The sequence below is a fragment of the Pleurodeles waltl genome, chromosome 7 (assembly GCF_031143425.1).
Source record: "Pleurodeles waltl isolate 20211129_DDA chromosome 7, aPleWal1.hap1.20221129, whole genome shotgun sequence".
Taxonomy (NCBI): Eukaryota; Metazoa; Chordata; class Amphibia; order Caudata; family Salamandridae; genus Pleurodeles; species Pleurodeles waltl.
Window position 1 is genome coordinate 963,234,789 of NC_090446.1, and position 144,179 is coordinate 963,378,967.

Here is a 144,179-nt window from a genome sequence, read left to right on the forward strand (position 1 = left end):
TGGGGTCAGTTGCCTTCCCTCCTTCGAAAAGAGATGACCTAAATAGGTCACTTCTTTTTGACAATACTGTAACTTTGAAAGGGACACTTTGTGGTGTAAATCAGACAAATGACGCAATAATGACAATGTTGCTTCTTTGCAGATCTCCTTAGTATCTGTGGCAACTAGCAAATCATCGACATATTGAATGAGAGTGGCGCCATCAGGTAACATAAGAGTGTCAAGTTGTGCTTTCAAAGCCTGACTATAGATAGATGGACTTTCACAATAGCCTTGAGGAGCTCTCTTAAATCTGAAACTTCGTCCTCCCAAATTGAAGCCAAAAATGTCCCTGCTCTCTTCTGCAATAGGGATGCTGAAGAAAGCATTTTTCAGGTCTATTACTGAGAATCAAGTGGCTGAAGCTGGAATCATTGTCAACAATGCAGTGATATCGGGGACGACTGGAAACTGTGGCACAACTATTTTGTTCACCTCTCTAAGATCAATTACAAACCTATAAACAGGTGGCTGAGTAGGGTCAGTATGCTTCAAGACAGGCAAAACAGGACTATTGCAAACGTTGCCTCTTGTCTCTTCAATTACATCCTTCTCAATCAGATCACGAATAATTGCCAACAACGCTTTTTCCCTTTCACTAGAGATCTTGTATTGGGGAATACGTGGCATTTTAACATTGGCTTTTAATGTTATCACATATGGCTGAATTTCCAAAAGACCTACATCATTAGGTCCAGTAGCCCAAAGAGTATTAGGAAGAGACGAAAATTCTGGTGGAAATCTGTCCTTTGACAAATACATTGGTGAAACCACTTTCTTACCCAATGTGAGTTGCACTCCAGAAGGAGAGCAATACAATGTCGCATACAATCTCTTTAACAAATCTAATCCTAACAAGTTCTCGCCACAACCTGTCGTCAAAATAAGGGGTGTTTCAAATTTACAAGGTCCAACAGAAAGAGATATAGGGTTAGAAATCGGATTTCTAACTGGGGCGCCGGAAAACCCTACTGATACATTTGTTGCGCCAGACAAATGCGCGCCAGGGAGTTTTGAGTGCATAATAGAACTCTTGGTAGCACCAGTATCCAACAGAAAAGGTTCTGACACACCTGATGCAATCACCTTAACATAAGGCCCACTCTGATCTACTGGAACTGAAACAACTCCCTCTCTTTGTCTATGGCTGTCCTAGCAATCATTACTGTCCAAATGCTCACCCTCTGTATAGTAATCATCAGTATAGTACTGAGCCGTCCTACCAGATGCATTAACCTGTTGATCAAATCTGTTCATTGAGTTTTGAGGGAGGAATGGGCGCGCGCTCTCGGGAATATATCCACGTCCTCTTCCTCTAGGTGCTTGTGGAACACCTCGACCTCTTAAACCGGAAGTACCATTTGCGCGCTGTAGCAAAGCAGGGCAACTATACTTGAAATGACCCTCTTCCTTGCAATATGAACACTGATTGGGACCTACTGGGATACGTGGTTGAGCATACTCGGTTCTTTGCGAGTTTCCCTGAAACGGTTGGGGCTGATAGTTATTCTGATAGTTGTTCTGTGCACCACTATTCTGACCACCACGTGGCGGGTACGCTTGTTGTAACAGAACCTTTGTTTTCAAATCTTTTGTTTTCTTCTCTACTCTATCTCTCTCATCTTTATCTCTATTTTCGTAGTATTGTGCAGTAGCCAATATCTGTGCCGAAGAGGAAACTGCCCAAGAACTTTCTGAATCTTTTAACTTTTTACACAACTCAGGAAGCAGATTATGCACAAATTTATCGATGAACAAACGTTGACCACCTTCCGTGCTCATATCTTGACCACTGTGGTCCACAAACGTTTCTTCAAACCTGGTGAAGAAATCTGATACCGTTTCTTCTTTCTTTTGCTTACATGCAGACAATTTATCCCAGTTTACACGCATCGCAGGCATTATAGTTTTCATGTAATCAATAATCCTACCAGGAAGCTCAGTCACTAAAGGCTCAGGTTTAGCACCACCAATTTGTCGGGCATCTGCAGCAGCAATATTAGCCCATGTGTCACCTAACTCTTGAGCATGGTCTGTATGGCGAATCTTTCCCCATAAAGGCTGTGGAACAACATTCCCAAACAACATGTCTATGTCAGCTAAATTCATAATGCAAGACCCCGCAGTCTGTGACAATTCCTTGTAATACCCTGTAGGATTCTTACGGGGATCAGGCAATGTCTGTTTAAGGGCTAAAACTTCAGCTCGCTTCCAGGGAACATGTACCCATACACGCTGGAAATGAGGCAGGACAGGTGGATTAGCATTTGGGTCCCCTTCCCTCCACTGTGGGGGAACTTCTCTCATGGGGTACTGTTTCCCTTTCTTTTTAGCAGAAGAATCATATTTAAACAATAACCTGGAAACACCTTCAGTCCTAAACGACAATAACGTCGCAACTGCTTTCTCGACATCTGAACCCACAATCAAACCTGTCGAAAAATCAAACCGTACACGACACAACTTAGGCGGATTGGGCTCCAAACCATTTTCCTCTAAATCCTCAGAAAGAAAAGTACACATTTTTTCAAAAACGTATCTCTGTTTCGGTTCTTCCCACTGATGGAAGACATCCATAACAGACTCTAGTTCATATCTCGCTGGTTCAGTAACCCATTTATGCGCCAAATAATTCAGTGTCTCTTTCTCCATACCATCAGGCAATTGGCTACGCAATTGTTTACGCTCTGAAACTGGGGTCATAGCTAATGAGCCAAAGAGAGGGGATAAAAGACTAGTCACAGTGTTTGTCATTCTCTGACGGATAGAGGGAGAGGTTGACAAATGAACAGGAGGAAAAACAGAATGAGACAAGGCAGAGACAGAAGCAGTGTCAGAAACAATACCAGGAGTGGTAGTCGCTATAGTAGTCAAAGTTGTAGGAAGTAAAGGCAGAGCAGATGTCAAAGCCGGTGGCCCTTGAGGAGGCTGCACCGGAGGAATAGGAACCAACTGAAGAATAGCTGGTGGGTGCTGGGGAGGAGCAGGAGGCAATGCAACCACTGGTTGTGCAACTAGAGGTTGCGGAGGTGCCGTGGCATTCTGCGCATAGGGTGGTGGCGAACTTAGCAAATGCGACATTAGGGGATCTTTTTCAGAGTCTTTTGCTGCATCTTGCTGAAGAGGCGGCAAAACTGGATAGCATTTATCTACTGTCATTTTATGTCGCCTATGCAACTGCTCATTCAACTGTTCTACTTCGTTATCTTTAAACTGTATAGCAGCTTGCATAATCGAAATACCTTTTTCTCTCTTATTTTTCTTAGCTAATTTAATTTCCTTTTGCTTGGCTTCCTTACGCCATAAGCGGAAAGAATCAAACATTGCCGGCCGGGCTTTCTTCTTAAAAAGTCTAACTTCGAGGTTATCTAAGATTTCTGTGTCAAAGCTACCATTTTGGGGCCATTTTAAAACACCATCTTTTCTGGTGTAACGGATCCATACTTCATTATATGTGATGGGGCCTACTCCGTGCTTCACATATAGTTCATAGGTTGGAGTTCCAATCGGAGGAACCGGACATGAGTCCTCCAACCGGGAGTCCCTTTTACAACCAAGACAAAACAAATTTCCAAGTCTGCTAAGACCAGGCATCTTCGCTCACTAGTCTAGCTTCAAACTTCAAAGGATTATCGTTTACGATAGTCTCGTGAATACACGAGTCCTTCGGCTTTGGTACTTGCAAGTTCCAAATCAAAGTGATCCCGAAGGGATACCAAACCAAATGTCCAACTAAGGACCAAACCAAGTGTCCAACTAAGGACCAAACCAAGTGTCCAACTAAGGACTGGGAGACGCTCCACTTATACTTAACTGAAAATATCAATGACGTCACCAGAAGACTCGTCTTATCGTTTCGCTCTACCAAAAATCAAGGGTCCAAATCAGGGCGATAGCCAGGGCAGCAGTCCTTCGTAGCCGTCGGGAAGCGGGGAACCTCGCAGCAAAGACTTTCGGACCACGTCGACATGCAGGGGTCGATGAAGTGGCGGCCTTCCTCCAGAATTTTCACACGAAGCTCCTCACAGACCTCAGGCTTGGACCAGTACCGCTGGTATCGCCCCACGTTGGGCGCCAACTGAGGTACTGGGTTTTTCAGAACCGGTACTGATCCGGTAACCCAGCGGTGCCAGGGTACACCCAAAGACCTCGGGTACTTTCCTGATTCAGACTACAGAAACTCAGAGTCTTCCAGGTGAAGTCAAAGATCGAATTTATTGGCTGCAACCAAGTAACAAGCGTCCTAGAAGTACAACAGCACGGTTTGTATGTTCTCAGGAGACTGTGTATCAATGCAAAATCAGGTTTCCTTATATACAGTTTTTTAAGCTTCAGGCAAACATTCTTGACATTTTGGTTGGTCATTCACATGTCTTCACTACAAAGGAAAAAACAGTGTCATGATGTAACCTCATATTTCATGTCATCCAACCCATAATAAATTACCCGGCAAGGCCTAGAATTTCACATCAGATAAGTGTGGACCCCCAATAAAAAGGAGCACCTCCCCCTCGTAAAGTAAGAAGAAGAAAAGAGCAGGTGCAGGTGTGAGCAAGATTAGGCAGGGTGTGTGTGCGATAATAAGGGTTTTATGGCATGGTGTGCCTCGATGCTATCTGATTCGGCCACTGGGAGAGGGACTGGCTAAACAGGTTTGGCCTGAGGCAATGGTTCCAGCTTGCCCAGGTCAGAGAAAAGTCAATCAAGGTGTACGTGTCCTTGGAATCAAATCCGACTGTATTATAAGCCTATGTGAGGGCAACTTTTAAAATGGCTGCCGTGTATAAAATGGGAGCCACGAGTGCAGGACGAAAATGGCGATTTCGAGGTGAAAACGCTGCTGGAATTGAGCGAAAATGCTCATGCTTAGTGTACTAGTCATTATCGGTCTTTTGATACTAAAATCGTACTGCTGTGGCAAAGTAAATTACATGGGTCCAGAATTTTTAGAACCACATCTAACCCATGGTTCCCCTATATCATGCAAGTTTGGAGAAGATCAGATGTGATAAAGAAAAGTCCTGTGATGAGGGCAAAATTCAGCAAATGGGCCTGCCTAAGATAAATGTTACATTTGATTCTTTCCACAGTTCTACATCTGTTGCCACAGTGAGCTGGCTCCTTAATCTCATGCCAGTCAGGTGGTTGCTATAAACCTTTCCTGTCATACGAACCATGGAGGTTAACACTTGGCATCTCCTCAGGCAGCCCTAAGACTCTGACTGTGTTTTTCTGGGCTGCAGTCCCAGAGACTCTTGGCCATAGGTGATAGGTAAGTTGCATCCCATCCTTGCCACTGGCACAGGTACTCACAATCAAATATAGTGTGTAATGTCCACTATCCTGTCTGTCTCCTGAACTTTGACAGTACTGGAATATAATATTCTAGATATGAGATGTTCCTGGACCAAAAACACAAGATGCTTTGTATACTGAACTCAAATGCAGACAGGCTCATGATACCCAGAATAATGCTGCTGATATACTCCATCAGGGCATTAGCCGTAAGCATGCCATTATTTCTTCTCTTGCTGTTAGTTACATCTGATGAAGTCTCAAATTCACTCCTAGAATGGTCCAGGACATTCCCCTAATACAATGGAGGACAAGCACTGGAGAAAGGTGACATTTCCCCAAGTACAGTTGTAAGCCTCGTTCCTGTAGGCATTTGCAGGCTCTAGGGATAGGCCCTCTTACTCGTCCTGCTCCTTGGAAGGTATGTAGACCAGTTGATAGTCCTGGTAGGGATAAGTATTCTTCCATTAGTATGAACATCTCCCACCAATAGTGCAAACATGTCAATGAAAGACCTTGGTGGCATTTATAATCTGAAGTGATCTACAGTCCATTGGAACTGCTGTTTCTGAAAGGTGAATCAGAAATACCTCTTATCCTTTTGCGACACTGGAATGTAATAAGCATCTTGGATATCCACACACTATAATAACTCACTTAAAAGTACTGTTACTCTAACCTTATTCAGAGTTTCCGTCTTGAGATGTATAGTCAGGGTGAGGCAATTGAGTGCCTTCCGATCCATAGATATCCTGAAACCCCCAGACAGTTTTCACCAAGATGATGGATAACACTCCTTACCCCATTCCAGAAACCAGAACCACTGCATTCTTCATAAATTTTCAGATTTCTCTTTCCTTTGCATTTTGCTTTTTTGATTCGTGTTACCATGTATGAATCACCCCTGACTCAAGGCATGCAAAGGTAAGCCTGATTTAGCATCCTTAGTGAATGGCATTGTGTATCCTTGTTCCATAATCCTTGTATTCCAAAAGGTCTGAAATGGTCTCTCTCTCGACCGCACGGAACCTTGTGATCCAACCTCCTACTGAGATGTTCACTAAATGGTCCTTTCTTGAATAATCCGGAAGGAGCCACTTTTGATCATGTAGGTTATGGGTCCTCTCTTGACTAACTTCCTTCTGGGATATCATTTATCCTGAAGGTACCACATGTAAGTGGACTGGTGAAACTATGATATCTTGGTAACCCTCTATAAGACTGATCCATCAGTGGTCTGGCTAGAAATGCAATCATTGCTCTCTGCCTTTGAATGCCTTGCAAATTGGGTTGCTGGTTGAGGGGGCAAATGCCTAGTCAAGCAGCAACTTGTTTCTGTAAGGGTGAAGTCACAAGTAAACCCCAAACTAACATGTGGTTAACCCTCTGGCAACTTGGCACAAGCAGTCAGGCTTACCTTAGAGGCAATGTGTAAAGTATTTAAGCAGCATTTCAAATAGTAATTATGTGAAAACATGACAAAAGGGAAATCCCATATCAATTTAGAAAAAGAGTCAAATATAACAAATTATTTGAGAACAAAATGATTTTAAAAATCCAATCAGCAGAAACAGATATGCAATTTTAAACAGTTCAGGTATGTATAGAGCCTAAAAGCCCAAAGTGTCACTCACTGTTATCTGGTTAAGTGAAACAGGGTGAAACTCACAAGTTCAGGCTGACCGCAGGCCAGATACACGAACAAGGTTAGTCCCACTAAAAAAACTTACCTTCTACAGTCCAGCACGAAGAATTCCATTCACAGTGGTGGGTCCGCAAGGAGCAGGAAGAGCACGGCAGGTGGCGATGAAGTGCGAAGAGCAGGCCAGGCATCACTGATGTTATTGCTATAGCTCGAAGATACTGTCAGGCATCGCAGACAGTTGTTGCTAAATCTTTGAGATGAGGGTCACCACAGGCTGTCGACGCTGTAGCACAAAGTGCAAATCTCGCATTGCCCATCCTCACTGGCAGTGCCGAGAAGAGTTAGGTTTTCTTGACTTTCCCACTGGAGGCGTTACAGAGGCACCAAGATTTTGACGTGAACAGGCCCGTTCTCTGTCAAGCAAAGCCCAAACTTCAGGATTTCTCCTTTTCTTTGAGGAGCTCACCTGAAGCTACACCAAGGGTACAGAACATGAGGGGCACCTCCTCTGGATCACTCAACGCAGAAGCCAGCAGGGCTCAGCAGGTCATTTTGCAGGTCCATGTGCAGGCAGCAGGTCAGATGGGCAGATGCAGAAAGCCTCTGGTACTTGTAGCTCATAACAGGAGGGCAGTCAGCTGACCTTTGGAATCACTTCAGCCTGGGATGAAGGGTGCAGGTCTAGTCTTTCTTCACAGCAAGCAGAGGTGCAGACAGTTGGGCAGCCGAGTAGTAGGGCAACAGTTTAGTAATCTTTCTGGGAGCAAAGCAGCAAGCAGTCCTTCTTCTGTAACATCCACTGGTACAGAAGAGTTGGGCATGAGGGTCTATTATTTATATATGGTGCCCACTCTGAAGAAGGAGAAGGTTCTGGAGGCTTCCACCTCCAGAGATGCTTGGAATTTCCTACCTCCCTTCTCTCGCTCCAGCTTGTCAAAGGTCACAAACTACTAATGTCAAACTCTTTGTGAGTGTTCAAGGGTAGAGCCTTTGTGATGTGCAGGTGTGGTAGGTAACACCTCCTCTCCCTCATAAAGGCAGAGATTGTCCATTCTGCCAATACCTATTCCCCTTTGTCTCACTGTCAGGGAGTGATAAACAAAGACAAACTACATGGAACACACAGCTATGTAACCCAGGATACAAGCTGCTTGCACCACATGGTTAGGATAAGAAAATGCCAAATTTCTAAAAATAAATCTTTGGTAAATTATGTTGCATACTGAAAGTGGATCACTTTGATTTAGTCAAGAGATCTTGGATTAAAACTATTGGCTGTTAAAGAGTTTAGCCAGCACTGGCACCCTTGTTGTTGCATGTATTTTTGTGACTCAGCCCTGCTGTTCCTAAAAAGAGCCCAACCCCAGTTGTTTTTTTGAACTTTCTAAAATTGTAAACACCATTACCATTAAAGAAGGTTTTAAATTACAATTCTTTACACATCAAACTTGGCATTCCTACCTGCTCATAATGCAAAGTTAACACTTCTTAAATGTAATGAGGTTACTCAATGTTATCCTATGGGAGAAGTAGGCCTTGCAGTAATAAAACCAAAGTAAGGGTTTTTCACTTCCACAACATGTATAAGTTACATGTCCCACTTTTCAAATACACTGCACCCTGCCCTAGAGGCTGTTTAGGGCCTACCCTAGGGGTGACATATGTATTAAAAGAAAGGCTTGGGCCTCACAAAAGTTTATTTTGCCAGGTCGAAATGGCAATTTAAAACTGCACATAGTGACTGCTATGGTAGGCCTGAGACTTGTTTAAAGGGCTACTTGAGTGGGTGGCACAATAAGTGCAGCAGGACCACTAGTAACATTTCATTTACAGGCTCTGGGTATATGTAGTACCACTCTTCTAGTGACTTACAAGTAAATTAAATATGCCTATTGTGTGTAAGCCCATCCTGCCATGTTTAATCGCCAGGGCGAGTGAGATTTTATCAGGGCGAGCTATTTTTAGGAACTACTGGTCAATTCTGGTGAGTGAACTTGAGCTGGAAAGGAAGGGGTTCAGAAAACAAATGAGCAATAAAGATGCCTTTAAATCTTGTTTTATCTTGACACATTTGATGTCTGTTCAAGGACAGAGTTTTAATGTCAGTTTGTCTTTTTACTAAGTGCTGCTTATCTCATCCATAAAAATGGTGTTTACTTTCTTTCTCTAACTACAGTTACATGACTTTGTAAATGGAGTTTTCTGACAATCATTGTGAAGCAAAAGGCTGTAGGATGTCAGTTTTTTTCTAATACACATTTAAATAGCAGTAAATAAATACTGCTCATATTTCAAAATATATCATGAATTAGAAATACACTTTTTTGTCATTCAGAATTGGGAAGCAAAGATTTGAACAGGAGCAAAACAAACCAGAACACTTTAGTTGGTGATGTCCAAATGATAAATATTTGCAGAAACTTGATTTCTAAACATTACTGTTTGTACACTATATAGTTTTTATCAGTAAAACCGCTTGTCACTTGGAAAATTTGTGGCTATTTCAATGGAAAATGTGCTGATTGGAAATTACGCTATGCTACCACTTAATGCTTTATTTACATATTATTAATTAAAAGTGATAGTTTTGAACCATGACCAGAAAAACATTCCTGCCCCACCCCGATGAAAATGCTATTAATGAACAAAGAGCAGCGCCACTGGAATTATGCAGCAGGAGAGGTCCAAATTATGTGGCAGGGTTGAGTAAACTATGTGGCAAGAAAAGGCACATTATGCAGCATAATGCACATTTTTCAATACTACTACTTCATTATTTTATCTTTTTTAAACTCAGTAACATACTCTGGCCATTGAGTGCACCTCATTAGTACCACTTTAAGGCCCAAAAATAGCAATAAGGAACAGAAAGGTGACCAGTCCAGGTTTTAAAAAGGCCTTTCACTACGCTGCAACAAGTGTTTTCGCATATTTAGTAACTTTAGAATTGTGTGAACTGGAACAATGTTTTTGTTAAAATCTACATATTATGCATCAGATGATGGATTATGTGGCTAATGCAGCAAATCTATAAATATGCAAAAAACACAGTGGTGGCACAATCGCAGAATTCTAGTGGCCCTGACTAAGAGGCAAATCACGGGTCATGCATATCCTATATACGGCTAGATTTGTACTATATATGGAGCAAACATTTAGGGGGTCATTACAACATTGGCGGTAAAAGCCACTTACCGCCGTGCAGAAGACCGCCAATACACTGCCGCGGCCGCAGAATTCCGCCACAGCTATTATGACCCACATCCCGGAATTCGCCGAAATTCAGACATCCACACAAGTCCGCCACACCAAAGGTCAGTGATAAACTGGCGAAAACAATTCCTCCACCGTCACGCCAACAGAAACAAGCCCATGCTATCACGACCCACGAATCCATGCAGCGGTCTTTCAACCGCGGTATTCCATTGGCGGTACACACAGCCGCGCTCAAAATACACACACATCTCCAAAACACCACCACATTGGACAGTTTGAAATACCCACACCTGATACACATACACACACCACTCCCACACACCCAATACAATATAAAACACACACCTACATCACCCACAAACCCCTACAACCAGAAATTTTTAGGATGCCGAGAGACAGAGAGCACAGCAATTGAGAACCCCACCACACAGAGGCACACAACACCATCACCCATACAACATTCCACGCACAAAACACCACACACCACTACACATCACCACACACATCAACACATACACCACCCCGCACATCACCCACATCACCCCATGTCACGCCAAAGACACCCCAGGTTTTCCGAGGAGGAGCTCAGGGTCATGGTGGAGGAAATCCTCTGGGTTGAGCCACAGCTATTTGGCTCACAGGTGCAGCACACATCCATAGCCAGGAAGATGGAGCTGTGGCACAGAATCGTGGACAGGGTCAACGCTGTGGGACAGCATCCAAGAAATCGGGAGGACATCAGGAAAAGGTGGAACGACCTACGGGGGAAGGTGCGTTCTGTGGTCTCCAGGCACAACATCACGGTACAGCGGACTGGCGGCGGACCCCCGCCTCCTCCCCCACAACTAACAACATGGGAGGAGCAAGTCTTGACCATCATGCATCCAGAGGGCCTCGGAGGAGTCGGTGGAGGAATGGACACTGGTAAGTCAAATCTTAACTATCATATCCCCCACCCTACCTGCATGCTATCACACACCCCCACCCTCACCCCCCCCCATCACTCCAACTCCTCACTAATGTACTAATAACATACACCACTCATCTCAACACCAAGCCCTGCATGACACAACTAAGCATGGTCACCCCTCACTAAAGCATGCTCACTGCACATAACCATAACAACCCCCTAACCATCATCACACAAACCCCCACACAGGAATGCTTGCACTGGGGTACACGCACACCCACCCATTGCACACCATGACACACACACATGCAATAATCATGCTCTTATACCCCTGCAGGACCACTACGGAACGTTACCACACAGGAGGCTCCAGACATCTCCACTCCACCCACAGAAGAGGCCCACAGTGACGACAGCAGCTCTGGCCAACTGGATCCAGATGACCAGCCCGGACCATCGCGGGCCTCGGGACAGTCGGTTCCCCTTGCACAGCCCAACACTACCCTCTGGTAACACCAGCACAGCACCCACCCAGCGGGCCCATACCTCCGTACCCAGGACACGTCAATCAGCGGTGTGTCCACCACTACAGGGAACCCAGGCTAACCCACCACCCCAACAACAACAGGGACCTGGGGGCAGTGGTAGTGGGCACACGGTCCAGGGGACGGCGGCACAGGAACACAGGGGAACTGGGAGGGCTGCTGTGCGACAGGGGGCAGACAGGCCAAGGAAACCCACTCTCCATGAGGCCCTCTCCTCCATCATGGGAGCATACCACCACTCCCAGGAGACGATGGCAACGGTCCTGGCCAAGTTTCAGGAGACCCAGCGCCTGCAGGAAGAGCAGTATTTGGGGTTCAGGGAGGAGCTCAGAACCATCAGCTCCGCCCTGGGCACCATCGTAGGGGTGCTGAAGGACATACAAAAGACCATGAGGGACACCGTGGCACTCCAAGGGGCCCCTGACACTAGCATGGACGATGAACTGCCCACCACCTCCGCCGGCGCTAGTGGACAGGACGCCCTGCCAAAGGACCACCACACCAGCACCCCACATCCTGCAGACGGAGAACCACCCCGCAAGCGGTCCCTGAGATCCAGGAACAGGACAGAGCAAGATGGCAAGACCCCGCCAGGAAATGAGACCACCCTGAATGTCCTCCCACTGTCCCACTTTGTTATCCTGTCCAGATTGGAACTGCCTCAGCTCCACTTCCTATGCCCATAGGCAAAGCACCTGTGAGACGGATAGACTGGACTCTGCCATGGACATTCATCCACCATCCCCCATCACCATTTTACAACCCCCCTCCTTTTTTGAGCACTTAATTAAACACCCTTGAAGCACAAAACAATCTGGAGTCAGTCTGTGATTTGGTAAATTTGTATTATCAATGACAGTGTCAAAATGCGTTTTCAATTGTAATGCCAACATACCTATGTCACACATCACAAGTCCATTATGGATGCATGCAGATGACACACGTTGGTAACCACACCTGTGAAACCATAATGGAAAGGAACAACTCAGTTACCAAATACTGCAACTAAATGACAGACAGGATAGAGGTAGAAGTGTGAAGGTGAATGTATTAGTAAAAGAAAATGTTCTCACCTGTGTGTCACTGGAAATATTGCTGTATGACTGACTCCCTGTTGTCTATGTCTTCTTCCTCAGCTTCCTCCTCATCACTGTCCACAGGCTCCACAGCTGCCACAACATCGCCATCTGGACCATCCTCCTGCCGAAAAGGCACCTGGCGTCGCAAAGCAAGATTGTGAAGCATTGAGCAGGCGATGATGATCTGGCACACCTTCTTGGGTGAGTAGAATAGGGAACCACCTGTCATATGGAGGCACCTGAACCTGGCCTTCAGGAGGCCGAAGGTGCGTTCGATCACCCTCCTAGTCTGCCCATGGGCCTCATTGTAGCGTTCCTCTGCCCTGGTCCTGGGATTCCTCACTGGGGTCAATAGCCATGACAGGTTGGGGTAACCAGAGTCCCCTAATAGCCACACCCGGTGCCTCTGGAGTTGACCCATCACATACGGGATACTGCTATTCCGCAGGATGTAGGTGTCATGCACTGAGCCAGGGAACATAGCATTTACCTGGGAGATGTACTGGTCTGCCAAACATACCATCTGTACATTCATGGAATGATAACTCTTCCGGTTCCTGTACACCTGTTCACTCCTGCGGGGGGACCAGAGCTACATGGGTCCCATCAATAGCACCTATGATGTTGGGGATATGTCCAAGGGCATAGAAGTCACCTTTCACTGTAGCCAAATCCTCCACCTGAGGGAAAACGATGTAGCTCCTTACGTGTTTCAGCAGGGCAGACAACACTCTGGACAACACGTTGGAAAACATAGGCTGGGACATCCCTGATGCCATGGCCACTGTTGTCTGAAAAGACCCACTTGCAAGGAAATGGAGCACTGATAGCACCTGCATGTCAGGGGGGATTCCTGTGGGATGGCGGATTGGTGAGATCAGGTCTGGCTCCAACTGGGTACACAGTTCCTGGATTGTGGCACGGTCAAATCTGTAGGTGATGATTAAATGTCGCTCCTCCATTGTCAACAGGTTCACCAGCGGTCGGTACACCAGAGGATTCCGCCATCTCCTCACATGTCCCAGCTGACGGTGCCTAGGAAGGACAACAGCAACCACAGAGTCAACAAATTCCCAAGTATGTACCCACAGCTACACAGAACACGACACCAAATACAAAACTCTTCCTGTATGTGTGTTGAGTGTAGGCCTAGGTATGTGTGACGCAGTAGTAAATGAAGCCATGTGGGCCCCTAAAATGGCGGCTGCCTGACCTCTAAACTGGGACAATGGGATGTGAGGTATCTGCCCTGGCGTTGTACACCGTCGCGGTAGGCGGTCGTAGACCGCGGCGCAATGCTGCATTGGTTAACATTGGACCCTATGGGTCCCAGGAGCCAATGATGAAGTGCGCCGGCGGTGATGATACGCACAATCACTCAATACCTGATCTTCAACAGGAGAAGACCTACACTGCAAGTGCTGTTGTGACCTCGGTCTGGAAGAGACAATGGCTGCTGCGTCTGGGGAAAGGGCCCCTGCCTTCACTGCTCAGGATTTGGAGAAGCTAGTCGACGGGGTCCTCCCCCAGTACATGCTACTCTACGGTCCTCCAGACCAACAGGTAAGTACACAGGGAGCACGTTGTATGGGCTATGCCTGGGTGGAGAGGGCTGGATGTCAGTAGGAAGGGGGCAGAGGTCAGGGAACATGAAGGACTGTGAATGCATGTGCCACATGGCAAGGGTAGAGATGGGGGCCACCCACTTCGACGGTGCTGTTGTCAATGACTTCTCTTCTTTCCCTGTACATGTCATGTAGGTCAGCGCCCACCAGAAGAAGGACATTTGGCGTGCCATCGCCAAGGACGTCCGGACCCTGGGGGTCCACCAGAGATGGGGCACCCACTGCCGGAAAAGATGGGAGGACATTCGCCGCTGGAGCAAGAAGACGACGGAGGCTCAGCTGGGGATGGCCTCCCAACGTGGGAGGGGTGCCCGTCGAACCATGACCCCCCTGATGTTCCGGATCCTGGTGGTGGCCTACCCTGAGTTGGATGAGTGCTTGAGGGCATCACATCAGACCCAAGTGGGTGAGTACACTCTCATTCAGCGGACTTTACGCGCAGTGGAGGGGTCTGGGTGGGGGAGGAGGGCTGTGGGTTTCCCTAGGCCACGGCGAGTTCCGTAGGCTAGGCCCCTCCGTAATACAGGCCATGTGGCACTCCACCCCACCTCTGTAGAGTGCCAAGTACAGGTATACATGCCCCTGTGTCATCTATGTGTGCAGATGACCACCATAGCCATGTAGGCCATATCCCAGGAATTGCATCTGTAGAGGCCAAGAGCACGGCGTAGTGCAGGGGGCTGCTGTGTCTGTATTGTCCGCCAACGGTAGCGATAAGCCATGAACTCAACCTGTCTTTCTTCTGTCGTCCCCCCCCCCTTTTTGTGCTCTCCCTGTTCTGTGTACATCAGCATCATCAGACGGAGGTACAGTGGCACCGGAGCACGAGGGAGCTGCATCCCACATGGCCATGGAGGGCCACACCACAGACTCTGAATACACCAGTGGGACGGAGGGCGAGGGGAGCTTCACGTTGGTCACCGGATCACCAAACAGCGACACGGACTCGTCAGCCGATGGGAGCTCCCTTGTGGTGGTAGCACCATCTGTGCCCCCCACTTCTACAGGTACAGCCGCCACCTCCCCTACCAGCACCGCCCTCCCAGCAGCCCCTCAGCCCCTGCCCCTGTCACCCCTGCTGCCCTCAGTGAGGAGGCCATTGACCTCCTCAGGTCATTCACTTTTGGGCAGTCTACCATTTTGAATGCCATCCAGGGTGTAGAAAGGGAGTTGCAACACGGTAATGCATTCCTGGAGGGCATTCATTCTGGTCAGGCTGCCCTTCATCGAACCCTGCAATCTCTGGCCTCAGCACTGATGGCAGCCATTGTCCCTGTGTCTAGCCTCCCCCCTCCAACTTCCTCCACCCAGACCCAGTCCCCTATACCCCAGCCTATCCCAAGCACACCATCAGACAAGCATGCATACACCTCAACACACAAAAGTAGCTCAGGCAAACATAAGCACCACACAACCCACAGGCACTCAAACAAGCATCACCCACATACAGACACAACAACATCCACTGCCTCCACTGTGTCCCCCTCCTCGTCGTCTCCCTCCTCCCTCCTAGTGTCGTCTACACTCTCACCTGCATGCACTACATCTACAGGCACTAGGACTCGCGCCAGACCACCCAGCACCACACCCCGCTCACCTGCACTCACCACCCCCACTACCATTTCCACGTCCCCTGTGTCCACTCCCAGATTGTCTGTGACGCCCCCTCCCAAAGTACACAAACGCGGGCACCCACACACCCAACATCCATCCACCTCATGACACCCTCCAGTACCTGCACCTGCACCCAAATCACCTAAAGTTACACCTCCTACAACCACCTCCTCTTCCTCCACTCCCAGACCCCCTCCAGCTACCCATCCCAGTCTTCGTCAGCAACTCTTCCTCAGCAACGTTGACCTCTTTGCCCCCACCTCCACCCCTACAATTCATAGGTCCCGTAGTAGCACCTCAGCCAAAAAAAGTCCAGTACCAGTGATGCGTGTTAAAGATGTGTGGAGTGCTCCGGCCACCAGGGCAGCCAGTGTGACACGGAGCCAAAGCACTGCCAGTCCACCCCCTGTAAAGCACCTTAAGTTGGAAAGTGGCTGACGGGACAGTGTGAAGACTCCTGGCAGAAAAACTGCTCACATGGGTCCCAGGGGGAGTGCCGAGTCAGCTGTGACTCCTCCAAAGGTGGTGAAGGGCCAGAAGAAGTCTGCACAGTCTGGGAAGATCAGCACGGTGGAGAAGGGCGCCATCCTCCCTGGCGGACGGGCCGCCAGCTCTGTCGTCACTGGTCCGGAGACCACCGCCAGAGTCATTGCCCAGGAGGGCAGCACAATCGTCACTGGTCAGGAGACCACCGCCAGAGTCATTGCCCAGGAGGGCAGCACAATCGTCACTGGTCAGGAGACCACCGCCAGAGTCAGTGCCCAGGAGGGCAGCACAATCGTCACTGGTCAGGAGACCACCGCCAGAGTCAGTGTCCTGGAGGGCAGCACTGTAGTCACTGGTCCAGAGAGCACCGCCAGCATCAGTGCCCTGGAGGTCCCCGGCAGCCACAGCCCCACTGGGCAATGAGGGACCGTCATGCCACACACCAATGCACAGGTCAGACAGCAAAGGCAAGCACCGCTGAACAGGTCAGAGACCGCCATGGTGAAGACCGCTGAACAGGGCAAAGCACCGCTAAACAGGGCAAAGACCAACATGGCAATACACCGCTGAACAGGGAAAAGAACTCCATGGTGAAGACCGCTGAACAGAGCAAAGCACCGCTGAACATGGAAAAGCACAGCTGAACAGGGAAAAGACCGCCATGGCAAAGCACCGCTGAACAGGGCAAAGACCGACATGGCAATGCACCGCTGAACAGGGAAAAGACTGAAAATGGTGAAGACCGCTGAACAGGGCAAAGCACTGCTGAACAGGGCAAAGACCGACATGGCAATGCACTGTTGAACAGGGAAAAGACCGCCATGGTGAAGACCGCTGAACAGGGCAAAGCACCGCTGAACAGGGAAAAGACCGCCATGGCAAAGCACCGCTGAACAGGGCAAAGACCGACATGGCAATGCACCGCTGAACAGGGCAAAGACCGACATGGCAATGCACCGCTGAACAGGGAAAATACCGCCATGGTGAAGACCGCTGAACAGGGCAAAGCACCGCTGAACAGGGCAAAGACCGAAATGGCAAAGCACCGCTGGACAGGGAAAAGACCGCCAAATCAAGCATCGTTAGCCCATGTGCAGCTGGGACAGTGACGGAACAGGAACCGTCCCGGGGAGCCTGATGCAGTCTGGGCACCAGTCCCCCTCCAGAACCAGTGGATACTGTTATCCACTTGAGCGACTGTGGCTTTGCACTCCCCAGGATGTTACAGTGGGCAACTCACCCACTGTAGAGACTTGAGAGACAGTGGCTTTGCACTCCCCAGGATGGTACAGTGGGCAACCCACCCACTGTAGAGACTTGAGAGACTGTGGCTTTGCACTCCCCAGGATGGTACAGTGGGCAACCCACCCACTTGTGAGACTTGAGAGACTGTGGCTTTGCACTCCCCAGGATGGTACAGTGGGCAACCCACCCACTGCAGAGACTTGAGAGACTGTGGCTTTGCACTCCCCAGGATGGTACAGTGGGCAACCCACCCACTGTAGAGACTTGAGAGACTATGGCTTTGCACTCCCCAGGATACATCAATGGGCATGGAGCCCCGTCGTGGATCTGGCGTGGTGCTGTAATCCGGCTGAGGTGCCACCCCTTCCCTTCCCCCTGAGGTGCCTGTTGTATTTCTATCTGATGCCCCTGCAGTGTTCTCTCCGTTTGTGGACAGGTATCTAGTGTGGGCCTCGCCCATGCATTTTGGGCCCAGTGGTGCACGGACATTGATATGTGCATACCTGCACTACTATTCGTAATGTATCAATTCTGGAATGTGTATATATATCTGTATGTATTAGCTTACTGTATTTTGATACATTACAATGTTTGAACTGATTTCCTTTTGTCTTTGCATTCTTCCGGGGGGGGGAGGGGTGTTACTGTGCTATTTGGACATGCATTGGTGTGTGTGTTGTAGTGGGTGAGGGTCGGGTTGGGGGTGGGGGTGTTGCGTGTGTGTGTCCCTGACTTTTGCCTCCCCACTCCCCTATGTCATAGGTGCAGTACTCACTTTTGTCTTCGGTGCCTACGTAGATGGTGATCGTAGAGGAGCAGAAAGACAAGCGCAGGGAGTATTTGTAGTTCAGGCTCCATGGTGGCCTCCTTCCTCGTGGAGTGTGTTAAGGTGAGCGTTTTCCCATTGCAAAAGCTGCTTCCGCCGTGTTTTTATCCACGGTGAATCCGCCCCAGAAAAGGTGGCGGATTGGCGGGTTGTGATACTGTGGGCGGTACATTGTCTTCCGCCTGTCTGTTGGCGGTGACCACCGCGCTGCTTGTCTGTACCGCCATGGCGGTCGGAGTGTTAAAGTGGCTGTCTATGTTGGCGGTTTCCGCCACGGTCATAATTCCCTTTTTTTCCGCCGGCCTGTTTGCGGTATTACCGCAGCTTTAACACCGTCCGCCAGGGTTGTAATGACCACCATAGTGTATTAAACAAGAAGTTTTTTTGTACAGAAAACATGCTGCACTAACATATTTAAATGTGTTATCATATGTGATAATAAAGAAAATGGGAACTCAGTGAATTAAAATCTTTGCCTAGGATTATATAGTTTGAAACCAGTTTATGGGTCAAGACCATTACAGTTAGGTTGAGTAGATTATTTAAGTCACTAGACCAGAAGGATTGGTAAAATGTTTATGATTTTTCAAGGCCTGAGTGGTAAAGGCAGCAGACTCCTAAAAGCCAACAAAAACTGATTGAGAAAACGGGATGGTGAAGGCAAAACATTTCGGTATGACCCTGCAAAAAGGGACAGTCAGTCCAACAGAATGCTTTTGTCATAATCTCACCAACTATGGGTCAAAGAGTCCTTGCCCCCCTGCCAGCACCCTCTGAATGCACACACTCTGCACTGCAGACAGTGCACATTCCGAGGATGTTGAAGTGCCACGTCATTGGCCTCGGCTCCCTTTAGTGAGCCAAGACAATGCAGTGACACTGTTTCCGCCGGTCTAACCGGTGAAAACGTTGTAATGTGATGTTTCTGCTGGTCAGCCCCGTGAAAACATCGTAATATGACTGGGGAGGAGAACGCCAGTATAACGGCAGCCTCCTCCCAGCGGGTTTGGAGGGAGGTGGGCTCAGTCCAACCGCCAAAGTCCCAATCGGGCCCACAGTTTGAAAATCTTTCACTAAGGCAGAGAATTGTATGTTGCATAAGTGTCTGCTTTTATGGCTAAATTAATTTGTGTGTAAGCCTCTGAAGGAAGCCATTAGCCATGCAATCCGTAGTCTACTGGATTTTTAAGAATCAAAACATTTGTTGTTGACTATGTCTTACTTTCCAGGGTAGTGCTCATGGATGGATTTAGGTATCCCTACTGTAATATTGTTTGGATCATATAAGCATGACGTAAAATAGGGTATTGACAACTTTCCTGTATCTCTTTATGTTATTACGTTTTGGGATGAATTGGTGAAGCAGCAGCACTGGGCTGACAAAAAGTACCTCAACTGGTTCTGGGAATCAAGAGGAAAATAATTCACCCATGACAGCACCCCTATTTCCCTTTATACAATCAGTTTGTGAGGGTTCCTTAGGACATGTTCTCAGTATTTTTCCCAAGACTAGTCCTTGTGTTACCAGGTAGAGAAAAGCCTTGGTGGTCTGAACATGTGCAAGTCCACATACACAACTCCATGAGGATGTTGCAGGCATACTAACCCCATTTTAAGCATAATGCTGGTGAAGTCACAGAGGCTGCCAAATTGTCTCTGCTTACAGATGGGCACTTGTGCACATGTATGGCTGCAGTGCCTCAGAGCATGCCCACATACACTGCTTGAACCAGGTAGAATTTTTTTACTTTGAGTTCATTCAAAGGAGACATGAAATTTTCAGACTGAACAATATAGTCCCAGAACAGCTTGTCACTTTGAAATGTAGAAAAACACGAGAGATTTCTCACAGAGCTCTTTACATCACGTTCAAGATTTCTGCCTGAAGCTCAGATGATGCGAGTGAGAGCCAAAAGTGACCTCCATTATGCCTACATAATGCCTGTTCAAAGGGATATGCCCCAGCGACACAGAGAACAAGCATTTGCAACACAAGAGGTCTTGCATTTGCTTGAGTTTCAGCTACGGGCGTTGTAAATGCATAACTGGACGTTTCTTTCCACATAAATTGGTCAACCCTGCCGCATAATTTGGTTCTCTCTGCCATGTAATTCCAGTGGCCCTACATATAACTAAAGCACTTCCATTTACCTTATTCCTCTATCTGCAGCAAAAAATTAAAATATTGCTATTATTTATTATATTTATATTATTATTCCCCCCCACCCCCCAACCTAGAGTGGGGACCCAAAGAGGACCTAGACAGAAAGAGCACATCATGCTGAAAATGTTGATGTTGTCATTGTCCTAGGACCACCATGGTGAGTTTTGGGCAAAAATGTTTTGTAAAAGGAATGCCCCACAAAGCATTATGGGGCGAGTTTACGAATGCAGCGAATATTGTAGTATCTTGACTATAATGCTCAGAACAGCCCCTAGAAGGCACCACTATAAAAATAGCATTTGTAAGAAACATGGTCATGTAACCATGTAGTCATCCCCTAGAGAGCATAACCACCTGAAAAGAGAATGGCAGAATGTAATGCAATGTAACCATATATTTACCCCCATAGGGCATAGTGCATTACAAATGTCCAGGTCTACTACAATAATATTACAAACAAGGCCCTTAAAACACAAACTACTCTCTAATATAAAACACATTTTGCAGCCATGAGAGAGCTTAAAAAGACACTGAATGCTGGGAGGGTTTATTATTTTGGGGTCCTCCTAACCTAGTGTGGGGACCCAGAGGCCTAAACAGAAAGGGTGTGTATTGCTGAATGGTTTGGTGGTGGTCTCACTGTCCTAGGACCACTACAGGCTGAGTTATGGGCCAAAATGTTTTGTAAAAGAAATGCTCCGCAAAGCATTAAGGGGCGAATATTGTTCTATCGACTCTTCCGCTGTGCTGGGAGAGACGCGTTAAGGTTTTCTAGTTTTTTTTCTGTTTAAAGTGAGACAGTTCGTACATTTTTCAACTGCACCGTAAGTGGTACCCATGTAAAGTGCTCCTCCGATCTAGTTTGTGCTATATGAAACACCTCCCCTCAAAAAATTAAAAAATAAATAAATGCAAAAGACAAGAGTGCGAAGCAGAGAGGCAAATGAAAAAAGAAAAAAGTAATGTACCACACTAAGGTATATAGTTGATCGTGCGATCCATGTAACAGGGTCAGTCTCCAAGGCGGTAACAAAGCAGCCTCAAGGCGGGACAAAGGTAAAGCTTTTACCTACAAAATTCAAGGAAATTTTGAAAGGCAGGCCAAGAAACGAATTATAGTATTGGACGTGAGATGGGTGTGGTGAAAGCCCACTGAAGGAGATCACAACATGTCGAAGACAGCGCATGCGTGCTGCTGGGCTCGACCTAAAAAGGATGGTTCATGGGAATATAGGCTTTTTAGTGTTGCTTCCAGGGGTGGCATGGGTATAAATTATGAGAGGCAAAAGTAATTTAAGAATTATGTGGCAAACGGATACTTGCGTGCGTAGATGGAGGCTCTCCCCACTGAACAAAGCATGGGAAAAGGAAGCATACCCAGGAAGTAAAGGTCTCTGTTAATTCTGGGTCTTGGGTCATGTGTAAAGCACTGAAGTGGTAATCGAGTCGAATGTTGCAATTGCAGAATACCCTTATTTCGTAGCCACAGTTGTGAGGGCTATCATTCAATGGGTCATTCGGAGTGGGCGAGTTAATCCTGACGTGCCACTGGCTGCCCTAGGCTGCACGGCCTTACGGAGGCACAGGTAGGTTTACTAATTTCTTAGAGTTAATTAAAGCCAATTTATGTTTGTTTTGTGGATTTCAAAAAGGCCAAAGCCTGATACATGAATAGTAGATTGTGGAAAAACTGAATTATTTCATTGTTTAAACAAACTGAGCCTCCTGTTGATTAAACACCATTTTTTTTTTTTTTACATTTTCCTCTTGGGTTTGTTTTTTTCAAGTATATGTTTCAAAGAGAAAAACAATCGGATTTAAATGATTTCTTTTGCCCCCCATGGCATGAAAATACTATCCAACCCGGTAAAATATAGGTCCGTAGTTGGCAGCCCTAGCAAAGGCTTGCATATCTCTCGAAGCAAGCCCGCCCAGGGTCAGAGTGCGTCATCTTTGAGCTGAAGGTAGCGAGAAAATAAGCGATTCTTCTGGCAAGAAGGTCAGTAAGAAACCAGTATAAAGATGGCAAGGGGATAAGATAAAGAGGTAAACTTTGCTCTCTCCCCTCTGTGGCCTAAGGTAGCGCCGGCTCCGCTGCAACCTCTTCTTTCACAGACCTACCCAGGACGATGGTGCTGCAGCCGCCGCTCGTCTCTCTTCTGGCGGCAGCCCTGCTGGCTTTGGGCGCAGGCTCACCCGTGCCTGCCCGCCGAGGGGCCCAAAAGCTCCTGCTCGTGTCCTTCGATGGCTTTCGGTGGAACTACGACCAGGAAGTGGAGACCCCGAATCTTGATGCCATGGCGCTAGAGGGCGTAAAAGCCCAGCACCTCACCCCGGCCTTCGTCACCATCACCAGCCCTTGCCACTTCACGCTGCTGACAGGTGAGTGAGCCCGCGGGATTCTGGGAGCCTAGCTGCGCCCGCTCAGACTCTGCAGGGAGCCGACGGAGGTGCACAGAGTACCATCTCTGGCTAGTGAGGGGAGTGAATAAGTCCCTTAAAGAGTGTGAGACCCCCGAGGTATACATTAAAAAGGCCTTGCCTGGCAATAGAGACTGGTCTATCTAATAATATATAAAGCAAGTGGCCCATATCAAGTAGAGTTACCACCTTTCTTAGGAAAAAATGCAGGTAATTTGCTTATGTTTTGCTGTTCGAATACAACCAAGAGCTAGTAGGTGAAAATAGTTTGTGTGGTCATGGCAATTATCCATCCTCAGTCATTCCGAAATGATTTAGGCAGCTCCCAAGTACTTTTTGAGTGACTTCTTTGTGTGGAATATTAGATTTGTGTTTCAGAAGGAAAAAAATACAGATTTTACACTTTTTCCCAATATTTTTACTGGCCTAGAGCTAAAAATGCAGGCCAGGATAATAAAGAAATTAGCCAAGTTAGAAGTCCAATGGCATACGTGACATTTTCAGCCAATCCTGGCATTTTTGCCAACACCACTTTGCCTTCTGGGAACTGTAGTATATATTTGACCATGTAAACTATTGGCATAGAAACCACAGCTTCCATGTGTTGTTGGCTACAAAAATAAACTGCCTGAAGATGATCCACAAGGCCACATGGCAGCTTACTCCGTCCTTCTGGTGGGGCAGCCTGGTCCAGTCTCTAGAGGCCTAATTTACAGTTGATAATGGAAAATTGAGATTTTCTTAGCTTTCAGTGAAAGAAAGGCTTGCTTTTATTATAGACATGGAGGCTCCTATTATGCTTTCTTCTCTTGCTTTAATTTGAATAGCAGCCAAGAAACACCACAACTCCCAGCATTCCTGACTGGGAAACTACAAAAACATGTCATAAAGAAAAAAACAATCAGGACACAAACCAAGTATAAACATCTTGAGTGAGAGCAACAAGTCCTCTTTTCTTGCAGAGAAGTTAATAAACTCTGAATAAAGGAAATATAAGTATTAAAATTAAAAAAGCTAGAACAATGGTGAAAATGCCTTCCAGGCTATTTTAAACATTGAAAGTCTTTTCGTTGAAGACCGGAACGAAAGAAATGTCCTCAAACCTCTCCAAGAAAGATGGCTTGTGAGCAGTTGCAGTCCCACCAGAAGAAGAAGGGCTGAGTCGAGGAGGAAGATCCTTCTTAAGACTTCTGGTTGGAAGTAGACAAAGGTTAAAACAAAGGGAGGGTTAATGAAAAGTGGAGGGATAATACTCGCCTCCGTGTCTTTAATAAAATCAAGACTTTCTTTCACTGAAAGCTAAGAAAATCTCAATTTTATTACAAGGCACGGAGGCTCCTATTATACTAGTTCAAAGCATAGAAACTAACAAACTGGCTACATGAGAGACTGGTTTACAATAAAACGTTCTGAAAGTTGAAACATTTGACCGATCGGCCGATTTGAGAATGTCAGCTAAATTCAATCCTGCCCAAAAGGCCTTGGATGCCATAGCTCCTCTGGAGGAATGAGCACCAAAAACAGAAATGTCAATTCCCGCCAGGTTCATGATCCATTTTACCCAACGGGCCAGAGTGGTAGAAGAAACCGGGTTATGTGGGGTCCTAAAAGAGACTAAGGAGGTCATTCTGACCCTGGCGGTCGCGAATGACGGAAGCACCGCCAACAGGCTGGTGGTGCTTCCAAGCCCATTCTGACCGCAGCGATAAAGCTGCGGTCAGAAAACCGTGGCCGGCGGTTTCCCGCCGTTTTTCCCCCGGCTGGGCGAATCCGCCAGGGCAGCGCTGCAAGCAGCGCTGCCCTGGGGATTCTGACCCCCTTCCCGCCAGCCTGTTTCTGGCGGTTTTCACCGCCAGGAAGAGGCTGGCGGGAACGGGTGTCCTGGGGCCCTTGGGGGCCCCTGCACTGCCCATGCCACTGGCATGGGCAGTGCAGGGGCCCCCTAACAGGGCCCCATGAAGCTTTTCACTGTCTGCTTAGCAGACAGTAAAAAGCGCAACGGGTGCAACTGCACCCGTCGCACGCCCGCAACACCGCCGGCTCCATTCGGAGCCAGCTTCTGTGTCGCAGGCCTCCTTCCGCTGGGCCGGCGGGCGCTAACATGGTTAGCGCCCGCCGGCCCAGCGTGAAGGTTGAAATGCCGCCCGCCAGAGTCAGAATGACCGCCTAAGAGTTGAGTTTCAGATGGCTTTCTTAAATCTTTTGTTCGTGAAATATATTCTCTCAAACAGCTTCCCACACATAGATTTGGATGATCCGGAAAGTACGGATAAAATACAGACATCAAATTAATTTTTGTTCTTCTTCGTACCTGAAAGAAAACACCTGCAGCAGTATACTGAACAGAGGTTATATCTAAAGCTCTAACATCTGAAATACGTTTTAAAGATACTAAGCAGAGAAGCATAGCTAACTTTGCAGAAAGGAATTTCAGGGATAAAAGAGAATTAGGTTGTCCTGTTAGCAAAAACTGTAGAATAGCATTAACATCCAACATAGAACTATACTTAGGTAATGGAGGTTTAGAAAATCGTACTCCCTTCAAAAGACGGCATATTAGCGGATGCTCACCAACCGTTCTATTGTTAACTCGAACATGTTCAGCAGAAATTGCTGACCTATCATTATTAACAGTTCTATATGCTCTACCTTGAGCTGCCAGAGAGGCCAAAAAATTGACTATCAAAACTACATCCGCTGAAAATGGATCGTCACATCTATCCATACACCAATTATGCCATGCTGTCCAGGCTGACTTCTAAGCCTTGGTTTTTCCCGGCGCCCAGGCTTGATGTATGAAGCCTGCAGCTTACTGCAAAATTCCTGGGGCTCTCCATTAAGGCCCGAAACCATCCAAGTTACCAGCCGAAGCGATTGAATGATTATTAGATTGTGAGGCATTCCGAGAGGGTTCAATAGGAGGGAGTGAAATTGAGGAAGAAGAATTGGAAAGTCTATTGACAACTCTAGGGCTGAGGGAAACCACGGTTGGCCCTGCCAAAAGGGGGTGATTAGCAAAATCTTCGTAGTTTGGCGTCTGATGTGTGCCAAGACCCTGGAAATCATAATGAAAGGAGGAAAAGCATCATTTGTTTGGTTGGACCAATCCTGTTGAAAAGCGTTGGTAGCGAACGCTTGAGGGCCCGGTCTCCAGCTCTAAAACCGAGGGAGTTGAGTATTCAGGCGGGAGGCAAAGAGATCGACAGAGAAGGGACCGAATCTGGAAGAAAGGTTTTTGAAACCAGAAGGATGAAGATGCCAATCGCTGGAATCCCGCAGATGTCTGGAACACCAGTCTGCGATCGTATTCATGTTTCCCGGAAGATGTTCTGCTTAAAGGGAAATCTGATTCTGGAGGCAAAATTCCCAGACTCTTTGCAAATTTGGCTAACGGTTTTGACCTTGTGCCTCTGAAATTATTTATATACCGGAACGCTGATAGATTGTCCATCCGGAGGAGAATAGAACAACTTACCATGTCTTTGGATCGCAAAGGAACCTGCAAGAATCTCTAAACAATTTATATGCAACAATAACTCCTCTTTTGATCATAGACCTCCAGTCGAGAACTGACCACATCTTGCGCCCCAACCAGTCCGACTTGCATCGGATTCTAATACAAGATCTCGTGCTGTAGAGAAAATTGCTCCTTTTTTATGTGAGAAATATTCTGGGCCGGAAGATGAAGGATGGCTTTGTCTGAACCTATAAGGAAACCTAGAACTTCTATCTGATGAGAAGGGGTGAGATTCGACTTCTCTTTGTTTATGAGAAATCCGAGCCTTTGGAGGAGCGACAGAAAACTCTCCAAATGCTCAGTGAGGACAGATCTGTCCTGATGCAAAATAAGAAAGTCGTCTAGGTAAACCATAAGTCTGACTCCCTGAGCTCTCATGTGTGTCACCACTGGCTGCAAAACCTTGGTAAAACACCATGGGGCTGATGAAAGACCAAAGGGAAGGCATATGAATCGGAAGAACTCTTCCTTCCACTGAAATTTAAGAAACTTCCTGAAAGATTGATGGATTGGAATAGAAAGATATGCAGCTTGGAGGTCTAGGCGAACCATCCAATCGTTTCCCAATAACGAGTCTCGAAGATGTAGGATAGTTTCCATCTTGAAATGGTGATATACTACAAAGTTGTTGAACAACTTCAAATTTATCACTGGATGATATTTTTTGTTCTTTTTTTGGATTAGAAATAAAGTAATGACAAAACCTAAAGGATGAGGGGAGCAAACTTATTTAGCCTGTTTGAGAATCAGGGAATGGATCTCTTGAGAGAGAAGATTTTCTTGTTCTGTGGAAAATACCAACGGCTTTAGCAGGGATTGTTGTACTGGAGTGCAATAAAGCTATATACAATAACCTGAAACAGTTTGCAACACCCATGGATCTGCAGTTATCTTTTGCTAATTTGCTAGAAACAAACCTGTCTGCTCTCCCACCAACAACGGGCCAGAATACTGATCTCTTACATGAATTCTGGAAACCTCTAGATCTGTAACCACACTGTCTGAATGAGCAATTCCTCTGGGGATAGAATTGTGATTTAAACTCTTGCTGGTATCCAACGGAGCCTCTGTTTCGATTGACCGCACCTCTGTGGCCAAATCAGGCAGCAAAGCGACTCCTGCCTTTGCCGGCCCTGCCAAAAACCCAAGAATGGAAAATCTTTTACATGGAAGATTGCGCATTATCAATGGACGCAAAGGTGGCCACATATTTGCTGAGCCCCCTTAATAAAGGAGTCTCCAAAGAGCAATCCATTAGCATTCTGTCCCATCTCTTTAGAAGCAAGGTTGCTCAATTTTGGATCAATTTTTAAAAGAAGACTCTTCCGTCTCTCCTGTGCCATAGCAGCATTAGTGTTCCCTAAAAGACAAATAGTCCTTTGGGCCCAATTTGATAAAATGACACGGTCGACTTTGGAACCCTCCATTCTGGCTTCTTCTGCCAAATCCAAAATTCTCGTTAATGGACCAGAAAGATCCAGCAATCTATCTTGACAATTGGTCCATGCTCTGTCCACACCTTTTTTGGGGTTCTTGCCAAATTTAGTAAACATTAACATGTTAGGGTCAATCACCGGAGTGGCCGAAATGTTATTAGGTAAGGATGGTCTAGGACATTCTGATTTTAATCTATTACGAGCCAATTTGTCTAAGGGTTGACGTAATTTATTGGAGACATAAGTTGCGACATGATCAATGGTCGTCCACTCAGTGGAATTTGGGTGACGGATAAGGGCAGGATCAAACATCGGTTGACCTGAGAAATCTAAAATAGATTCATTTGAATTAGCAACTTTTGAGGACTCTCCCAGTTCATTAAGAGAAGTTTTAAGCCTCTTCTCCACAGGCCTTGACCAGATCATTATGGGGGTCATTCTGACCCTGGCGGCCGGTGACCGCCAGGGTCACCGACCATGGGAGCACCGCCAACAGGCTGGCGGTGCTCCCTCGAGCATTCTGACCGCGGCGGTTCAGCTGCGGTCAGAAACGGAAAGTCGCCGGTCTCCTGCCGACTTTCTGCTGCTCGGGAGAATCCTCTCCGCCGCTCCGCCGCCATGGGGATTCTGACACCACCTACCGCCATCCTGTTCCTGGCGGGTCTCCCGCCAGGAACAGGATGGCGGTAGGGGGTGCCGCGGGGCCCCTGGGGGCCCCTGCAGTGCCCATGCCAGTGGCATGGGCACTGCAGGGGCCCCCGTAAGAGGGCCCCGCAAAGTATTTCAGTGTCTGCAAAGCAGACACTGAAATACGCGACGGGTGCCACTGCACCCGTCGCACCCCTGCAACTCCGCCGGCTCCATTCGGAGCCGGCATCCTCGTTGCAGGGGCATTTCCGCTGGGCCGGCGGGTGCTCTTTTGGAGAGCGCCCGCCGGCCCAGCGGAAATGTAAGAATGGCCGCCGCGGTCTTTTGACCACGGTGCGGTCATTTGTCGGCGGGACTGTGGCGGCCGAGAATCACCCCCTATATTTGTAGTCAAAATATCTGCCCTTCTTTTCATGGGCTTTTTAGGAGCTGAAGTAGAGGTATCAAAAGTCAATATTTTTTTGACTGAGGCCTCAAAGGTCTTAGAAAAATCTGAAATGGAGCTTGAAACAGCTTTTTGGACTGAATCTTTGATAAAAGAGTCTAAATTCTCCTTAAAAATTTGAGCTTCCTCGTCTTCAGACAAATTCTCCATAGTCAATGAGTTTAAAATATATTTGTATCAAATAACTAAATAAATAAATAAATAAGGGGTTAAATATAACCAACTCCTGTAACTAAAGAAAATTACCCAAGGCCTATAAAGCCTGTCAGCCGAAAAAAGCAGGAAGTATTCCTGACAGAAAAAACCCAAAGGTGGTTGGGGGGGCGTGGCTGAGCACGCCAGAGCAGATGGAGACACGCCAGCACGAACGCTAGGGAAAGTAAGCTGAATAGCAGAAGGAAAGGCAGAAAAATGCTGGAGAAGCTGAGCGCTGCCTGAACAACTCCGGGACTGAATTGCTGGTAAGAGCGCTAGCATTGTAAATGACGGTTTGAAACAATGCGCCCTGGATTGTGAGGACGCTCGTCATAGAACATTGCATTCTGTAACGAGCACAAACGGCAACTATGCCCATTCATAATAAAAACATGACCATAACCTGAAATACACCAATAAAAGTAGTAAACTAGAACAAACATGAATAAAAGTTGAAAGACAATAAATTGGTACTTATCTTGACTGCGAGCAGCAAGAAAAGAGGACTTGTTGCTCTCAGTCAAAACGTTTATACTTGGTTTGTGTCCTGATTGGCTCGTTCTTTATGACATGTTTTTTGTAGTTCCCAGCCAGGAATGTTGGGAGTTGTAGTGTTTCTTGGCTGCTATTTAAATTAAAGAAAGAGAAGAAAGCATAATAGGAGCCTCCGTGCCTGGTAATAAAATCCTAAACCACCAGGATGTATTTATGTGGTGGAGGAAACTCTACTGGTAGGCTTTCCACTAAGATTAGCACTTCTTCCACAATCAGAGGTTTTTCCATCACATCACAACTCCAGACCAGGTTCTGCGACTCTCACCCGTAGACTGACAGTAAAGTCTACAATCTGGAAGCATTCTGCCCTGATTACAAAGACCATCCTCTCTAGTTCTCTCCGCATGTATGTGTCTTTCATCACAGTGTCTCATGTATCACTTCTTCTTCTCCAGGAAAATACATTGAAAACCATGGTGTTATCCACAACATGTACTTCAACACAACCACCAAAGTGAAGCTCCCTTACTACCCAACCCAGGGAGTGTCCTCATGGTGGGACAACGGCAGCCTGCCCATCTGGATTACCGCTCAGAGACAGGTATGGATTGTGAAGAAATAATCACTCACACACCTCCTCCCATAGTGAATGAGTACTATGCACTAGGTTCTAGACTACCGCCATTCTGCACTCCGCAGTTGGTGAGGGAGAAAAGTTTACATAGTGTTGCCACCAGAAATAAATTTGAAAGTTCAACATTGCAGGTTTATTTAGGTGACTGCTAATGATTAATTTTCAATATCCCATGTGGGACTTGATAATGGTTTCTCACAGTAGATCAAAAATGTTTAAGTATTTTTTGGTTAATGGATAATCACTGTAGTTGTTGTGTTTCTTTCCTCTTGATCTTATGTTGATTTGAGAGGGGTGTGTGGTCTAGTGGGGGAGAAGGAGCAAGGGCATTGGGATATTGATGTTACTTTGTTCGCTCCTAGTCTGGTTGCAACTTGCGACTAGGGGTTGTGGTGGAAGGAAGATTGTTAGGTTAGGGAATTTTGAGGTCTGAGGTGTGTGTGTGTGTGGGCTTGGTAATGGCGTTGTAGCTGCTGTGATGTCTGTTGGTTTGAATATGGTGTGCAGGCTTCTGGAGGAACATGAGATCGGTAAACCTAGTGATCATAAGTCTGCACCTTGCCTTGAGTTTTTTAAAATTTCCTTCTGGCAAGTGACGTTGTGTATGTTAGTTGTTTTGGATGTACTTTTACAGTTAGTATGTTGTTTTAATAGGTTGTGTGTAGTAACTATGGTTGTTTGTTTTGTTGTAGATGAGGCTAAGTGTGTGATGTGGTTGGTTAAGTAGTAATTAGTTGCATCCTGTCAATGTATATGAGGGGTGTATATTTAGGGCAGTTTTTAGGGGCCAGTAATATAAATAGATTGTGTAAAAGAGTTATTGTCATCTGGCGGTTTGAAGGTAGAGATGCAGAGTTTCTGGTCCTGGGCCCTTTCCAGGTACGAAAAGGCAGCACCCACTGATTAAATCACCTTAGTGATCAGGTGACTTGGGCCTATGGGAACCCTAGCCATAGGAGCAAATGAGATCCCAGGCCCTAAACCTTAACCAGTAGAAACCCCAGCCCTGTGAATTAACAGGAACTCAAGGGCTAAACTCTAACCAATATAAATACTGGCCCTGGGAACCAATGGGACCCTAGGCCCTACAACCAATAGAAACCCTAGCCCTGGGACACAATAGGAGCCCAGGCCCTACAGCCAAAAGAAACCCTAGCCGTGGGAACCTATGGGGGCCCAGGGTCTAAGCCCTACAGCCAAAGAAGAGGGGGGCTAAAAGTAGCTGCTCTGCTCGGTGTCTCCTTGGATACATACAGCCCAATACATTTTTCCAGCTTCTGCTCATACAGTATGTATGGCCCAATGTAACTGACTTGAAATGCTATCACATACGTTAAATAACAAAGGTAATGACAGACAGGGCCGGATCCTCAGTGAGATGAGTTTATTCAATGTAAAGTGTCACTCGCAGCAGAGCAGTGACCACACAAGTGGGTGACAGGTAACCAACTGCCTGAAGTTAGTACAAACATTTTCCATTCCAAATGACATCACATAGAAATAACTGGCACGAGAAGCAGCTCATGCCCTAACATTCTACATATTTGCCTAACACATTACTGAATGCAAACTACTACACATCTCCCTCCTTTACAAAGGTGAAACTTAAAAACAAAATAAAATAAATGACACAAGAAAAATAACGAACTTGAGCACAAGGAGATGACACGTTTTTTAGGCAACCGTGTGCCAAAGGAAAGCAGAGTAATGCAGGGTATTCCGCGTGAAAAACAAGGATAACATTGTAAAAATAACATATTACCATGGAAAAACAATCATAAAGTAACATAGCTGGTATACTAGAAAACCTAAAACAAAATCCTCAAATTTCTTAGACAAAATCATTTCTCTTTGTTCTACAGACCACCTCAATTACATCTTCCACCGTTGGTTCAGAATTATTTTTTTCTGCAGGTGTGAACACCTTCTCAATGTTATGTTGACATAGAGATTTGGAATCAATTACCTCTTCCGCTGTTGAACAAGAATAATTACTTTCTGAAGGTGAAGAACCATTCTCAAGAATAATAATACCTAGAGATGCAGCAATAGAATCATCTCCCTCACCCTTTCTTGGTCATTAGACGAAAGAGGTAACTCACACGAACCAGTAGAAAAGTTTTCACAAGGAAGTGTGCTCTAAGGATCTGAAAAAGAGGAAAATTGTTAATATAACAACAAAATCATTCAGCATCTCATTCTCATTCAGGATTTTTTTTTTCTTGTTTCATGATTGTTCTCACCAACCCATAGCTTATCACAGACGTTAGCCAATCTATCCAAAGACCACCAGGAACCATTATTAAGTTTTGCAGATGATTTGCCTACTCTGACTACTTTGAAAACCTTTGAAAATTTAGAATTTCCCTTCTTGACATGGAAAGGAAGCTTAATTTTGACACAATCTCCCATTTGTATATCAACTCCCTTTTTAAACAGTTTTGTTATCACTATCCGATAACTCTGTTTTTCTCTTGGCATGAAAATTATTCCTGGTAGACTCATACATCTGATTGAGATTCAAAATAGTTAACTCCTTTTTTATCCAGACAGGAACCAGTGCCATTCTCGATGTAAAACCCTTACGCATGGAAAATGGGGAAAATCCGGTGGTGAGATTTGGTGATGAGTGGGACGCCCACATCATTCCCTTACTAACTCCTTAACATCGACTCTGTTAGCCAAAGCCGCTTGCACAGACTCGACCACCACCCTATTGAACCTTTCCACAAGGCCGTTCATATTTGCAGAGTACAAAAAAGATTTAAAATGTGTAATGCCCTTACTCTTAAGAGAACTTTGAAATTACTGTGAAACAAACTGTTTGCCATTGTCAAAGACAATGCTACTAGGCAAACCCTCATTGTAAAAACATTCTTGTAAAACCTGGATGGTATTGTCAGTGGTGGGATGGGTCACATACTTACGCTCTGCCCATCTAGAAAAATAATCTATGAGGACAAACGCATAAACTTTACTAGCAGTGAAAGTCTCATAAGATCCCAAAATATCCTAAGCAGGTTTTTCCCATGGTCCAGAAGGGCACACTGGCAAATTTACTTTAGTGTTAGCCCGAAATCAATGTTTTATCAGAATTGATACAGATGGCATACTGTTTTACAAAGCCAGAACTCTTAGCATCCATTTTAGGCAACTAGAAAAACTCCCTAATCCTTTTTTTCGTGAGGTTTCACCTAAATGGCCCATATAAACCAGCTTGATAATGATGGAGTGGACTCCTTTTGGTGGAATACAAAAATCTTGCTTGAGAACTATATCACCCACCATAGAGATGAAATCCTTGACTTTTCATACAACCTGGGGGGTGGGGCTCAGTCTTCTTTCACACTGCATCCCCGTATTGATAAACTCTTTGATTTTACTGAGTTTATCATCAACTTGACAACTACTCAACTATGCTTCTCTGGATAACTCACCCCCAAATAAAGTCAGAATCTCTTCAACCGAAGCCACAAGACACTCTTCAACCAACTCCACCACTGAAGTATTACTTGCATCAGGCAATTTTGACAGTCAGCAACTACATTTACAACCCCTTTAATATGATCTGCTTGAAATTTGTACTCATACATCTGTGAATTCTGACAAGTCTTGCAGATGCTCTTCTAGTACGGTTGCTAATGAGTAAGGATAATAATGGTTTGTGGTCAGTTTTCTTTGTAAATTCTTTACCCCACAAATACGTTTTGAAGTGTTCCACCGCACATGCTCTCATGTTTAATGGTGGAATATCTACTTTACGAACATGACAGAGGCCGTGAAGCAAAAGCAGCTGTTCTCTCAACTCTGGTATCTTTGATTAAGCATTGCCCCCTGCACTGGCATCCACATACAAGTAACATCTCAATTTTTCATCAAAAGGTAATAGCGGTAGTGCTTGGGCTGCAGCAATATGGCAAAAAGTTCGTCAAGCTGCCTAAACGCTTAGACACCCACCCAGCGAGGGTCAAAATTAATAGCTGGTAAAAATACACTCCACAGTGTAAAGGTGGCACGGCCGACGGCACAAATCAGCGCCAAAAATGAGGTCATGACGGACGGGGCCAGATCCTCTGTGAGATTAGTTATTCAGTATAAAGTGTCCCCAGCAGCAGAGCAGTGACCAGACAAGTGGGCGACCGGTAACCAACTACCTGAAGTTAGTACAAATCTTTACCATTCCAAATTACATCACAGAGACATAACTCTCTCTCTGCGTCTCTCTAAGCTGGTACTCGCCATTCCCTGTCTCCGTCTCACAGGTCTCCCCCTCTCTACTGTTCAGTCGTCTTCCCCTGTCTCCCTATCACACTCATGCCGCTCTCTGCGACAAATGACTTTCGGTCCAGTTCCGTCCCTCTCAGATGTCTCTCGACTATCTATTTCTATTTGTCTCACACCTGTCTCTTCGTATCACTCTTGGCTGTTTCTTCCTCTCTTGTACCTTCGTAATTCCAGCTTTTCCTCCTTTGTCCTTCACCTTTCCTGATCGACTTTCCCATTCCCCACTCTCGGCTGTCCTATGTTTTTCTTTCTGCTCAATAATCAGTGACATTCAGAGACTTGGGGGTGTCGTTTCGTTTAGAGGCCCTTAGATGCCAATGATTCAGTATTTTACAACTTTGTTGTTTGAGCTTGACAAGGAGGACAGGCGAAGGGATGCACTGTGTAGCAGGCCGTAGCAGGCAGCTGCTGCTCTGGTGTGTTCTGCGTACTTCTGCACAGTCTGCAGCACGGGATAAGGCGCCCCCTGTAGAGTGGAGGCACCTGGCATCCCCCTTTACCCTCCCTCGCACTGTTGGTGCTGCGGGACCTTCTCCTTACACCCCTGAACACAAGTAAAACAGATTAAACAACCTCTACACCAGTGGTTCCCTACCTTTGGACTTCTGTGGACCCCCACTAAATCAATACTGGAGCCCGTGGACCCCCAATGAATCATTATTGGAATGTGGGGACCCCCCACGGAGCCATTACTCAAAGCCGGGGACCTAACCTCTTAAAATGTATTATATTTTCTAAGCAGTCGCAGACCCCGTGAGGAGGCTTCGTGGACACAAAGGGGTCCCCGGACCGCAGGTTGGGAACCACTGCTAACACTTGACTATATTTTTTATTAAGTTTATTTGGTCTTTTTGTCACTATAATGCACTTTTTAAAACGAAACACTAAACAGCCGCATGCACACAAATAGCAAATTCAAATGAGAATTGCAGCGCAAAAAGCTGCTTGCTCGTACCAGCTTGCTCTTGGCCTTGCTGTCTGTACAATACCATAAATTAAAATCACCAGGATAAACATTTTTGACTTGGGCAGAGTAAAGGTTCAACTAATGTATAGTAAGTCCTTTCAAAATCCATTGTAGCCATAGAAGGTCAATGCAGAAGCAGGATGGCTACTGACTCTAAGTCATGAAGGAACTGTTAACGCATCCCTTTATGTCGATTTTATACACATTAGGACTCGTTTTAGGCCAATGAATCTTTTGACCCAGTGGTGAGACACCGTAGGACGAGATAACTGATCAATATGTCAAGCAATATATCAATAAGGTAATCAATAATTATCACCACAATACACTTTATTTTGGATAAAGACATTAATCAAATTGTCGACGCAACCATGACCTTTTCAGCCACGAATAACCACACCTTCTGATAGAATTTTATTAATTTTATTCCCTATTGATTACAATCTACTAGCAGATGTGTCAATCTCAAAATCAAGAAGCATAAGAGCATAGTCATAATATGGTAACAATGATAGGATTTCAATAGTACAAAGATCACGAACATAAAGGCATAACATAGGGTAAACATGGATCAGAATACATAGAATATCATGTAAGTCTCAGTTCAGCACAGTACAATGTCAGTCTCATCTATTTATGTCAGTCAGGGTGATCACCTAGCCTGGCCACTAATTAGCATCAGCATGTTGGACTTCATGCAAAATAATTTAGAACACCAATTTAGAAAATATCTAACTATGGTCTCTATTAAAAAATACAGCAGTTGGTACCTAGAAAGGAAAAGCAAATAGACAAATTACGGTAGCATTGTCATAATTACCCTCCAAGGATTTAGTCAACACACAGGATCAGTCTTCGTCTTCAGGACATCATTTGCATCGCCATCAGTCTAACTTAGTCTGGTAGAAAGGGGACACTTCCCTCATATGGAGGAGAAGCATAAAGGCAGTCTATGGGTGAGGACAGTTTATTAAGTCTCAAATCACCAAACAGAGTGACAGAGTTTCTGGATAAAATCAATAGCATTCCCTACCTAATTCTCTGGACCCTTCTGTGACATGAGCTTTTATCACTTTTTCGCAATACCTTCCCCCAAAATTCTATTGGATAATCGCTACACCCCACTATCTTTAACCTATCAAATTATACATTAGGTAATCCAAATTGTCACCCCACGATAATTTATAACACTTTGATTGGTCTTCATAATTGACGTCTTCGTAGGTGGCACATCTGGAGGGGTTTCGACATCATCTTGGCACGTTTTCTCGGGTCATGAGCTTCTTTGTCCATGGTTAAATGTCCTTGGTACATTCCTTTGTATACTTTTGTTTAAAAATCTGTATAAGACTTATACTAAAGCAACTAGCATGCGGATGAGAACAGGATGAAATTTGCTACATGAGATGAAGGAAAAGAACAAATGCAGGGTCATGGCCCTTTACGAGTCAGCACACTGAAAAACAGAAAATATGCTTTAATATGAGAGTTACACAGCTAAAATCCTAAACTCATGCTAACTTAAGGCCTATGGGTTTTAATACAAATGCAATATTCGTAAGCGTTAATATATTCAATTAATCATGGTGCAAGCAATTATTTCTTATAATCGACATTAGTTTATGTGCACAATAGTAACTTCACGTTTTATATTCATGATTCGAATACACATTAAGCAACTACTATTTATTGTCGTTTTTATATGCAGCATTGTTAGGTGTTTATATAAGCATTTCACGTTTAACATATGTAATATTTAGATTACGCTCTCTCAGTCCCTCCTCCGATGACGCTCGTCATCACACAAACCTTTCCCTTTGACCTTTTACTTTTAATTCTTCACCTTGCGCATAATACACATTTCAACATCTTGCCCTTTATGTGAACTTTCCCAAATTTAATTGAACATTTTCTCTCTTTCACTTTCTTCGTTTCTCCTGGTTCTTTTAGTCCAATTTCTCTTTATTTTGTCATTAATTTTGCATGCCCCCCATAATCCTAATAGACAGACCAGAACAATTAATAGACCCATCAGTATTTTTGCAAGTACCCCATTCCAAATGTTGGTAAACCAGCTCCCAACCCTGGCAATTCCCTTTCCAAATTTCTCCCAAACACCAAGGGGGTCATTACAACCCTGGCGGACGGTGTTAAAGGTGCGGTAATACCGCAAACAGGCCGGCGGACTAAAAAAGGGAATTATGACCCTGGCGGAAACCGCCAACAAAGACAGCCACTTTAACACACCGCCCGCCACGGCGGTACGGACAAGCAGCGTGGGGGTCACCGCCAACAGACAGGCGGAAGACAATGTACCGCCCATAGTATCACAACCCGCCAATCCGCCACCTTTTCCGGGGTGGATTCACCGTGGATAAAAACACTGCGGAAACAGTTTCTGCAATGGGAAAACGCTCACCTCAACACATCCCACGAGGAAGGAGGACACCATGGAGCCGGAACTCCAAATACTCCCTGCTCTTGTCTTTCTGTTCCTCTACGATCACCATCTACGTAGGCGCCGGAGACAACGGTGAGTACTGCACCTATGACATGGGGGGGGGGAGGCAAAAGTCAGGGGGACACACACGCAACACCCCCACCCCACCCTCGCATATTACAACACACACACCAATGCATTCACAAAAATCACAGTAACAACCCACAACCCCCCCGGAAGAATGCAAAGACAAAACGAAATCAGTCCAAACATTGTAATGTATCAATATACATGTCTCAAAAATATACACATATATTAGAAAATCATACAAAAGTATATACATTCCGAGAAGTAGTGCAGATATGCACATATCAATTTCCGTGCACCAATAGTCCAAAAATGCATTGGCGAGGCCCACAAAAGATACCTGTCCACACACGGAGAGAACACTGCCGGGGCATCAGATAGAATTACTACAGGCACCTCATGGGGAAGGGAAGGGGGGGGCACCTCAGCCGGAGGAGTGCAAAGCCAGATCCACGACGAGGCTCCATGCCCATTGATGTATCCTGGGGAGTGCAAAGCCACAGTCTCTCAAGTCTCTACAGTGGGTGGGTTGCCCACTGTTCCATCCTGGGGAGTGCAAAGCCACAGTCTCTCAAGTCTCTACAGTGGGTGGGTTGCCCACTGTACCATCCTGGGGAGTGCAAAGCCACAGTCTCTCAAGTCTCTACAGTGGGTGGTTTGCCCACTTTACCCTCCTGGGGAGTGCAAAGCCACAGTCTCTCAAGTCTCTACAGTGGGTGGGCATTGGTGTGTGGCATGACGTTCTCTGGACTGGGCATTGGTGTGTGGCATGACGTTCCCTCATTGCCCAGCGGGGCTGTGGCAGCCGGGGCCCTCCTGGGCACTGACTCCGGCGGTGGTCTCCTGACCAGTGACGATACTTGGGCCCTCCTGGGCACTGACTCCGGCGGTGGTGGTGGTCTCCTGACCAGTGACAATACTTGGGCCCTCCTGGGCACTGACTCCGGCGGTGGTCTCCTGACCAGTGACGATACTTGGTCCCTCCTGGGCACTGACTCCGGCGGTGGTCTCCTGACCAGTGACGATACTTGGGCCCTCCTGGGCACTGACTCCGGCGGTGGTCTCCTGACCAGTGACGATACTTGGGCCCTCCTGGGCACTGACTCCGGCGGTGGCCTCCTGACCAGTGACGACGGTGCTGGCGGTGGCAGTGGTCTCCTACCCAGTGACGATCCTTGGTCCCTCCTGGGCACTGACTCCGGCGGTGGTCTCCTGACCAGTGACGATACTTGGGCCCTCCTGGGCACTGACTCCGGCGGTGGCGGTGGTCTCCTGACCAGTGACAACGGTGCTGGCGGTGGCGTCCCGACCGCCGGGAAGGATGCCGCCCTTCTCTGCCGTGCTGCTCACACTAGGCTGTGCAGACTTCCTCCGGCCCTTCCCCACCTTTGGAGGAGTCACAGCTGACTCTGCAATTCCCCCTGGAACCCCTGTGAGTTCTTTTGCCTCCAGGAGTCTTCACAGGGTCCCGTCGCCCACTTTCCAATTTCAGAGGCTTTACAGGGGGTGGGCTGCCAGTGCCTTGGCTCCGGGTCACACTGCCTGCCCTGGTGGCCGGTGCACTCCATACACCTTGAACAGGAACCACTGGTTTTGGAGGCTTTTTGGCTGAGGCGCTACGACGGGACTTGCTCCTCCCATGTTGTTAGTTGTGGGGGAGGAGGTGGGGGTCCGCCGCCAGTCCGCTGTACCGCGATGTTGTGCCTGGAGACCGCTGAACGCACCTTCCCCGTAGGTCGTTCCACCTCTTCCTGATGTCCTCCCGATTTCTTGGGTGCTGTCCCACAGCGTTGACCCTGTCAACTATTCTGCGCCATAGCTCCATCTTCCTGGCTATGGATGTGTGCTGCACCTGTGAGCCAAATAGCTGAGGCTCTACCCGGACGATTTCATCCACCATGACCCTGAGCTCCTCCTCAGAAAACCTGGGGTGTCTTTGGCGTGCCATGGGGTGGTGTGTGTGATGTGTGAGGTGGTGTATGTGGTGATGAGTGTTGAGTGTTGTGATGTGTAGTGGTGTGTGGTGTTTTGTGCGTGGATGTTGTGTGGGTGATGGTGTTGTGTGCCTCTGTGTGGTGGGATTGTCTAATCAGTGCTGTCTCTCTGGCCTTCGTGACTAATTTTTGATCGTAGGGGTTTGTGGGTGATGTGGGTGTGTGTTTTATATTGAATTGGGTGTGTGGGGGTGGTGTTTGTATGTGTATCAGGTGTGTGTATTTGGAATTGTCCAATGTGGCGGTGTTTTGGAGATGTGTGTGTATTTTGAGCGCGGCGGTGTGTACCGCCAATGGAATTACGCGGTTGAAAGACCGCCGCGTGGATTCCTGGGTCGTAATAGCAAGGGCGTGTTTCTGTTGCCGTGGAGGTGGAGGTTTTGTTTTCGCCAGTTTAACACTGACCTTTGGTGTGGCGGAGTTGTGTGGGTGACTGAATTTCGGCGGATTCCGAGATGTGTGTCATAATAGCTGTGGCGGAATTCCGCGGCCGCGGCGGTGTATTGGCGGTCTTCTGAACGGCGGTAAGCGCCTTTTAACGCCAATGTTGTAATGACCCCCCAAGTTCTTTCAAATCCTTCAAATCTGTACTATCTCTAGTAAAGTTAGTAAGCATACTTCTAATCTTTTTACTGTTATCTGGAATGAATGAACAACAATGACGCTCATTGAGCATCTTGCAGACTCCTCCACTCTTAGCTAAAAGAATGTCTAAAGCAAGCCGATTTTGAAGAGTCATAGCTCTTTCTGCTGCAAGTTCAGTATCCATCAGGAGTATAGCTCCTGTAAAATTTGTCAGCATGTTATCCATAATAGTGGACAACTTTTGTATCTTCATAGAATTCAAGATAACCCCTACTGAAGGGATTATAGCTCCAAATATATCACCAATGACAGCCGCCACTGATTCTTCTTTTTGTCTAGGATGTTGTAATTCAGACGTTTTAGGTATCTGTTTTAAGTCATCAATCTGGTAAATCTTTGGGAATACTATCCCCAAATAACATGTCCCATACCATCCCTTAGGGAGACGGTAATAAGCATTTAGCCCACAGATGTAATAGATCCCAGGGATAGCTGGATCTTGTCCATTCAGCATAAAGGTCCATTTACTCTGAAACAAAAACACATGTCTGCACTCACTCGTTCCCACAAACAGGTTGTCTTGCTCGGATTTTGGCCTATATATACAAAGCCTACCTACGTGTAATGCATCTATAGCTAATTTTCCTTGTGTCTTGATTGCAGTGTAAGCATAATCATTTTGTAATCTTTCTTTCAGTGCTTTGCGTCTATCATCAGTGTGATCTAAAAAGCTTTTCTCAACAGGTGACAATAAGCAAGTCAAGTTATTGCGATGTCTGTAGGCTGTCCCAAATGTAAGCGTTGGCTCAAAGAATCCCCTAACTATTTTTATATCATGTTCCTTAGCTAACTTGTTTAAGAATTCAATCACAGGTACAAAAGAAAACACAAAATCTAAGTTTGAATAAAAGTATTGCACATGCTCTTGATTGTAGAATCTTGTTAGTAGTAAGCTGCAGCTAATTCCGTAAGTAAGAGGGAGACTATGGTATGTAACTCCCTCCTGCACAGATGAAGGAATTTTAGTACACACATAACAATCTTTTGCATCCATAGTTTCCACATACTCATTTAATAAGCGATAGAAAACATTAGTAGAAAGTTCCCCTTTTGCATTAGTTCCCTCATGCATGTGTATGGCATCCTGCTCGAATCTTTCCCAAGGTGTTAGTGTGGTAGTTTCAGGTTTTAAAGTAGCATTAATGGTTTCTTTCTCTATCCATGGCATTCCTACAATCACTCCCACAATTATCACTGCACACAACACCTATTATAAGTCCTAGCCAACCACACACTTTACTTCCCTTGCTACTACTTCTATTATTAGCCATGTCTGTATAGAATCAGATGGTAGAGCAACAATCAACTAGAGGATGGTTCAAATTCTCTGGCTTTCTGCGTGTATTTACAGCATCTTCACTCGCTCCAGGACCCTTTTTGTCAAATCAGGTTAGCAGCTTGTCGTAATCGAGTTTTTAAAAGTCAATCCAATTTTAGTGTCACTTTTGGTAATTTAAAATGTCTCTCTTTTCTTTCAATTTTCAGTTTCAGATTTTGACCAAGATTTCCTCAGATTCGCTCAAGTACCGTAGTATTGGCCTGATACTTCTCGATCAAAACAGAATGCTAGGAATTCTTGTTGCCATTCCGATGTTGTAGCATACGCCCATTCAGGACCTCTATACCTTCTGTTTTTCTTTTTAGACTTCGTTCACCCTGTTGTTCTCCTTCACTTAGGTCTTCCGCTCGAGATGCATCGTTCTCTTCTATTATTGTGTCGTTTGATACGTCTCTTATCTTGAAGAGTGGTTTATCTGGCCAATTATCACCTCTATGCGTCTTCTCGTGATGTGTCCTTTCAGGACGCTGGACAGCACCCTCCTCTTGTGATATGGTGTTTTCTCTTGATGGACCTGCAGCTGGTTCAGGGGATTCTGATACGTTCTGGTTTCTTTCTAAAATTTCTCCTTCTTCTTCTTCTTCTTCTGGTTCTGTGCCAGGTTTGAGTTCTAACCCGTACTTGTCTAATTCTGGGAGAACTTCTTCTTGATTTAATTCTCCTGTCGCCTCTACTGAGATAGGTACTCTGTCACCTCTCTCGACTGCTTGAGGGACGAGGCTGTTCTCAGAGGACTCTCCGATCGTCTCAGTTCCTTCTTGACTGTTCTCTGGCCCTGAGACTTCTCTTCCTGAAGTTGTTGTGCCGGAAGCTTCAAGTTCCTCTTCAACAGGACACGTTACCCTTTTTGTATGACTGGCATGTATCCAGTTGGAAACTCTGGCACACTTTACAGCAGTAGTAGTCGTCAAGATTACTTGATATGGCCCTTTCCAACGTGGCTCTAGACACGATTTTCTCACGTGCTTCTTGACAACCACCCAGTCACCAGCTTGTAGAGAGTGGCCTGGATCGCCAATCGGTGGCAACGTGTTAGCTTCCACCTGGTGAGAGAAAGAGCGAATCACATCAGCCAAACCTTTGCAGTAATCCAACACCATATCATCTGTAATATTCACTAGCGCGTTTGCAGGTACTGCTGGTAATTTCATAGCTCTACCCATGAGGATTTAATGGGGGGATAGTCCAGTTTTCTTGTCTGGGGTGTTTCTCATTGACATCAGCACTAGAGGCAAGGCATCTGTCCATTTCATGTTAGTTGCTGCGCACATTTTTGCCATTCTCGATTTCAAAGTACCATTCGTTTGTTCTACTAGTCCCGATGCTTCGGGGCGATAGCTACAATGCAGCTTTTGCTCGATGTTAAGTGCGTCACACAGGAGTTTAATCACCTCATTGTCGAAGTGTCTACCCCTATCTGATTCTATAGAGACCGGAAACCCGAACCTTGGTATCAGTTCCCTCAGCAGTAGTTTTGCAACTGTAAGACTGTCATTTCTACGTGTGGGATATGCCTCAATCCAGTGACTAAAAACACACACAATTACCAACACATACTTCAGCCCCCCACAGACAGGCATTTCAATGAACTCCATTTGCATTTTGTTGAATGGACCTCCAGCTCTCCCAATGTGGCTCAAAGTTACCACAGTTCCTTTCCCGGCATTCATCTGTTGACAGATGATGCACCTGTGGCAGGTAATTTCTGCGGCATGTCTGAATTTTGGGTTAAACCAATCAATTTTGAATGACCTGATCATGGCATCTCTTCCTAGGTGAGCCTGTCCATGGTAGAGCCTGGCGAATTGAGATAGAAGGCTGTTTGGCAGAACTAGTTTCCCATCCTCTGAGACCCATAAATCATCTGCCCTCTGTACACATTGCATTCTTTGCCAAGAGCGTTTCTCTTCTTTGCTTGCACGTCTCTGTAAAGTTTTTAGCTCATCTAATGTGTCAACTACCCGCAATGCTAGGTTCAAACATGTGTCATTTTCAGTTTGTGGTAACAATTCCCATTGCTCCTTGAACGATATACAGTTCAAGGCACAAAATCTTGCAACTTGATCTGCATAGCCGTTTCCCATGGACACAAAGTCTTGTGATTTAATGTGAGCACTGCATTTCACCTCGGCAATTTCAAGAGGTAACTGAATCGCATGTAACAAATCCTTTATTTGTTCACCATTTTTCACAGGAGAACCAGATGAGGTCATAAAACCTCTTTGTGACCAAAGTTGGCCAAAATCATGTACAATTCCAAATCCGTATCTGCTATCAGTATAGATAGTGACTTTCAAATTTACAGCTGCGTAACATGCCTTAGTAAGGGCGATCAGTTCTGCCACTTGTGCGGAAAACACTTTCTCGAGCCATGAAGCCTCGATAATACCAGCTATGGTACATACCGCATAGCCAGCTCTCAGTGTTCCAGCTGGATCTCTTAAACAGGACCCATCGACAAACATGATGCAGTCATTTTCTTTTAATTGTATGTCTTGAATATCTGGGCGAGGTTTGGTACACAGCCTGGTTACCTCAAGACAATCATGTTCAAATTCTTCCTCATTTTTGATTTCAGTATTTTCATTAGGAAGTAAAGTTGCCGGGTTAAATAAACTGCAGCGCTTTAACGTGACATTTGGTGACCCCAGTATGATCGTCTCATACCTAGTGAGGCGTGCGTTTGTCATGTGTTGGGTTTTAGTTCGAGTCAGCAGAATTTCAACTGAATGTGGAACCATAACTGTTAGAGGGTATCCCATGACTATGCCTTCACATTGTGTAAGGCTCTGACCAACTGCTGCAACTGCACGCAGACAACCCGGTAAGGCTGCTGCGACAGGGTCTAAGGTAGCTGAAAAATATGCTACAGGGCGATTCGCATCTCCATGGACCTGTGTTAAGACAGACAAAGAACAAGCATCACGTTCATGACAAAACAACAGGAAAGGTTTCTCATAGTCTGTCATTCCTAACTCTGGTGCTCTGCACATGCACTCTCTTAATTCCATAAATGACTCAAGTTCTTCCTTAGACAAAGTTATAGTATATGGCTCATCCTTGATCTCCTTGCCTGTTAGCTTTATCAATGGTTTTGAAGTGATCGAGAAGTTGGGTATCCACTGGCGACAGTAGCCCACCATTCCCAAAAACATCCTGACATCTCTTTTTGTTGTTGGGGGGTTCATTTGCAAAACAGCTGTTATTCTTTCTTTTGATATTCTCCTGGAACCCTTTTCAATCAAATGTCCTAAGTATTTCACCTCCTTTTGACAGTACTGTAGCTTTCTGGGTGACACCTTATGTCCATTCTTTCCCAGATGATTCAGTAATGCAATAGTATCGTATTTACAACTGTCTCTAGTCTTGGATGCAATGAGCAAATCATCAATGTACTGTACAAGAGTTGAATTAAAAGGCAGCACCAGTGGCTCCAAATCCCTCTTCAATATTTGATTGAAGATGGACGGTGACTCAGAAAACCCTTGAGGAATTCTACACCAACTGTACACCTTATCCAGGAATTTGAAACTGAACAAAAATTGTCTGTCCTCATGAAGAGGTACCGAAAAGAAGGCTTGTGATAGGTCTACTACGGTAAACCATTCAGCATCACAGGGGACCTGGAACATTATTACTGCTGGGTTGGGTACCACAGGGCAACATTTTATCACAATTTTGTTTATTTTTCTCAAATCCTGCACAATTCGAACCTTTCCACATGGTTTCTTTAAACCCATTATGGGAGAGTTACATGGACTGCTCAGGACTTCTTTCAGAACTCCCTGCCTGAGAAAATCTGCAATTATTTGTGACACTTCGATAAGAACGTCTTGGGTCATGTGGTATTGCGGCACTTGAGGGAACACTGCATTCGGTTTTATCTGGACTTTAACTGGTTCTACCCCTTTTATTAGTCCTACTTCTTTCCCGGTTAGATCCCACACCTTCTCCGTTACCGTTCCCTGTAATTCAACAGGGAGATCAATCAAGGTGTGCATCGGGAATAGAGTAATCAGGGGGTAATCTTCATTTGTTCCTGTTTCTTCCTCTAAAAACTGACTTTCATCTCCCTCATCATCGCTATTTGTTTGTACTTCAATTCCGTCATTGGAACATGTAATTGAACATTTTGTTTTACACAACAAGTCTCTTCCCAGTGAGGAAACTGGACTCGAGTCACAGACTACAAACCTATGTAGCCCCTGGAAGTTGCCGATCTCGACTTGCACTGGATCTGTAATCGGGTTAGTCAAATACTGATTTGATACTCCAACCACTCTTATAGTATGTCCTGAAAGAGGCAATCTTGGAACTTCTGCACTTTTAACTGTAGAATGTGTGGCACCTGTGTCGACTAGGAATGAAACCTTATAACCCATCACCTTTCCTTCTACATATGGGCCTCTCTGATCCATCTCTAAGGACGCTGCAAGCCTACACTCTTCACTGTCTGAGCTATCATCTGACCAATCTTCATTCATGCTATTTTCACCTCGTAATGGGAACTGTTGTACAGTATTATTTTGATTTGTTACCTGGCCTGTGACCTGCTGAGGAAGCATCACCTGTTGCTGTCCCATCGGAGCCATTGGTAATTGCATTTGCTGTCTAGGCACCATAGGAATCTGCTGCTGTACTAGTTGCATTTGTATTGACTGAAAACGCAGAATTTGCATCTGCTGCATGGGCTGTACCCCTTGCATTTGCACCAGATTGTTCTGAAAATTCGGGGTCTGATGTCTTATTTTCGGACCTCGTGAATTTTGTAATGCACCAACCTTAGTATTTTGCTGAACAGCACCATCCTGCACCATATTCGGGCACTCCCGTTTCCAGTGCCCCGCACGCGTGACATGGTGACATCTTTTTCACCCCTTGCATGTCATTTTGAATTACAACATTATTCATATCTAAACCACGGTTCACAAACCCTCGACCTCTACCCCTTGATTGGGTCTGAAACACACCGTTCATTTGCGGTTGCTGTTGTATCATCTGTTGAACTCCATTTCCCTGTATTCCTGCCTGTGCGGCCCTTATCTGCATCACCATCACCTTTTCTTTCAACTTTTTCTGTTTCAACTCAATTTCGTCACTGCAGTATTTCGCATACTGCAACACCTCATCAATCGGTTTAGCTTGCCAACAAATCAAATGATTCTTAATCATCTGGCTGACTTCTGGTCTCAGCCCTTCAACAAACCTAAACACGAGATGGTTCATATCCTTTGGTTCAATAGTCTCAGTACCACTGTAATGTTTGAATGCCTTTAACAATCTTTCGTAATAGGCATGTATTGATTCCTTTACCTCTTGAGAGGTCCGGTCGATTTTCTGCCAATCAGTCACCTTCGGCGACACTTTTTGTTTCAGAAACTCAATCACCTTATGATAATACTTCATCACCTCTTCGGAAGGTGCCCCGGTCACCTTATCCCTTGCTGGTTCCTTTGTCGGCCAATCGACTCCTCTCTTACACTCAAGCCACAAATCAGGCGGAACAATGATCTCAAACAAGGTATTCAAGTCTTCCCAGAGACATTTCGCAAGTTTCACAAACCTATCTGTCTGCTGATACCACTCGATCGGTTTGTCTCTCAATCTGGGATAATCGTTAGTAAAAGAAAAAGGGGGTCATTCTGACCCCGGCGGTCAGAGACCGCCGGGGCCAGGGTTGGCGGGAGCACCGCCGACAGGCCGGCGGTGCCCCGCAGGGCATTCTGACCGCGGCGGATCGGCCGCGGTCAGATGCAGAAAACCGGCGGTCTCCCGCCGGTTTTCCGCTGCCCTTGTGAATCCCCCATGGCGGCGGAGCGCGCTCCGCCGCCATGGGGATTCTGACACCCCTACCGCCATCCTGTTCCTGGCGGGTCTCCCGCCAGGAACAGGATGGCGGTAGGGGGTGCCGCGGGGCCCCTGGGGGCCCCTGCAGTGCCCATGCCAATGGCATGGGCACTGCAGGTGCCCCCGTAAGAGGGCCCCACTTTGTATTTCAGTGTCTGCTTTGCAGACACTGAAATACCCGACGGGTGCCACTGCACCCGTCGCACCTTCCCACTCCGCCGGCTCAATTCTGAGCCGGCGTCCTCGTGGGAAGGTTGATTTGCCCTGGGCTGGCGGGCGGCCTTTTGGCGGTCGCCCGCCAGCCCAGGGCAAATCCCAAAATACCCTCAGCGGTCTTTCGACCGCGGAGTGGTATTTTGGTGGGGGAAGTCTGGCGGGTGGCCTCCGCCGTCCGCCAGACTCAGAATCACCCCCAAAATGTCTCCTCTGGTCCATGGCACGTGAATTAGGACACCACCAGCTGTTTCTCTCATAGGTAATATTTTTACTGATTCCAAATCAGGTGAAGCCTTAGCTTGATTAGATCCTGGACTGTCTCCCTTTCCCTTGTCTCGTTTCTTTGCCCATCTGCCTTACCATTTCTCCAGTGCCCCCCAAATTTGTGCGCTTTGCAACAACTCTTTCAAATGTGCCTTCATTCCCGCAGACCTCATGTGTTCAAAATCTTTTGAATCAAAATCTAATCTGTAACTTCTTTTCAAATGTTTAGTGTTTCCGATATCAATGTTGTATTTATCCGCCAGGTTGGCTAATCTCTGATGCACTTTGCCCACTTCTTTGGTAATCTTAGGGCATAGGTATCTCAGTTCTGCCTCTGTGTATGACTCCAATCTATTTATTCCCATTGTACCTTCCACTAACTCAGCAGCTTCTGCCCCTAGTCTCACAAAGTTCAGGTATTCGTCTTGTTTTTCTTTTTCTGGCTCGACTGTAACTACTGCAGTCTTTTGTGAGGTATAAGTCTTTTCTAACCATTCGTTTAACTGTTGGACTGTAAAACCCTGCAACTAAATGTTCCCTGCATGTATCATTGGCGAATGTGAGGTGTTCGTACTCATTGTTTGTGGAGTTACGACTCCTAACCCTGCTTGACGCATGGCTTCGAGGGGTGCTCCCACCGGACTAAGGTCCATTAAGGGCCTCGGTTGTTCAACTGTTTGCTCTCCGGGGGCCATAATCTGTGGAGTTCCCATAGACCCTCCTCTTATCGCATCTTGAGTCATCACTCCCTGATCACACGTGCCTGTTTTGCCCTGTGCATACAATGGTACCGGTGGACCAACAGTAATTGGTAACGATATGGCAGCAGGTGTTGGAGCCCGGACCCAGACTCCGTGGAGCAGTAACTCCATAGGTCTGTTCTAAAGTACCTGGGACAGGTACTAATGGCGGGCCAGCCACTGGGTTATACCCTGGTATCAGCTGTGGCTGTGGTTGAGATAACAATTTCGGGGTTGATTCAATCTGTATTAACCTTGACTTTGTGTATATCGGGTCTGGCAGCACTATTAAATTTATAGTCGTCTCAAGTACTGGGACATCTGGGTAGATTCTCTGTATCAGCGGTGGAGGCTGCAACTGTATCGGTATGTCTGGTGCAGTGGGTACACTGACACCATTCTGTATCGAAGCAGTATCACTAGTCTGCACCGTATCAGTAACTCCCTTTTCCTGCGTCTGGTTCACAGGGTCTATGCTAGTACTCGGTGCACTGTCGCTCACTGCATAAGGTGGCGGACGATCATGTAATAATCTGTCCATGAATTCCTCATCATCTGAATCATCTTCCTCTTCCCAAGATCTTTTATTCTCTTTAGATTTGTTCGAGTCTTTATCTGTTTTGCAAGAGGCCTTCTTTCCTTGTGTCTCTTCTCCCTGTGCTATTGCTGGGTACAATTTTAATCCGTCTACAATCCCCCGTCTCCACATTTTGTTCTCGTTATCCCACCTGGCCTCTGCATAAGATTTTTCTGCCCTTCTCAATCTTCTCTGAAACCTTTCTTGTCCATGTTTAAATGCCATCAAGTTCCAAATTGCTAACGCCTCATACTGAGCTGGTCTCGGAGGTGGTTTCTGTGTACTTAACATCCACCTCAAATTCTCTAGTACCTTTGGATTGAATGTCCCATGTTCTGGGAACGCTAGACATCCTTCTTTCTCTGTTAATTTGCACCACTGTTTCATCCATAAACAAGGTGCGACACCCTTCTCTTCCATGACTATATAGGCTGGAGTACCCTCAGGTGGTGTATGCTCCCCATCGGTTGCAACAATATACACATCTCCCTTTAGAGCACTTTTGAACGCTTTAACAAAATTCATTTTCGCGATTCTCTGTTAGTTTTGTATTCAATCAGAAGTGACTTAGTTCCCAGGACACTCTTCACCCGCCTTTCTCAACCTTTTGCCTCTTACGGACGGCAGCCAATCCGTACGCGACCCCTCTCGACAACTGACCTATCTCAGCACGGCACCACTGACGCTACACTCACATACATACTGCAGCTGACAAAGTCTTGCGGCTTGTCTGTTCCTCACTGAACCCATACAAATCCATACAACTAATGCAATTATTGCGAGGACCTTAAATGACAACACAAATCTGCCGGTTTACTACAGGAAGGGTAACACATTCGCTTCAGAACTTTACAGAGATTTCACTTGAAGCCTCGGCCGCTACTCTCTCCTTATCAGTTCCCGCAAGCAGAATTCGACCCGCAAATCCTACTCTCGACTTGTCAATGACTCCTTCTAGTGCACTTTAGAATTTGTCAAATCTCCATTGAAGGTTTCACACACACATTACGATTCAAACTTGACTTGTCAACCACGCCCGATTTACCTATTAAACCGCACAGATTACAACATAACTACACCTGTCTTTATACTCCGGAGTCTTAGACCTCACCAGGTCCGTACATAAACAACCAACCACGTGGATAATTTTGAGCATTAAGCGCCACACTTACATGAAGTACGCTGACTTCCCTACACTCATACTGCGGAGTACGCCCACTCCTAATAAACAACACATATTTTGGCCTAAATACACACGAATCTTCACAATCACCTGCAAAATGCATAAGCTAAGCAAGCGCAAAAACCATAACCACATACATTATGGTGCCAAGAACATTCCCAACTCATTTAGGCAGGCTCCGAGATCCCGGGAAAATCCTGGTGAACTTAGAAACCCATCATACCTCCAATTTGCATTATCACAGAAAAACAAATTAAACAATGAATCTCCGTCCTAGGGCCCCCAAGGGCCAAACCGTCGCTCTGCTACCAGAACTGTTAACGCGTCCCTTTATGTCGATTTTATACACATTAGGACTCGTTTTAGGCCAATGAATCTTTTGACCCAGTGGTGAGACACCGTAGGACGAGATAACTGATCAATATGTCAAGCAATATATCAATAAGGTCATCAATATTTATCACCACATTACACTTTATTTTGGATAAAGACATTAATCAAATTGTCGACGCAACCATGACCTTTTCAGCCACGAATAACCACACCTTCTGATAGAATTTTATGAATTTTATTCCCTATTGATTACAATCTACTAGCAGATGTGTCAATCTCAAAATCAAGAAGCATAAGAGCATAGTCAGAATATGGTAACTATGATAGGATTTCAATAGTGCAAAGATCACAAACATAAAGGCATTACATAGGGTAAACATGGATCAGAATACATAGAATATCATGTAAGTCTCAGTTCAGCACAGTACAATGTCAGTCTCGTCTATTTATGTCAGTCAGGGTGATCACCTAGCCTAGCCACTAATTAGCATCAGCATGTTGGACTTCATGCAAAATAATTTAGAACACCAATTTAGAAAATATCTAACTATGGTCTCTATTAAAAAATACAGCAGTTGGTACCTAGAAAGGAAAAGCAAATAGACAAATTACGGTAGCATTGTCATAATTACCCTCCAAGGATTTAGTCAGCACACAGGATCAGTCTTCGTCTTCAGGACATCAGTCGCATCGCCATCAGTCTAACTTAGTCTGGTAGAAAGGGGACACTTCCCTCATATGGAGGAGAAGCATAAAGGGAGTCTATGGGTGAGGACAGTTTATTAAGTCTCAAATCACCAAACAGAGTGACAGAGTTTCTGGATAAAATCGATAGCATTCCCTACCTAATTCTCTGGACTCTTCTGTGACATTGGTTTTTATCCCTTTTTCGCAATACCTTCCCCCAAAACTCTATTGGATAATCGCTCTACCCCACTATCTTTAACCTATCAAATTATACATTAGGTAATCCAAATTGTCACCCCACGATAATTTATAACACTTTGATTGGTCTTCATAATTGACATCTTCGTAGGTGGCACATCCGGGGGGTTTCAACATCATCTTGGCACGTTTTCTCGGGTCATGAGCTTCTTTGTCCATGGTTAAATGTCCTTGGTACATTCCTTTGTATACTTTTGTAAAACTTATGAGCAGGCTGAAAAAAGAGTGCATGTAGCTGTTTATTCCCTGCTGAATCCACCTAATTGTGTCTAACGTCCCACAGGGTTTGAAGACTGGATCCCTCTTCTTCCCGGGGGGTAATGCCACCTACCAGGGGGAAGAGGTGAATGTGAAGAAGGTGGAGTCCCCTACCCACAAGTGGGACAATGACACAGAGTGGCGGGCCAATGTGGAGACAGTCATGAAATGGTTCACAGAGGACGACCTGGATTTTGTGGCACTCTACTTTGGGGAGCCAGACTCTACGGGCCACAAGCATGGACCAGACTCCTCACAGCGGAAAGCGATGGTAAGCCAGCTGGATCGTATCCTGGGTTACATTCGGAACCGCATCACCCACCATGGCCTTGCATCAAAGCTGAACTTGATCCTTACCGCTGACCACGGCATGAGAAAGGTGATGAAAAAGCCTGAGGTTCAGGAGATCATCCTCGGTCAGATTCCAGGCTTCTCTTTCAAGGACATAGAATTCGATCTGGTTGACTATGGTCCTACGGGTCTCCTGCTGCCCAAGGAGGGAAAACTCGAGCAAGTCTATGAGGCCTTGAAGAAAGGCCACCCCCATCTCAATGTCTACAAGAAAGAGGAGCTGCCTGAGGCATTGCACTATTCCAAGCACCCAAGGATCTTGCCACTGGTCGTATTTGGAGATCCTGGATATGTGGTTCATGGGGTGAGTCTAATTTGGGATATGGACTATGACCATAAAGCCATGTGATATAAAAATCATCAAACTATACCAGGTCTTGTATGCATGACACCATTTGTTAACAGAACATGTGGGGGTGGGGCTCGTTTGCACACCTTTTCACCACTGAATATGTCTTTGTTTAGACTATCTGAGCACCTCCTGTGACCCCATGCTGTCCTTAGATCACCCCTATCAGGGGCACTTGCATACACACACTAAGGGGGTTATTACAACTTTGGAGGAGGTGTTAATCCGTCCCAAAAGTGACGGTAAAGTGACGGATATACCACCAGCCGTATTACGAGTCCATTATATCCTATGGAACTCGTAATACGGCTGGTGGTATATCCGTCACATTTGGGACGGATTAACACCTCCTCCAAAGTTGTAATAACACCCTAAGTCTGCTGACAGCTGTTTGATGCATCCGCCACTTCTGTTAGAGGCATGTACATGGATCAACATCCTCTGATCGGGGCATTTCTATGTATTCACTATCTCTGCTCGAAATAAATCTGCTATCTCTGCTTGGAGTGGTGCATTCATCTACCACATCTTTTAGGGGCTGTTCATTGGATCCACAATTGCCTCTTCTTGGGACTCTTCCATACACACACTATAGCTGCTTGAGGTTTTTCTATTGATCCATCACATCTATGCAGGGCTTTTACCAGTGTACACCACTCTCCTTTAGGCTGTAGCGGTAATTTAGTACCTTTGCTTGTGGCGCTTTCATGGATATATCCCATTTAACATCAAGGTCAGTCTCTGGATCTATCAGACTTACTGTGTAGAGGTAACACCCTTGTCTCTTTTTACTCCCTTCCAGAGAATCCCAGTTCAGTTCAACAAAGGGGAACATGGCTTTGACAATAACGACATGGATATGAAGACCATCTTCCGAGCTGTTGGGCCGGCGTTCAAGAGCAATCTGAAAGTGGAGCCTTTTGAGAGCGTGCATGTCTATGCACTGATGTGCGAGCTGCTGGGTATACGCCCTGAAACGCACGATGGATCACTGGAGAAAACGTGGAACATGCTGGTTGAGGCCATACCAAGTAAGTGCCCATTGAACCAACTCAACAGTTTGAATCAAATGATAGCACAAGTATTGCTTAGCATGCCAATTATCCCCCACCTCCGTATTTTTTGCTACACAAGAGGCCTCAGACCACAGCCCAACACATGTATAGCTTCCACATATCACACTTGTAGTGCTCCACAAAGCTCTAGCTGCTGCCCAAAACAGTTACCCTGAATGCCACCACAACTGCTGTTAGGTGCATCAGGGTGCTTGACTGTAACTACAAATACATGACGTGCAACACTTCAGCTTATGGTAAAAACCTAAGAGACCTGAATCCCCTTACACATCCAAAACTTTGAATACCCATAAGAACAAGACTCCATACTCAGGTCTCCTGGGTCTATGGTACATAATGTAAGTAGCAGATCATATATTTTACCATTAAAACCATAGTCTTCCTGCAACACAGGAATGACTTCTATGGCCACTTGTTAGTATGGAATGCAGCTTTCATGTCTGCAACTGCCCGTCCCTTGAAAGTCTCACTGGCAATCAGAACTCTTTCTATAAAGTAGAAGCAGGTTAATAGACTCTAAGCAGACAAGACTGGCAGATTTCCCACCCCTCCATGCTTCCCTGCTAATGACTTCCTGTACTCTCAGAGTCATAAGACAGTATGTTTAGGCACATACCAGTCCCATAGTCCAGTAACAACCATGAAAACGTATGTACTATAGTGTACATTTTCCAAAGGGCCAGTACCTCTGAAGGGCTTTTAAAGCCTTGAGTCCAACTCATGTCTGCCTTACACCCAATTACTGGTTACCTATACCTCAGCCCTACTTGCCCTTTAGTAGAGTCACAGTGTTGGAAATGGTCCCCTCTGCAGGTTCACCTCCAAAACATTTTGCCTTCACCCCTCCTGTCATGTGAATTTTGTTTTTGTTGCCATTAGGACTCTGTGTACTCTACTACTGCTAATCATTGTAAAGTGCTTGTGCTCTGACCCTGTAAGTTAAATGCTACTAGTGGGCTTGCAGTACTCTTTGTGCTACCCAGTTAAGTAGCCCTTTAAACATGTCTCAGGCCTGCTATTGCAGCCTGAAGTGCAGTTTTAAATCTGCCCCAAACCCTTAAGGTAGGCCTTAAAGGCTCATAAGTTAGAGTGCATTTTATTTAAAAAGTAGGACATGTGGGTTTACATATTACTTGTCCTGGTAGCGAAAAACTCCTAAAGTAATTTTTCACTATTGCAAGGCCTGCCTCTTCTATAGTTTAGGAGCAAATAGAAAAAAATATGTTTACATTCAAATGAATTGTGATTTAAAACCCTTGTTAATGGTAAAGTCGGGTTTTAAATCACAAATCTGAAAATGACAATTTTAGAAAGTTTTCATGTCCTAACAATTTGTGACTTTTTCCATTATCCTGGGTCACATGACTGTTAATACCTTAGAAGCTGGCCTTTGTGTATTCATCCCAGACAGTGAGACAAAGGGGAATTAGCAGTTGAGCGAATGGGCCATCCTACCAGGATGGTTGGGGCAAAGCTGTTCCCTGCCACTCTGACATATTAAATGGCTGCCTCCAGCACTCTCACAAAGGAACTTCACAGCAGTTTTTTGTCACCCTAGACTACTTGGAGCCTTAGCAGGGGAAGGAAGTAGCTTTCCAGAAACAGATGTGGTAGAGGAAATCCCTTCACTTCAAAGGCTGGCACAAGGTATAAATATGGGACCCCTCTAGCCACACATCAGATTACTTCTGGACCCATTGAAGACTCAGGCGAAGGACTACTCCTCCCTACTGCCCTACTGCTGAAAGGACTGCCCTTTTGCCCTGCTGCCGGAGTAAGGAAGATACAACTTGCTTCTTGAACCCCGGGCCACAAGAGTGACTCTAAGGGCTAATTAGCTGGCCTCCTGTTCGGATATACAGGAACACAACAAGCTCCAGAGGCCTCCCTGCACCTGCCCAACTGACTTGCCTGCTGCTCATGGACCTGCAACTGGATCTACCTGAGCTCTGCTGACCTCTGCTAAAGTGAGTCCCTGATCCCCAAGAGGTACCTCCCCAGGACATGGATCCTTGGTTTAAATCAGAGTCGGTTTTTCTGTAAGAAAAGGAGAAAATCTAAAGTTTTGGGCTTTTTGTGACTCCAAACAAGCCCTTTCGCACACAGACATTTTCGGCCCGTAAAAATCACCAACCAGGGAACCCAACTCTTTGCACTACAGGGACGACAGCCAATGTGAGATCTGCACTTTGCACTACAGCAACAACAGCTGGGGGTGACTATCAATGCAAAGCTTCAGTAGCGACTGTCTGTGATGCCCGACTGGGTCTCCACACTACAGCAATGACTGTCCGCAATGCCCCGCTTGTTCCCCGCGTGACAGCAACAACCATCCGCAACACTTTCTTTGCTCCTCGCAGCCTCCTCCACCTCAAACTGGACTGTTCAAGCCGGACTTTTAGAAGGTAACTTTTTCAGAAGGATTAACCCAGTCCTGGTATCCGGCATCCGGCCAATGCTCCTTTGCGGTCTGCCTAACCTTCTGACTTTCTCCCATCTAGCACGACCAAATGACCGTGACTAAAACTTTTAAATTGCATAGCTCCAGATTAACTAATTGGACTTGTGTTGTTATTTATTAAACTATACTCTATTTTTTAAGTTGGTGTGGTATTTTTCTTGTGTTGTATTTTCATTTTATTACTGTTTATGTGCTGCCTAACTGTTTTTGTGCCACGCTACCAGAAGGGTTGAGCACAAGTTAATTTACTGATTTTGTGGTTCACCCTGAGAAGGATTGTGGTTGTTGCTTGCTTGGGGTTTCACCCCTTCAACCAATAACACAGTGTTTTACTCATAGCCTCTCTGATATCACTCCAGCCCAACTTTCTAAACCTACCCACCCGGTGATAGGCACAGAGTAGACACAAAGGGGGTCATTCTGACCCTGGCGGCCGGTGACCGCCAGGGTCACCGACCACGGGAGCACCGCCAACAGGCTGGCGGTGCTCCCGAGGGCATTCTGACCGCGGCGGTTCAGCCGCGGCCAGAAAGGGTAAATCGGCGGTCTCCCGCCGGTTTACCACTGCCCTTGTGAATCCTCCATGGCTGCGGAGCGCGCTCCGCAGCCATGGGGATTCTGACACCCCCTACCGCCATCCTGTTCCTGGCGGGTCTCCCGCCAGGAACAGGATGGCGGTAGGGGGTGCCGCGGGGCCCCCGTAAGAGGGCCCCGCAAAGTATTTCAGTGTCTGCTAAGCAGACACTGAAATACGCGACGGGTGCAACTGCACCCGTCGCACCCCTGCAACTACGCCGGCTCAATTCTGAGCCGGCGTCCTCGTTGCAGGGGCATTTCCTCTGGGCCGGCGGGCGCTCTTTTGGAGAGCGCCCGCCGGCCCAGAGGAAATGTCTGAATGGCCGCCGCGGTCTTTTGACCGCGGTGCGGTCATTCAGCGGCGGTACCTTGGCGGACGGCCTCCGCCGTCCGCCAAGGTCAAAATGACCCCCAAAGTGGTTCTGTCTCAGCTAACATACCAGGATGCTTGTATTAGAGCCTCTGAGGTTAAAGGGGTATTTTCAAACCTCTGGGGGTATTAGACCTTTCCTGTAGCAGTCGGTTTTGTTTTGGTGTCTTTTTAATATGGAGAACTATTGCAGTGCTGCCTTTGTCACCCACTCATGTCATGCCTTCCACCTAGCAGGCTGAAAGTGTGCATCAGACATTTTCTGTAAATGCTGTTAGTTGTATGGAGCGCGTAGCAGTTTCAGCGATGAAAATGCCTAATGCCTCTATAGGTGTGACCCGACTCCCTTAGTTTCTTTGAGTTCTGTAGTAAACATATTCAAGTAAACAAGGCCTAACTCAGAGGAGCTAACGTGAAGACTGGAGCCAAATACAGAGAAGCACTAAAGGTCAATGGCCTTTTGGAGATAATAATTTTAATAAGAATATGTAATTCATATACTAGATCCCTACAACATTTAAAATCAGGATTGAAGGAGAAAAATGGAAGTCTTTTGCATCAAAAGCTCATGAGCTATGACCGCAATGTTTTTTACTAATCGTGGCATAGTAAGGAAAGATGTCGGCAACAGCCTATTAAATGAATGTAACTGTGTTTTATTGATGGTACAGAATTTACAAAATCTTTGAAATTTAGCTTTGCAATCTCTGTGAAGCACTCAGCCTTGAGCAGGAGTTTACTACTAAGCACCCAGTCATGAGCCACGTTTACAGTAGACACATACAAAGCGGCAAGAGGTGACTATCTGATGCAAATGTACCACTTGTTGAACTGTACTTCCTTTGAATAAGTGATTTATGTGTTAGCAAAGGTAGTTTTTATGTTTCAATTAAACATCGTGTTTTAATATTGCTCTGATTTGTAAGGGTCCTTTGGTATTCACAAGTGGGGCTCAGTTTTGCTTTCGTCCCCATCTCTGTTTTGAGCTTTTTTGAGCAGACCAAAATAAGCTAGAATCTTATAAACTACCATTCACAATTGGGATTTTCTGGTGCCCCTGGGGTGCTGGAGGTTCCCTTCACCTGGGGTTCAGGGTGAGGGGCTACCACGCTGGTTAAGAAGTCCAGTTTGCAAAACCTGCCACTTGTTGTTGAAATTTTGTGGTGCACTGGTGGTATCATGGGCCTTTGGGATACAGAGGCCACAGAACGATATTGTAATATCTGTTAATCTTACATATTTTCTTTCACTGAAGTGTGTCCCCTGCCCCTAAAAACAGTACATTTAGGAAAATTCAGGGCAAGTAACCTTGGGTTTAGATGGGACCGGTCAATGTTCACAATCACTGAATATAGCTCAACAGCTGGTGGTCAGTGGGGCTCGGATCTGAATGAAAGTAAAAGTTCCAAAGGGTGTAGCAGCATTCTTGCAACCCACAAGTAGGGTAATCTGAGGGGTCTGCATCTTGCTACACCAAGCTGATGCTTCCCGCCCCCCTCCCTAGAGCAAGTCCAAGGCCTGCATGACCAAAGATGCTGGGTGTATTATCACCAAAAGTCTCAAACTAAACACCAGGGAACAGAAGTCATGATCTTCAGGAACAATACCTCACCATGTAACTCCATCTGGTGGCTGACTGAACAGGGACCCACACATACCTCCACCACTCATGGCAAGAACCTGGATCATCATTGACAGCAGACTCCACATGAATGTGTTTTCCAGATTCAAATCATACATCTCAATAACAACTCTTTACTTATTCTGCTATTGCAAGTAGTGGATGGGGTCTAGGATTCATCTCCACAGAGCATGTCCTCGCGGGCAAGTACCTAGACAGCAAACCTGCATTTCTTCAATTGGAATGTCATGCATTTATTGTCACATTAACCCACATTTTTGGCACAGTGGAAGGTCTTATGGTGAGACTGCATCAGTCTTAATTCGTTCACCTTATCACAATGATGGAGCTCTAGAAAGTCAAAACATTGTTACCCCAATCTTTTGTATACGGCCCACAATCAGCCACAAAATGGCAAAGGACAGTACTGCCTTGATATTCATGAGGACGAAACCCTTGGGTGTTCCTCCTCCTCCTAGTCACATGTACAGCTCAGCTTTGAAGCACATACGGTTCGCACCTTGGCAGTCTCTCAGGCCAGAGATTACTAGGTGAAAACATATAGGGGTGATGGCTCATAGGAAAAATAGGGTGGGATAGCTGCAACATACACCTTCGGACATTCGGCCTTACAAAAGAAAACTAAAAAGACAGTCTCTATTTATAGTCTTATTTAAAAGATTTGGAAATGTAAGAGCGATGTATAGACCAAGCTACCTTACAGAAAAATATTTCTCCCGCTGTTCAAAGAGAACCTTCGTTCCCATGTCTTGTGGTCCCTAAAGATCAATTGAAGAAAGTTTTAAGTGAATGGCTACCTCATTGGCCAGATTAACCCCAGGACCCTCCTATCCCATCACTGTTCCAAAGCAGTGTGACTAGCATGAGTCTTCTCTTATAACTCCAGCCCTCGTTGAGGTTAGTCTTCCTCATCCTCCTATCAAAAGTCAGTAAGTACAGTAAAGATGTCCTGCATTGGCTTCCTACGGTGCCACTCACTCTATGTGATACTTGGGACAATCTAGGAAAAAAACTTGGACAAGGAGAGATGCATCCAGGTGAATTTTGTGATTTGGGGGACAGCCTTAAGGGAGCTTGTATCTATGTACTGCTACACACAGTGTACCTGTTGTGGCACAACAGCACTTGATTGGAGTCTGACTAAGCCACTCATCCACAACACACATCAGGTACAGTGGGCTACATATAATGCCCACAGGACAGAAAAACTGTCTCGTGACCAATGCAAACTGAGGGGCCATTGACAGAAAGCCCCTGTACACCATGTAAAGTCAGGATGACGTACTCCTGAGTACTGTGTAGCAGTTTTAAAAGGAAGCAATGCACTCTGGCGGTAGACTAATGGCGAAGCACACCTTCTGAAGTTGTCTGGCAGGCGCAAATTAAACCAATGATACTTGAACATGCAAAAAAATCAATAGGCACTGCCCAGACAATTGAATTATAATAGAAAATGAAAGAATGACTAAACTTCCATGTGGGACATAAAGAGAATTAATAGAGCCCAACCTAAATGTGTGGGAACCATGTTCAAATCAATGAAAAACACAATGAAAAACTACTGGTGTATACAGACGTCATCAAACTCTGTAACAATAAATGTACCTCATTAGGCCACTTGAGTACAGACACAGTATATCTGGTTACTCATGACTCTACTCTGATTAACCCAAGACAGCCTGGTCTGTAGATTGCTTCAGCTAACGATTTAGGCTCCATTTCACTCAGCCTGTGGGTGAAAAATTCATCAGGAAGAACGAACATCTTTTTATTAAGTTGTTTTGCAGACTGATCATTGTGCACCTTTACATGATATGTCTCAGGTGAGTCGTAATCCCTTGAGAAAAAGCCTATTCATAATCACATATTGGCCAGGAGATATACAACAGTTTACAACAAAATCCACGAGAGCAATCATCGTAGATGAATGAGGTAACTTTACAAAGCACAAAGAATAAACATCCTAGGGGCAGAACAAAAATATCAAATACTGGGGCCCAGCCATCACGCCCAGTGGGAGGGTACAATTACTCACAAAGTGACAAGGCACACCTTAGATAAGGTCAGGATTGAATTCAAGAGCTTCAATTTTATACTACACCACAGTCAAAGTATCATAGTCCATAAAGATGTGAAGTATGTCTTCCTTTAGATCGGCCAAGAGTTCGTCCTCCCATTCCCACATGCCTCCTCATACCCCAGGACCCCCTCTTCCGCTCTCAGCCAGTTTCCAAATCCATCCTCCACCTAGCGCATGTGTGACCACCTCCTGTCTCCCATTTTCCAAGCTACAGCTATCCATCTTTGGTAAATAGCAGCACCAGGTCAAGTAGTGTATTGCTTGCTCGTTTAGCTTTAGGTTGTGAAAAGGCCCCCAAGAAATAAAACTAGGGGCTCCATGCAATTTCCCTATACAACGTCCCACTCAGCTGGCAAATTACGTGATCGCCTTAGGTCTCAATCCAGGAGCAGCTCCAGACCATATGGAAAAAATCTGCAGATAATGATGGCCAGTGCTGACAGGGTTTAGGGCTCCTCCATATATCTCACTTATTTTCTGGGGAATAGTATGTCTGATGGAGATAACTGGTGCTGAAAAATAGGGGGATCCCACTAGATCTGCTTCTGGCAGCTGTTTCTGGGCCTGATCCAGGATCCGGCCACAGGAAGCATGCTGACTTTGTCTTGGTGTCATTTTCTGACACAGAGGCATAATTCAGCAGCACCTTCATGTTGTTTGCATTCGTTCAAAGCAGCAACATGCGGGCAGCAGGGACTTTCTGATTTTAACATCCAGCTGGGCACAAAACTAAGGCCTGATTTACAGGGCCACCAGGCATCCCCTTGTTCCTATATCATCCTGGCTTGGAGAAATCTGGAGCCTAACATCTAGTTGCCAGTGGAATAGAAGGAAACAAAGGTGCACAGTTTGTTATCATGTCACAAGTACTTAAGAGAAACCATGATTTGGAGGCACGTTTTTAACTTTGTTCAACTCCCTATGTAAGATATGTGCTTACACTGTAAGAATGCAAGAGCTACCTATCTGTCGGTATACATAATTACAGAAATATTGATTTAAATGGCACCTGCTTTTATTGAAATGTAATTCTTTTATAGCACTACTCATCTTAGCGTAGGATGTCTGAGCTTTTTCCATCACACATAGAGGCATAATAAATCATAAAAGTTTCCAAACCAATTTATAGGAAATGTTAATTAAGGCAATGAGGATTATGAGTAGGCCTGGGTGAAATTTAAATTACGCTGGTTTAATTGGAGTACTTTTGGTAATTTTCATTACTTTTAGGATGCAAAAGTATCCAAAATTATGCAATTATGCCGATTGACTTTATTAGGAGTAATTTGCAATACAAATCCAACCATAGAAGCATAGAAACAACAAACGTAGCCAGAGGCTGCTGCTGTTTGTGTTCAGTTGCACTTAGAGCTATTTTATTAGCACAAACTGCATCCAAAGGTTCATTTTGCACACAAAAGTACATTGTGTCTAAGAAAATAGAGCTGAACGCTGGGTTACAATCTTTGTGTAATTCTGCATAGTCTTGCATGATTTTGCTGTAATTTCACATAATTATACTGCAGCAAATTACGCAAGTTATGCCCACCCATAATTATAAGGAGTAGCAATCATATTTGTACACATTATATGCTAAGAGTGAATACTAGGGAGCAACACAAAGTCAGGATATAAAATGTAATGCAGTGATTGTGGGTGTCTGTACCAACAAGACTTTATTGCTTACCAAAATAACCCTTCTTTGCAATCTTAGAATAACAACAGCTTGAGAAAAAAACAATAATGATTTAAACTCATGAATTACAGTTTGCTTGAAGCTCCTTGGTGCCAGTAAATAGTTTTTGAGCTTTATTAGATGATTTGCAGTTTACGAACTGAAAGTGACAAAATGATCTCGGTGTCTAAAGCAGTAACCTACTTACCTATCTAAATAAAATACAAATCTGTTGTCTGCATGTTACACAATGTGTTTTGCAGCAGGCACATTAACCCTCTATGCTACTTTATGAGGCAAAACTATGACTGGACAACACAGAACTCTCCCAGAACTGTGTTAACCACTAGAGTTATCTCACTGCTATTATAACCCCCTTAAAATTGATTGGAACACCATGATCTCTGCAGCAGGTGTCTTAACCCCGTAAGATATTTTAAAATACAGCCTCTTTGTGTCAAGTAAGCAACCTAGAACAGATTTATTGGCACAAACGTCCTTGTTGCAAATGTATTTACAACAGATTATTTAAAAATAAATGGTTAAGTTGACTGTCAGACTCTACCTTTTAAGTTCCACCACTCGTCTCTTCACCCTATTCTTCTGTCACACCTGACCCACAATTTCCAAGTTCCATGAGAAAAATGTTTTCCAATTCCAGCACTGGAGATAATGAAACTCTGTATACTTAAGCCTTGTGTTCCTGTAGACTCTATGGGAATGTTCTAAAATTTGCTCCCCTTCTTTGTCATCTGTGACAGACCCTATGTTTGGTTCCCATCTCAGCTTAGCTTTATCAACATGGTTTTGCTCCATCTTATTAAGTGACCTATAGAACCGGGTCGCTATCTTCACCTGTGCCCATCACAAGGAGGAGCTAAAGCAGGTCTTGATGTGGAGGCTCTGCTGCACTTCTCCACAAATATTTGAAAGTATGGATCAAGGATTCATAATTCATAAACTGCCTGGGTGCCAGCCAGTACATCTCTAGTAACATCTCAGGATAGATGATCTCTCAAGTCGAGTAAGTTTCCCACAGGAGGTATCCCAGCCTGAGTCCACTGTGATAACTGACATGCTGTTTAGAAGGAGGGAGAGTCTCCATATGGGAGTCCAACTAGAGGCAGAGCAGGTCCATACAAGCACCAGCCGAAAGTCTTTTTAATGCAGCTTTTCCAAAGCTTCAGGGTGGTGGAGAGGAGAGTTGTATGTCCCTGCATGCTAGAGAGCCTCCTCAGTAGTCAAGCCATCAGGGCTCCCTGATTTGGTTCCTCCTCCACCTTGCAGCCCATAATATAGTTCATGATCTGGTGTACTCAAATCACCCTCTCTAATATGCCTCAAGTATTTCTAGCGAGGATGTCGGCCTCCACAGTCCCGGATCAGTTCCCTGATGAGTGTAACCATTTGTTTAAACCATTTAACTGGAACCGCCAGTGATACGTTAGCAAAATAATATAATAGCCTAGGCCATGATGGGCAACCTGAAGTAGCGCCACAATGTCACACTTCTCTTATTCACCAACAAGAATTTACATTCCTCAAATTGCCCTAATTTTCAATCCACAAACAAGTTTGGGAACGGAAATGGTGCTTCTTAACTGCCTCACTCATTCAACAGCCTTTGGTCATTTTAATTTACTTCCTTACGTCCTGCATTCGTTCTTGGTTCACCAAACTTACCCCTCTATCTGGCCACACTTATTTTTGGCAACACATTTTCTCCTGTGTTCTGAACTGGTCGGAGTAACATGGCCATCCTAATCGACAGTCCACTGCTTTCATGCTTGTGGCTTTCCGTGTGCCTATCAGATGGGACAAGTTGCTTCTGTTACCTCAATTGTGGTTTGCTTGTTGAGTCCACCCTTTTTTCTACTTGATAACTAACATCTGCGAGACCTGTTTAATCAGGAATTGTCTTTTCATCCACACCTCCAGAAAATCTGGTCGTAGTTTATAATCCAACAGAAAATGTTGAGAAATATTCTTTCTTGGAGCACGGACAAGTGGTCCAGCCTGTGTTATAGCCCATGTAGCCTTCTGCAACGCCAAGTATTTAGGTCTCCCAGAACAATACATTGGCAGGCTGCAACGCCTCCAAAATATGGCAGCATGACTGTTGGGTGGTCTGCAGAAATCTGATCATGTTTCACAGACATGGTGTAACCTGAAGCCGTCAGTAAGAATGAGAATTCAACCTAAAGTACTACGCTTGAGTCAGGGAGAGTTCTGAAACATCTCACCACCCTTTCTATCCTGTGAAGTACCCCCCTGCAGGACATCCAGACTTTTTGGGTGTAGCTCCTTTTTCCTCCTGGTTCAGAGGCACTAGACACGGGGGCGGAGCAAGTACTAGGACCCGAACTTTGGAACAACCGCCAGCCGAGACTCCGAAGTGTCATCAAATTCTCAGTGTCCAACCCAACCGTACTCTCACATTTTACCTTTCTTCTTAATTGTAAGCAATCTGCTTAGTTTTTCCCCTTTCTCCCTAGAATCAGGTTGCTTCGAGGAACATGTGCTTAATAAATAAATATAATACTAATAACATAGTAAAAAAAATAATAATAGTAATAATATCATAATTGTCTGGATTCTTCTATTCTTGGGCGAAACCATAACTTCTGGGTTATATTCTCCTTCTATTATGCTTTGCTCCTGTTCTACCCAATGCCATCCTGGCTTGTGCCTCCTTCCCTTTTCTATTTATTAGGAATTAATGTTGCACGAACCTAGTAAATAGGCAACAAAGCGTTTTTCAGTTAACAAGTGAATATGAACTGAAAGAAATTAGCATTTGAATTTGTCTGCAAAGTAAAATCTAAATAGATGTTCGCTTTATCGCTTTCCTATTAAATCTTTCCTGCGAATCATTTTCATAGATCTTCATGATGCTGAAGACCTGCGCTTTCACCTCGAGGTACAAAGTAACTCTAGAGAGGAAAGTTGAATTGCTGTGTTCTTATACTGTGTTTAACATCGCCTTTGTAATTCAAGATATTGCACAGGGTTCTTGCCTCCCAGCTTACGACATCTGTGCCATAACTTTGTACATTACGCCTTGCACCACTGGGTCTTCCTTACAGCCTGCAACACCCACTTCCAAGCTAACCTTCCTCTCTAGGGATACCTCTGTGATGGGGTGGGCAAGTGCAGTGTAAGAGGGTGTTGGTTTGATCTGTTCTGTTCGATGCAAAATCTCACAGCTGTAGGTGACAGGGACGCCCACCTTAAAGATTATTATTCAAGCTCATTCACTTTCTGTCCCACAGGTTCCTCCTTTTAGCCTTCATAATAAACGAGCATTGGCAAAGCCAAAAAGTCTTGCCTATGCGGGAGCTACTGCCTTTAGCAAATGGGTACTAGCCATACTGTACACCAGTGTGGCTTCTGTTCAGCATGGCTAAATGTTAGAGGGAAGGGGTGGAGTGTGGTAAATTAAAGCATGGGAGATTGCGGTGGAGTGGGTAGATTGGAGAAGAGCCATAGTGGGGTAGATTGGGACCTAGTGGAGTGTGATAGATTGGGGTGGGATAGATTTGGAAAGGGTGGAGTAGATTGGAGTGGGGTAAATTGGGGAAGAGTGGGGTAGAGTGGAATGGGGTAGACTGTGGTAGTTTGAGGTGGGTTGAATAGGGGTAGATTGTATTGCAGTGAGGTAGGTTGGGGTGCAGTGAGGTAGATTGCACTAGAGTAGAGTATATTGGGGTAGATTGTAGTGGAGTATGTTGGAGTGGGGTGGACTGGGGTAGGTTGAAGTGGATTGGGGTGGAGTAGGGTAGAGTAGGGTGCAGTGGGGGAGATTGGAGTGGAGTGGGGTAGATTGGAATTGAGTAGGGTAGATAGGACTGAAGTGGAGTGGGATAGATTGAAGTGGGATGGATTGGGTTTGGGTAGAGTGGGGTGGTGTAGATTGGAGTGGGGTGAATGGGGTAGATTGAAGTAGAGTGGATAGATTGGAGTGGGGTAGAGTGGGTAGAGTGAATTGGAATAGGGTAGACAGGAGTGGAGTGGGGTAGATGGGGTAAATGGGAGTAGAGGGTAGTGTAGTGGGATAAAGTGGGCTAGAGTGGGGGTGGTGGTAGATTGGGGTAGGTTGGAGTGCCATTGGGTAGGTTGTAGTGGAGTACAGTAGAATGGAGTAGAATGGGGAAGACTGGAGTGGGGAAGACCAGCGTGGGGTAGAATGGATTGGGGTAGATTGGATTGGGATAGATTGGAGTGGGATGGAGTAGATTGCAGTGGACTTGGGTAGATTGGAGTGGACTGGGGTGAATGTGAGTGGGACTGGGGTAGCCTGCAGTGGGGTAGATTGGGGTGGAGTGGAGTAGGGTAGATTGAGTGGGCAGGTTGGAGTGAAGCGGAGCGGAGTAGGGTAGATTGGGGTAGAGTGAGGTGGTTTGTATTAGATTTGAGTACAGTGGATTTGGGTATATTGGAGTGCAGAGGAGTAGATTGGAGTGGGGTAGGTTTGAGTATGGTGGAGTGGAGTGGGGTAGATAGAAATGGGAGCGGGTAGACCGGAGTGGGGTAGATTGGAGTGGCGTATATTACGTTAGATTGGAGTGGAGCGGGTAATATTGGAGTGGGCTGGAGTAGATTGGAGTGGTGTGGGGTAAATTGGGAAAGACTGGAGTGGAGTAGACTGGGGAGGAGTGGGTTGGGGCAGATTGGAGTGGGGTAGGGTGGAGTGGAGTGTTGTGGGCCAGGTGCTGTAGAGTGGGTGGGGTAAAGAGTGGGGGCATACAGTAGAATGGAATGGCATGTCAAGGAGTGTCTTAGAGTGGAGGGGTGTAGAGTGGAGGGGCATGGAGTGAAGGGGTGTGGCCTAGAGTGGAGTGGAGTGACATGGAGTGTCTTGTTGTGAAGTGGAGTGTCATAGTGTGGCGTAGAGTGGAGAGGCAGAGAGTGGAGTAGGGTGGTGTAGTGTGGCGTATGTGTGGAGTGGTAGTGCACTGCTATGACAGACAACACTTTTAATTAAAATGGCCATTACATTTGCACAGACATACAGTTTCACTGCACACAAATGATAATGTGTGGAAATGTCATCACCTATTGTATTGATGTGTTCTGATTGTATTCAAATATTTGTTTCCAGCACACTTCAGAATCACAAAAATATGTGTTTCATTTGTACTTTCCTAATTCTGATATATTCTGAAATATCAGCACAGTTCATTTACTGACATTTAGATTTTGTTGTGTGGTAGAAAAAAGCCTTTTCTTTCACAGCAAAATTGTCACATACATTCTCTCACTTTGAAGTCTGAGAAAGAAATGGAAGCACCAAGTTGCCTCTAAAGACAGAGCCTGACATTTGACTTCTCTCTTTGAATGCACAGCAAATGTGACAAGATTTGAACAAGATTTAAAAGCCTTTTCACAGAATCCGAGTCTGGGAAGAATACAGTAAACAAGTTATGGACAACAGTAGGAATTAACTCAAGTGAGTCAGCCTAAAGTAAATAAAGCCAGCAAACCGAAAGCAAGCAATTGTGAGTTACAAACCACAAAGTCGATGGTAAGCAAAGGGCAGAATGCATTCCCAGAGATGCTTTCAGAATGCCCACAAAAAGTCATAAACAAACCAGACAGCTGCGCTATCTGGTGGGCTTCAACCTAAAAAGGTGTGGGCAGAGTGTGCTTCTGCCATTAGAAGAACCAGCCTTTTGCACATCAGGCAGTCTTCCGGAGAAGGACAAAGGGCATGTTTATAGGAGCCACTTACTGTGGCTTTAATCCATCAGGATTATTTATCTTTTACTTTATGGTTCCTTCATGTCAATAAACTGTAAATGCTTGCTAATTTGCAAGGTGACATTGAAATGCAATTTACCTGCCACAGAGTCTCATACAGGCATACTGCAGTCTTGTCCCGTGCTTTTAGATAATTTACGAGCAATATAAAGATGAAGATCACTGCAGAAGCCTGTCCCCTGCCCTAAAGGTAATCATGTCATGATCTTGATATGCTGTTTAAACAAACATTGGAAAATTAAATAATTCTGTCTTTAACATTCCAATACATTCAAACACAGGCATTCACACATGCTGCTTACACTCACTGTTTGCTCAAATATTGTTTATCACATTAAAACTTGCCATAAAGCCTTTGCAAATGCTAGAAAAAAAGTAGCACAAAGGATTGTTTTTTAGGAATAAACAATTAAATGTGACAAACATGACAAACAATGTAATGACTGAGTCTGTTTTCCAGATGAAAAATAGACACTCATGCATTCCAATGGAAGCACTTCATGGAAGGAGGAAAAATACACCAAACAGCCTGTAGCATGAGGTGAGAGAGCAATACTTCTCAGCATGGAGCCTAAACCCATTTGCCAAACTCTTTTAGAGGGACCACAGGGCAAACATGGCTACTACGCCTCAACAGTGGTGGCTGATTTAGTTTCCCACTGTTGTCCATGGATCCATTCTATTGTGGCTCTGTAAACTGGGTCCAGTACAACCCTTTCTGCACTTGAGTCACAGGGTAGTGGGGGTAAGCAGTTACAGGCTTCACGAAGAGGTAGTGTGGAGAACCCAAGCACTCTAAAACATAAACCAACAGACACAATAATGTCAATGTCAATGCCAAGTCCTCTGTTTATCTTTAGGGAAACAAAAGTATTTTTTTTAATCACACATTAAAACTAACTCCAGCACAATCCTAATTATTATACAAGACAGTGTCCCTGGGTCCAATCCTCCCTTGTGTCACTACACCCACTGATACCTCTTGCTCGTCCCTCCAGGGTGACCCTTCTCTGGTTGGTCCCAGCACTCATTTCATGATTGTTCTCAAGACTTACTTCCTTGTTGTAGACAATTGTTCCTCTCTCATTTAGAGCAGTTTTGGTGGCCCCTTTGTGCTCCTTTTGGAGGGTCCATGGTGAATGTGGATATCCTTAGGTCCCTAAGCAGGCAAGATGCTGGGATGTCAATTCAAACACTGCCTAACTCAGTCTTGTGATGCTGTGGAATAACTGGTCCCAATCACAGTGGTCTTCTTGAGTAGCAGGTATGTCGTCGACCCCACACAGCCCAACCTTGATATATGTAGTCCCGATTGGTTGAATGCAAGGATCACAGCAGATGTGGTGTTGCCCAGGTTAATGTGGTTACAGCCCTGATAGGTCCAAAATGTGGTAATGAAGGAGGCATTATTGATGCGGCCAAAATCAGTTGCAGCCCCAATCCAGCCAAATGATGATCACAGCAGATGCAGCCCCAAGCAGGCTCAAGGCCCAGCAACTTGTAACAGCTCCTACTGGGAATCAGTGATGAGAGACTAGGAAGACCCTCAATAATGCAGGTCACTCTCAGCTCACTCTCAGTTTGCCAGATCTCTCTGGATGACCATCACCTGGGCACACACTATTCCTCTCTCCTCCTCGTGGACCACCTCTTTGCCTGCAATACCAGACAGACTCCTTCTGTCTTTCTGCAGGCAGACAGGCTCCAAGACATTTCCCACAGATCCCCAACTGCTACTGCAGAAAGTGCAGATTTCAGGTGATGTCACCTCGCCTCTGGGAGCCTGGTTGTCAGGTAGACAACAGTCTTGGTTGCACAGCAATCCTTTAAAAAAATTTCAGAGCACTCCATTCCCTGGTCATGGAGGACACTGAACTGGAACCACGTGGAGTGGTTTGATAACCTTTTGCAGAGAGGAGATGTAAATTCTCTTTCTTAAACTGTAGACCCAATGTGGGGTAGTTCTTCTTTCAGGTGTTCTACTGAGGATGCTTTCCAGAAACATATTTTTGTGAACAGTGATGCTTCTCACAGCAGATAGTACTGGGGCTCCCTCCAAACCAGAAAGAGAGAGGCCCAGCATGTCCTCAGTTTCTGAAGGCCATGCAGAGAGACCTGACTGCCTCAGATCGAGCTGAGAGTAACCTGTGTGACAGAGAGGCTTGTTGGAGAGAACTGTTACAACTGTCATGATAATTAAAGACCAGGACAGGGGCTACAACAACCTTGATCATCGTAGGACTAGATGGCGGTTACAACTGATGGAATCTTCATAGATCCAGATGGAAGTTATAGTTACGTCCCCATGATCAGGGCTGCAACTGCCATGACCACTGTTATCCCACTCGGGGCTGTGACTGCCATCAGCTCAGATCGACAGATCATCACAATTAAATTAACTTACTGCTACCAGTTCTACACCTATGCTGGAGTCACAGAGTTGGAAGAGTGCAGCTGGGCAGACTCATGTGGGACACGGCCTAAGCCCACCTTACCGGACATCCTTGTAATCATCCTGCCTACCACGGGCCCCTAAGCAGATGCACATCTGGCCCGCTCGAGTTGCCAAAAGAAGAGCAAGGGCTCAATCTTTTGCCTATCCCATTCACCAAAAGGGGTAGGATTTGATGAATGAACTTGAACTGAGTGTGTATTTCACTGTGACAGAGGTATTAGACTACTCCTGTGTCTGTTTCATGTTTACCTGATTTCCAAAAGGGGGAATCCACCAGAAAGAGGATCACCCTAAAGAGACTATCATGGGGAATCAGGGGGCATAGCGCCACAAAGGAGAATCACACCCATGGGGCACTACTTAGTATTGCCAATTAAGTTGTACAATGTTTAGTACAAATGTGTGATCAGAAGTACTTTCTTTTCTGACAAGATAAGCACTGGGCTGGGAAATGAAACTGTAACGCTTGATTGTTGAGTGCTGAATTGAGCAACCCATTCAACCTCCCTGAGAATCCTGTACTGCTCACCTTTGTTACTCTGAGAATCAAGTTCTTGGCCCAGTTTGCATCGCCATAGCAGGGGAGACCAAGGGGCACCAGTATGTCCCCGACCCCCAACCCCGAATGGGGTCTGAAACCCTCATATTGTACTAAGCTATGGCAGCGGCATCCAAAATATATCCCTCTCGCTTCTGTACACTCAGCATACTCCCAGAATGCTGGCACAAGGTTCTGGGCATACACAAAACAGCGTCATTTTACACAAGTGAAGCCATTAGGCGTACTCCTTTGACTCAGATAAAAGGTTTGGTCACTGTAATGATTCTTCGAAAAAGGCAGTATGCAGCCACCACAGCCTAATGTGCTATATCCAGGACAAGAACTGCATTCTTCTCCCCATAATGAAAGCATGTTTGGTGTACCTCTTCAGGTGCCAGGCCAAGTCCAGGACCTTACATAATCAGAGACAGGTCAATGCCTCTATACACATGCATAGATTGGTGGACTCCACGGCCAAACTAAGAGCTAGAATACCAGATTTGCAAACAGCTGGGTACAAAAGGGAGGGGAAGTGCCTGTAAACCAAGCAGAAGCCATTCCTATTCCAACACCATTCTTAATATAATGTAAACAAGTAGTGACAATAAGAATTGGTAAGCCATACCTAAAAAAAGAGCAATTTCCCTGCTGTAACAAACATTATTATTATGGGTGGGTGACTATCCACCTCAAGGAGTAATCACAACCCTTGTCAGGGTGAACCCTCTAACTCACTAAATGAATCTGAGCTCATCTCTGGTAGTTATGGCACAGAGCAGACAAGCCTAATTTTATAAAGTCAAAATGTAAAACAATAAAAATCCCAAACCAAATTAGAAAAATAGAGTAAAATGAATTTAGAATAAAGCAAAATGACACACATAGAGGGACATGTGAATTAAAATAGAAACAGTGCCAAGAAACACAAAGTGTCATTGATAGTGAATGGTCACTGTACTGGGTCCTAGTTGCAATTTGAAGCTGACCGTGATGGAGCATGTGTCAGATACACCAATCATGTTCGTCTTGGTCAAAGATTGTACCTTCTGATTTTGGCCATTAAGTTGCAATCCACCACAAGAGTACACTTCCTCGTAAAGCCCCCAAGGAGCTCAGGGTAGACGCTTAGGGGCTCGTAGCTTACATAGGAACAGTGCACACACCCGAGACAACACTGACCGACAGTCCGTCTGTAAACTGTAACTTGCAGTAATGCCTGGAACACTCAAAGTGCTCGGGTTGTTTTCTTCTTCAGTGCCAGCCTTAATGTCAGTGCCAATACACTATTTCTATGTTTACTTTCTGAGGTTTTGCTTCTTACTAATTTTGAGTGTGTCATTTAACCTCATCAACCATATTAAGTTGGGCAATGCTCATAGCAATCCTTCTTATGTATAGGAGCCAGGTTCACCAAATTATAGGTGGGGCTCTTCCATGGGGATACCAAATAACGAGCGTGCCCTACAGGATGCCATTACTCTCCAGCCAGATGGTTCATAAAAAGACCCTGGAATGAAAGAACTCGCCCTAACTCAAGAACCATCAATAAGCATCCTATTATCAATTTTCTGTGGTGCTAACCAACCAGTGCTGGGGCTCCAAACTTGCCATCCCTTAAATGCCGAGAGCAGGGACCAACTCCTAACAGAAATCGGAGAGAGAAAGATTAGTGTAGGCAATGTGAATCAGTGTAGCTTAATCAAAAGAAGGACTGTCCCAACCTAATCACGCCCTCCTTTACAGTCAGAGGTGAGGTAAAAACTTGCTGACTGTTGATCTTAGTTGAGAAGCCCTGTGTCTTAAACATGCCACTACTATCCCTGTGCACGTGTAAGTGATTCAGAATAGATAGCAGGACAGAGACCATCCTGCTCCAATTGTATAGGTAATGCCTTGCACACTCCTGATACTGGCAGCTCAAATCTACTGATTCCTCTCAACCTATCAGTAGCCTTTGAAATGGTCATCCACTTTTGCTATTGTTGGTTTTGGTAATTAGTGTTTGTGTAGCATGCAATCTGCTATTAGTATGACACTGCAATACCTTTCACTCACTAAAACCCATTGATGATGCCATTTTAAAGTGGTTCTTATTTTACTTACCTAAATGCTCAAAGCACATTAAAGTGGGGAACTCGTCAGCTGTTTCTCAAAAACTCAACACCTGAAGACACTTCAGACCTAGCTTAGATGTTTGCGCTCATTCCAGTGTGAATGTGAGTGAAAGATTTTGCAGTGCCTCACTAATGACAGACTGTGCGCCACAAACACTCATTATTAATAACAACTATAGCACAAACTGTGGATGACCATATCAAAGGAGGTGATGGGGAATCGGTAAGCTTGAGCTGCCAGTATCGGTTTTACCTGTTTCTCTATATGTCTATCTGGGTTCGTGCCAGAGAATTGTGTATTCTTTGTATTTCATGAGTAGTGTGTGTGTCTCTTGTACGAGGGGGTGGGGGGGCGTCTGACTGTCCGTCTCTTCTAGAGAATGTGGGAGCATTTCTGTGTCTTTATCTCTCTCTGTTTGTGTGAGCGCATTTCTTAGTGTCCGTGCCCTAAATGTATCCACGTGTAAGTATCGGAGTATTTACCTTGAAGTACTTGAAGCGCCTGCCTGGTTAAGATCACAGAAAACACCTGGTGTTTTTTGCGGAGCGAGTCTGTCTGTTTTTTTTTCTTTGCCTCTCTTTGGGCGCCCTCTTTTGTTCGTATTGTAGATAGCAGAAAATTCACATTCACCCTTAATTCTAATTCCTTACTGATTCATTTCATTGTTAGGTCCAATAGTGGCTGCTGTTAGCGAAAAGTGGTGGGGCAGCGCAGGGGACAATAACAAAAACCAAAAAAAACATACTCGCCGCCAGGCTGCCTCGTGCTCTGCTGCTCCTATGCTGCTGGTGCACTGGCTCCCAGACTCCCCTGCGCCAATGCAGATGCTACTCTCATTCTGGTAGCACTATTATCGAGCATGAGAGAAGTGCTGGGATTGGTCTGAGCGGCTCGGTTTTGAGCTTCCACAGGGACTGGGAGCCTGTGCCTGCTGTCCTCCACCCGGCTGTGCAGCACAGCTCAGCTTGGAGTCTGCAGAAATCTAAGTGCACATGTTGGTTTGGTCATCCTTAGAAAGACAGCCAGACATGCGCACTTGCAGTGGCCACCACTCCTCTCCATGCTTGCTGCTGTTATCAGGACGGCCTCGCCCCCAAGGCTCAGCTCTGCCTCCATGATGAAAACTAAAATAATAATAACATTGTTTTATTATCATTTTATTTTTCATGCTTGCAATTGCATGTGCTGGCTCCAGCAGTGGGCTGATGCTCCTCTCCCATAAAGAAGGAGCTGCTGCTGTTTAGGTCTCGTCTAAGACAGCCTATTGTGAGACATTTTGTTATCTTTCAGGGGGTCTAAGAGGCCACCCATTGCTTAATATTGGTTGGCTTCATTGTGACTCTCAATTGCGTGCTTCTTATTAATCAGCTTACGTGGGCTTCCTTTCAGTTTGTGTGTTTGCCCCTGGATCATGGACTAACTACTTGCACCCTTCGACTGCACGTTTTGTCAGGCACTATTTTATTTATGTTTAAACACTATATGAGAGTGTGTTTTTCAGCTTTCTGCCTCGTGTACTTCTCCCCCTCTGTGTTCCTCCCCCAAGTTTTCAAACCAGCTGATCATCCATAACCTGCATCCATTTTCCACCTGCTTGATCCCAGCTCCTCCCTCCCACCCTCTGTTGTCTGTTTGCTTACCCCCAGCTGCTCCCAACCACCTTCCATTGTCCTTGTGCTCGCCCCAGCCCCTCCAGACTACCCTCCGCTGTGTTTGCTTGCCTCTTGCCTCTCCCTTCCTCCATCCATTCTCTGTCTGCTTGCCCCCAGCCCCTTCCACACACCTTCCGTTGCCCATGTGCTGTCCCTCCCTCACTCCCTCCATGTTGCCTCTGAGTAGCCATAAGAAAAGTGATACGGCACAGCCAACGCTGGTCGTGTCATATACTTTTTTTTATAATTACTCTTAGTTGTGCAGCACAGCAGATTAGCTGCTGTATAACATGGCTACAAAACATTGGCAAAGTCAATATCTCTCGTAGGCGAGACCCACTGGGTTTGCCAATGCTTGTTTTAAAAGTGCTTGATTGTGCCCTTAACCCTGCCACATTGATTACAGGATAAATCTCTTGACAAATGCTTACAGGAGGCAAGTAGTGTGTGGATGAATTTAGGCAATATTTCTTTTGTGCTAGAAGTTTAAAGAAATAATGCACAGAAAAATGACCTTCAAGCACAGAACAGATTGAGAAACATTGGCTGGGAGCAGCACCATGTCCCCCACCCCAATAACGTAAAGTCTTGTAATTTGCTGTGGATCTTCTACATAGAAGAATTCAGAAAGGGTTAACTAGGGGGCTTGTGTGGTCTAACTCATGGGTTCACTTCATCTGTGTTCTCTCAGGACTTGAAGCACTTGAAGAGGGAGTGACAGCAGCAGTCAGTAAACACTGTATAAAATGCATTATAAAGGCACACTATCCAGTATTAGAAAATTAAAAATGGAAGCACTTGAAATTACATACGGGGGAAAAAGTGTCACTTTCACTCCACAGTACAATTCAATGAAGCTTAAAGATGCAGCACAGAGAAAAATACAATCAAGTGGCTGTTTGTGACCTGCCTCTTTGGAGGAGGAATTGTACCTGCTGCCTGACGTTCCATTCTGCAACAAGCCAGCCCTCCTCCCAGGGCAGTCCCCACGTCAGCCGCACTTGCATGGAGACCCGCACTGCCTCCGTAATTCCCGGAGATCTCAAAGATATGACGCTTAAGTATCACCTGGAGCGATGTTGTGAAACACTAAGTTCCAGGCGACAGGAGGAGTGCCATACACTTTCTGTGATGGTAATATGTATTGGGGCTATCATGGCATTCCAGTATTCCTCATCTTGCTTTTCCTCCTTCTGTGTACGACCCCTGGAATTCAAGCAGCAAAATGTTTCCAAAAACGGTCTAGGTTATCCAATCTACATGATGTCTGGCGCTTAGATTACCATGGGGAGGCGGAGAATTCCTATTACGGCCCAGGATACCAGGTTCATACACAATTGGATTACTTATTTTGTAATTCAGACTGCTGGCCCCTTATTCACAGCAACGAGTATCTCAGAAGGACCCTCTCGGATAACAACCCACTTCGCGTAACATTTCAAGGGGGGAATGCGGGACCCTATGCCGTCCTGGCAGCTTAGGATGGAGGCAAAACAAGACATGACATATAGAGACACTATAGCCTCACACAGCTCCAGGTAGTTTGCGGAAAACACAGGATCTGTGGAATCCTGAGCTCTCAAATGGGATGCCCTGAAAGTGGTCATGAGGGGATACAGTATTGCTACTACTTGGGGGGCTAGATCAATCCACATCTGCAGTGTGATGTCCTTGGAGACCAAAATGAGGACCGCTGAGCTAAAGGTGGTTACAATACCTGATGCCCGCCACCCCTAATGGCCCTGTGCACCAATATCGGGAGGAAGTACAGCGTCTTTTTGTCTTGGATTATACATTTTATGCAGATGACTAAAAGCCAGGGCACACACTGCATGGCTACTGCAGACAGAAACTCTTACAACATTGGTGGATACCATACTTGACAGTGATGGTCACACACGAAATACCTAGGCAGACATTAACCAGGTGTGTGCACAGTACTACGAGCAGTTATACTCTTCCCTTTAGGAACCTCCATTGATGCACATGCAAGAGAACCAACGAACAATGACACTTCCTAGCTTGACTCTGCTGCAATTGCTAGATCTAGAACAACCTCTCCAGACAGAAGAGATTAACCTTGCAATTCATCAAATGACACATGGTAAAACCCCCAGCACGGATGGCTGCCCATGGAATACTACGTGACCTTTAGAGCCACCCTTGCTCCCCGGTTGTTGGAAGTATACCGAGAGGCACACCAGCAGGGCATCTTGTCGGGATCCTTGCGTGAGGCCCTCATAATGGTGCTACTAAAGCCAGGTAGAGACCCCCTGAAAGTGAGTTCCTATCGGCCATTATCAATGCTTAACATTGATTACAACATTTTTAGTAAAGTCCTGGCCAATAGGCTGCTCCCAATAATTAACTCACTGGTACATCCACATCAGTGCAGGTTTGTGCCCAAATAGTGGCGCATTCCAATATCCGGCACTTATGCCATATCATGGATGCAGCATCAAAGGGCACCAGCCTCCCAGTTGAAAAGGCATTCAATACGCTGAGTTGGAACTATTTGCTGCAGGTGCTGGAGGCCTTTGGGGTAGGTCCGTCCTTCCTGGGGTGGGTCAAACTCCTCTACACTGCCCCACAAGCATGGGTCCATACTGGTCGTCAGATCTCACGGGTCTTCCCCGTAAATAGGGGGACCCTTCAGGGATGCTCCCTATCCTTGGTACTATTTGTGCTGGCCAAGAAGCCACTTGCTATTATGTTGTGAAATTTAGGTCCCGTCTGGGATATCAAGGTAGGTGTGGACTGGCAGGCGTATCATTATATGTGGATGATGTGTTAATATACCTGAGGGACCACACCAGCTTCTTGCTGGCTCTCTACAAACTACTTGATCGCTTTGGCGAGATTATTGGCCTCAAAGTGAACAAGTGAACTGGGTTAAATCGTGCATTTTCTCCCATGCAGAGTTGAGTCGGAGGGACGAGGGGCACCGGATGAGGGCTGCCTCCCCTGGTGCTTCGAAATCTTTCGCTATCTTGGTGTGATCATCAGGCACACAGACTGAGACCTACTTGACGGAATCATGGAAGGGCCCTAGTTTCCATCCCCCAGTCTCTGCCCTTTAAGTCTCGACTCCTTCTCTCACCTATGGGAAGGGCGGCAGTGGAAAAAATGCTGGTCCTCCCAAGGCTGTTATATTTCTTTGCTTCTCTTCCATTGATTCCGACTAGGTCCTTTTTCCAGACTCTGAAGAGCCTTGAGACTGAGATCACCTGGGGTCTCGCATGGAAACGGGTCTCCATTTCCATGCTTCATCGTCCTATACTAGAGGAAGGACTAGGAGTCCCAGATTTAGATTTATACTTTGCAGAAGCACAACTGCAGTGGTCTATGCACTGGCTGGCAGGCACTGGGACAGTGGAGAGTGGAGGAATACAGGCTGAGCTGGAAGGCACAGATCTGCTGGAATGGCTGCACTCCCCGAACAGACCTGCCAGAGGCTCAGGAATACTTGCACGAGTGGCCAAGCTGGTCTGGCTCCACTACCTGCAGCCCAAACATGCACAAATACCATATGCACCACAATTGCCTATGCGGAGTGTGCAAGCACTGAGGATCTTGCAAGGAGTGCATGACCTTACACTCTGGTGTGCTGCTGGACTTACCCCGCTAGGTGACGTGTACAGTGATGCCACTCTGCTCTCCTTTCAGAGACTACAGGAGCTCTATGACCTCAGAGTTGGCCTCTTTCTGGCACAGCTGGCTCCAGGTGACTCACAAATGTGCCGTGGCAGTGGCCATGGCATATGACCGCAGATCGAGGGTGGGGGGGGGGGAGCTGCTACCATGTTGGACACCTACAGTCTCACATTGTTCGATAGCCTAAACCCGCTCCCCTCCTAGGCTACGTGACATCTCCAACCGTTTGAATCTTTCTTGTTAACACTGATTTGCTCCTGATGTTCCTACAGGAGACTCTTTGCCCCTCGGAGTGAATCTAGCAGGGACTGGCTCTCTCTCCCCTCGCCCAGATTAGCCCACATATAAACATATATCTTTGTTGTACATGGAAAGTGCATATGTCCTTATATCACCGTGACTCCAATTAGCTGCCCTTAGCAGCACCAGCCAAACGGTTACAAATGTTATTGTTTTCTTTTGTTTGATGTTGCAGAGGTTAACTACTGCTCTGCAAACCTGATACACTAATCATTCTAAATTATGATCCTATAACCTGTTCCCTATTCCCAGCTGCCCCTTTCCATGCTAATATGTACTCTACTCTATAATATTACTGTAAGACTGCTGAGATGCGATCATGTGTCCTTTTCATGAACCAGGGTCATCGCTGTAATTGTATATTCTCTCTATTTTCTTTTGTGGAGATATTGTTAACCAAATGCCAACACAAATATTCAAACAAAAAATATATACTTACACATACTTTAAGCAGTTATGTACTGCCCCTTACTCCAAGCAGGTATCTACTTGCCCACTATCTGGGCAGAGATGTATTTACACGCACTCCTTACAGTTTTACACTTCCCACACTTTTAGCAGCCATGCACTTCTGACAAAGACAAAAAAGCAGTGAATGGAACACTTGAATTAGTTTCAACAACTTGTAAAGGCATTGAAAGGTCAGCTAAGGCCAAAACGGATTATTATACCAGAGAGGGTGTTTTGTTCATCAGAAATAAGCAAATAGCTTTTGTTCTGATTAAAAACGAGTTTATGAAGACTGGAGTGCCTTACACAACACCCTCTTTGGCTGAACCCTCTGACAACTTTGCCAGCTGTATTTTATCGAAAATTACTGCCTATTATAATCAACCACCACTTTTCTCTTTCTCGCATAGAACATTGGAATGTTGGAGTTCCACTAAAAACAATTGAGTGCTCTTGGCTTCCAATGCCCATAGAATTTCGGAGCTCCAACATAACAATATTTTCGTTCACAGCTGTGCTGTGAAAAAAGGCCTCAGGGCGCCAGAGGGGATTGTTCCCTTGGGCTCTGTGAGGCATTTGTTTTATTTATTATAACATTCTACTCTCTAGTGGCAGAATGTTCTAATAGCCTTATAGCCCTCTGTAGCTAGGCTATACCTGCATTAAAGTCCTGTTCCCTTGTTAAAGGCCCTTGCCTTCAGCTCGGGCTTTTAGGCGCTGGAGCAGGCATTTAATGACCAGTATAGCCCACTACGGCGGGCTATGAGGCTATACTAGTACCTGCAATGAGCCTTAATTCCGGAAATAACACAAGAATTTTAGAATCTAAAGAAAATAGTCTTCAGTAACTTAATAACACTGTTGCCTCCAGCTGCCAGTCAGGCTTTCCAGTGGTGCAGCAATTTAAATGAGCGGGGTCTGTCCGGTACTAAGTACCTGCATTTCTTTATTCGTGAAAGAGTAGTACCACCACTTGTCAGCTGGGCTGCAACACTTTTACTGAGAGATTACCAGCACTTCTTAGTGGAAAACTTGTACTTTTTGACAGTAATTACTGGCACTTTTACATTTGCATTTCAAGCCCCGGTATCTGTCATAGGATGGCATGTTGGCAACCTGATAAAGTCCTCTTTTCCAAATGGAAGTATACAGCACGTAATACTTTATCCACTGTTGAAGAAACATCTGCTAGTGCCTGATGAAATAGGTAACTGTCACCGTATCTCATACCTTCCATATCCTGTTTAACTTAAGGAGAAGGCATTGTGTTCAATTCCAGGAGACCGTGGAATCAAATAACTTATTATACCCCTGCCAGACCGAACGATTTGTGGCCCCTACATATGATGAACTACAGCTAGTTTCCAAAGCTGGTAGTGTCCATGTAGTGACAGCCTGTTTCAGGTTGGAGTCCAGGGTCTGGTTCGAAAATATATGTATTTCTGTATTTGGCATTTTATTTGCATGAACCTAGCCAAAAAGCAGGGGACCACCGTACATGGTCAAAAACAAGCATAAAGTCAACGACTAATAGTAGCGGACAGGGTCTTCCTGAGGTAAATACCTGTTCAACAGTGGTGCACAGGGTTACGTTGATATCTAGATGAAGTACAGGGTACTTTAACCAGAGGGCAATATTGATTGACCTTTGAAGACAAAAGCAGGAAGCTAAATCCATCCAAAGGAGTGAAGGGAAAGATTTAATGAGTTGGGATAAACTACACTGAACAATATAAGGATTGAGAAATAATCGACCCACTCAACAGGTGACTCTAGGTTCAAGGAGAAGGATCCTAAGCAACTGGGATGTGCAGGGTGTCTGGTCAACCATGGATAATGTAAAGCATGCAGAGAGACCACCATTTTATGATGTCATTTAGACGGTGTCCCTGTGGATAGGACACCCACTATTCACTCGGCAAACGGAAGCATGCATATGCACATTTGCGACCCCTACGTTACACAGACCCATAAGGGCAAGCAGGAATGTCTAGATGTGTCCGGGTGTCGGAGGACTGGACATGCTATAACTGGGGAGAGCCAGTAGGCGGTTTCCTCACAGAGGTGCTGTGAGAAGGTAGCCTCTTTCTAGCCTTGTTACCCCCACTTTTGGCCTGTTTGTGAGTGTATGTCAGGGTGTTTGTCACTGTTTTCACTGTCTCACTGGGATCCTGATAGCCAGGCCTCAGTGCTCATAGTGAAAACACTATGTTTTCAGTATGGTTGTTATGTGTCACTGGGATCCTGCTAGTCAGGACCCCAGTGCTCATAGGTTTGTGGCCTATATGTATGTGTCACTGGGACCCTGTCACACAGGGCCCCAGTGCTCATAGGTGTGCATGTATATGTTCCCTGTGTGGTGCCTAACTGTCTCACTGAGGCTCTGCTAACCAGAACCTCAGTGGTTATGCTCTCTCATTACTTTCAAATTGTCACTAACAGGCTAGTGACCATTTTTACCAATTTACATTGGCTTACTGGAACACCCTTATAATTCCCTAGTATATGGTACTGAGGTACCCAGGGTATTGGGGTTCCAGGAGATCCCTATGGGCTGCAGCATTTCTTTTGCCACCCATAGGGAGCTCTGACAATTCTTACACAGGCCTGCCACTGCAGCCTGAGTGAAATAACGTCCACGTTATTTCACAGCCATTTTACACTGCACTTAAGTAACTTATAAGTCACCTATATGTCTAACCTTTACCTGGTAAAGGTTAGGTGCAAAGTTACTTAGTGTGAGGGCACCCTGGCACTAGCCAAGGTGCCCCCACATTGTTCAGAGCCAATTCACTGAACTTTGTGAGTGCGGGGACACCATTACACGCGTGCACTACATATAGGTCACTACCTATATGTAGCTTCACCATGGTAACTCCGAATTTGGCCATGTAACATGTCTATGATCATGGAATTGCCCCCTCTATGCCATCCTGGCATTGTTGGTACAATTCCATGATCCCAGTGGTCTGTAGCACAGACCCTGGTACTGCCAGACTGCCCTTCCTGGGGTTTCTCTGCAGCTGCTGCTGCTGCCAACCCCTCAGACAGGCAGCTGCCCTCCTGGGGTCCAGCCAGGCCTGGCCCAGGATGGCAGAACAAAGAACTTCCTCTGAGAGAGGGTGTGACACCCTCTCCCTTTGGAAAATGGTGTGAAGGCAGGGGAGGAGTAGCCTCCCCCAGCCTCTGGAAATGCTTTGTTGGGCACAGATGTGCCCAATTCTGCATAAGCCAGTCTACACCGGTTCAGGGACCCCTTAGCCCCTGCTCTGGCGCGAAACTGGACAAAGGAAAGGGGAGTGACCACTCCCCTGACCTGCACCTCCCCTGGGAGGTGTCCAGAGCTCCTCCAGTGTGCTCCAGACCTCTGCCATCTTGGAAACAGAGGTGCTGCTGGCACACTGGACTGCTCTGAGTGGCCAGTGCCACCAGGTGACGTCAGAGACTCCTGCTGATAGGCTCCTTCAGGTGTTAGTAGCCTTTCCTCTCTCCTAGGTAGCCAAACCCTCTTTTCTGGCTATTTAGGGTCTCTGTCTCTGGGGAAACTTTAGATAACGAATGCATGAGCTCAGCCGAGTTCCTCTGCATCTCCCTCTTCACCTTCTGATAAGGAATCGACCGCTGACCGCGCTGGAAGCCTGCAAACCTGCAACATAGTAGCAAAGACGACTACTGCAACTCTGTAACGCTGATCCTGCCGCCTTCTCGACTGTTTTCCTGCTTGTGCATGCTGTGGGGGTAGTCTGCCTCCTCTCTGCACCAGAAGCTCCGAAGAAATCTCCCGTGGGTCGACGGAATCTTCCCCCTGCAACCGCAGGCACCAAAAAGCTGCATTACCGGTCCCTTGGGTCTCCTCTCAGCACGACGAGCGAGGTCCCTCGAATCCAGCGACACCGTCCAAGTGACCCCCACAGTCCAGTGACTCTTCAGCCCAAGTTTGGTGGAGGTAAGTCCTTGCCTCACCTCGCTGGGCTGCATTGCTGGGAACCGCGACTTTGCAAGCTTCTCCGGCCCCTGTGCACTTCCGGCGGAAATCCTTCGTGCACAGCCAAGCCTGGGTCCACGGCACTCTAACCTGCATTGCACGACTTTCTAAGTTGGTCTCCGGCGACGTGGGACTCCTTTGTGCAACTTCGGCGAGCACCGTTTCACGCATCCTCGTAGTGCCTGTTTCTGGCACTTCTCCGGGTGCTACCTGCTTCAGTGAGGGCTCTTTGTCTTGCTCGACGTCCCCTCTCTCTGCAGGTTCAATTTGCGACCTCCTGGTCCCTCCTGGGCCCCAGCAGCGTCCAAAAACGCCAAACGCACGATTTGCGTGTAGCAAGGCTTGTTGGCGTCCATCCGGCGGGAAAACACTTCTGCACGACTCTCCAAGGCGTGGGGGATCCATCCTCCAAAGGGGAAGTCTCTAGCCCTTGTCGTTCCTGCAGTATTCACAGTTATTTAGCCTAGTAAGAGCTTCTTTGCACCAACCGCTGGCATTTCTTGGGCATCTGCCCATCTCCGAGCTGCTTGTGACTTTTGGACTTGGTCCCCTTGTTCCACAGGTACCCTCAGTCAGGAATCCATCGTTGTTGCATTGCTGATTTGTGTTTTCCTTGCATTTTCCCTCTAACACGACTATTTTGTCCTTAGGGGAACTTTAGTGCACTTTGCACTCACTTTTCAGGGTCTTGGGGAGGGTTATTTTGCTAACTCTCACTATTTTCTAATAGTCCCAGCGACCCTCTACAAGGTCACATAGGTTTGGGGTCCATTCGTGGTTCGCATTCCACTTCTGGAGTATATGGTTTGTGTTGCCCCTATCCCTATGTTTCCCCATTGCATCCTATTGTAACTATACATTGTTTGCACTGTTTTCTAAGACTATACTGCATATTTTTGCTATTGTGTATATATATCTTGTGTATATTTCCTATCCTCTCACTGAGGGTACACTCTAAGATACTTTGGCATATTGTCATAAAAATAAAGTACCTTTATTTTTAGTATAACTGTGTATTGTGTTTTCTTATGATATTGTGCATATGACACTAAGTGGTACTGTAGTAGCTTCACACGTCTCCTAGTTCAGCCTAAGCTGCTCTGCTAAGCTACCATTATCTATCAGCCTAAGCTGCTAGACACCCTATACACTAATAAGGGATAACTGGGCCTGGTGCAAGGTGCAAGTACCCCTTGGTACTCACTACAAGCCAGTCCAGCCTCCTACATTGGTTGTGCAGCGGTGGGATAAGTGCTTTGAGACTACTTACCACTCTTGTCATTGTACTTTTCATAAGAGAAAAATATACAAAACAAGGTCAGTGTATATACACATAGCCAAAAAGATTTGCATTTCCTCTTTTCACTCTTTTCTAAGTGCTGAAAAGTACTTCTAAACTTTCAAAAAGTTCTTAAAAGTTTAAAAAGTTTTTTCTGTCTTTCCAAAAAGTTCTGAAAACTTTTTTCTCTTTGTCTATCACTTTAACTCTCTCTAAAAATGTCTGGCACAGGCCAAAAAGTTGAACTGTCCAAACTTGCATATGATCACCTTAGCTGGAAAGGAGCAAGGAGTCTCTGCATAGAGAGAGGTTTGAGTGTAGGGAAGAATCCTTCCTTAGAACTGTTAATTAATATGCTTAGAGTACAGGATAAGGCCATAAGTGCCCAATCTGTAGAAAAAGTAGCTAATGGTTCTCAATCTGATCCAGGGACTCCCCCAGGAAAAGGTTCAGGAAAGAAACTTCTCAGCCTGCCCATTACTAGACAGTCTAGCATAGTTGGTACAGAGGTTGAATCACATCATACTGATGATGTGCTCTCACATTATGCTGGTAGCCAAGCTGTTAGGGTGCCCTTGGTAAGGGACAGGTCTCCTTCTGTTCATTCCCATCATACCTCTGTATCTAGAAATGTCCCTCCCACCCACCCTGATGACAGATTGTTAGAAAGGGAGCTCAATAGATTGAGAGTGGAACAAACCAGACTGAAGCTCAAGAAGCAACAGCTGGATTTGGATAGACAGTCTTTAGAATTAGAGAAGGAAAGACAGAAGTTGGGTTTAGATACCCATGGTGGCAGCAGCAGTATTCCCCATAGTCATCCTGCAAAAGAGCATGATTCCAGGAATCTGCACAAGATAGTTCCCCCTTACAAGGAGGGGGATGACATTAACAAGTGGTTTGCTGCACTTGAGAGGGCCTGTGCTGTACAGGATGTCCCTCAAAGGCAGTGGGCTGCTATCCTATGGCTATCATTCACTGGAAAAGGTAGGGATAGGCTCCTTACTGTAAAAGAAAATGATGCTAATAATTTTACAGTTCTTAAGAATGCACTCCTGGATGGTTATGGCTTAACCACTGAACAGTACAGGATAAAGTTCAGAGAGACCAAAAAGGAGTCTTCACAAGACTGGGTTGATTTCATTGACCATTCAGTGAAGGCCTTGGAGGGGTGGTTACATGGCAGTAAAGTTACTGATTATGAAAGCCTGTATAACACAATCCTGAGAGAGCATATACTTAATAATTGTGTGTCTGATTTGTTGCACCAGTACCTGGTAGACTCTGATCTGACCTCTCCCCAAGAATTGGGAAAGAAGGCAGACAAATGGGTCAGAACAAGGGTGAACAGAAAAGTTCATACAGGGGGTGACAAAGATGGCAATAAGAAGAAAGATGGTGAAAAATCTCAAGATAAGCATGGGGATAAGGGTAAAACCAAAGATCCCACTTCAAATCTTAAACACTCTTCAGAGGGTGGGGATAAAACAAATTCTTCCTCTTCTTCCCAACCTGCACACATTAAAAAGCCTTGGTGCTTTGTGTGTAAAAACAGAGGCCATAGGCCAGGGGATAAGTCCTGTCCAGGTAAACCCCCTGAGCCTACCACCACTAATACATCAAGCTCTAGTGCCCCTAGCAGTAGTGGTACTAGTGGTGGGACTGCTGGCAACAGTCAAGCAAAGGGTGTAGTTGGGTTCACTTATGGGTCCATAGTGGAAACTGATGTAATCAGTCCCAAGACAGTTTCTGTCACACCTAGTGGCATTGGCCTTGCCACACTGGCTGCTTGTCCCCTTACAATGGATAAGTACAGGCAGACAGTTTCAATAAATGGTGTTGAGGCCTTGGCCTACAGGGACACAGGTGCCAGTTTCACTTTGGTGACTGAAAACCTAGTGCCTCCTGAACAACACATCATTGGACAACAGTATAAGATTATTGATGTCCATAACTCCACTAAGTTTCTTCCCTTAGCTATAATTCAGTTTAGTTGGGGTGGAGTTACTGGCCCTAAGCAGGTGGTGGTATCACCTAGCTTACCTGTAGACTGTCTCTTAGGTAATGACCTAGAGGCCTCAGGTTGGGCTGATGTAGAGTTTTATGCCCATGCAGCCATGCTGGCCATCCCTGAGGAATTGTTCCCTCTCATTTCTACTGAAATGAAAAAGCAAAGGAGAGAAGGCCTGAAAACTCAGGATCCCTCTCCATCAACAGGTAAAAAGGGTATCACAGTATCCCCTAACCACCCTACCATTCAGGATACCATTCCTGTGGTGGGAGAAACCTCTCCTGGGGTGGCACCTGTTCCAAGGGAATCATCAGCTGGCAAAGCTGGACTCCCTGAGGTAGAAGTACCTCTCTGTGGGATAACTAACATTGGTGAGAAAAAGAGCACCATTTTAGTTAACATGGAGCATCCCTCCAACCCTCCCAGAGAAACTTTAGTGCAGAAACTCTGCACTGCCTCACAACACTTAGGACAGCATCCCTGCCCTAGTGTGGAGCTGATAGGACAGCATCCCTGCCCTGCTCCAACTCAAGAGAAACAGCATCCCTGTTCTCTCTTCCAGCCAGATGGACAAAGTTTTTGCCCAGCTATGGCTTTTCTGAGACAGCATCCCTGTCTGGCATTTCCATCACTACAAATAGGTTCAGTGGACAATTCCCACTGCTCTAAACTAAAACTTACTGATAGAAACTCTGAAAATACATCTTCACATTGTTGCTTAGCTAAAAAACTTCAAACAGGGTGGTTTACATCCCCACAGGGAAGTAACCATATAGTGGATGATAAAGGGAGTAACCAGTCTATTGCAGAGCTACTCTCTACTTATCACCACTTAGACAATAAAGTCTCAACTGGCCAAGGTTAGCCTTATTGTCCTTCGTTTGGGGGGGGGTTGTGTGAGAAGGTAGCCTCTTTCTAGCCTTGTTACCCCCACTTTTGGCCTGTTTGTGAGTGTATGTCAGGGTGTTTGTCACTGTTTTCACTGTCTCACTGGGATCCTGATAGCCAGGCCTCAGTGCTCATAGTGAAAACACTATGTTTTCAGTATGGTTGTTATGTGTCACTGGGATCCTGCTAGTCAGGACCCCAGTGCTCATAGGTTTGTGGCCTATATGTATGTGTCACTGGGACCCTGTCACACAGGGCCCCAGTGCTCATAGGTGTGCATGTATATGTTCCCTGTGTGGTGCCTAACTGTCTCACTGAGGCTCTGCTAACCAGAACCTCAGTGGTTATGCTCTCTCATTACTTTCAAATTGTCACTAACAGGCTAGTGACCATTTTTACCAATTTACATTGGCTTACTGGAACACCCTTATAATTCCCTAGTATATGGTACTGAGGTACCCAGGGTATTGGGGTTCCAGGAGATCCCTATGGGCTGCAGCATTTCTTTTGCCACCCATAGGGAGCTCTGACAATTCTTACACAGGCCTGCCACTGCAGCCTGAGTGAAATAACGTCCACGTTATTTCACAGCCATTTTACACTGCACTTAAGTAACTTATAAGTCACCTATATGTCTAACCTTTACCTGGTAAAGGTTAGGTGCAAAGTTACTTAGTGTGAGGGCACCCTGGCACTAGCCAAGGTGCCCCCACATTGTTCAGAGCCAATTCACTGAACTTTGTGAGTGCGGGGACACCATTACACGCGTGCACTACATATAGGTCACTACCTATATGTAGCTTCACCATGGTAACTCCGAATTTGGCCATGTAACATGTCTATGATCATGGAATTGCCCCCTCTATGCCATCCTGGCATTGTTGGTACAATTCCATGATCCCAGTGGTCTGTAGCACAGACCCTGGTACTGCCAGACTGCCCTTCCTGGGGTTTCTCTGCAGCTGCTGCTGCTGCCAACCCCTCAGACAGGCAGCTGCCCTCCTGGGGTCCAGCCAGGCCTGGCCCAGGATGGCAGAACAAAGAACTTCCTCTGAGAGAGGGTGTGACACCCTCTCCCTTTGGAAAATGGTGTGAAGGCAGGGGAGGAGTAGCCTCCCCCAGCCTCTGGAAATGCTTTGTTGGGCACAGATGTGCCCAATTCTGCATAAGCCAGTCTACACCGGTTCAGGGACCCCTTAGCCCCTGCTCTGGCGCGAAACTGGACAAAGGAAAGGGGAGTGACCACTCCCCTGACCTGCACCTCCCCTGGGAGGTGTCCAGAGCTCCTCCAGTGTGCTCCAGACCTCTGCCATCTTGGAAACAGAGGTGCTGCTGGCACACTGGACTGCTCTGAGTGGCCAGTGCCACCAGGTGACGTCAGAGACTCCTGCTGATAGGCTCCTTCAGGTGTTAGTAGCCTTTCCTCTCTCCTAGGTAGCCAAACCCTCTTTTCTGGCTATTTAGGGTCTCTGTCTCTGGGGAAACTTTAGATAACGAATGCATGAGCTCAGCCGAGTTCCTCTGCATCTCCCTCTTCACCTTCTGATAAGGAATCGACCGCTGACCGCGCTGGAAGCCTGCAAACCTGCAACATAGTAGCAAAGACGACTACTGCAACTCTGTAACGCTGATCCTGCCGCCTTCTCGACTGTTTTCCTGCTTGTGCATGCTGTGGGGGTAGTCTGCCTCCTCTCTGCACCAGAAGCTCCGAAGAAATCTCCCGTGGGTCGACGGAATCTTCCCCCTGCAACCGCAGGCACCAAAAAGCTGCATTACCGGTCCCTTGGGTCTCCTCTCAGCACGACGAGCGAGGTCCCTCGAATCCAGCGACACCGTCCAAGTGACCCCCACAGTCCAGTGACTCTTCAGCCCAAGTTTGGTGGAGGTAAGTCCTTGCCTCACCTCGCTGGGCTGCATTGCTGGGAACCGCGACTTTGCAAGCTTCTCCGGCCCCTGTGCACTTCCGGCGGAAATCCTTCGTGCACAGCCAAGCCTGGGTCCACGGCACTCTAACCTGCATTGCACGACTTTCTAAGTTGGTCTCCGGCGACGTGGGACTCCTTTGTGCAACTTCGGCGAGCACCGTTTCACGCATCCTCGTAGTGCCTGTTTCTGGCACTTCTCCGGGTGCTACCTGCTTCAGTGAGGGCTCTTTGTCTTGCTCGACGTCCCCTCTCTCTGCAGGTTCAATTTGCGACCTCCTGGTCCCTCCTGGGCCCCAGCAGCGTCCAAAAACGCCAAACGCACGATTTGCGTGTAGCAAGGCTTGTTGGCGTCCATCCGGCGGGAAAACACTTCTGCACGACTCTCCAAGGCGTGGGGGATCCATCCTCCAAAGGGGAAGTCTCTAGCCCTTGTCGTTCCTGCAGTATTCACAGTTATTTAGCCTAGTAAGAGCTTCTTTGCACCAACCGCTGGCATTTCTTGGGCATCTGCCCATCTCCGAGCTGCTTGTGACTTTTGGACTTGGTCCCCTTGTTCCACAGGTACCCTCAGTCAGGAATCCATCGTTGTTGCATTGCTGATTTGTGTTTTCCTTGCATTTTCCCTCTAACACGACTATTTTGTCCTTAGGGGAACTTTAGTGCACTTTGCACTCACTTTTCAGGGTCTTGGGGAGGGTTATTTTGCTAACTCTCACTATTTTCTAATAGTCCCAGCGACCCTCTACAAGGTCACATAGGTTTGGGGTCCATTCGTGGTTCGCATTCCACTTCTGGAGTATATGGTTTGTGTTGCCCCTATCCCTATGTTTCCCCATTGCATCCTATTGTAACTATACATTGTTTGCACTGTTTTCTAAGACTATACTGCATATTTTTGCTATTGTGTATATATATCTTGTGTATATTTCCTATCCTCTCACTGAGGGTACACTCTAAGATACTTTGGCATATTGTCATAAAAATAAAGTACCTTTATTTATAGTATAACTGTGTATTGTGTTTTCTTATGATATTGTGCATATGACACTAAGTGGTACTGTAGTAGCTTCACACGTCTCCTAGTTCAGCCTAAGCTGCTCTGCTAAGCTACCATTATCTATCAGCCTAAGCTGCTAGACACCCTATACACTAATAAGGGATAACTGGGCCTGGTGCAAGGTGCAAGTACCCCTTGGTACTCACTACAAGCCAGTCCAGCCTCCTACAGGTGCAGATAAAGTTGCATGTATCACAGAACTTAATTGTGCTACAACCACTACTAGTCCCCGCCTAGCTAGTGTAAACGGGCAATAGCCACCTTCATTCGGGATGGGACATACAGTTTGGGTGTACCTTGTTTCATCAGTTAATCTCTTCTAAAAAACAGTAACTGTGAAATATGGAGAGTACTGACTGTTGAGTCCACATAGGGAAAACATGGTCGATCAGCAAAACAACAAAAAGAGGGCAGAACAGCTTTACAGAGCCACAGAGGCCTTATGTGCCAACGCTGTCTGCCAGGGCTGAATTCCTAAATGCACTGATTTCACTAATTAGTATTCTGGTGCTGGTGGCTTTACAGGAAGTGAACTTGTCAGGAGTGACATTCTCAGGAAATTACATTAGATTAAATAACGCCTGCTGAAATAGTCCAATTCAAATAAATAGTTATCTTCAAAACAAAAATAAACTAAATACACAAATCTTACAGCACTGGCATAATAAAATCACCCCTCCTATTTAAATTTCCAAATTATTATTACCAGAATTTCACTGAAAATGTCCAAGTGAATGCCATCTGCAGAGGGGCAAGATGCTTTTTTTATCGATCAGTCCCTACGTTTTATGTGTGGCTCGGACCTAGGTTGTATGTGTTGCTCTAAGAACCCAAGCCTGGGGGGTCATAAAAACTAGTCTCACCTCCAATTCCAGTACCAAATGCAGGACATTTTGGAGTTATATGTGACTCAAACTTTACCATTAACCCTTATATAACTTCATATAACTAACTACACTTACCACTACATGCATGTGCTTAGAAAACGGTCATGGGTAAAATTCTACACTTGCTCCAAGCATCATCCAGGATTACCCTGGTCTGCATGCTAATTCTCTTGTGTGCCTTCCTAAGTACTTGATCCAGAAGATCCAAGTAGTCCAGAATGCTGCAGCATGATTAGTTCTTGAAGTGAACCACAAGGCACTGTTCTCAGACCATCTTTGCATCTGCACTGGTTGCCAATTGCAAAAAGGAGCCACTCCAAGGCACTCTGCTATGTCATAAAGCTTTGCACGGTCCCAGAAGGGACAACGTCTACCAAAATACTTAGATCAGCATCCCAACAACTATTGGCTATTTCCAGATTTAAAAAAAATCTAAAATATGAAGTCAGATGGTTCCAAATTCTTATACCGGAGGCCTGGAATAGAATGCCCTACAGGTGGACATCACAAACTAATTCCCTAAAATTCAAAAAACAACTCAAGACCTACCTATTTGAACTTAAACACTAATATCAATGTATATTATCACATTTTGATAGCATGTTTCCCCATGCTCTATGAAGGAGGGCTAGCCATGCAAAGCCTTGGAATACCTTTTGTTGATGTCTCAATTTGACCTATATAACTGCTTCATTCATTCAGTCAGTCATTCATCTCCAGTTCGACCTATTCTGACAATTTAGTCTTGTTTTTAAATGCACCAGGTTGGGTTACAGAGACTACTAAACAATCTGTCTGACTGCCAAAACTCAAACATCCTTCAAATAAATCTTTGCAAAACAAAAATCGTGATGTTATGGAACAAAAAAAGTAAACTGTACATGGAAAATAAGCAGATTAAAAATGGATAGGGTCAACCAATACAATTAGCCTGTCATGAAGGCTGACAAAAAAAATCAAAGGGTCAAGCACACCAGAACTTTAAGCATGTTGCAATGTCACAGTAAATCGGGTACAGAACAAAAATAGCTATAGCAGGGCAAATCAACAACACATTACTCAACTACAGTAACACTTAAATTGTTATTGATCGGATTATTATCATCCTCTCAATCCCATGTTATCAATTTCTAAAATGGTCTTTTGTGTAAGATGTGATCATTGTTTGAGCTACTTACTTTCAATGTTTGACATATGATAAAAAAGACCATTTTGCATCAATAATTGTAGATGCACATAGGTTAAAGTAAGGGTGAAAAATCATCCCCGATGTTTGATAAAATGGGTTCAAAAGAATAACAATTCGATCAATAACCATTTAAGTGTAATTTAAGTTGATTGTCTTGTTGATTTGCTCTTCTGGAGTTATTTTTGTTCTGTACCAGACTACTTGTAGCCTAAGCTGTAAGGGGGTATAAGGGCTCAATCCTGGTGCATTCCCATGCACTATCACAGTAGGGCTGAAATGATTTCTTGTTTCACGCAGTGGGCATGCCGTTTTAGAGGTATTAACAGCACTGTCAAAACCAACACAGTTAAATCACATGGCCTGCTAAGTTTGCTGGTTGTCTAGATAACAACTTAGACATACTTCAGACACGCTGTGTACGGTAACTGTTAAATCTTCACTAATCCACTCCTCAACACAAAGTAGACATAGAACCAAGTATGATGGCAATCTCTGTAACCATCGAGAAAAGAGAAGTCTGCTACAAAGCGTGCACCACATGCTCTCAACACAATTAGAGCCAAACTTATTAGGTGGTGGATCAAGCCAGGGAACAGCTCCTTTTCCTCTCGCCATGAAACCAAGGCTGACCTATTAACGAACCAATACAAACTAGGAAGCTGGAACACCCTGCACAACATATCCAGTGCATATGCAGTGCTAAAAATTCGAGGCAATGGCTAATTGAGTGTGATCTAAGCAAATCGACACAGAAATGAGGATCCAAGTATAACATTCATTTCCGGCAGACTCTCCTATTTTGCATCTTTTGAGGGGGTTCGTGGGAACACAGCTTTCCTCACTTACAATTACTATACATCCTAGAATTTAAGGGTTCCAGGAGTAGAATCTCCAAGCAAAAAAGTTTGTATCTCTTTTTTGCCCTTCGCTGTCAGACCTGCGCAAAAAAATGTCTGCACCTATCCATCAATGAAGAATCCAGTAGGACCATAGAAGCAGCTCTTGCACTATGTTTCTCGGCAAAAGTAACCGAACCATCATCTGCTTTATGAAGTGCTGACGGATTACTATGCAGAGACTTGGCAAAGGGCGACAACTGGAGACCAATTCCTGGTGACTTGAAAATCCGCCAAGTGCTTTAAATACATATGAGGTTTAAAAGGCGAACTACACATGTATTACAAAGAGAATAATAATCTTGTATTTAGATCTTAGAAGTTTTTAGATTGTTTTTAACTTCTGTTTTATAATATCAGTTGTTAATGGACAATGAGTCAAATTTCATCTTGATTTTTCTTTTCTCTTAAATAAAATGTATTGTATTGTTTTTTTTATCATACAATATAAAATGCTTTACTACGAGTGTTGACCTCTCGCCTCACCTTTAAACTCTGAGAGCGTTGGTCCCTATCCTCCTGGGTGAACATTAACAGTGAAGCCTGTCTTTAAACCCTGGCACCGGCCACGACTGTGTATCCTGACACCCTCTGTGAAGTTTGACCTTGACTATGAACCGTGTCCTTACCTTTGAACCCTAATGACACCTGGGACACCTGAAAGTATCTGTGACCTCAGACCTCAGCTGTGACCTCTAACCTCACATGTGAAACCCACTCAAGGTTACATTTTAACCTTGGGTTGCCGGGTGACACTGGCCAAAGCTTTGACTGATGACCTTTACTGTGAACCCTGACCTGGGGCTATGCACCCTGATCTTTGTTGTGACCCTTGACATGAGCTTCGAACTATTCCTTTGTCAATAACTCCTCAGCTTATATGTATGTGACCATTCAACTCTGCATTCTTTCTTTCTCATTTCTAGGCCCTTCGACTGGCCAATCAGAGTTGCTGTTCCAGGTGACGGTCGGCCTGGCCTCAGTGACGGGAGTCCTACTCCTGATCTTCATCCCAAGCATCATCGTCACTGCTGTAAGGAGGAAGAACAGGAGGTGAGATTCGCTGCGACCGTGCCCGCATTCACCGAGACTAAACCTTCCACTGCATTCACTGAGAGGCAGATGAGAGCTGCGCCCATTGGTAGCCTCTCACCCAGGGCCTGTTACCGAGACCGCCATTGTGCTCACTAATATCTTGTCACTGATGCTGCCTCAACTCACTCACGGGTCCTGCACTCACAAAGCACGTCACTCACCGAATGCTCGTCACTGAGACCAGCACGGTGCTCACTGATGTTTGTTGCAAGTCATGAGACCAGCCAAGACTCACTGAGGCCTTTTACCATGGTCATCCATCACTACACTTACTGTCCGTTTGCCAGTTTATGAGACAACATCAGTGCTGACTGACTGCCACTGCACTTGCCGAGGCTCACTTTTCACTCACTGAGGCAGACCCTGAGCTCGTTAAGCTTTTCCTTGCCCTCCATGAACCCTTATCGTGAACTGCTTCTAGATTCACTAGGGGGCACCTAACTCCACTGCAGGCCTGTCATTCAGACTGCTCACCTGGTCACTGAGGCTGCACCTGCACTCAGTCACATCATCTGTGCACTTGGTCATTGAGCCAGGCCTCCACAAGAATAAGGCCTAACAAGATATACCATCCATTCCCTTTCTCATGTCCACTCCTTTCCCAGCGCTTTGAAACAGCTGTAGGGTGGCATAGGTACAATACAAATGTATGCATTCATGCAGAGTTTCGTACAGCGCTACATGTAGCCATCAAGTTAGTTTAGCTCGCTAGGTGAGCTACAGGATATGAAATGCAGGAAAGTGGCAATCTGAATCCAGTTAGTGAGGAAACGGTACCAGTTCGATATGCTGCAATCACTGCTCTTGGAATGGGCTAGGGGTCATAAAATTACTTTGAATAGGCCAGTTTTTCTGGCCTTTCCTGCAACAGAGGTGGTTTGGTTTCAAGCTGAGTCTTGGGTTCAATGAGTTTCATGAACTCCAGGGATCTTCCTCCATGTTTTTTTATTGATATAAAGTTTGCCGTAGCCCCCAGCAGTTCCCTTTGGACACGGAGTTAGTTGTGAGTTTCCGCGGATATTCTTGGTCTTTGGTCCTGTAAGCAGTGTGAATGAGGCAAAGGTTTTTGACCTTTATTCTTGCATATTTTGAGAGCCAATTGAGAACTTTTAAGACTAGTTTTATGTGGTCCTACTCACGTAGGTTCAGATACATTATGGCTGCTTGGATCTGGAGTATTTGAAGCATATCAATTGAGTTTCTTTGGAAGCCTATTGCACATGGTGTTACAATAATCAAGCCACCAATCGCAAGGTCCCTAGTCAGCTCCACGCATTGATCATTTTGGAGGAGCGCAAGGGTTGTCCAGAGGAAGGCCAGCTGCAAGTAGATGTCTTTGACCACTGTGTTTGCCTGGAAAATGAAGGAGAGTTCAGAACCCATAACATGGCCTTAACACAAAAGCGAACACAGTTCTGCCTGAAAAGACAGCCAGCAGTGATGTAGTTCCTGAAAGTAAGGTGGTTTAATAGTACCTCCTAGTATGGGTCAGACCTTGGGCCCACAGTGACCTACCTCGCTATTTATTCACTTTGTCCTTTTTTTGTGGTGAATTGCCAAAGTGTGTTGACATAAGAATTCTGGTGCGAATGGAGTTGGTAGTTTCTGTAGATAGCTGAGGACCAAGCCCTATAAGGACTTGTGAATGGTTCAGAGGATCTTGAACCTTATTGCTTTTTTCATTGCGAGCCAAGCAAAGGGGTACATTAACTAGTATTTTCAGACTGAATTGCGCCCTGTCTGCCTAGTTTAGCATCGCATTTTTAGAGTTATTTTTTTAGATAGCCCTGTGTTGCAGTAATCCAAATGACATGAGCAGCAATCTGGTTAATTACAGGCTACGAGTGGACCAAAGTTGTAAAAGTACCTTTCTGAGAATGCACAATTTCCAGTTCATTCCCTTCACTACCTCGATTTCCTGTGTGGGTGGAGTCAGCTAGGACACCCAAACTCTGTTTGTTGCTCCAGGGCCAGGGCTTCTCCCAGCTATTGGGGCTTTGTTAATGGCAGCATTTTCCTGTCATCAATCACCTAAGGTCCAATTTATATCTAGGCAGACAGAGTACTATCCGTCAACATGACAGAGTAATTTACTACTGGCATGCCGAGGGTACTCTGCCTGACATATTTAGATGTATCTGTCAGGCCAGCGGACATATCTAGCATTTCCTGAAATCACCATCATGGCGGTTCCTCAGAATGCAATTAAAAGTTTACCAGACAGTTCTGTAAACAGAGCTATATGTCAAACTTGCAAGTTTTTATATTTTCCAATACAAAACCCCAAAGCAGGAGTTTGTTTTTAAAAATAAATAAAAAATCAGTGCCTTCCCTCACCATGGGAGGTATTTCCTATAGCGAGGGAGACATATTACATTTTTTATAATATGTCCATCCGTCTAAATTAGGTGGACGTACATACAGCCAATTTTCGACAGCTCCTACTCCACCAGACCATCAGAGAAGCTTGGCCAAGGCGGAGATTAAGTAATCTCCACCATGGTCAAACTATGGCTACCCACATTTAAATCAGGAGGGCGGACCATAATTTTAGAGTTACGGGTACTCTAATGCCATTGCAATGGTGTATCCTTACCATCAAGATATAAATCGGGCCCAAAATCTGTGTTGTGCGCTGTTTAAAAAAGAAGGGTTCCCACCTATAATGATATGTCCTCTCAATTCTGTCAGGTCTCTGATCAGTGATGGAGCTCGTTATTATTTGTCTGTATCTGGAACTGGGGATGATATTGTTTAATGAGCTGGGCTACGGGATCCAAGGACATGTTAAGCAGCAGAGATGACAGGTATGATCCCTGTGGAACCTCATAATTTACTCTTTTATTGTGAAGTGTCAGGCAACTTTAGGGGTTGTTGACTGTGGGTTGTGAGCTAGGGCTTGATAAATTCCAGAGTAGGTCAGTCACACTCATCCAGTGTTTTGGGTTACTAATCAAGAGCCGGCCCACCTTGTCACGGGGCGCTGGATTAAAACTGCACAGTGATATTTCATCCACATGGATGAGAAGGTTGTCACAGTTGTCCTGCATTTCAGATTCAGTAGTCTTGCAGGTCTGAAGCCATGCTGACATTTATACAGTAGACTGTAAGTACTTGTGATGTTGATTTGTATTCTGCTAAAGTACTGGAGGCAGGTTATGAGTTGATAGTTGCTAAGGTCCTTGCGGTATGCAGTGGATTTCTTCAAGATTTACATAGACGAGAAGGGTTCCACTTGTACGCTTAATTCTGGTTTTATTGGCTGCCTTCTGGACTTAAGTGAAGTACAGTGGGTGGATGGAGGAAGGAGAAGAGTTATGTGTGGAGGGTTTGCAAACAGATCGATGTGGATTATGACATTTGAATTTTACTTTTGTGACGAAAAAGGCAATGGAGTCTTTTAGTTTCACTTGAAACTTGTTTTGAGGTGCTTTAGGGTAGTAGTAGATATTTTTGCAAGTCATAAGTAGTTGGCTGAAGTACTGAGCTTTTTCTGCTTGTTTCATGGATGTGGCATATCCCCTCCTGTGAATTGTGCAGCCTTTCATTTCCTCCTATGAGATGGTTTTGTGTTATTTGCATTCTAGATCTCTTCTTGTTAGTCAAATTAAATCAAGAGGTTTTTGTACAACTGGTATTCTGAACTCATATATCTGATAGTGCCTCCATATGTGATAATGAAGAAAAAAGGTCCTTTGGTGAAGTAAAATATTTACCCAGAATTACATAATTTAAGCGAGAAGCATTGATTTGTACAGGTTTTCTGGCTTCACCTTGTACAAATCAGCCACTAGATTGGTATCTATTTGTCTTTCCTTTTTTATGTTAACACATTCTTTTTACCTATGTGCATTTTTCTGCAGTTTTCATTTAGTGTGAACTTGACCTGAAGGTATTGGTGCACTTTACATGAGCACCAGTTACATTACACAAGGTTACATTCATATTTACAGGCATAGGGAGATGTGATTTGCCCAGAATCACAATCTTTTGAGCCAACTCCTAGAAGTGAATCTGAGTCCTCGGTTCTGAAGTCAGCAGTTATGGCCATAAAGCCACATCTTATATAGTGGGAGGGTGACAGGCAGATGTCACATAAATGCTCAGCTGGTTATATGCTCGAGGATCCAACAGGATTTTGAGCTGAGACAGAGCCATGATTTAGGCGCGAGCCTGGCTCAAGCTTTCACTAACTCGCCCCCTCCAATTCTGGGCAAATCACATAACCTCCTTGTGCTAAAAAATTAATTTGACCTTGTGTAATGTATTAGTGCTCATGTAAAGCATTCCAGTATGTTTGATTCAACGCTGTGGCAGCAGTTTTGGCCCTAGTAGAATGACTATGCAGTCCTTCTGGGTGCTGCTTTTTAGCCAATATGTAGCAGATCTTAATAGAGAGCAAGTTCCCCAAGTCTTTCTCAATGACAGGCAAATCCAATTTTTGTTGAGAGATGCCTAGCAGCCAAGATGACATCAACCACCTCCAGAGTAAGGTCAAAGGTGTTCAGCTGCTGCTGTTTACTCCCCAAGCACGAAGTTTAAGACTGTAAAGGCTTGGGTGCACAACCCTGCCTTGCTGTGACAACTGTACAAGTCCAGGAGTTCTGGACACCATACTCTCCGTGCCCAGTCCGGGGCCACTAGGATGACTTGGGCCCAGTCAGTCCTGATTTTCTTGAGAACTGTTAGAAATGGGGTCTCTAGATGGCAGTCAGTTTGCACCCTGTCCAAGTAGGGACCCTCACTCTAGTCAGGGTAAGGGAAGTACACAGCTCAGATAACCCCTGCTTACCCCTTTGGTAGCTTGGCACAAGCAGTCAGGCTAATCTCAGAGGCGATGTGTAAATTATTTGTACAAACACACACAGTAACACAGTGAAAACATCACAAAAGGACTCCATACCAGTTTATAAAAATAGCAAATATTTATCTAAATCAAACAAGACCAAAATGACAAAACTCCAACATACACAAGAACATGTGTGATTTTTTAAGTAAAAAGAACCTTAATCCATAGAAATCAATGGATGTGTTGTTTTAGCACAAAGTACCTGGTATGGGTCAAAAACAAAGCCACACGAGCGAGCGTGCATCAGAAAAGCAAGCAATGTGTCAATGCCCTACTCGCAAGTGAGGCCGTGCGTCGATTTGTTTCTCCACCAGGCAAGCGATGTGTCGATTTTTTTCCTCGCAGGGAAGGAAAGGAATGCATCGATTTCTAGACAAGAACCTCAGTTCCATGCAGTGATGTTGTTGATTTTGGCATCCAGGGTTGGTGCATGGAAAATTCCGACACACTGTTTGAAGTGTCTATGGTGCATCGATTCTCCAGCCACGAGGCAGGCGCTCCATCAAATTTTCAGCTGCGGGACAGGTGCTGCGTCGATTTTTCTGAGGTGCACACAGTAGTGCCTGGATTTTCCCCTGCAGGTTACCAGCTTCCACTTCTAAGGGGCCAGGGACTGGATTTGGCACCTCTTAGCAAGTCAGGACTCTCAGCAGTAGAGCCCAGGCACTGGCAGATGAAGTCTTTGATGTCCCTGAGACATCAGAACAGGGGGCAAGCTCAGTCCAAGCTCGTGGAGAAACTTCACAAGCAGGATTTCAGAAAGCAAACTCCAGTCCTTTCATTCTTAAGGCAGAAGCAGCAGCAACAGGCCAGCACAGCAAAGCAAAAGGCAGAGTGGCAGGTCCTCCTCAGGCATCAAGCTCTTCTCCTTGGCAGAGGTTCCCCTTAATCTAGAAGTAATCTAAAGTTGTGGGGTCAGCAGTCCAATACTTATACTCATTTCTTCCTTTGAAGTAGGCAAACTTCAAAGGAAAGTTTTTGTAGTGCACAAGACCCTATCTCTTCCTTGCCCTGCCCCAGACACACACCAGGGGGTTCGAGACCATATTGCGAGAGGACAGGCACAGCCCTTTTAAATGCAGAGGACAGGCCCTCCCTCCCACTCCAGCCCAAGAAGACTCATCAGGATATGCAGGGCAAACCTCAGCTCCTTTTGTATCACTGTCTAGAATGAATTCACAAACAGTCCAGCTGTCAGTCTGACCCAGACGTGTATTCAGCAGGCACAGATTGGTTAACCAAGAAAATGCCCACTTTCTAAAAGTGGCATTTTCAAACAGATAATCTAAAAAACAACTTTACCAAAAGTTGTATTTTTAAATTGTGAGTTCAGAGATCCCAAACTCCACATCTCTATCTGCTCCAACATGGGAAGCTGGCTTAAAAGAGGTTTAAAAGCAATCCCCATGTTAACCTACAGGAGAGATAGGCATTGCAATAGGGAAAAACGAATTTGGCAGTATTTCACTATCAGGACATGTAAAACACACCAGTACACGTCCTACCTTTTAAATACACTGCACCCTGTCTATGGGGCTACCTCGGACTATCTTAGGAGTGACTTACATGCAGTAAAAGGGAAGGTTTGGGCCTGGCAACTGGGGACATGTGCCAGGTTGAATTGGCAGTTCAAATCTGCACACACAGACACTGCAGTGGCAGGCCTGAGCCACGTTTACAGGGCTACTCATGTGGGTGGCACAATTAGTGCTGCAGGCCCATTAATAGCATTTGATTTAGAGGCCCTGGGCACCTCTAGTGCACTTTACTGTGGACTTAAAAGTAAATCAAATATGCCAATCATGGAAAACCAATTAACAATATCATTTAGACAGGGAGCACTTGCACTTTATCACTGGTTAGCAGTGGTAATGTGCCCAGAGTATCAAAACCAGCAACAAATGAATTACAGCACAGGATCCAAAAACAGGAGATCAGAAGCAAAAAAAGTACATGGAAACCACACCAAGTGCTGCCAGGTCTAACAAGAACTGAAGGCAAGTGTGGTGCCAGTGGAAAGGTATACAGGAATCCCAGTCCGGGGTCACTAGGATAACTTGGCCCCAGTCGGACCTCATCTTGAGAACGCCATGAAGGAATGGTATCAGTGGAAAGGCATACAGGAGCCCGAGTTCCACTCGAGGTGGAATACTTTTTGGGCACGGTACACCTTGGAAACCTCAATGCTCAGAAGTGCTGACCTTTTGTGTTCTTGGTGGTGGTGAACAGATGGAACCAAGGTTCTCCCCATTCAAGAAAGAGACCTTGGACCACCTCCTGGTGTAACTGCCACTTGTGATCCTCTAGGCACCACTGACTGTGCTTGTCAGCCCTGGCAGGTGATTCTCTACCAGGAGGATCCCTTGGTGGCCCAGCCATTTCCTGAGTTGCAGGGCCTCCTGGCACAGGGTCCGCGATCTCTCCTGCCCTATTTGTTGCAGTACCACATGGCAGTGGTGTCACTGTGAGCATGTGTACCAGCCTTCCCTTGATGGATTAACACCAAGTGGATGTCCCTTAACTCCAGAGGGTTGATATGGAGCTGAAATTCTGCCAGAGACCAGAGACTTCTGCTTTCGATCTCTCCCAGGTGCCCACCCCAACCCAAAAGTGATGCTTCGGTCACCACAGTCAGCTCTGGGTAGGGAAGGGAGAGAGTCCTGCCACTGACCCAGTCACAGTCCAGTAACCACCATTGCAGATCTTTTGCAGTCTTTTCCGAAATCTAAACATTGTCATAAAGGTCCCCTTGATATTGGGCCCATTTAGACTTCAGATCCCACTGCAGAGTCCACATATGTCACAGTATACCAGCAAGATGGAGGATACCATCAGTCCTAGTAGTCTCTGAGTCAATCTCACTGAAATTTAGAACTGAGGTTGAAAGACCTTGATCATTCCATGAATGTCCTGGGTTCTCTTTCCCTGAGGAAAGGCACAAAACCGAACTGTGCCCCAAATGGCTCCAATGAAGGGGAGCGTCTGAAAAAGAGTCAGGTGTGACTTCAGCACATTGCTTGTGAACCCCAAAGATGACAAGTGGTTCGCTGTAGTATGGAGGTGGGAACAACTGCCTGGGGTGTGCCCACCTTCAACAGCCAGTCATCAAGGTAGGGTTAGTTCTCAGACCTGCTAAGATACACTGCTCCCATCACCATCATTCTTGTGAATGACCAAGGGGCACAGGTGAAACCAAAGGGTAGCACATCAAACTGAAAGTGCTCCTGTCCAATCACTAACTGCAGGTAGCGCCGCTAGTAAGGCAGTTATATTGAACTAGGCAACCTGCAGGTCCAACTCCACCATCCAGTTTCCAGAGTTAAGGGCAAGCAACACCTGGGCCAGTGTGTGCATCTTGAATTTTTCCTTCCTGAGAAAGGGGTGCAGAGGGCGCAGGTATAAATTTGGATGAAAGGCTCTGTCCTTCTTGGGCACCAGAAAGTAGCAGTAATAACAACCACGTCCTACATCTGAAGCAGGCACCCTCTCAATGGCCCCTTTAGCCAAAAAGGCTCGCACTTCCTGTTGCAGGAGAAATACATGGTCCTCTGTCAGTCGCTGTGAAAGATGGAAGGTGCAGTGGTGTGAAAAGTAAGGGAAGGGCATAGCCCTTCTGAACGATTTGCAGAACCTACCTGTCTGATGTTATGGTCTAACAACCCAACATGAATTGTCGGATCCTGTCTCCCTCCAGGAAGCTATGTTCCACTAAGGGCAACCTAAAGGGGTTTTTGCAGGTGGGACTGCAGGGCAGGGATCAGTGGACTAGATGAACCGCTGACCTTGAACCAGAGGGTGGTGGACACCACGGACTTGACTGCAAAACTGCTGGGCTTCTTGTGGGGGTTTTGATTGGGGTGAAGGTATGGGATACCTCTGCCAAAACTGCAAAAGGAGCGTTAGGGCTGATGTGTTTGGCAAGGGGGCCAGATAAGCCCAGGAAGCAGGCCCTGCTTTCCTTGAACTGCTCAAGAGCAGGGTCTGCCTTGTCTCCAAACAGGCGACTCTAGTAGACAGGCATGTCCATGAGGTATGACTGGGCACTGCCTGTAAAACCGGTGGACTGCAGTCAAGTGTGGAGGTGAATGCTGACACTGGTGCCAGTGGCCCACTCGATGGGTTTGGTGGTGTCCAAACCACAATTAATTGTGAACTTGGCTGTGTCACGACCATCCTGTATGGCCTGGGCATAAACAAGTTAGAAATCTTCAGGGATACCTGGGAGGACTTGAACCACTGAATCCCAAAAGACGTAGGAAAAGTGTCCCAGCTGACAGCTGGCATTTACTAACCGAAGCGTGAAGCTGGTGGACAAGAAGATTCTCTTCCTGAATATCTCCACCTGTTTTGACTACCTATTGGGAGGAGTAGTCGGAAATGTGTCTGGGTTGGTTTTGTCACAAACAGGGTTTAAAACCTGTTGTTGTGGGAGGTCACATGTCCCTTGCATACTGAAAAAAAATAATTTCAATTGAGGTAAGGGTCTGAAAGATACAAGAGGTAGCTCTGGATCTATGAAAAGGTAATTCCCCAGATCAGACAAATGCACCCAATACATGCATTGTGCCATCTTGTAACCCCTTGCACCACATTATGCCTGCGCCAGGTGTAATGTGTTCAAGGGGGAGGCGTTCAGGCACTAGGAGGTCCACAAAAATCGCACCGTGAAATTTAAAAGATTTCACTGTGCCATTTTTGGTGTCATTTTTAATGCCTACTCAAAGCAGGTGTTAAAATGGCGCTCCCATTGTAACCTATGGGCCTCCTTCCACTTTCCTGCACTAGAATCAACATTTTTGATGCTAGTGTAGCAAAGCGCCACAATAGGGTCAAAACTGTTGATGCTATTGTGCTAACGACTGCCATGGTGCACCCTTTGATAAATACGGCACAACCAAAAAAGTGGCCCATCAGAGCTGATACACCACTTTTTCTTAAATGTGGGCCTTATTCTCTCAGTTTGTTGCGTCCATTTTTACCAGGGTGTTATTAGCCGGCTGAATGACTATGAGGTCTGGAGACTAGAGGACCTCGGGACTCTATAAAGCCTCCACCATCTCTTGCAGTTGCACAATCTTCAGGCCTTCCTCTCCACACCCTTAGAGCACGTTCCTCAATGCTGCTGTCTTTGGTTTACAGAGCTGTTGCAAATTGTCTATTGCCCACCGCACAAAGAAATGCCCTATATTCCATACAACTTTGGAGGGCATGGCTGCTATTGGAAGGAAAAGAGAAGGAGTGTGACTCAGTGGCAAAGAGACTGTTACAAAAATTCAGGACATGCATAGCGTTTAAAGCAAGAAGAAGACAAGGGTCCTATGCGTTTAGCTTCAGCTTGAGTGACCATGCTTGAATGGTTAGAGAACGTTGATGGGTTAATACTGCTTGCTGTAGAGATGCAGCAAAAACTGCTGACAACTGGTAGCTCATTAGACATCCACTGTTCCAATGAATGAATGGGAGGAAGGTAGGAACACCATAAATTCCATTGAAAATCTAAATAGGCTCTTATGTGCACAAAGGGGCAGGTTGTGATAGCGGGACTGCATAAAGTTCAATGAACGCTCACTCCCTAAACTGGTCCATTGCGCAACATTAAGAGGATGATTTTATGGTATTGTGGCCTTGTTCTTTAGATTTTTTAATGCACTTGAGAGACAAGGACGCAGAAGGCACACACATGATTAAATTTACACAGCCCAGTAGGGTGTATGCATGCCTTCCTGTTGAAGGCCCAGGAGGACCCTTTCTTATCCCTACTGGAGCGTAGATGACAAAAAAAGGATGCTGTTTCAGTGAATTCCTATAGTTAACTGAATCAAGGCATACGTTCACTTCTGCCTGATTCCATTTAATATCTGAGTCCTCCACCTTTGCCCACTTCAAATCTCAGTCTTAATCTACCTCACTGTTCCTCCATATTCATGATGGACCTTGAGAATCTTATTAGTATACAAAATCATGGAGCCTGCTACCCCCGGGATCTCTTTCCAACATTACAGTCATGTTACCATTGAGATCAAATAAGCAGTTTGTGATATTCTCATTTTGGGGTTTATTGTCCTGTAATGAATCCTTTCCCTTTTACCCTCTTTCTCTTTTGCTTCCAGAGCCCTCCTCTTAGACCACAACAGAAAAGAGATATCAACAAAATCCCCTTTCCAAATCTTTTCTTTAACCTTCGCTACTACCCAAGCTGCAAGCTTTCACACATTGGACAACATAGTCTCCTGACTCCAATTCCCCTTTGACAGCTGCATTGTCCTAGTTCCCAGCAGGTCCCTCCCCTTGTTGTTTTGTTCTCAAATGCAGACGACTCTTTGGTCCCCTTTGCTTCAGATGACCATGTTTGCCCCCGCTACTTTTTCTCTCTCTTTGTGGATAATGTAGCAATCTGTTTTTGAAAGTCAGCGATAGCATTAGCAACACTGCTAGATAGTGCCCATGGGGAAGTAGGGAACTGACTACTGGCTGGATTGCTATTACCCTCAGGCAACTTGGAGAGCAACTGTGCTACAGAAGACAAGAAGTGATTGCTGTATCAGAGGTTTCCCCATTACTGTGGCTGCTTGTTGGCCCCGTTTGGGTTTACAGCAAGTAGACTAGTCCCCAAGAGAATGGGAGGCAGAGCACAAGCACACTTCCTCCCAAGACTTCAAAAATGACACAAATGAGTATGATTGTAAAGGCACAGCTCAAATCCGACTTTCTTTTTTATCCGTTCTCAGTACTTTCCTATACAATGATAGATTATGAGGAACTAATATCCTCTCTTCTGAGGGGTCATTCTTTTATGGAAGAGGAAGCCTCATACACCTATTAATGTCAGGCTTCATCCTCAGCTAACTCTCCCCACCCTGGTAGGACAATGCAACCAGGGCGGACTGAACCTCCAGGAAGATTTTATGCAAATGGGAGTTCTTTAATAAAATTCCAACTGGATAAAACCAGGATGCAGATAAACTAATTTAAAAATACCTCGCAATACTCCAGCATATCACCTTTAATATTGGGGATCACAGGTAATGTTAAAAACAAAAAAGGATGCCTATTCGAGAGTAATGACTTGGGCCATCTTCTCTAAGACCAAAATAGAGTCTATACTTTATATCCTCTCTTTTTCTTTTGTATTTCGAGTGTGGTCCTTGAGTGATTGCCTACTCTCACCCATCACATGCAGGACCTCATTTGATTTTTTTGCCCTGATAATGTGCTGCTGGAGCACCTGAAGGCCAAACTTCTGACCCCTGCCACCCCTACATGGGAGGTTAAACCGGTCCCTCTTTCCACCACTGGGATGCCTATGGAGGACCCTGCTCCATCCTTGGAGTTCCAGTCAGCTTCACCAGCCCCTGCTTTAGGAATTGCACCCACTGGTTCTCTTCGGCCTATTGTGAATCACTCTGAACATCCCACAGGATGTTTTTTGGCCCTTTTTAACAGGCAGAAAAGCTGCCCCGCCTGCCTAGTGTACCTCTGGCCACTTAAGGTGTTCACCCACAATAACAATGAACTCTGTCACAGACTTCGATGATGACCCTTCCCCTTACCCTTGTTTTGCCAGCAGCTTGAGAAGTTGGGCACCTCGGAAGCCCGACCCATCCTCATCCCCACTTGACTACTATAATGGATCGGCATGGATGCTGTAAATATAGTTCACACCAAAACACAAACAATCACCTGTAATCAATGGAGGTATGAGAGACGCTTTGCCCACAGCACCCCCAACGAGCTACTCAGCAAAGTCCTCCAACTATGTCCTCTCACTTCATTCGAAGCTGGGCCTCTCATTCTTCATGCTGGGTAGTCACCTCTTCTGTGTGAAACAGTGTGTTCCAAGAAAGATTCAAGCGCTGAGAAACAAGTCACCCTGGCTGAGGAAACCATCAGGCCCTTCTACCAAGAGAAAACAGCAAAGCTCAAGAAGCCCGAGAGGCACTCGGCAAATTAAAATTACCTGCACAGCTCTTCCAGGTAAACAGACTTAATATCAGGCTATCACAGCAAAATAAACGAGTGCCTTAGAGCAGAAAAACAAAGTAGTGTGTGTGGCCATGCTGTGCAGTAACCGCGCCGTGATCAGTGAATCAAAAAGGGGGACACTGTGACCCGCCAGGAGGAAGCACTGTGTCTCACTCAATTATATGTGTACATAATGGTAGTGCAATGCACAACCTGACAAGAAAGAGACATTTGTGACCTTCCTGAAGGAAGCGCAGTACCTTTCAAATAAAATTAAAGGACAATCTACACGACTGCGCTATGTTGTGACTGCTCCATACCCAAAAAGCCCAACAAGGGGCAAGCTGGGACCCCCAGGAGGAAGGCCTTGGGCTGGGAGGACGGAAGTCAGTGGCTGTGCTGCATCATTCAGAAGGCACCTCCAGGACCTCTAACAAAGGGCAGGAGAGAGAATTCAAATGGCCGCTTCCTTGATCCAAACTCCCTCAGGTCATGGAATGCCACTCCAAAGTCCGGCCCCGCTACTACAAGGGCCACCAAAGAGCAGGGTTACCCTGCACTATGAGCCCCCCTGCCATTGCGAACACTGGAGCTGACACAACGTGACCTGTACCGCGAGAAGTCTGGTAAGGCAGGTTCCTGGAAATCCACCTCGCGGGAGACATCCAGAGCTCACTCACCTGCACCTGCCAAACAGCTGTGAGAGCAGAGGAATGGCGAGGACACACGGGCACCCCCCAACTAACAACGTGCACTGCTAAAAAATCATTGCTGGTTTGGTATTCTGTATGCCAGGTTTCATTAGCGCCGGTCACATGGACTTTTTGTAAGGCATGGTGGTATAGTCTACACCATGTCGGAGTGGCCTATATGACAATCTGGCAGTGCCCGATGGGCCAGTTTGACCGGTCAGTGTGTCTACCAGTTTTGTGGCTGCCTGTAGGCTTGTTTTGTGGTGGTGGGACAGATTTCTGGTTGTGTGTGGGCAGCTTTGTGAGAATCTTAATATAATGAGTATGATGCAGTAGCAGGCAACACTGTGCAGGTGACAATGGCTTGCACCGGAGGGATAAAGCACACAGTGGGTGTCTCACGTGGTATGGAAGGAGCTGCATAATGTCCTAAGGAGTCTGGTGAGAGTGGCAGTACAGTTTTTTTTTATTTATTTTTTTACACACTTTATTGTTCTTATGTTAGGGTTCCATTACACGGAAGACAACAATGGAGCAACGTTAGAACAAAGGCTCTTCTCTCCCCTGGCTCCCCCGACATCCCCACCGAAGGTTTCCCCATCTAGTTGGTACATTCACAACAGTCTGCCCGAATTGGGATGTATGCAATTATCTCGAATACGTGCGGATTTCTGTCCCTAATGTTGGGATTTAGGATTCCCTTGAAGCAATGGTAATTCCTCCAATAGTCTGCCCATCTGTTACAGATTTTTTTGTATTTTGGGGTAGCAGCCCCTGGCCTCGTAGACTAGCTTTTCCCTACTCATACACCAGTCTAGTCCATTTTGCCACTTTTCAACGGAGGGAGGATTTTCGTCTTTCCCCTGGTGGGCAATGTTCCTTTTAACCACTGTCAGGCCCAGCCAAAGCAAAATCAGTTTATATCATTCCTCATCCAGGTCTCTGGTGACATTAGAAAGACCAACTTTGGGTCTAGGGGTATACTTCAGCCTAGCACTATTTCTAGGCAGGAGAATACTCGTTTCCAATAAGCTTCTAACTTTTCACAGCCCCATGTAGTGTTCAGTAGATCTCCATCCTGCATGAGGGAGAGGTGATCACTCCCATTTTCCAACATTTGTGCCTCGTGAGTTATACTCTGTGGGTGTACCTGAGCTGGGTGAGACGGAATTGTGTTGCAATTGCTGAGTGCCTCAGCGATGCTCTAGCCTCCTCCCATTCCTCATCGGTAAGAGAACCTGAGTCTTGCGCCCAAGCAGAGCGCAGCAAAGGAGTCAGTCATGTGATGTATTAATGAGCAGTAGAACAGTGTCATCTTGTGGTTCCATAGTTCTCTCAGAAGCAACTTTGCCTCAAGGGCACTGTATGTCAGGAGATCCTCTAGCCGCGATATGTAGGGTGTTAGTGCAGCTGTATTTGTAGGTAACAATATAACTGGCTGTGATGTAGGTCATAATCTTTCTGTAAGGTCTGATATGATTTAAGTATTGTGTCCTCAATCAAATGCCCAAAAGTTGAAATTCCTATGGTATCCCATTTTTGGAACCCCCAGGCACTACAGTTCTAATCTGAAAATAAATCAACTGCTACCTGACCCACAATAGTTGCTGCAGACATACCTTCCCCATGATACCCACTCTCCAACTCTATCCTTCCTCTAAACGTGTGAGCTCTACCACTGACAGCTAACAACAGCTAATTGGCTGAGTAAGGGTGTTCACGCCTTGGTGTGAGACGCCTACACACAGGAGGCATACGGGAGAAGTAAGAGTCCCCAAAAATTGACACTTTTTTTACTACCCAAATTTCAGATGGGGAGAGGAGGGGCAAATTTCAAATGGGGAGAGGAAGGACACATTTATTTTGGTACCCAGGCTTATTTTATGTCCCGGTTCTAGATAAGAATAAGAAGCAGAATAAAGATTCCATGCAGAAGCTGTACCAGGCACGCGAAGCAGAGATGGCTTGTTGACTCCTGGCCAGGTGCTCGTTTAATGCTAAGGTATTGCTTCATGCCATGAAGAGCAGTCTTTGTATTCCCTGACAGGCTGTCAGATGGAGGGACCTGGCGCATGATTAAAGTTTACCATAAACAAAGACATGCCCTGCAGTTCCTCACAATCGGCCACAAGTGAAGAGAGACAGCACCTATTAAGAGCCTTCATTTAGAAAGGCAGACCCTACACCGACAGTCTTCTCTGACAGGCTGTTCCTCTACTCGATGACAGTTTGTGCTTGCACCCTTCCAAATTAAGGCATCTCTCATACCAATTAATTGCCTTCAAGTGTTATTCATGATTCATACATTCGTAATCCATGTACCGCCATCCTTATTGTAAATAATGTCAGCCATTTTGCAGCAGTTAGTTATTTTATTTCGACTGCTCTAGCATATCCAAGGCCAGTGCACATCTCTGGTAATTTGCTATTTATACACACCCACAATACTGCCAATTGTGAAAGCCGGCTCGCGGACAATGCCAGTGTGTTACTAGTAGAGACGACTTCTGCTCGCTCAATGACGGTTTTAGCAGAGACACCCAGTTACAATCTGACAGTAATAGACACATGCCTTCAACGCTCTCACAGTCTGCCACTTCCAAAGACACACTCTGCATATAACAACCTGCAACTTAAAGAGACAGACACTGCACTGACAATCTTCTCTTAACATAGACGTTGGAAGTAGGGGTGCTGCAGCACCCCAAAAATAACCAGGCCGTAGTTTAGAAGGTGAATGAGCCTTTAAAGTTTATGTCTTGTCGCATTTGCAATGCGTTCAAAGACGGATCAAATGTCAGTCTATGTCTCACAACAATTTGCCGTTTATTCTTTTGAAATGGATATTGCTGGTTACATTTCTATCTCTGCAAAGTGGGAGGATTTTGTAAAGTGAACTATGTGTCAATCATGCTGGAGAGTGTGAAAAGATGGCATTTTTTCTAACACACAACAAATGTTAATTGCCTGTTAACGAACTGCAAATATTTCAAAATGTATCAGGAGCACCGAAAGCACAAATGAGGCACATTTTTCCTCTTGAAGTGTGAGGGACTCAAAGATTTTATTAGATCAAAATATATCGAGACATTTTACTTGGTGCTGTGCAAATGATAAAGATTAACTGAAACCGATTGTCCACACACCATTATTTGTGCACTAAATACTTTTATTTTTAATTTAGTGGCAATTTCCTTGGAAAATGTTCTGTCTGTAAATAACAGTGTGCTACCGCACCATGCTTTAGTAACATATTTGCAATAGTATGCACCAAAATGCACCACCAGCTACATAATACACCCTTCCCTATCTGATGCTGAATGGGCGTGGCTCATTTGCTACACTTGTTGTTTGACACTTGGATTTTTCATGACTTCTGTGATGTAACACTGATGGTAACACCCTCACTGAAAATTGTTCCAGGGCCACTGCTGTTATAGGCAGGTCCTCGCCTCATTGCAACAGACCCTGCACCTGGCCACAGTTGGTCACATGCAAAGACAGCCGCATGAGTCAGTGAGATATTGTGTTTCTAGCACAGACTGTGCTTCCCAGCACTAGAGCCTTTGCCCCGAATCCCCACGTCTCTACTCAGTGCTGCTGCGTGTGTTGATAGTTGTCTCAAAAGTTCCTTTTTGTTGACAGGTCTTAGAATTCTCCGAGAAGTGCTGCAGCCTAGTAGCAGGAAGACGGAAGCGCACTGCAGACCAGGGCATTGGGAACATTTTTCGACTAGGGGCCTGAAATGACTAAGCGAAACCTAAAGTTGGAATCACAGCCCCAAGCACTGTGAAGCTGGAATTTCTGAACCTTGGATCCGAGATCACCTTGTCTCGCAGAAGTTATAACCCTGGAACCCCTGGATTTGCCTCGCAATGAGATTTATCAGCGAATGTGATTTCATTAAAGTTAGGTAAAGTTTGGGGATGCAGCATTGGGTTTAATCAGGGACATCTCTAGGATTTTGGGGGCCCTGGGCCAAACGGATTTTGGCTGTTCACAACAGCTTTGAATTTATGATCCAATTCCAGCAATTTCATGCCCTCTTTGGTCAGGTCACTGACAGTGCACAGAAACATTCATCCAAATTTTATGTGTGTTTACATCTAATATTCATAGATAGTGACTTGTAATTTTCAATACTTAACACAGCATCAGCTCTCTAATATTACTGCAAATAACAGTGGCTGATTAAACCCTGTGGAGGCCACTAGGCAGTCGAAATTTTAGGGCCTCCCTTTGCAAATTATCTTCTATTACGTTTTTAATTTTACCAACCAACCATTTTAATAAACCAATTTTATTACACAAAACTAAACATTACAGGAATGTAGTTTGCACTGATTTTTTTTTTTTTTTACAAAACTGACAGATGACAAGATGAGCTTTTAAGAGACAAACTGTTATGTGAATCTGATGTCTATGGTTTATATACTTAAAGTTGTTAAGGGGTACATTACATTAATACACTATTTTCTCTATATAGTCTTTTATGTAATGTTTTCGTTTCTTTGAGTTGATTCATTTTTTCTATCTTTTGGAAACAATTTAGGAAAGCTTGATTGTAATTTTCTTTCAAGATCAAATAAATATTATTTTGATTCGTTGTCCTGGGGCCCCTAAAAGGAGTGCGGCCTGTAGGCCGGACCCTACTTTGCCTATTTGGTAATCCCGCACTGGCAAATAATCTCTGTGACAGCCTCCCATTTCTCATATGTGAGGTCCTGTTTTGATCTAAAAGAAACATTGTTATGGATGTTGCATGAAACAAACTCAGCATGTCTCTGCAAAATGTCCATAATAGACTCTCACACATCACCCACATTAAAAATAAATTAAAGGAAAACTGCGATTTAAACAATTTGTTTAATAACTACTCAAGGTAATCAGGAAAAGACTCTTTCAGAACAGAGCTGGCTCTATGATTAGGGGTCCCAGGAGAGGCCTATACCTTAAAATGTCTCTGGGTTTAATGGCTCAGCAAAGTGCATCCTGTACCACAATATATGCACGTTTTTACTAAAAATATATGCTCATTTTTACTTAGTACACATACCAGCAATTTCCATTAATCACTTTCTGGCAGGTTTCCAAAACTGAAATGAGCTGCTGAAGACAGACATACACTATTTTCCTGGTTGTATCTGATGGAAATGTCGGTGATGGTGAGACAAACCACCTGTGCCTCCGAAAGCACGAGGCTGGATCCGAATCACCAAGACTCGGGGCTAAATCCTGAGAGTTTCTAAGGAAAGGCAACGATCAGGGCATGCGATTGCAGCTGATGAGGCCTGTACGCCCAAACATGTGCCTGCACAAGTTCAAAGAGACCCAAAAATACACACACGTGCATCTGTGTTCAGAGATAAGCACGCACCTGCAAGCAGAAAAAAACTCCTGTTCGCCTACACGCCAACTTATCGACTTCCACAAGCACACACCTGCGGACGAAGATACTCGCAGACACACCTGCACAAACAACATTCACCTGCCCACAAAATTCTAAGCTTTGTAGTTTTTTATAACGTTAGACGCTTTATTTTTACTTTCTCAATTTCTGTTCTCCGTATTCATTTTCTGTGGCTTTTCAGTGCGGTTTTATAAAAGGGGACTAAAAGTCATTATTGTTAATGTGGTGCGACCAATAAATAATGGGATAGAACTATGACATAGATGCTTCCTTTCTCTTTGTCTCTGTTAAAGTGTTCAGGTCCAGCATTTGTTTTTTCTGTCTTGGGTATGGCTATTTATGTTTTTTTTGTCTGTTATCATTGCAACTTGTTGCTCGGAGCTACCACAATGCAGCAGTTTCCTACCAAAATTCTGGTTATGTTTTGGGTTGCTCTGTGTTCTAGCTGTATGTGGTTGCATGTTTTAAATTGTTATCACCAGACCGGAGCAGAAGACCACGGGTGTGCGAGACAAGTGTTCACATTATGAGGAAACCAGCTGTAGCATATCTTTAGCAAACCAGTAGTAAAACCAGCTGCCCACAGTCACTCCCCTGGCAGTGTCCATACCATAGCTGGCCTAGATGGCACCAGAAGGCCCCAACATCAAAGGAAGCCAGCTTGTGGTAGTTAAGGCTCTTTGAAGCACTGACAGGTTCTTGAGTCAGAAGACAGAACAAAAAGGCCTGAAGAACACACTTTTGCTGAGTTAAGTTTAATCAGTGGAGCTTAAGAGAGGAAGGGCACCCGGTCCAAATGACTTGCCCCCTGAATTCTAGAGATGCACTGGGAGGCTGGTGAGTGGCCCGATTTGCAAAATGTATGAGGCCAGGGGGAAGGGTTGGCTACCATTAGACTTTAAACAAGCGACCACTGTCCTTCTACATAAGGAGGGTAAACCCCCGGATCAGTGTGCCTTTTACAGGCCAATCATGCTGTTGAATACTGAGGTCAAAACCCTTGCCAACTATTGACTAATCACTTGTTTCAAGTGACTGAAACGGCGAATAGTTGATCAGAGCTGGTCAATCTGGGTTCATGCCCACACGTTGCACCTGCCATATCTTACTGAGACTCTTTAGATGCCTGGCTAGGTGGTGGGCCCCTGGAAAGCCTGGTGTCCTGGTGCTCTTGGAGGCTGAGAAGGCATTCAATTTGGTCAAATGGCACTTCCTCTTTGCTGTACTGCCCAAGATGGGGTTTGGCATGGAATTTATGTCCTCAGTCCCTTCCTATACAAGCATCCACAGGCAAGAGTGCAGGTCAACGGTTACATCTCCAGAAAGTTCACCATGGAAAAGGGAACGAGACAAGGGTGTCCACACTCGCCCTTACTGGTCGCCCTGGGTGCAAGTGGATGCCCAGCTTTTGGGACTACGGAGGAGGCCAGATTGGGAGGACATTATCTCCCTAAATGCGGATGACATATTGCCCTTCCGATATGTAGCAAGAAAAGGGATGAACCCTGTAACCCGTGGACCTGGGTAAGTAAGTCGATCAACAAAAAATTGGTCTGTGTGGGTGAAGTATGAGCCTCGCCTTCCACTGCAAAAATACACCGTCCCGGAAGGTAAGGTTTTTATAGATTGATTTCATTTGGAAAATTATTTTTATCATGAAAGTCAAATTCATTTGTAAATAATTTGCAAGGTAAAATATTACACATCAAAAACAAACTTAAATCAGAACATCAAAAATTACAATAAAAATCCATTGAAAATGAGAATGAGAATGAGGTGCTCCTACAAAGCGATGGCGCAGTGAAAAGTGAATAAGTGAATGTAAAGTGCACCAGTGTTATTTACAAATATATACGCAAAACATGTGGCTGTCAAAAATTCCATGAATTCATGAAACAACACCATCGCTTGACTGTCATAAATCCTCAACTAAGTATTTGCAAACAGTCCACATTAAGTTTTTCGATGTTTCAACCCCCAGCAGTAAATTAATTACCAGTGGGTCATCATCAGGACCAAGAAATAATGTAGGTGCTAAATAGATTAATCAAGCCAGAATCAATCTAGTTTGCATATATCATTTATGCGTGTAACCACATGTACATAGACAAGAGCTGGAAAATAAATTATTGATGGAAAAACCCAAGTGTACTGGATATCACTGTCAGAACAAATTCCTCTTGAGGCACAGATCCGTAAACCTCTCTGCTCCATCAGCTGTGTTGCCCGGTAATTGCTCTTCCTAGCAGCACCCCTGCATACCATTCCTAGGGCCCTGGAAATTCTGAACATCTATGGTGAATTCTCAGGAATCCATACCGATTGGTACAAGTCTGAAGCGGTTATATCTCAGAACCACGGGTGCCTAAACCACCCGTGGCTCAACAACGAGGTCGGAACAACGACCTTGTTCTAACCACTAATGCCTTTACCACTAATGCGTTTACAACGATTTTATCGTTGTAAACGCATTCCTGGTAAAGGCATTAGCAATCAGCATGCACGACCCAGCATGCTTCCACCCCAGCCCCCCACCCCACTCCTTAAACCTAAACACTGACCCCCCCAACCCAAATCACCCCCAGCCCCCCACCCCAAAAACTAAAAATACCCCGAGTCCCCACCCCGCCCCTAAAACCTAAACCCTGCCCCCCCAAACCCTAATCACCCCCAGCCCCCCCCAAAAACAGTCCCAGACCAACTTACCTCCTCCTTCACCGCGTCCACTCTGACTTCCTTCTGTACTTTAACCACGCATGTATGTTGTTCAGACATGCATGATTAAGGTACCAAAACCAGGAAGTCATGGAAAACAAAAGCGTTGTTTCGCTTTCGTTTTTCACAACCTTGTGGTTCCGGACTCGTTCTTCCGGGTGTTTCCCCTTCGAAGTCTTCCCCTTGATGAAGTGGACTCTGCCCATGGGCTGGACGTGCCTGCTAAAGTGGTCCCCGGGTGGTCTCTGATACCTCGGAATCCAGGTGACAGTGGACTCAAAACAGCCAAGTGGGTGCCTTATGCCACATGCAGCCGGGTATTCTCTGGTTGTACGAGGGCCTTCCACTGTTACATGAAGCACAATATTCTCTATGCATAATGGTGCCTTATGCTGCCACAGGAAGCCAGGTATTCTCTGGGAATAGAGACACCGTACACTGCCACATGCAGCCAGGTATTCTCTGGTTGTACGAGGGCCTTCCACTGTCACATGAAGCACAGTATTCTGTTTGCATAATGGTGCCTTATGCTGCCACATGAAGCCAGGTATTCTCTGGGAATAGAGACACCGTACACTGCCACATGCAGCCAGGTATTCTCTGGTTGTACGAGGGCCTTCCACTGTCACATGAAGCACAGTATTCTGTTTGCATAATGGTGCCTTATGCTGCCACATGAAGCCAGGTATTCTCTGGGAATAGAGACACCGTACACTGCCACATGCAGCCAGGTATTCTGTATGCATAATGGTGCCTTATGCTGCCACATGAAGCCAGGTATTCTCTGGGAATAGAGACACCGTACACTGCCACATGCAGCCAGGTATTCTGTATGCATAATGGTGCCTTATACTGCTATATGAAGCCAGGTATTCTCTGGGAACAGAAACTGCTTACACTGCCAGATGCAGCCAGGTCTCTGTACAAATGGGCGCCGCTGGTTTTCGCATGCAGTCAGGATTATGGTACAGGAATATTGTCAGAATATCGTCTCACACGGGTGTCGTCTGCTGGGTGTCTTTACAACAATATTGCCGAATTAGAGTTAACAATAGAAAATAAATCCTAAAAGACCTTTTGTAACCTCTACCCACCTAATCTACTTGGTGTTCTCAAATCTTGAACCACCATCTTTTTGAGAACCTGGAATTCCTGTTTTCTTTGCTTCAATGTTTGTCTATGCCCTGTCTTAGTAATGGGCTCTGCCACCCGGTGTAAAGGTTCTTGGCAGTTGCTACATAGCAAGAATCTAAATAAATAAATGAGTAGATGTTGGTGTTTAGTCACATACATGACCTATACTTGAAGTGGCCCTGATCTAATAATCTGAAATAATAACACAAATAGTGCAAGATAGTGTGAGCGTGAGATTTGTCTTATTTACGATGTGCTTGTCTGCAAGTCATTCAGGTTTGCGGATAGGGCTCATAAGAGAAGGAATTCTCATCATCGCTTTTTTTGTTTTCAGATTTCTCATGCTGGTGTAATTCTCACAACTAAATCCAACTTTATATTTGAAAGAAAGATTTAACATTTTACATATTTTTTCAACGTGCAACACTATAACAACTCCATGAAAAATGTGTGCGTCCGGTAACCTCATGACCCAGTGTCCGTGTTCCTGAAAAATATCTATGAAAGGTCACATTATTCATGCGCTGACCCTAGAAATGCAAGCCAACCATTTTGTATTTGAGTCATATGCACTCCCTGTACATCGTTGTACACGACTAAATGTAATCATTTTAATAACTGTCATATTCTGGGAAGCAGGAATTGTTTCTAATTATAAGAAGTCTTGCTCACCTGTCAGGACATGTTTGTACAGGCCTCAACTCTCACTGGGGAGACTTCTACAAATACTGGCTTTGTTTTTAGTTTTTGCAGGAGTCTGGTGACTGACTGGAATGTGTCCTCCTTCAATAAAACACACTATCTTAGTGCACCTAACTAACTTTGTAGTCTGGTATTACCTGATGAGCTGGGAAAAGTGTGTGTTTTTTTTAATTCCACAGAACATGATGCAGTGCGCTCAAAGGACCACGCGCAGGCATTTTGAAGTCTGCAGAGCAGATGATCCTTCCCTGATTCACCAAGGGCTCACATCCTGAAAGGGCGGGCAATTCAGGGGGGATTCAGTACTGTCTGCCAGCCCCCCCCCTGTGTTCATGTCCTACGACTGCAGGGGACTCAGGGTGCCAGAGCACACATACATGGGAAATAGGGTAAGGACATGTATGCGAATATTTTTGCAAATACAAGGACGATCTCCAAAAGCTACGTTCTAGGTTCTAAGTGCTAGATTCAAATAGCTAGGCTCAAAGCACTAAGTTTCAGGTTCTGACTTAAAGGAGTCCTAGGGTATAGTGTGTCAGATCTGACTTAATATACAGAGTGCAAGAGTACAAATGATACTAGGTGTGAGCATAAGATTCTGATTATGAATTCTTAGTTCTGAAATTGTGTGTGTCAGGCATAAACTGAGGACATTCCCATTAACCACGTGTGAGCATCGAGTTCAGTTGCCCCAAGGCTCTCACAAAGTTGAATTCTTAGAACGCAAGAGGGTTCAGTTAAATTCTGACTAAAATGTGAATATTTCTATCTACACCCTGTGTTTTGGTATTGTTTTTTTCTTTCTTCTTTCTCATCTCACTCTGAACCCTGTTTGTGCCTCAAGTCTAGAAAGATACTTAGTGCACTGCACTTTATCAAGAGACATCAGGCTGTGTTTGTGCCATGAGTCTAGTGTGATACCTCTTGTACTGTTCTTCAGCAAGAAAGCTCATGAAAAGAATAAGTAAGCACTGCACAACCTCATCCCCATCTTTGTGTTTGTTGTGAAAATGTCTGGTACAAATTGAGGCCTGAGGGTGCAGGATCAAGGGGAGTTGCCACCCTATCACAAAGGACCAAAGCTCATTATGTGTATGTGCTTTATGGCACATAACACGTACATTTGTAGTCAAATGAAAGTGGAATATGAATCCATACCCATCCAAACGATTTCCTGTAATAGGGAACATTTGCCTCGGATAAAATAGTGCACTTCAGGGGAGTTGTATCGGTACAGAAAAGGGGGCCCCAAGTATGAATGGAATGCCTGTCTTGATTGATATGAAGAGTTATCCAAGAGACTCCAACAGTCTCGAGTGAGAAATGTTAATGACTGCCAGGAAAAATTAAAAGAACTGGTAACATGATTCACACAAAATGCAACAAAGACTTGACTGGTGATAGAGTGACAGAGAAATGGCAAAACTTGACAGGTAGGCCTACTGCCCGACATATACACAGATTAAAGATATCCCTATGCATGATGACGAGACTCCTAAAGACTGTTGATTTCGTCGCAGAATTACCACTGCCTTCAACTATTCATTACGACCAAGGTAAACAACTGCGTGAGGTAGAGCCTGCGTGGGGCCGGGTGGCATGGCTGGTATTTGCCATGCCAAGAATGGCCTGCTACTGTTATGAAGCTACTCGGAACTGCTCCTTCCCTACCTTGCATGCAGGCAGAGAAAACCGCCCTCACAAGTTTTATGGACAGAAAATGACACTGAACTAGTAGCTAAATGTAATTTGCACTCTCTGTATGCTAGAGATTTTGTAATTAGGATCATAAACCACGCTCAGAATCCCAATTCACCTGTAGCATGGAAGGTTTCTGTAGTAGTTCAAGGAAACTGCATTGTAAATGAGCTGGTTGAAATGTTAGGTACTGTATGTATGTGCAAGCCATAATACTGCTGCCAATCATTCTTTCATTCTGTTACATGGCATTATCAGCTTCTATTTAAGTAATGATTATGTGAGGTTGAAAGTAAATGTAAAAGATGTAGTAAATGCTGCGTTCTTGGTGCTATGTATTCAACCCTGAAAAGCTTATTGCTGGGCTCCAGGATGGTGGAGAACTGAAGGTGACTTGGTCATATGATATTTAATCATTAACCACCCCATCCTAGAGCAGCAAACAAAAAAACTACTTGTCCCTCAGCTAGAGAATCACTCTCCCTTGACAGTCTACCTTAGCCTCATACAATTTGTTCTCAGTCACAAAACAGCCATACACATGGCGGTCTATATTAATATGTAAAGGTACATTTCACATTGTATATATCTTACTGATTTGACAGCCTGGGTACAAAAGAGACTGGAAGGAACTGTAGAAGAAGAGAACATTTCTACCCACCATCTAGTGCAAAGAAGTGCACTGGGCCACATGGGAGGAGTCTTTGGCAGTGTAAATTCACTTGTTATCACTATCAGGAAGTGATTAGACACCAAGGGAATGAGGACAAGCTGGCCAGGAGAAATATTCAGTAAGGGGGAGGTGGAAGGGAATTACTATGGAATGGTGTGCCCTCTGAATATTGAATCAACAAAATCCATGGGACAGAATATCAAAAGTAAAATATTAACAGGTATGTCTAAATTTTCTATACCTACCTCCATGTATAGGCACATATACTGTACATATATCTTCAAGATACATAGATGTGCTTACCTTTAGGTATTTTGTCTCTCAATAATCTGTCCTCAATATTAGTATACCACAATATTGTTAGTGTCGATATTCAGTTGCACAATCTTGAGGTATAGAAAGTTGAATCTAAGGTTGCTACATTTGTATGAATGACCTGATTTACTGCACCTATATTCCATACCACAAATAGCAACTACCAACATAGGGAGCATTAAAAGGACAGTTAACACAACTTCACACTTAACATTCTGTACTCTGGTCTTTAACACTGCCTTCTCTCTAACAGTCTCTGAATTTGAAAGTGCCCATGTCCTTTATGACTAGAGCTCTCAGTTTTATGGTATTTATTTTTTTAACATTCCCATCTGTTTTTATCCATAATTATTTATCTGGCCAGCTTACTGGTATTTATCCATATTTCTTTTGCGTTTTGAAACAAAATGGAATCGTAAAATGGTATATTTCCAAATTTATTTTAACTAATAAAGATGCACTCAAAATGATGCCTGTCACGTTCTAGCAAATTAATTATCAAAATATAACAAAATACTACACCAACATGTAAATGTTAGCATTATATACAAATATATGTGAACATGTGCCTGTCTTTGAGGAAATCTTGTCCTGTTTTTAACTCCCCATGCTGACTGCTCAGCTGTTGTCTTGGAATTCATGAAGAACCGCATGGAGAGTAACTCACAAGAAGCACACTGTTCTGTATTTTTCAGCTTTGATAACAAATACAGACTGGAAACACAGTGTTCTCAGCCTGTATTTATCTGTAAAAATCAGTAAAAACGGAAACTAGAAGCCTTATTTATGACCTTGTGTCAAAAGCGCATATTCTGCTGTAATCCAAAGGTTACCTGGGCGTCAGCTAGGTTCTTAGTTTCATTCTATCCTCTCATATGTCACCATTGATGACTAATGGCCTTGCTGAAAACTGGAAATAGATGCGGAATACAGGCATCAGTAGTGCTCAGTGGAACTTGTTGACTACAATGCATGGTGCCCATTGCATTTTGGAAACCGTACCCACAAGGTCACCTCTATGCAGGGGCGGCTCCTTCATATGTGCAGAGGAGCGTCACCCCCACCAGCAGCAGAAGCTGCAACGCTTTCACCACAAAGGAATAATAAACTAGGTTTACTATTCCTTCGTGGTGAAAGAGGCGGGGCATAGTGGATGACAGCCTTGGAGGGGAGTGCACAGAGCACTCACCTCAGAGCGCATGTGTGTTTGGCCGGCCGTCTCTGGCCGACGAAACACACATGCGCTGTAGGCTCTCTCCAGCCCGGCAACACAGATGCCGGACTGGAGAGAGCATGCACAGGCTCTCAGTCTGCCTGGGAGCGCCCTGGCTGGGCACTCCCAGGCAATCCTGGCGCTGCTTTGAGCAGCATCAGGATTGGCGCACTGCAGGCTGAGAGCCTGTGCCTGCAGCATCAGTAACGAGTACAGAGGAGTGGGGGCGGCGGCAAGGGAAGAGGTAAGTTTTTTTTTATTTATTACTTTTTTATTTTGTATTATTAATTGTCCCGCTCCCCTGCGCGCCGCACCCGCCCCGCCTCGCCCTTTCAAATAGGAGCGAGCCGGAACTGCCTCTATGTTGCCATAACACTGTCATCCACCTATTACCCCGTGAGAGCATGGAAGTTAAGGACATGAAGGTAGTCTTGAAACAAGCTTCCTGATTCTGGATCTGGAAGCCAGTCACAACTTCCCTCTGGGCATTGAGAAATGGAAAAGTTAGGAAGAATGCATTCTCTGCAGGGAGAATGTAAGATTCTGGAGGATTTCTGCCTGGAGCCCCAGGTCCCCTATATACTGGACACTCGTTTTTCCTTAGTCCCTCAGTACATGCTGTGACCGCTTGGCAAATTCCAGTAGATCCTATCCTGTGCAATGACAGTGAAATAATGAACACAGAAAACAAAGTTAAGAAATAGGTAGAAAGGATGAGGACTAAACTAGGTGCCAATATGAAAGCCGCAACACATAGCCATAAGTTAATGAATCATTCATTGAAGATAGATAGGATGCACATCTCAGAGGAATATTGAGCATGGCCACAATTCAGAAGAAAAGGTGGTTGGATTCCTTCTTCTACTGGTGGGCCGAGGGGTTTAGATTTGCCCTAAATGTATGTTTTATCATAATGTTCGCAAAGATCGCTGTGCTTTGGGCAGTAATGGGATAAATGAGTTGTATGACAAAAAAAGTGTTCAAAAGGAGAAGGCAGGAGTTTGCAGAGAATATAGTGGACAGGAAGTGTAAGGAACACAAAATGTATACTAAAGAGATAGAGACACTAATTGATGTATTTTGTTTGTGCTTGGTGAGCACATAAGAGGGGATTGTGGAAGCTGAACGAAAAACACGATACAGAATACATAATGAGTAATATGTGTGTAAGTATTCTGTGACATCCTGACCCAGTGTGCCTCTCTCCAACACCAAAGCAATCTGTGCAAGTCACATTCCTCATGTGTTGACCTTGGATATGCAAGCCCCCTTTTCTGCATTTGGGACTTCTGCTGTACCTACACATTGCTCGCTGTATATTATTGTACAAGACTAAAGTTAAGTATTTTACAATTAACGTATGTTGGGAAACAGAAGCTTTTTGCAGTCACAGCATGTACCAAGGGAATAAAGAAGCAAGTGTACCAGTACATAAGGGACTTAGGACTCTTGGCAGAAATCCTCCAGAACCTCACATTCTCACTGAAGAGAAGCAGTGTCCTGCCAGATGCGCTCGATCAAAATGATACATTTCCCAAAGTTCAGAGGGAAGTTGTGATTAGCTTCCAGATCCATGATGCTTGTTCCAGGAGTAACGTCACATCCCCAAATTCCTTGTTCTTAAAGGAGCAATGAATAGATGACAGTGTTAAAGCAAAGTGGAGGTGACCACGTGGTACTGTTTCCAAAATACAATAAGGAAGCCAGGCATTATAGTCAGCAAATTCCACTGAACACCACTGATGTTCATCAGTACTTCAACGTCTATTTCCAGTGCCCAGAAAGGCCATTGGCCATTGATAGGATGAATATGAAATAGTGGATAGGAAATGTAAGGAAAACAAAGTATATACTAAAGAGATATAGGGGCAGATGTAGCAAAGCAAAATTTTGCGAGTTGCAAATTGCGAGTCATACCGACTCGCAATTTGCAACTCGCAAAATTTTATGCAGAAAGGTGTCTCAGACACCTTCAGCAACTCGCTATGGGGTCGCAAAGACCCACCTCATGAATATTAATGAGGTGGGTCGCATTTTGCGACCCCATAGCGAGTCCATGCACTCATAGGGATGGTGGCCTGCTGAAGACAGCAGACCTCCATGTCTGTGACTGCTTTTTTAATAAAGCAGTTTTTTTTTTCTTTTTGCAGCCCCTTTCCCTTAAAGGAAAACGAGTTGCAAAAAGAAAAACTTCTGAAACCATTTGGTTTCGTTTTTGTCAGAGTAGGCAGTGGTCCATAGGACCACTGCCTGCTCTGAAAAAACATTTTTTGGGGCATTCACAAAGGGGAAGGGGTCCCCTGTGGACCCCTTCCCTTTTGCGAATGAGTTACCACCCACTTCAAGTGGGTGGTAACTGCGAGTTAGTTTGCGACCGCATTCGCGGTCACAAAGCAACTCAGCATGGCGATGCGGTCGCAAATAGGAAGGTACCGACTCGCAATTTGGGGATGTGCATCGCGTTAGGCTGCTTGCATGGCGCAAACTGCATTTTTCGCAGTTTGCGACATGCAAACAGCTACCTACACCTGGCCAATAGAGACTAATTGTTAACAATGGTGTTTTTAATTGTGCTTGATAAAGCACATAAGAAGGGCTTGTGGAAGTTGAAAAAACACAACAGGGTACATGATGGGTAATGTGTGTGTTAGCATAAACTAGTATCTTTCTTCTCTTCACAACACCCCGTGTGGTAACCTTGGATGTGAAAGCTACCCTTTTTGTATTTGAGACTTCTGCTGTATCACACATTGCTCGCCATAGGTCACTGTACAAGACCAACATTAAGCATTTTACAGTTATCGTAACAGGGAAACAGGAGTTGTTTCTAAGTTTAGGAAGCTTTTCTTAGACAGACTGCTTACCTCTCGATCCATAATACACACTTTTTGTGCAGGCCTCAGTCCAGGGAACCCCAAATATAAATGCATGGCAGGCTCCTCCAGTTTCTATATTGCTCTGCACTGTGACTTAGCCAGGAGGGTTGAGCAGAGATGATTTTTTTTATTTCCCCAACTCTGCAAACCCTCTGGGAATTGCAAATTATCCTGGGGAGCAAGAGGAATCTACTGGGTCATCCAAAGAATAATTTGGTGTGCACAGGTTGGGCAGAATAGGGTTAGGACATATACATATCTACGATATCTGAAAAATACCATTACCTCTGGCTAAGGTATTTACTGGGTGTCAGGCGTATCTCCTATTTCGAGTCTTTAACTTTTAAATAAGGCATAACATACAGAATCGCCCTGTAAAACATCAAAATCTGCAGGTTTGACCTATCGGAAAAACTTAGATGACATAATAAGTATTATACAACTTGTAATTCAGATCCTGGTGCAAAACCCCGTTTACACAGTGACTGCAATTAAGCCCTGAACTTGAAATGAAGGCCTTAGTGTGGCTTGGAGGGACCGATATTCTGAGATTAGTCAAAAACATACTGAAGGCAGAGAAGTCACTTGAACTTCCAGAGGTTTGCTAAGCTTAACAGTTTATAAAAAATACCTGGTTAATTGTCTCATTCTCTATCATGGCTACCCTAATCGTAGCCACTAATTTGCATCCAGTACTTACTGCCTTCCTTACTGGCCTGGGCACCCCGATATTAGAGGTAATGTGCAGATTCCTACAATACAAAGTTGTTTTAGAGGGAGAAGGAATGTAGACGAGGAGTTAATCCAGCAGCAGCACCTGGCTACAACTAGTAACGAGAAGAAAGGGGTTGGAATGAGAAGGCCATTTTCAAAAAGATAAAAACAGCTAGAGCTTTTACTAAAGGCAGACATGCCTCGTAAATGGAGGGTTCTACTGATAAACAAAACATGGGTGATGATGCTGGTAGTCACCACAGTAGCCAACCAGGGGCTCAAGGTCCCAAAAAATTACTTCAACAACTGAGTTTGTTCTGATGGAAACAACTAATGAGCATTTACATCTACCTGACCAAATATACCTAATCCAAATGCAAATAGTAAGGTAATATACAAAAGCCGATAACATGATTTTGTGGTAACACCTATCTAAAACCCATTACAAAATTCTAACTCAGGAACACCTGTGTCTACTGTTCATCACAGAAGTGCCTAGAGGTCAAGAAGAAATAGCTGTAGAAATATATATATATATATATATTATGTACACACAGTATACCAAAATAAAGATATGTCTGGATACAACAAGTGTTGTTTGCAGTGTTTTAATGGAGGCTTCTCCCCAATGCATTTTGGCCCAGCCAGGCCTTGATTACATATATGTATATATATATATATATATATATATATATATATATATATATATATATATATATATATATATATATATATATATATAGCATCAAAGTACATATATTTGGAGTTATGTATAGTAAAACTTTACTTACCTACAGAAACTTACCTTCACAGTATTTTTGTCCTCGATATTCTTGATACAGTATTTTGTCCCACAATGTTTTTGGTTCCGATATTCTGTCTAAACACCTTATTTATATGTGTATATATATATATATATATATATATATATATATATATATAATGATATATATTTTTTTCAAGGTACATATATGTGGATTTAAGAACAGTAAATCAATACTTACATAAATGCACTTACCTTCTTGATATTTTGGTCCTCAATATTTTTGGCATGATATTCTGTTCACACAGTATTTTTGGTTCTGATATTCTGCCAGTGATCCTGGTGCAGGAAAGGAAAATGGGCCCTTTGACAACTGCTGGGATAGTAAATACTGCAATTATCAAGATTCAATGGGCCTCCCAGGCTCGGGGCCATGGTGCCACGCACCTACTACACAAATGGTAGCTACTCCCCTGAGCATTTGCCCATTTCACAGTGGGATTCCTTTGCAAGAGACTAAGCAAGCAAACATGCTCCTGTGCTTTCCAAAATCACTAAGGTTTACATAATAAGGAATCTTGTATTAAAATGGACAGATGTTTCATTTTTTCAAATAGCGATTATCTAATTGCGATTCTTTGCAAATCGCAATTAGATAATTGCTATTCCTAAAATATGAAACTCATGGAGTTTCATTAAGCGTTTCCTAATACGTCGCAAATCGACCTACCTCATTAATACTAATGAGATGGGTTGCAAAAAATTTGCAACCCATTAGGAAATACAAAAATCACAGGGATGGTGGCCAGCTGGGGTTTGCAGACCACCATGTCTATGATTGCTTTTAAATAAACCAATATTTTTTTTTAAATGCAGCCTGTTTTCCTTAAAGGAAAACGGGATGCATTTAAAAAAGAGAAATTAAAAGTTTACTTTTAATTTTTTAAGAGTAGGCAGTGGTCTGTGGGACCACTGCCTGCCCTTAAAAAATATTTTCACAAACATTCACAAAGGGAATGGGTCCCTTGAGGACCCCTTCCCAATTGCGAATGTGTTACCACCTACTTGAAGTAGGTGGTCAAATGTGAATGTTTTGTGACCGCATTTCGGTCACAAAACATTCCTACATACCGCTGTGATTCAGTAATAGAAAGGGACGCCCTGAACGAAACGCTTCCTAAAACCAAATCGGTATGTATTCGCAATTCCCAAATTGTGAGTTGGTAACATGTTATCGAATCGCAATTTAGAATTTATACATACCAAAATGCATTTTACCTGTCGCAAACAGCCCGATTCTGCAAATTGGGCTGTTTGCGCCCGGTAAATTGCATGATACACCTGCACCCTAATCCTTTGCAAAATGAACCACAGGTTCATGCACAATGTTCTTTTTAGCTACATGCTCAGCAGGATATGAAGAAAGTCTATTAACGCTTCAATGCCAAGAGGTGATCAGTACTTGTCACCCTTCAGTGAATACCTTGATGTTTCCACCTTCTAAACCAGACAGGACTCATAGATTAGTTCTATCTAGACTACTGTGATTTTAATAGTCCTACCAGAACACATAATGTGCACAGGAGTGGTCTCGTTACCAATTTTATCAGTAAAAAATATCAGATAACTGTAGATATCGAGAACATCTTGTTCATTAAGTCCATAGCTGCTGAATCAAACTATTTCATTGAATGTTAATTTATGTATTCACTATTGGCATTTGCCAGATTACCTCAGGGATACAAAAATAGGTTAGGCCTGTTCACCTGCAGAATAATAGAGTTCTTATAAGACGTTCCAGAACAGGTCACATGTTGATAAGCTATATCTCACAGATGACCACCTAGAAGATAATCCTCAGAGGGCAGACTGGATTGTCATCACAGGCGCTAACTCAGGACACAAAAATAACTTTAAAAATCTAAAATAGCATACCCAAATGTTGTCTTTTTGGACCACGAATTATGAAGTGTATGGAAAGGGCTAGCACCAGACTTTATTTTTAAAGTGAAAATCTTTATGTGCGTTTCATAGCTTTAAGTAGTAATGTGATATTTTAGTTTGGGGCACCTAATTGACACACTATGTGCAAGGAGTAAATCCCAAAAAGCAGTTAAGCACACTAATGTTCTCAGAAGGGGAATGGACAGAGGATCAGGGAATTATAAAAACCTTTATAGACTGGCACGCTAGAAGTCAAACATTTGCAGGCTAGAAATAACAGGCTTACTGGGATTCCTGGCAGGACCCGTGGTGCATCCCCTGCGCTATCTCCTCAGCTGGGCTGATCACTGTTGCGGACTTATACGAAGATGGCCACTTAGATTTTCAAGCTTTGTGTGGGCGCAATAAACTTCCCATTTGTGAGTTTCTCACTTATGGCGATGTAGCAGTTGCCCTCGGAGTGAACCCTCAACACATACTGCACTACAGACATTATACACTTTGCACCGTGGAAGACGTCTAGTCGCCTGGGTTTACAGAGGCCTCTGGGCTGGCCACGGGGTGTCTCTACAGGTTATTCAACGCAGTTGGGAGGATGAATTAAAACTAGTGTTTAATGATAAAGACTGGCTAGCGGTCCTACATAACCCATTCGTAATCTTGCCTAATGTACAATTCTGTTTCATTCAGACTTGCATACTCCATAGAGCCTATCTTACCCCACTAAGACTATGGGCCAGATGTATCAAAGATCTGTTTTGCATTTCTTAAATAGCGAATTTTAAGAAATCGCTATTTAAGAAATACAAAATGGGATGTATGAAAATTGCGATTCGGTAATAGCGATTTTGTAAAATTCACAATCGCAATTACCGAATCGCAATTAGAGAATGCAACTCCATTCATCCCTAGGCCCATAGGTGCGAATGGTTTTGCATTTCCCAATTTGCGAATTCCAGTTAGGAATTTGCAAATTAGGTAATGCAAACCCCAGGGTGCTGGGGCCCTAAGGCCCCCTCTGATGCACCTCAAAATAATATTTGCAGACATGTGAAGCACTACATGTCGTTTTTAAAAATGCATTTATAATGCATTTTTTTTATTTGCACATGCTTACCACCAAACTTGAGTTTGTGGTATTTGCATTTCCTAAATGCCCAATTCGCATTTAGGAAATGCTTGAGACATGTGCTTTGTAAATCGCAAATAGGAATTCCTTATTTGCGATTTCCTATTTAGAGAATCACAATTTGTGATTCTCTAAATGAGGTCGCAATTTTAAGGAATCGCTATTTTTGCAATTCCTTAAAATTGCACTGCGAATGCCTTTCATACATCGTGAAAGGCATTTTTGCATTCACAAACGGCCGAATTTTGCGATTTGCACCGTTTGCGAATGCAAAAAAGTTTGATACATCTGGCCCTATATTTTTTAGGGTGTCCCCAAAATGTCCTCATTGTCAGTCAACCCCACACACCTGAAGCACATGCTATGTGGAGGCATGCAGCTCCAATACTTTAGGGTGTCAGTCCACTTGGTGCTTACAAGGCTCATGACCACTCACTCTTGAGAGTTACACTTGGCCTCAAATGGCCAAGCTTACAACCCGATTCCTGGATCTTGCTTTACTGCTTGCACGCCATGCTATTACCAGTCGTGGAAATCTCAGACTCCCCCCTTGCTGGTGTCATGGCACACCGATCTCCAACACTTGTCCCAGGCGGAAGGTATTGCCGTAAGATGGGAAGAACAATGTGGACTGAGATGTACCTTTGGGATGACCTAATGCACAACCATAAATTACTGGTTAACAATGATGGTCTCCCAAGCTGAACTTAAATAGACCAAGCAGTATTCACTACAGCGATCTTGACGTCCTGGTGCTTCACCCCCTCCCCTTTTTTTCTTCAGATATCCTCAAGAATATACTAAACTGTGGGGCCCCTTCATGACTGTTCCTCACATTGAAATGATCCACCATGCTACCCCCTATACACGGAGCAGTTATGCATTTGTTGTTTGTTGTTTTTTCATGGAACGTTGTTCATGCTGAGAGTCAACTGTCCTGAAGGGATTATTGTTGGTAATTTGTCCTCTACAATGTAGCCTACGCATACTGACGATGCGACCTGATGTAACTTACAATGGGTTTCAAATTCCAAGTCCTTTCACTGTAAAATCAATAAAGGGTTTTTTGGAAAAAATACTGAAAGGAAGGACCACATCTCAAGTAAAAAGATCACATTTCATTCACCAATGCCTATCATGAAAGCTGCCACAAATGCAACCATACGCACTTCCAGAGCACTACATTTGTGGGGAGTGTAGTGGGCGTCCATGCATTCATAATGTTTGAGTGCGCAGGCCTCTGGAGTTTTAACAATATCAACAAAACATTCCACACACCTCATACGTTGCTCTCTCATAGATACAATGCAGGTCTTCTCCACAGACTGTAAATATGAAGCATACATTTAGAAAAAAAATGATGGCTCTGATTTTGTACCACTGCACACTTTCACCAAAACGTAGGGCAACTCTATCGATTAAATAATTGAGATATAGGTGCATTTATTAGTCCTGCAGAAGCCAGATCTAACTCTCACTGTTTGGCTCTGCTTTCTACGTTGAAAGTTATAATATAAACCTCAACCACTGGCTGCTAAATGGTTACCGAGATTGCAATGTGAGGCTGATTAGAGCTGAGTATCTTTGGGAACAAGTAGCACTTCTTCAGAATAGCCTGACTCAGACTCATATCCAGCACGCAATAGCACATCACAGTGAAGACATACATTTTAAATGCAACTGCTGCAGCAGATTCAGTAGCAAAGACATTTGTGTATACCTGTAAGGTTGCAGCAGTAGCTTGAACTCAGATAAGAATCAATCCAGATATAGTAATAGCGAAACAGGCGATTTTAACCTCACGAACTCTCCCAATAGCCTGCCCAGCTAAGTATGAATATACCCTGAGACCAAACAAAAATCCTATGGAGTCTTTCCTGGGGATTAGGAAACAACACATTCCTATTGAGAGAGAAAGGGAGGATTTTATCATCAGTAGTAGCTTCTAGTTATTCAAGTGCAACTACGACATTAACGCTACCATACTATTGGCATGTAGGACTTGATGGCTAAACTAATTTTTTTTTGCAATGTTAGGTTTGTTAATTAATAAAGCTTTCTTCTGTAGTGGCAGTCATTTTGATCCCCTGTCCTTGTACACCAGTAAATCATCAACTCTGCCGCATCCAGCCACAAAACATGCCTTCAACCTCTTAAGTGGGTGAGGAAAACCCAGAGCTTTCACAAACTGTAGGCAGCAGCCTCTTTTTGGGAGAGGTTGATGTAGTAATCAGGAGTGACTCAAAGTGGTGGGTCCTCGTTCTAGAGAAAAAGTGGGCCCATGCTTGAGGCCAGTGGGACAAGCAACAGCTCCAATGGGATGTGAGGGAACAGAGGGACAATTCAAGGGACAGCAGAAGCACAGACTGGCCCAGCAGCAACACCAATTGTAAGAGTGGAAAAACTGATAAAGAGCTGTAGGCTTCCAGCAACAGAGGCATATTACTAGCTATTGTACAGACTTATGTTTATGTTGAATGGTAAGTATGCATTAGCCCTCGCCGATCTTTGAGTGATGAAGAGTGCACCCCATACTATTAAATCACTCCTGATGCTTACGGGCAAGGACCCACTGGTAATATCCAAATGGGAATACATGCTTGTGTTTTATGACCTGTCAGCAGTACTTAATTTGAGCGAGTGGTTTCAGATGGGCCACCAGCACTCACTTTGGGGACCTATATGAATTATTCCTCATCGTCAGTCTTCGACTCAGAACAAGAGTTAAAAGCAGACAAAGGGGAAACAAAGAGAAAGACAAAAAAACGTTGACTACAAGAGGAAGTAGGGGTGAAAATGATCCTGAAAGAGTGAGATAAAGGGGATGAGAGCGTATTGTGGTGGATGGAAGAGGCATGATTTGATTTCGAGACTAGGCAGCCATGGTATTCAGCATCCCTGGTATTTGGCAGCAAAGGCCGGGGCTTCTGAAGAAATAATTTTGCCCTTATTCTTGTATAAGTTAAGTACAGCCTGCCAGGTGCTATCAAATTGCATGGTACACAACACAAATTGATTCTGCTCAGTCTGTGACAGCCCACGTGTCCTTTGCCGATGGACTGTGTGACTGCTAAAGTTGTTCACCCCACCAAGGCCTACCTAATGAATGGAACTTTAAAGATGTCCTACTTGATAGAGTAACCAACACCCATCTGGACCACACAGACCTATACATTCTAGGTGACCTCAACATATGGTTTAACAAGATGAATCTAACCACAAACACAGGTATCACAACCAACTCTGAAGCCTTCAGCCTAAAACAAATTGATTCCGGCCCACTTCCCTGCGTAGGACACATGCTAGCTATCATATCTGCACTGTTAGGACCAGCCACAGTTACAAACAACTCCCTGTAAGATGGAGCAACCACAACATAATTACATTCAAGATCCACACACCTATCAATTACAACACTTAAAAAAAAAAAAAAAAACAACAAACGATTGCACAGATAATGGAAAAAATATATATCCAGCAACTCAGCACCCACTTTGAAAAAAAAAACAATAAACATGTAGCTGAAAGACATACTTGCTTTCTACAAATGCATCTCCACTGCACTGGACAAACAGATTTCAACAAAAAACACATTATGAGTTGACTACAAAAAGAACTCCACATGGGTTAATGACAACAACAAAAGAATTAAACCATAACTCAACATAGCATAACTTAGGCAGACTGTCCTTCCAAAGACCTCCATACAATCCTGGCAGGGCAGAGATCTGCAATCCAGAGCGCCTAAACACAGAAATACCACATTCACAAGACTTCTGTGACAACATCTCAAATTAATTAATCTACAAAATTACAAGGACTGAAAATTACCTGAATGACAGCACATACAACACAACAATGTATGACCTAACCATCACAGAAAGAAACCTTAATAACCATCCATCAGTGCAAACCTTCAATACCCTGTCACATAAAGATTTATCCAGTACTATCACTGCAGCTAGACCATCAGGATCACCTTCAGACCCAGAACAGCCAAGAATCTTTAAGATATCCTTTGCTCTGCCTGTGCAGAAGTACCTAGATGCCCACTCAACAAGTCCCTGGAACTAGAATAATTCCCAGATGAGCTCAAAACCTTCTACATCAGACCTTGCCTCAAAAAGAAAAACCTCAACCCATCTGATCTGGCCCTTTAACGGAAAATCACCCCTTCCTGTAATTGACAAAATCTGTAGGAAGCACTACTTTCTCAGTACAAGCTACCAAGCTCTACAGCCCACTACCAGGCAGCATTAGAAGCACCCAGGAGAATATACACTTCCAAACACAGTTGAAAACATGGCTATTTCCTAGATGACTGCACCATCTGCATCCTGGCAAAAGAGTCCAGAAAACAGTCACAACCTCAAGCACAGTCCTCAGCTTGCAACTCATAAATTGCAAACAACTCAACTAGCACACTGCTTTCATTATGCAAGTAAGCCAGTGGTTCCCAAACTGTGTGCCATCAAAACTAACCAAGGGTGCTGCAAACAGATGCGCACAAAGCACACGGTTTGGGAACCACTCACTCACGCGACTGAGCCACAGGTAGGAGGAAGTGAGCCCAGAAGGAGCGCACACGAGGGGACACTGCTGAGCAGTGGCTGAGCATCTATGGTATGTGCTGTATCATTCCAACGTGGTGTGTGCGGAAACCCCTCAGCTCTTTTGCGGCAAGAGAGATGCCGGTAACAAGGGAGAGAAGGACCTTGCCTATTTGTGGCTGCCATGTGTTTCAGAGCCTGCTTGTTCCTGTACAGGGCATGGATACAAATAGGGGTCAAACAATGGATTACCCATTAGTAATAGTTTTATTCACATTTCAAATTTCAATATTAGGTATTTTGTTGGCATAGGGCAAAATAAAGTTAATAAAAGTTTTAACATAGTTCTCACATGAAGAATATTTCATAATAGATGCAGTTGCATACATATAGAGCCTGATTATGAGTTCAGTGGACAACTTCCAATGGGGAGGTTGCTGCCATACTGGCTGCCTCCCCGTTGGGCCCATTAAGAGTTTCCCGCTAAGTCAGTGGGCAGAAACCTTAGTTTCTGCCCACTAGCCTAGCAAGAAACAGCCTACAGCATTGTCTCTGGATCGTAATCAAGCCGGCGGCAATGCTGTAGGATGCTGGATGCATCAGCACCCTCGCAATGTACACTCTCTGCAAAGCAGACAGTGAACATTGCAAGGGTGCTGGGCAGGGGGACCCCTGCAATAATACCTGGTGCATGGGCAGTGTAGGGACCCCCCTGGGGTCCCCTGCACCCATTCTCCACCAGCCTTTTCATGGCAGTGCTACCGCAATGAAATGGCTGGAGGAGAACGAGGTCGGGTTAGGACAGCTGCAAATGCCAGACCGCTGGGATCTCTGATCCTGGCGGTGCTGGCGGTCCCACTGCGGCATGACCCCCATAGTTAAAATATGAAGCCCGGGCTGCCGCATTGATGGCAGTCCGACTGCTATCTACAAGTCAGACTCGTAATGGGGGCCATAGATTCATCTGGCCAGGTCAAACAAATTATCAGTAATTTTTATTCCTGCATTCTCACTAACAGTGTGGTTGAACGGCACCGCTTGACCAGCATCTTGCCATCCCCTAATAATAAACACACATTTTTAATACTTTTCATTTTACAATAGATGCAGCCGCCTTGAATTCATTCAATGTTTTTGTTGTGTTCTGCAGAGTAAGACATTTGGTGACATATCCACCATCTTGACTACATTTTACTTTCTTATGTCAGAAAATCACAGATCAGTCTTTTAAATGGCGTTATCCGGTACCGAGTACCCTCACTTCTTTAAATTAAAATATTGAGTATCCTGGACTTTCCTGAGGTATCCAATACTTTTAATATAAGAGAAACTGCATGTTTCAGTAGCTAACAGGTTCTTTAGGTTATTGAGTACATTCACTTTTATATTTACATTTCAAGTAGCCAGCATATTTTTCTTGAAATATAAAAGAATAGTTTATTTTAGCAATATCTGAGCTCTGTGTCCTGTACCTTGACATTAATTCGCCTGCCAGCAATTGTCAGGACACTGAAAACAACTGACTGAAGTGATCTTGCAAATGGTCCCAAAGAGACTTATTTCGTCCCCTGCCATCTCTCCCTCCACTTGGTTCCCAGGAGTAAGCCTCCAGCCTAGTTGTATTTTTTTAGCACAAAAAATAGTTTTAAATAATTCCATATGCAGACCCCAATGCTGAAGAGTATTGTTTCTGAGATAACCAATTAAAGTTTTTTTATTAAACAATGTTTACTTTGTTACAGATATGATTATAATACCTTCATCAGCTTCATCCTAATTATTTTCAGGGAGAAAAATGGAAGTGCTCCCGAGGCTGGCTTACATCCCCCCCCCCACCACCACCAAAAAAAGTAACATAGTGGGAGCCACAGCCAACCGCCAATAGGTCAAGGAAGCTGCAGGTCGAACAGGTTTGAGAACCACTGAAGTAACCAAAAAAGAGCTAACCTATGGATCACCTTGACATTCTATTGTTAGGTACTTTCATATATAACATGGCCCAGAATAATACTAAAACTATAATAGGCAGTGGTCAGTAACAAATTTTAACTTATAGTGATTAAATTCACAAAAGACATCCACTTTGAGGGTTGTCCTTCACCAGCTCTATACAGCCAAACATCACCAAATGAACAAGCATGGAGAAGCTAAATAGACCTGTCCCGCACCACTGGACAATTTTGGAGAAATTTTATTTAGTCCATTCACTGCAGGTTCAAAATACCTATACAATTTGACCGCTACTTTACATCTCACATAGACACTCAGATATGGGATGATAATAAAAATGTCAATCCCAACAAATCTCTCCACTTCTCTCTCCCTCCAACCACGCCAGCTCAGGACCACAACTATAATAAAATCTCCAACCGGACAACCTTGGGCAGTATCCAGGTAAGCACACTGTATCATATGAAATACTATAAAACTGTGTATCTGTCTCATACATCATCCAACACACATCTACGTCCTGCCTCCCATAACACAATAACCGCACAGCAGTGGTCATCACATACGACATGAAAAGTCTTAACTCAAAAGATCAAAACAAAAACAACATCCTTCCAACCACACAAAGCCATGCTAGTTTGATAATTAATATGTGACCAGTCTGAAAAACATATTTTTCCTTGTGTGTATGTGCAAAGGGATAAGGTGTCTCCACAGAGGCACAGGGTAACACGGCCCTCGGGTGCCCAGACACCCTCTGATTGCATGTGCCCCCGTCCCCAAGAATAACATCACAAAATTGATAAATCCAGCCCCTAGTCAACCAGCGTCTTGGGGTCCGCTGCTGCCTGGTTGTGCCCAGGCAAGGGAGGCATACTGTGCCTGGAGGCCAACACCTCCTGCTTCCTGCTTCTTCAGAGATACTGAAAATTAAAGAGATGTGAGGTGGCCATCGGGCCAAGGTTGAGGGGCTCCATGTGCCTTTCTCCTGCAGAGACTCACACGGTGCCTCCTTAAGGTGGATCCGCAGTGCCTGGTTATTTCAGCACGACGACTTGCCTATTGGTCTGCCAATGGAAATCAGACCTGTCCCGCAGCACACCCTGCTAATCATTCCCAGAAACTCACAGACAGTTCTGCGTGTGCACCTCAATCCTGCCCTAGCTGTTCATTCTCTGGTAATCATGCACTGAGACTTACACACATCTTTGCCAATGCACTTCCGTCCTTACAGCGTGCACCCCAAGCATGATCGGCACTGCAACCTGCTATTCAAGACCTGGACCGACACACAGCTCGGCAAGTGCAGTGCCCCCCAATCATGATCTACAGCACAACCTTTTATTCAAGGCTGGGAAGCACACTGAGCTCTACCAGTGCACACCAATCCCCACCTGGAGCACGCGCAACCAGACTCACATACAGCTCTGCCAGTGCACCTCACTGTAATTCAGCATCACCCCTGCAATTCCTGCATTGTGACACACGGTTCTACTAGTGCACCTCCTCTCTCTCCTACAGAAAACCCTAATATTCCTACAGTAAAGTACATTTGGCTGTCATGGCACCCCAACCCTGGCTATCAGCAAACCATGCCATTCCTGCGCTGACACACACAGCTCTATAAGTGCACCTGAATACTAACTTGATGTACTCCTGCACTCCAGCACGCGCAGCTCAGCCACTGTATCTCAATCCTGCCTCACAGTCCCTCTGCTATTCCTGCACTGAGACTCACACACTGCCCTATCAATGTACCTCAAACCTATTCTGCAATACAATCTGCTATTACTGCACTGACGCTCACACACAGATCTGGCTGCATACCCCAGTCATGACCTTCAATACACCATGCTATCCAGGATGCTGTCCAGCTTTAGTTAAGACACTCGTACAGCTCTGCCAATGTGCCTCAGTCAGTACACCACAAACCAGACCAGCAGGAACTTTTGTGATTTCAGAATTGAGCCGAGTTCTGACAGTGCGCCTCATTTTCAACATAAAGCTCACTTTGCGGGTCATTATTAAGACTTCACACACACTCACAGCTCTGCTAATGCACCCCAGATTTAGACTTTGAAGCAAATCCTGTTATTCCAGCAGGAGGACACACTCACAGCTCGGTGAGTCCACCTCAGGCATGACCTGCTCTTCCAGTAATGACACCCACATTCACCCCGCCTCACATCCGACTTGCAGCACCCTTCACCATCTGAGCTCTTGCACACCCACACAATTCTTCCATCAGAGGTTTTCTGAAGGTCCTACTGCAGAGACGCTAGTGTCACGATCTGAAATTAGTTTGGATTTGGCCAGGACTCAGTGAGGCTCACAAATCCACAAAATCCCTATAACCAGCCATTTGTACACACTCACCCCCAGGAAAGAGCTATATAGAACGGGCTGCTAAGATTATGGTAATATCTGCCCTCAAAAGGCTGTCCCTCTCACGCAAGAAATTTTCATTTTTATCTTTAGTGATGCTAAAAAGGACTAATGTGATGACGTTCAGTGAAACAGCCTTAAACCAGCAAACAGCTCTCTTTGCCGTCATTAATGTAGCAGGCCAAATAGATATTAGCTGGTAAGGTTAATCACCAATCTGCCCAAGGACAGGTGGAACTACATGTCCCAGAATGCAAAGTGCTCTTGTCTCTAATGTCAAGATTGGCCAAAGTTGTTAGTCACAAAAGGCATATCCTGTTGGCAGCTACACTATTGGGTTAGTAGATAACACATAGAGATTGTACTGCAGCAATATTTAAAACACTGAATGACAATACAATAATCTCTGCTCCTATAGTACAAACCTCCAGCTCATGTCATTACTCCACTATGCTCCACTAAACAAACTTTTCCTAGCTAGGCCCTGAAGGGACACGGTACGAATTCTTCTGCACATGCTCAATGGGCGGAGCTACCATAAAAAGAGTTACCCTTCTATGCGAAAAATAAGAACTGTTTCCTCAACATAATATCAACTACTTGTTTTGCTGCAAAAATAGTGAATTACTCAGTCATATGGTTTATAGAAGTTATTTTGGCACATCAAAACATTCTTGTACATACATTATTTATTTTAATTATTTTAAATTCATCATCAATTCCATTTAAATATTGAATTTACAATAACCAACAAAAACAGATTATGAAGAAGTTGAAAATAGACGAAGCAATTGAAAAGGCTGAGAAAGCCCTACAACCATCAAAGTAGTGAACTGGTGACAACATAATCTACATCATCAATCAAGTTCTACAAGATTGCCAAACTAGTTTTTTCCTATCGTGGATTTGTCCTATGATCTGTGACCCCCTAAATGAGACACTTGTTCCCCTTCACATATATTTTTCTGTGCAGGGTAGCACGGTTACTACTGGGGATTTGAGAAGGACATTAAATAGACACACTGCGTTGAGGCCCTGGATTTTGACACATTTGGTTGTGGAATATTTTCAGACCATTGAATTCTGAAAGACCTGAGGGAGGATTCCTTCTTCGCTTTAAAAATATCGTTGTTTTCAGCAGCTGATTTCAGGAATTTCTTGTTCGAAAGATTTCACTTTTGTGCCTATTTTTGGCACATTACATACAAAGTAGAAGGCTACATCAAGTCCTGTTCCTCCATCTATCCAAAATGCTCTGACAGATTGCGAAGGTGTGGGTAACATGGACCCGACAACCATTACTAGTTACTTACACAGTCTTCAAGAGAAAGTCAAAGCTCTGGAGCTGGTCAATGAAACCCTTAACAGTAAATTGAAAGACACAGGCTTCAACATCTGCCTCAGGTCCTGTCAGCACCGCTAAAAAAGCAACAAACACCTGAAAGCATGCGGATTACATCGTAAATGAGGCTTTTCTGTCTGGTGTGGCTTGGCTTGTCTATAGAATAGGAAATCTTACACTCAATGCGACTTTAGGGGGCATTATTGCCAATCCTCCACTGTTATGTCGTGGTTGGTAAGGCCCTGACTCCCCCGCATTCAATGCTGCTTGTGGACCCGTCCACAACGAGTATCATGGCTCATATAGGTAAAGGAGAGCACACGCTGAAAGGGGAGGCAGGGCGTTACGACCCAACTGTGTCTTGACGAGTCTTACTAATGCTGAACTATGCTGGGCCCATTACCTCCATCAGCGGACAACAACGTGACATCAGTGGCGGTGCTGTGAGCCCCGCGCCCTGCTGGCTGCAGTTCCAAGCGCTGCCTTCTCAACACGGGCAGCGGGGAGACGTTGCCGAATCCTGTTGCCTGCAGTAGACGAAGAGTTAGGGCACTGCGACCGGTCACTTGGCGCACTCGGGGGCACTGACCTCGGAGGGGGGGGACTAGGTTTAGCAATAACAATATTTAAAAGCACCTGCTGCGGAGTTCCTTGTGCATCCAGCTTTAAGGCTGCAATAAAAAAAAGTCAAGATAATCAATGTTCCTGTAAGAGAGAGAGATCGGGGTTTTGTCTAGGGGCAGTTTTGACTCGCCATAAAGTAGGGCAGAGGGTTATGATGCCTGCAGCAAAGACCCACTCTGTATTTTATGTGGAAAGCTGAGTGGATTAGTAAAGCCATTCTTTACCAACGCTTTAAAACAAATGAAATGGCTGTGAGAGAGGGGCTATGGAGAAATGACGGCAATTTTGCCCAGTGGTATTGAGGGATTTTGAGGAGGAGGTCATGTGTGGGGGTGCTAAAAAGATTTTTGAACCGGGCACCTTCAGTGCTAAAGCCGGCCCTGTTCCCAACTAATAACCAGCAGGGGCGTTCACCCCTCCAAAGGGGAAACTGGGGGTGTTAATTAGTTACGTACAAGTACTTTCAGTGGGGTATGGTGAGGTGCCTGTTGAATTTCATCAGGAATTTTTACACTCACATATACACACACACACTAAAAAAGCACTCACTGTTTGGAAAGAAAATGGAAAGAAATGTTGGTTATTTCATAAAACAATGTATTTTCTCTCACTTAGTACCCTACCAATCTGCATTACTCTTCCTTTGCACTGCCCCTTACGACCCTCTTGTATCCCTCTGCTTGTTGTATAATGTACTTTACCATTATGGGGTATATTTACTAAGATTTTGTGCTTTGTTTGCATCACAAACTTCTCCAATATATTTTTCAGTGAAAAATTCACTTGAATGTAATGCAAAGCAGCAAATAGAGCTGCTTTACATTACTTAGCGCCAAGCAGGCATTCTATGACTGGTGCATGGGTGTTCCCATGGAACCACCCATGGTTCTTGATGCAAAACCCTATTTATTAAAAAGTAGACAGTTTTGTGTCATTCCAAATAGATATTATCAAAGAGAAATTTGGTTGTTCTTTCTTTTTTGACACAGCATGTGTGCTGCACTGTACAGCACACAAAGTGGGAAAAGTTTTAAAGTTAGTCTAGTCTAGTCTATTATGTATTGGAAGGGCACCCTTCCAGTGGAAAGCCTATGCTAGACTCATGCAGACAGCCTTGCACTATGGTGCAAAGGTATGTGCGTGGTGCACAGCTGCTTGATTGTGCGCCAGTGCTAGCAAGAGGGCAGGAGAATGTCATCTCTCTGTAAATATGGCACTTTCCTGCTCTTTCCTTCTCACGCAGCCAGCGCAGCATTTCTGGCTGCTGCACTGCATGAGAATTTGGTAAATAGACCCTGTGTGCCAGCGTGATTGTTGGGAAATATGAAACTCACACCACACTCACCCCAATTTTACTGACCAAGCAATGCCCAGTACCCAGCCTTCTGTGTACAGCTCATCACACTCGCCAGGAAGGCTTAAACCCAAGATGGGACTCTGGCAAAAAGTCTGGTTCCCCACCCTAGACAAGCTGGTGAAAAATCCTATCATTTCCGAGGATAGCCATAGACAACGTGGACCCAACTGAGTACTGATTTTACCACCCTGCGTGGAGACCTTCATTAACTTGTCGGCATCCATGACTCCAACAAATATCCAAAGTGGAGATAGTCCAATCCAACTAATCAGATGAGGTAACACCAAAGCTTACAAAAATATTCACTATACAATGCCTTCCCCTGGAGGTCACAAAAGACAATGGGCCACCATTTCAAGGGCAGGGTCTCATCATCTACTTCTAGTCTCTCGAATGAGGCACCGAAAGATCACACCTAGGTGCCACAGGCAAATGGAGAGGTTGAAAGATTTATGAACATGCTTAATAAATTCATCCCCATTGCTAAATTGAGAATCAAATATGTAATGTGGGCTCTATACAAATTCCAATGAGACTATCACAGCACGCATCATACCCTGACCAAAACGTTCCCCGTCACCATGTTGAAAGGGTGACAAACTCTAGAAGTCATTCTTCACTGTTCATCGTGGATCTGAGCAGTTGACAGGGCCAAAGTTCCGGATCGGAGCCAGCACAGAAATGATGCTGCCGGTCAAGTGCTAAACACTTGCTGCTGAAAACAGGTGACCCAGTGCTACTACGGACTCGCTGGTATACCCCCCTCCCAAGAAACACTTCCAGACCAACAACTCCTCCCGCAGTTGGCTGCACAAGCTAATCTTATGATGCGGCTTCACAGCCCCCCTCATCGCAAATTCAATGCTCCTGCAAAAAACGAGCGTGCCTGGGCCTCTACCCTACATATAAAATTCAAATGACCCAACACCTTTTGCACCTGCTGCAGTTCACACACACTTTTCTGCAGCAGATCATCAAGCAGCCCAGTCTGCCCATTCAACTTGTCACCTGGCAGCTGGGACACCATCATCACCGAGTCCAACTCAACCCCCAAAATGTCAGTGTGGTTGCTAGCCCCTCCATCATTTCTGCTGCCAGTCGTACACCTAATCTACTACCACCGCCAACGTCTTCATCAATCTTGCAGACTCACCGGGCGCCCTAGCTCTCTCCATGAGCAAGAAATCAATCAAGTAATGAAAAACCTACTCTGCTACCACCACTGTGCTTGCCACCAGCTGCAGTTTCCCCATTAGGGCTGCAGGGCTAAGGCCCTCCTTTGTTATAACAAGAGTGAAAAGAAGTATTTTATTCACTCTTGGTATAAAAAGAAAATGCTGTCTAATAGCAGCCTAAGACATCTCTGGTAGAGAGAATGTCTGATGTGTGGGACAGGCGTACAAAGGCGCCTGCACCAGACATCAGAGATTATCCAGGGCTGGTGAAAGCCCCAGCCCTGGCCTCAGACCCCTGGCACACCTCAGTGCCTCCCAATCTGTGATGTGGTACAGCGTCACAGATAAAGTTAGCTATGGGCTTTACAGTCCTAAGCCCTTCAGTGCCCATGGCTCCATGTCACTCAGCCAGTCACCCACCCTTCCCAGCTCGTCACAGAGTGGGGAAAGGGTCGGGTGAATGAGCAGAGCCTGAAAACTCGAATCTGCGACTGCGCAAGTTTGAGACTTCAGTATTAATTGACTGAAACCGAAAGAAGCAGCAGGAATCTAGATGGGACCTGCACAGACAGCAAGGTAAGTGAAAATGATTTTAAATACTGTGTATCTATGTGTGGAAGTGTGTGCCTTTGAGAGAGGGTGTGTATATATGCATATGTATGAGTAAAAGTGAGAGTGTCAGTGAAGGA

At 45.0% G+C, this 144,179-nt stretch overlaps 1 protein-coding gene across 1 annotated transcript; it reads left to right on the top strand.

Annotated features, from left to right (window-relative positions):
- Window positions 1-22,770: 22,770 nt before the first annotated feature.
- Window positions 22,771-114,483, top strand: ENPP7 (ectonucleotide pyrophosphatase/phosphodiesterase 7). The gene is made up of 6 exons (XM_069199706.1): window positions 22,771-23,071; window positions 30,302-30,447; window positions 52,625-53,254; window positions 54,102-54,330; window positions 95,150-95,276; window positions 112,467-114,483. The coding sequence occupies exons 1-6, from the start codon at window positions 22,819-22,821 to the stop codon at window positions 112,471-112,473; spliced, it is 1,392 nt and encodes a 463-aa protein (XP_069055807.1). The 5' UTR covers window positions 22,771-22,818; the 3' UTR covers window positions 112,474-114,483.
- The last annotated feature ends 29,696 nt before the right edge of the window (window positions 114,484-144,179 follow it).

What these genes read in the sequence shown, in the direction of transcription:
- ENPP7 (XM_069199706.1), top strand. Translation starts at nt 22,819, where the DNA reads ATGGTGCTGCAGCCGCCGCTCGTCTCTCTTCTGGCGGCAGCCCTGCTG. An exon ending in GGATTACCGCTCAGAGACAG is followed by an intron (nt 30,448 to 52,624) that starts GTATGGATTGTG and finishes AACGTCCCACAG; the next exon opens with GGTTTGAAGACTGGATCCCT. An exon ending in CTGGATATGTGGTTCATGGG is followed by an intron (nt 53,255 to 54,101) that starts GTGAGTCTAATT and finishes ACTCCCTTCCAG; the next exon opens with AGAATCCCAGTTCAGTTCAA.